General features: G+C 41.0%; 1 protein-coding gene across 1 annotated transcript; it reads right to left on the reverse strand.

Moving 5' to 3' along the window:
- Window positions 1-23,077: 23,077 nt before the first annotated feature.
- CALCR (calcitonin receptor) lies at window positions 23,078-99,082 on the reverse strand. Its single transcript, XM_075705917.1, has 12 exons — window positions 99,026-99,082; window positions 88,937-89,090; window positions 82,631-82,741; window positions 73,915-74,027; window positions 69,602-69,693; window positions 62,245-62,371; window positions 46,844-46,997; window positions 41,722-41,782; window positions 41,553-41,619; window positions 38,776-38,994; window positions 30,246-30,287; window positions 23,078-23,299 (listed from the first exon to the last, which is right to left on the reverse strand). The coding sequence occupies exons 1-12, from the start codon at window positions 99,071-99,073 to the stop codon at window positions 23,078-23,080; spliced, it is 1,410 nt and encodes a 469-aa protein (XP_075562032.1). The 5' UTR covers window positions 99,074-99,082.
- Between the last annotated feature and the right edge of the window lie 45,097 nt (window positions 99,083-144,179).

The raw sequence follows: 144,179 nt of genomic DNA on the forward strand, positions 1-144,179 counted from the left end.
AATTAAGTAAATATTGCTTTTTACATCAAATTTCAACCTTTCAACCTATTTTTATAAGAAAAATATTTGCTGGAGTAAGCAGTTCTGGAAGACTGTTGCATGATTTATTTTTCCTTATTGTCATATAGCATTTCTGCTCTGCAGATATCAGGTAGATGAAGTAAAATAGTCTCTCATTTCACCGAATAGCTTGTGACAACAGGATGATGAAAAAAAATATTTTACAAGATTGAGATCCCTATGAAAAAGCTCCATATTTTTAGCAGAGTCCCTCAAGATTTCCCAGAGGATTCTTTGGGCAATTCCAGAGAGCTTTCCTCTGCCTGTTAATTAACTCTTTTTTCTGTTAACTTTAGAGAACATTTTGCGTGAACCATGAGCACTGCAGCCCACGCCCAAAGGCCACAGAAGTCTGCAACAAGTCAAACCCTAAAAGTCCTGCTACGTGTGTCCTCAATTTAATGTCACTGCTGAAGTCAGTGAGACCTTAGTCCCTCCTTGGACTAAGTAAAGACTTCAGGACATGAACAAGATTGGTTTCTTTCACTTGCCTTTAGGCAGGGAAAGTTAGTACATTTTACAGTGCAACCACTGGATTTTGAAAAATAATAATTAGCGCCTCACTTCAGTGAAACACTTGGGAAAGTGCTTAGTTAAACTTTAAACAGGAAAAAAAAATGAGTATTTAATGGCCACTATGTTGTTTTTCTGAACAAAACTATTTTATTTTAATTCCTTTTAAATGAGCACCTTCTTTCTCTGGCCAGATCAGTTTTCAAGCCTGGGACTTCAGGTCTTCATATTGAATGAAGAACTGAACGGGGTGGGTGTTTGAAGGAGGAATTCAGGTTATTGGAGTCTTTTTCATCAGCCACCTTTTCTTAGGTAAATAAAATACGTGTTATTTAGCTTGAAGATTGTAGCTGTGTCCTTTTTTCCTACAGCGAGAAAGAGTCTTGCTGCACCAAGGGAACAGCCTTTACAGGGTTTAAACAGCTCAGGAAGCTGGAAGGTGTCCACTTGTGCCGTTTGTTGCTAGATCTATCAATCCTGATCAGAGCTGGCAAACATACCAAGCCTTTGTACCACCGGCTGAAATAATACTCTTCACTGACTAACAGAGCCATTTGGGAAAATTTCTCGGAGGCAAAATCGGCAGCTTTTTCTCCTTGCCCCATTAATTAAAATTGCCACATTCTGCCTGTCAATATGTTCTTTGAAGGCAGTGGAAAACTGGAGAGCTGATTTTTGCCTAAGGATGTGTTAGATCCAAAAGCAATGTGGTTCTGCACTTGCAGAGTGTTTCAGTCCTAAGGGTCTGTCCACTTGGCTGACTGCAGAGTCAGAAAACCGAAACATTTTTCCTACACCTTGTCATCAAGTTTATCTATAAATGATCCAAAGACAGTAAACTTTTCCTATCCTCGGTAACTTTTGTGAACCGTATCAAATTTGCAAAGCTTCAGGGAAAACCATAACTTGTCCTTAAAATGCCCTTCTGTTTTCTTTTATCTTGTTGGTTACGGAATAGTTATTAAGGCTGTTTGTCCCGGCGTGGCGTGCTTCTCACATAGGCACCGGGAGATATGTTAGCCTCTGGTGTAAGCTATAAGAGAATAGGAAAGAAATGGGCCATTGAATACGAAGCTGAAGTAAAAAGGAATTTTATCGCCTTTCACCAGGGTCCTCCCCACCTGGTCCCTTTGTCTCACCCCACACCGGTGCCCCTGCTCCTGCACCCCTTTGCTTATAGGTGAACCTGTGGTCCTGGCTATAGCTGAGGCTGAAAATGGCCCTACTATCTGCAAGCAGACCACAGGTCAGAAGAAAACAGCAGGGGATGCTGCTGCAGAAGCAGCTGGACCAGGAACCACACTGCTCATGTGAGCCTCGTGGTGTCTGGTGTTTTAGTTACAGTCACCATTCTGGGAATGAAATGGCAAAACAAGAGCTTCAGCATGCCGGTTAGAGAACTCTCATTATCGTTATTTTTTCTAACACTAACATTTGGTGCTGAACCTAGTGGATTTTTGAAGGCAAGGGTGTTGCAAGGAGAGGGAGTAATTCTACTTCGTAAGACACTTGCATTTGCATCACTCTTAAGCCCTCTCAATGTCTGGCCAAATTAAATCTCCAAAAGTGTATGTTTCTCTTTGCCTAGCCATCTGCTTTTATTCTGTCTGTCTCAAGAGAGTACTTGTTCATTTGTCCTAAAGGTAAGGGAAAAATTGTCAAGGTTTTCTTAAGAGTAATTGAGTTCTTGAAGTAATGTTAAATAGCCTCAGAAGATTTTTTACTGGTGCAGAGGTGCTGCTTCTCTTTGCTAAAAAGAAAATCAGACCATTACAAAAGCAGATTTAAACTTGTTCTGCTGAAGACAGAGTAGAGTATACTCTGTGGCAGCATCCACACGTGGGTGTTCTTGCCGTGTCTGAAACAGAAACGTGTGCTGACAATTTGATTATCTAATCCATCTGGTTTTCCACTCGCAATGCAGCATCAAACACCCTCCTGTTGCTTTCAGGTTTATGAGGAGATATTTGTCCAAGGTGTATCCAAGAGATCTCTGGAGATTTCAAGTAAAACTGCTGGGATCCTGTGGGGACATTACACCTCACAGATGTCTCTTATCTGCTGTCAGACGACAGATGGTGTGTGTTTCTCACATTAAATAAAGCTGCAAAGACCTGCAACAGCAGCATGAGACTTGAAGTATTAAGTATTGTTTAGTTAATCCAGAGAGCCCATTACTTTTATTAGTTACTCCTTGAAACCTTAGATTTAAGCACCTTTGCTCAGGTGGCACAATGGGCTTCTAAACCTCAATAACTCTCTGGTGGGGACCTTCTCACTCCAGACGGCTTTGCAGTCCACAGGGTAAAAGAGCAAATGGTTTCATCCTCTTCTCCCAGCCCCGTCTCTGAAGCAGGAGATATTGGGGCCGAGGGAGACGGTACCAGGCTCTACATCTCTGCCTGTCTCAGCAGCAGCCGCCAAACCTCTGTAGACTGCAGGTAAGCTGGAGCCAAGGGCTGGAGGCCATCGCTGGCTGTTTTATGTGTCTGTGTGGCACTGTGCGGCTCCACTGCAGGAATCAGGGCTCCAAGTCTGAGCAAAGATAACTTACCTTGCTTTTCTGCCCCTTCCTATCTGTCCCACTGATTTTTAGGGGCTCCCACTTTTGCCACAGGGACTAACTGGCACTATACTCCCATGTATGGGTCAGCAGGGATGGGAAAATCTGGTGTCATTCAAAGACAAGCGGTCTTGTTCCTGAATCACAACCTTAACTCTTGTTTTTAGCTGATGTGAGTTACCTGTGTGACCAGAAAGCAGTTTTGGTGAGTTGACAGATGTGTTTCCAGCTCTGCACCCAACTCCGATCTAGCTCCTGCCAGTTGTCTGCTCTGTGCTGCAGTAGGCGGTGTACATCAGTCCAGCCATCTTCCAGCTAATGGTGCTCCCTGCTCGACATATGTTTTAATCAGTTGGGATTCTGCTCTCTGCTTCATTTTAATGAAGCTTGGAGTTCCTGTGAGATGTGACTTTTACCTCAGGTGCAGTGCTGCTATCCAAGCCTCTTTTTTCCCCTAACTGTACTCAACACGTCGAGTACAGCTGTAGAGCTTGGATCCGAATCTAACCATCTCCAATGCACTTACTCTGTCCTTAGTCGGCTCATTGGGAACAGGAATCCAGGTGAGGAAGTTCATCTCCAAAGGTCCAGGTGGGTATGGGCTAAAGGTCCAGGTGGGTATGGGCTAAAGGAAGGTGGCTTGGACACAACATTTCTCTTCATGTGTTTGAAGTGGATTTCTTTTCTATGAGCAATTTATCCCAGATTGTTTTACAACACATCTGCATCCTGTTCTGCCGACTCGCTGTTTTGAGGCCAAGCCCATGAAATAAAAGGCTTTAATTTTTATGTGTCCTTTTATTTCCTTGCAAAAACTGCAATACAGTTTTTTTCCTCCCCGATCTCATTTGTATCACTGGTGCTTTTCCCTGATGGCAACCAGAAGCCTTACATAAGGCAGCAAAGCCCTCCAGGGTTCAGCAACCAAACAGAAGTGCTGGTGCCTATTCCCACCTGCTCAGGAACGGCACAGAAATTGCTCACGGACATGTTTGCCCCACTTGCAGCAAAGCAAGGATTCAAGCAGAGAGCTGCTGCGAATGTTGCCAGCTTGCTGCTTGGGAAGCAGTTCTTGGGGGACCGCGGCTCTGCCCCATTTTGCCCAGTTTAAGATCTCCCAGGCTTCTGATGGAAATCTTAATTGCAGCCACAGTTCCTCTCTTTCTGTAGCATGGCTGGTGAATTACTGTGCAGTTCTCTTCTTTAACTTGCCTTAGCTCTCTCTTTGAGTAGCCTTCTTTAAAGCAAAATTTTTGCTGGAATTTGATGGGTGTTGTTTCAACTCCATTTGCAAAATGTTTCGCCAAAATGGTATTGTATTATATTAGATACTATTATAACATGATAATATATCGATGTATATTATATCAATATATTATATAGCAATGTAATAGTATCATATTATAATAATTCAATATAAAATCATAGAATCATAGAATCATTTAGGTTGGAAAAGACCTTTAAGATCATCCAGTCCAACCATTAACCTACACTACTAAGTCCACACTAAACCAATCAAGGGTAGACTAGAGTAAACCATGTCCCAAAGTGCCACATCTACCCACTTTTTGAACACTTCCAGGGATGATGGCTCCACCACCTCTCTGGGCAGCCTGTTCCAATGCTTGACTACCCTTTCCGTGAAGAAATTTTTCCTAATATACAATATACAATATACTAACATATATTATAATAGTATAATATAATGTAATAATATTATATATTATGGCTTCCTTGAGACACCCTTCAGAGCAGATGTACTCAACCCAGACTCTGTTGAGGATCTGACCTACAAAATACATAACTCCTTTAAGTTAAATCCAAGTCTGGGAATCCTAATTGCAGTAATCCAAAGTTGCTAATAACTTCTGTGAAAAAAAACCCCTCCTGTTCGTTCCTTTACAAGACCTAAATAAATATTTTTTCTTTGTTTACACAAGGCAATCATACAATAATTTTCATTTGTTGTTTATTTTCATGGTAAGCACATTTTTGTGGTGGATATTGTGTGTTTTGTAACCAGAAATAAAATACTGTTTATTGGCTTCCTTTACAAGATTTCTGAGTAAAACTAGTTGCTACTGTTTATTTTCATGAAACGATGAGATTTTTTTTTCCCATTGCAATTATAGAGATTTGGACCATATAACCAAAATAATTATTGTATTAGCCTTCTGGCATTGGATTAAGAATTTTCCAGTTTGCTTAACGGATTGAAAATATATTGATAGCATATGATTTTCTCTTACCATTTTTAGTGTAATTTTATAGCAAAGTATAGTGACTTTTGTTCTAAAATGACTCATTTTGTTCTATGTTATTGGTACATCTGGCAAAATGACTCAAGGAAAAGCACAAGTATCCATAGCTTCAGTTTCCTTGAACCTCATTTGACAGAAAATTCATAGAATACTCTTTTTATCCTCACTATCCCTTAAAACAGTGATGGTCATTTTGGGGTCTGAAGGGAACTGTCCCTGAATCAGAGACAGCAAAAGTACTTGCAGCTTAGCCTAAGACCTGAAATTGATAGTGGTTTGATATAATTCTGACCCCAAAAAGGATATACTGCTATATCAGTTGTGGGGGCAGTAGCATCTGGCAGAAGGAGGGGTAGGCAACATGGGAATAATAATAATTGTTAGAGCCCTCCCAGCAATCTCCTTGGCTTCAGTGCTTGGAAGCTGAACTAATTTTGGTCCTATCAGTCTGTTCTGAATCTTCAGTGAATTTATCATTTGCCTGTTTCAGGGAGACATGTTTCAGCTAACCTCAGAGTGGCCTTTGGATCTGCCTAGAATTTAATACTGGAACTCCTGAAAATGCAGAAAGTAGCAAACTGCAGACAGCCAACTAATGAAGTAGATAATTAAGCGGGTCAGTCTATCAAACTGAGTCTCAGCATTTCTCAGCTGGTTGTTTCAATCATCAGCTGCAGTGATGTAATATTCCAGTGCATTGGTGTTATAGAAACCAATACTTTTTTCATTTGTGAGTCCTATTTTGCAGAGATTGGCAGCTGTAATTGTTTGGAACCATAGATCTGAGAATATAACCAAAAGATTTGTAATTATAACAGTTGCCGAAGTTTCCATGTCATAATGTAATTCTGGAGAGTGAGGCCTTTTGCAATAAACTGTAGAACATTTATATTAGAAATCAACCTAGATAGTTTCCAGACTTCATATTAGTGGAAAATGGAGACCGAGTGGTTTGTTGAGGTGTTCAACTAGACAAAAAAAAAAAAAAAAAAAAAGGCTTTGAGAAATGTCAGGAAGGTCACATTTTATTTTCAGGGAGAAAAATGTGTTTCCAAGTCCTTGCTGTTGTATTTCTAACCATAACTTCCAGAGGATCACTTAACAGGTATTCCCCTCCTCTTTGCTATATGGCTTTTCAGTGCTGAGAGCCTATGAAACTCTCTTCCTCTGTGCAACCCATATGATTAGGGTATAAAATACCTTCAAAAGCTCACCTTGAGGATTAGAGTATTAAACAGCAAAGCAAGCACCTCATCAGAAGTAGAGCTTTCAATTTACCCTGCACTTCATCCATGCTCATCTTCTACCAGCTCATCTTCTCTTGCACAGGTGATATCAGCCCTTCTCTTGCTGCCATTCCCCTCAGCTCTGCTGATATGAAGTGTGTTTTTCTCTTCCAGAGCGTAACTGAAGAGGGATGTTCACCAGTTCAGCCTTCAGGATGAAGGCAATTAAACACAAGAAGTGGATCCATAATGCATTTTCTCTGGAAGCCAAACCAATGCCAGGGTCTTTCTTTTCCTCCTCCTTTCCCACATTGCAGTTTACCATCTCCTCACTGTGCTGTCCTCAACCAAATCTATTAAATGCTTGAGATAGATGAAGGAAAAAAACAGAATGTTTTTGGAGTATGAGATTTTTCTGTTTATTTTTAGAGAGGAGAATCAAAATGCTACAGTTCAACCTGGGTATGTAGAAATGGCTACTGAGCGGGGAGAGGGAAGAGTGGAAACACTTAAGGTACTCCCATTAAATTACCCTTAGTCTGGTTAGTAACAAATGCTGCTATTGCTAGATAAGGAGTCTGGCCTAAAAGGAGAGTGGAATAGATTAACGTTCATCAGAATTAAATAACCAATATACCTGGAGCCCTAAGACAAAAATATGACGCTGATTAATTCATTAAAGACTATACTGCCCTGGCTGAGGCACTGTGAAGAAAAAAAAAAAGACGGAGGAATTAATTAGGAAGTGAGACATCTTAGAAAATAAAATAATAAAAAAAGTTTCTTTAAAGAAGTGGAATTTGTTAATGAAGTGTTAAACTCTGCTGGCACTTTCATGAAAAAAAATCAAGTCAGGTAGAAAACCACAGAGCTGCAGGGTGGGGTGTAGAATGGCTGAGAGCAAGGCTCTCCTTTCTGCTGCAGGGGCAGAGAGCTCCTTGAAGCCAAGGTGCAAGACAATTAAGAACAGCCCCAAACACCACCACCCCCTCCCCCCAAGATAGTTATTTTAATGGAAAAGAGCTTAATTACATCAGAATATAATTTTAGTCAGCCCAAACCACTTTGTTCATTCAGAGGGTACTTGGCTGCATAGCAGCCTAACTTGCCTCCTGGTTACTTCGCCTGCTCCAAACAAGGCAGGTCGCTGACATCCATTATCATTTAGGTGCATGTAGAGAATAGCATACATGGAACCTCAATGAAATTTGTCCAAGTGTTAAGACACACACATCTACATGCAAATATACATGTATTTGTAACAAAACATAACCGATTTTTTGACTTGCATTGCTCCTGCACTGTGCAGACTGAATTCCCAGTGCTCTTCCCTCAAAGTGTGAAGTGGTCTATGCCCAGGCACCAGCCCTTCACTCACCTGTCCTGTGTAATTTCAGCGTTGCTGTGTAGAGTGGTGAGTGAAAACAGTCTCTGTGGGCAGACTCCTGAACTCTTCATGGAGCAGACTCTCCTGTTGGCTTTGCCTTGCTGCACCCAGGTAACAGCACTCCTAGCCATTGCGTAGGATCTCTTGGCAATGAAAACACTTCAATAAGACATACTCATAATAGAACCTGTGATCACTGCAATCATAGCTTAGACAGAACCTGAAGTATAGCTATGAGCAGTGAAGGATGCTGTGATCCTCATATTTGGGAGGAGTACAGCAAATTCCATAATTTTCTTTTCTTACTGGCCATCAGTAGAAAGATCAGAAACCAAGCAGTTAAGTTGAGAGGCAACATGAATAACTCTGCTAAAGAAGTTTGGATGCATAGAAGTGTTTTCCACAGTCTTTAGAGATATTTCTAACTCTAAATAAAAACAGATCAACATAAGCTTTGTCAACACCATTTTCATGCAGCCAAACTGTCTCTGGACAGCAGTGATGCTAGTGGGACTTGAAAGTTCTCAAGCCTGGGTTTCTGAATAGGAAACAGGCTCCATTTGGAGTCCATGTGTTTTTAAAGGTAAATAAATTCAAACGTGCTAACTCCTGTATGTCCAGTTACAGTCAGGTTGTCAGAAAAATTATGACCTTCCAAATCTCTTTATATCTGGCCAGCTCAGTGAGATTTTTCTCAGCTTTAGGCAGATTGCTTATGAATTCTGTATGGGCTGAGTAAAGTAGTGTTGGTGCTCCTTTTATGAGTCCCTGCCAAGCCTAAGAAAGAAAGTTGCATTTTAACATACAGTACTCTGCCCCATGGCACACAGTTTATAGCTAGAAAAGCTGGAAAAGTTGTTTGTGATAGAAAGTTTCTTTCTCATTTTGTGATGCTGTAATTAGTGGAGCAAACACCATCTCCAGAGAGAAGAAGGTGTGCTCATGTCACACTCAGATCTGCACTGCTAACCAGTGGCAGAGAAAACTTCTTGTAGCTCACAAGAATTTGACTTATGCCCCCAACTGTTTCTTTTTGGCATAGTCACACTAATCTGTGTTGTTTGGGCTGTGAGGGAACTGTTTTGCCTTTCCCTTTTTGCACCATGGCTATAAGACCAGAACCATCACCAGGGAAGAAATAACAACTAAACTGCCTGACCCAAACTTCCTCTGAGGGCTGTGAGGACCTGAAACCAGAACCAAGTCAACAGGAAGACACAGTTCCTCCACTATCAATGTCTTCTTTCAATGTCAGAAAAAAATAAAGCTGATAAGAACATGCTCTTGCCAAGGAGCTCAACAAGTGGGGTTCATATGCATATGCACGGTCCCAGGAAATCCTGACACTTTCAAACCACATTTTGACAGAGTCAGTTGTAGCAGAGAATTAGGAAGACAATGACAGTTTTCTGAAAGATAGAGATGAAGAAATGAAAAATTATACTGTAAGAAAAGATGTCCAAAGTCTGATTCTGGTATTAATTTTGCATTTTGGGTTCTGTGCAAAAATGTAACTGGAACACCTATATTCTACCACCATAGTGCACCATGGCTCCTCTTCAACCCCATTTTCTTCATAGTAGCAGTTGTAACATTGTATTTTGCTTATTGTAGTTTCCATCTTGGAAATTAGGGTTTGGTATTTCAGCTGCTTCTAATTTGCCCACACTGAAACTTGGCTTTACTATTTACTTGGATACATTTCCCAAGGAATCCAATGTGTTTTTGAAATGCAATAAAAATAGCAAACCTCTGTTGATTTCAGATATATTTTCCAAGGTGTTATATCCAACACAACCTAGTTTTGAGAAAATAGAAATGCACAGGAAAATTGCTCTTTGTCCTTGTCTATTCTGGATCACTCACAGCTAACACACCAATGGTGGAGATGGATTCCACATGCAAAGAAAGATGATGGAGATTAGCTAGGATTTTTCCTGCTGTAGCTCTTGCCAGCGAAGAATAAAACGGCACTTTCAATGATAAGTAGAATGTCCCCAGTTGAATCAGCCTGAGAAAGGCACAAGGATGGAGTCTTTCCAGCATGAAGCAGTGGAAATTTTTCAAGGCTTTCATGACAGGGAAGAGTTTGGGCTTTGAGGAGAAATAAAGCGGCTATTTGGGGGCAGTGGGCAAGGGCTGTAGTCACAATAGAGGTACGGATCTGTTATTAATCCATCCTGCTATGGCAGATTATTTGGGAGGTTATTTTAAGCTTAGACTTGCAGAAGTATTCACTGCCTTGCTCCTACACTGTTAAGGATCAGAGTCTTGCTTTGAGGATTACTACTCTGATGTAATGTTCATAACATCTTTCATGCTGTGCCACATGGCATTGTGAAAATGTGAGATACTTCTCAGGGTGAATAAGAGTGCAGATATTGGACCTACCAGAGCCAGTGGGACTATTTTCTAAGCTTGACCCAATCCTCAGATGAATTTGGGAAATTCATGGTACTAAAACACCTTCGAAGAGCTAGGCTTTCTCTGTTGCTGCAACATGTAAAAGACTTCATGCCCATTCTACATGTCTCTGCCACACAGTCTGAACACAGACCACCCCTTACCTATGATCTTGAAATCTGTATGAGCAAAATGTTCGGTGGGTTTTTTTTCATTTTGGCATTACAGAATTAATTCACACTCAAGAGCCATTTGTGAAATTCAGTAGTGTCTCACAGTAGAGAAGAACCTCAGAACAATATCTGAAAACAGCAGAGAAATGTACAAAATTCTGTGTGAACCAGAGTGATTTTCAGTTTGGAAATGGAGCAATCATCTGTTGCTTTTAAACTGCATCCACACGTGCAATTATTCTGCATTTCAAATCAGAACTACTAACAATATGATGGGAAAATATCGGTAGGGAAGAAGTTTATTATGAATGCTTTGCTACTGGGAGAAATAAAAAGCAACCCTCCAAAAGTCAGGCAAGTGTTTGAGGCTTGAAGGGGAGTTCCCCCATTGACAATGGGGAACAAGCAATTATTTAATATCACATATTATTCTATGTTGGAGTGACTACATCAGTGGACAAGGGAAGAGCTATGGATGTCATCTATCTGGACTTCTGTAAGGCCTTCGACACGGTCCCTCACAACATCCTTCTCTCTAAATTGGGGAGATATGGATTTGATGGGTGGACTTTTTGGTGGATGAGGAATTGGTTGGATGGTCATGGTCAATGGCTCGATGTCCACATGGAGACCGGTGACAAATGGTGTCCCTCAGGGGTCCGTATTGGGACCAGTACTGTTTAATATCTTAATCAGTGACATAAACAGTGGGATCGAGTGCACCCTCAGCAGGTTTGCAGATGACACCAAGCTGAGTGGTGCAGTTGACATGCCTGAGGGATGGGATGCCATCCAGAGGGACCTGGACAAGATCTAGAAATGGGCCTATGTGAATCTCATGAGGTTCAACAAGGCCAAGGGCAAGGTCCTGCACCTGGGACAGGGCAACCCCCGGTATCAGTACAGGCTGGGGGATGAAGAGATTGAGAGCAGCCCTGCGGAGAAGGACTTGGGGGTACTGGTAGATGAAAAGCTGGACATGAGCCGGCAATGTGCGCTTGCAGCCCAGAAAGCCAGCTGAATCCTGGGCTGCACCAAAAGAAGTGTGGCCAGCAGGTTGAGGGAGGTGATTCTGCCTCTCTGCTCTGCTCTAGTGAGACCTCACCTGGAGTACTGCATCCAGCTCTGAAACCCTCAGCATAAGAAGGACATGGACCTGTTGGAGCGGGTCCAGAGGAGGGCCACAAAAATGATCCGAGGCATGGAACACCTCTCCTATGAGGAAAGGCTGAGAGACTTGGGGCTGTTCAGCCTGGAGAAGAGAAGGCTGCGGGGAGACCTTATTGTGTCCTTTCAATACTTAACAGGGGCTTATAAGAAAGGTTGGGACAAACTTTTTATTAGGGCCTGTAGTGGTAGGACAAGGGGTAATGGTTTTAAACTAAAAGAGGGTAGATTTAGACTAGGTATAAGGAAGAAATTTTTTACCATGAGGGTGGTGAAGCACTGGAACAGGTTGCCCAGAGAGGTGCTAGATGCCTCACCCTGGAAACATTCAAGGTCAGGTTGGACGGGGCTCTGAGCAACCTAGCAACCTTCAATCTAGTTGAAGATGTCCCTGCTCATTGCAGGGGAGGGTGGACTAGATGACCTTTAAAGGTCCCTTCCAACCCAAACTATTCTATGATTTTATGATTCTGTGATTATCAAAGGCAACAGTTAGGTCCATCTCTATCAGTTCTGACTTTGTCTAACATCATTAAAATGACTCCCAAGACAGACCCAGGACCCTCTGGGGCCATCTGTCCCCCAGATGAGGAAAGGCTTTCTAATTCTAAGACAGATAATTTGGAACTGCTAATTGAAGCCCATCAGTCTTGTCACTTGTCCAAAGAATTTGAAAAAAAAAGGGTTTTCCCCTTTTTTATGCAGATATTGTTTAGGTGCAGAAGGCTTAATTAAATGACAGCAAGACATACTTGGTGCCAAAAAATCATTTTTCTGAAATGTGCATTTGCCAGCCCAAGGAACCTGATAAATAGCAATGCTCCAGCCTCTCCTGAGCAGCTTTATAATTCACTGAGCAGAATATCAAATGCAGATGTATCTGGGAGGTGCCACTGAAAGATTTTGTCCCTTGGCTGAATGAAAATATTCTTAGGATACATTTGTCCACCACCATGCCCCATGCTTGTCTAATTGCCTAATGTTATTTGTGTATATTGGTCATTGGTGATGTTTCATGTAATGCAAAACATTTCTTAATAATAGAAATTGTTCTGAGCCAGGATGCATTTTTCTCTTCCAGTGTCTTCCTATGCTAGTTGACTTCTGCAGCTCAGCTGCATTGCTTCAGAAGCAGCTCTCTCTTGGCAGATTGACAAACACTTCTGCCAAAATGAATTCTGCTGAAGAGCTGGTATTTTTGTATGTTGCAGAACCAATCTGGGAAAGGGCTTTTTGTCTTTCTGAGGACTGCTGACATTCACAGACAATGTAGGGATGCTTTGCCTATGTCTATTTTGCCCTTGTGCCAACTGAGGTGTGTTCATCGTGTCACTGTGACATGAAGGATAATTTAACTGTCTTGCTGACTTTGTCACTGGTAGTACCCACAGTGATTTTCAGTGTTGTCTTGTTGCCCAGAAAGATGTAATTTTATAGCAGAAGCTGAGAAAATGAACATCAAAAGGTTGCTAGCAAAGCATGCAAAAATACTGTATGTATTGCATGCATTTGATATGCTTATCTTTTTTTGTATTATTATTTGTATGTAGATAGGCCTAATTCATGGAGAATTAGGCACTCTCAACTACATAAGGAATCTAAAAAATATGTACAATTTAGCCAGGCCTTTCTGCACACCAGCCCCGCCTCAGCCTAGTAGCCACCTTTTAGCAAACTAGTTGCTGGAGTGCTACGTAAAGTGCAGGAGCTGAATGCCCTTCCTGTCCAGCACCACTTGAAATAGCATCACTTTCACCCCAGTTGGACGACTGGGACTATAGGTGTAGAGTCTATGTATGTATTTTGTATTATATGTGTATGTTTAAATATATGTGTATATGTAGTCTCTGCATCACAGCATGCTAGAGGGTTCCCTGAGACACGTCTCTCGCAGAAACAACTGTTGAACATTTTTCCTTCTAATACTTCAGAATGTTTTCAATATTTTGAAAAAATCAGTAACTAGCGGGAAGAAATTAATTAGCTCATAGCTGAGCACTATTGTGAAGAAAGACATTTTGGTACAATATCCCCATCAGAGAGTGGAAAGCCAGGTAGTCACTCAGGATTAGGTGGTTTGCAGGGAGGAAGGGACAACTTTTCCCCAGTGACTTTTGCGGGAACTTTGGTCAGTTTTAGATGTGTCTAGAATAAAATGATCTGACAGTGTGGGATTTTTTGCCAATGAAAACATGCTTGGAGGTGAAGTCTAAATTTTGAGTGTAGGAGCCACTGTCAGTGGTGGTTTCAATGGACTCAGTGAGGCTAGCACTTTATTTGCAATCGTTTATCTCAGGACCACACAGTAAATCTGTGGCAGGGACACGACCCAAACATAGGTCTGCTGAGTCCATGCAGTCCAGTGTCTTAACCACAGGTTTTTGCTTGATTTTAACAGATACTTATGTCTTTAATGCTATTGTGCTACTAGCTCGTAGCTGGGTTTGTCAGAGACTTCAAGGAAGTTCTTTATGGGGTGAGGGTTTTTCAACTGTTCAAGAACTAGTTGTTTGGTATACATTTATATCTGATTACCTTAAGAGAAGAAGACATACCAATGTTTTTAAAGTGAGTCAGACTTTTCTTTAATTGCAAAAATAGAAGCCTCTCACAAAGCTGAAATTTCCTGAATGCTCAGTTCTACACCAAAGAAATTGCATGTAAAATACTCCCACACAACACATAAAATAAACCAAGAAAGGGCAATTGACTGGCACACAGCTCAGACCCCACCAGGTATCGCCTGATCCAAGGGATAGAGCAGACCAGGTTTTCCAGCGTATCTGAAACCCCTCTCCAGGGCTCTGTCCTCCTGCATCTGCTGCAATAGGCAATGTCAGAGCAGGGTTTAACTTCTGTGTTTTTTCCTCCAACATTACTCTGAGCAATCTCCCCAGTTCTTTGGGGGAATGACCTCAAGAGACAACAGCAGCCCCCACACACTTGCAGCCCCTGTGGGGGATGTGGGTGTTGCAGGGGCAGTAGCAAGCATCCCCTCTCTGATCCATCCATAGCCATTAAAGTTGATCAAATGGGAGCTGTAAAGGGTGAAATCCTGGTTTCCACAGAACTCAAGCAGCTGATGCTTTTGATTTCAGTAAGGTCAAGATTTCATTCATATCAGTCAGTATTTCTTTGTAAGAATGTTTTCTACGCAGTGAATTATTTACAGCAAGGTTCAGCTTATGTATGGCACACATTGCAACAGAACAACTGGTTTACAATCAGAAATACACATCTCCTGGTGTAGAAAATCATCAGGGTATTTTTTATGGCATAAAAACACATTACGCAGTAAATGCTAAAGTAGACAATGAATTTCCTGGCTTATATAAAACCAAAGGGATAATTAAATTAGAACTGTGTTTTCATTCATATCAGTCATAAACAATGAATTTGTGGCTTACAGGCTGTCCCTCAGATTTGCCAACATGGGAAGTCTTGCTATGTTTTCAAGCCTTTTCAATTTTGTGAACCATGCATTTCAAGCATAACCCACTAAAAATTGATTGCATAAAAATTTCCTGTCATGAACATACAGTAATATTTTATCTAGAGATGAATTTAAAAAAAAAAAGGAAAACTTTTTATATACACAGGGAATGGTTTAAAATGTCCCAATTTTATTGTATATGTTTTGTTTCCTGACGTTCTATTGCTAATTTACAAAGATTGTATGTGCTAAGCATGAAAGGTATTTATTATGTTTCTTTGTCCTGATTGCATTCATTTCTTTTGCTGAAGTGCATTATTGGTAACTCATGCACCACTCTGCACTCAGCAGTGTTAGTACTTGTGTAATGTAATACAAATGGCTGAAAAGCAGAGACCTTTGTTCATGATATCCTGATCTGTAAGAAAAATTGTTGCCAAGTTACTCCTATGTAGACTATAGCTAGAAAGGAGAAACATGCTCTGGTTCTTTTTTGGCATTTTCCCAAATTTGACAAGTCATGATAAACTGTTTGTCATGTATGTGGCAGTAAGGGTGTAGGTGATGGCACATCTAGGGTGACCTGTTACCCTTCCACATCCTTACTAACTCTGACTTCCCGAGGAGTCTCTTATCAAGGAGAAATTTTACAGCAGAGGAATAAAAAGGAAAAACCTTGCACTCCCTCCTTTTGAAAATGAAGGCTGCAGTATGGATTGTATCTGCTTTGTGTTGGACATACTCATACTATAATTCTTGTGATGGCTGTGAATCACTGCCAGTTCAAAGCTACAGCCTTGGCCAGAGGGGCACCTTCCTTTGGTTACTGGAGAGCCAAGCGTGAGCGTAAAGGCTAAGGCCTTGGGAGTTAAATATTTGCTATATAGCCAAAGAGAATAAAAGAGATCATAAAATAAAAATGCCTATAGTAAAATACAATTCAATAAGCAAAACCTTTTCTTCAGCTATTACCTATTCATTTGTTGTGGGCCTGAACTTGACAAACCTGCCCACACAATCTGCAGCAAGCAGAATATGAGCTCTGACCATTTGTAGAGCAACACTCATTATAGGCAGCTATTCTATATAACTTTCATCCCTGTGGAAGTCAATACTGGTGATGCTGTCTCTAAACCAGAGATATGGCCTCTTTCTTCATTAAACTTATTTCACAGATTGTTTAAATTGCACAGAACTCCCTCCCAGGACCTTCTCAGAAGGGATGTTAATCGTGATGGTATTTATCCATTAAGAGTTTATTCATTAACATGTGTGTGCGCGCACACACACACTGGGAGAAGTTCATCCCCTGCAGTGGTTATTGGGAAGAGTCATGTATCTCCTTGCGTACCAGTCGCCTCCCAGAAGCACCTATCCATGCAACATGCTAGTGATCAGCCTTGTGCTGCCGTCTGCATTGAGATACATTGGCCTTGCTTGTTCAAAACTAAAGAAATACTAGTTTGTATGTAGCATAATACTGATGAGTTCGGAGTTTCATGTTAAATATGAAAGTGAGCCTGTATTTCACCAAGTGTTCAATGATTGCTAGATATTTAGATAGCTTCTAAAATCAGAGGGAGAAATCCTGCCCTTAGCTACACTGCTGAAGTTAGTGAGAATTACTGCTGTGTTACATAGGGCACAGTGAAGTAAGAGGTTTTTCCATACCAAGGAGCTATCTGGTCTCAGGTCAGTCTTCTCCACAATAGTGGGTCTTATGCTGGTGATATAAATGAGGTTACCTGTTGGAGAGCAGACATGCAGCTACAAAAGAGATTATTTCTGCTCACCTCCTGTTCAGTCCCTTTCATGAGCTCAGCGTTGTTTTAGCAAGCTGAGAAATGCAGTGTAGCCAATATCTCTTGTCCCAGTCATTCCCATCATGAACCCATCTGATGCGGGAGCTTGCAGATGGGTGGCCCTAGTTGCCTGTGCTCCATATGGGGTCCCCAGAAAGCATTAAGGTAGTTAGTTAAGAGACACTACATATCTTCTCTGCCCCACAGTCTCTCCCACTCATGACTTATGCTTTGTGCATTTTGGGGGGGACTATGGGTTACTCTCTACCTGAACACGGTTCTTATAAAAATTAATTGTATATATAAGTATGTATGCTACCTGGAATTTCCAGATGTTTTCTTTTTTGTGTCCTTTATCTAACATGCAACTTCGCAAGAGCTTTTAGATTTTTTTTTTTTTTTTTAGATGCCAGGATTACATTCTGTCAAAAAGAGAAAGGTAATGTTATTCTGCTTCTAAAGATACTTGATCTGTGTGCTCAGACTTTTATCCCTAATTTAGTTTTAAATCTGCACCTACTATTTTCATAATTGCAGTGTGGGGTTTTTTTGTTTGTTTTTAAAAAATGGTGTGGGCCAAGCACCTGAATTCTATGAACTGGTTTGGAATAAAATGCACACTTTCCAGTCCAACTTGTGGCGAGTATATCCTGGATCAACAGCAAGTCAACATAAGGTACAAACTCTAAAGGAGAAATGTTCCTCCTGAAAACGTGTGGGATGCACAGACTGGGGAGTAAACACTTCTTGTGGTGGCAATACTGAGGTGGAGAGTAATGCAGGGCAGATCAGGGAAGGAGCTGTATCCCCTTGACCACATTTATGCAAACTAACATCACCAGCACTTGGGAATGGAGGAGTTGCATCTAGTCACACTGCTGCACATCAGACATTACATGAAGTAACCTCCTGCAGTCACTTCTCAAAGTTGCATTTGCTTGCAGTGAGAGAAAAGGAACCAGATTCTTAAAATCAGTGCAGACATCTGATGTCCTTTAAAAATTGACTGAAGATACTTGTTTTGGTTTTTGTTTTGTGTTTTTTGTTTTTTTTTTTTCTTTTAAAGATAGGCTTCTGAGATCCTGAAATCAGATTATGAAGAGAATCTCAAATGGCATATAATGAGAGTTAAGTACCTTCCTACCCCAGCAGAGCACAGTGCCCATCGCTGCTGGTGTAAAATCATAGAAAATAAGTCTTGACAGGAGTTTGACAGGTCATCTAAATGGTGCCTCTGCTAAGGCAGATGAAGGAGTCTTAAATCATCCCTAACACTGTGCTGATTTGTGTTTCATGGGATTCACATACAACACCCTGGTTAGTCATCTTACTGTGATGCTTTCTTTTTCTGCAGCAGTGTCGCATGCTTAGTAATGATAACCTTCTCACCACTTAATTCTACTGGTTAAAACTTCTGTCCTTTATTAGGCTGACTTAATTCTACTGGTTAAAACTTCTGTCCTTTATTAGGCTGAGAGGAACATACTGATCTATACTTGAGATGCTGAGAAGTACTTTCTTTTATTTTCTCAATGATGCTCTGAGTGCTCAGTAAAGGGGTCCTTAAATACAGATTTGTGATTCATCTGGAAGTACCTGCAAAACTCTGTGCTGCACAGAAACATCTGCAGGTCATGAAAAGGATACTTTGAAATTAAACCTTACAGGTACCTTAGTTACTACAGCTGCCACAGAACTACAGGTGTCAATGCAGAATAACTCTGGCACCATCCTAAATCTCAGGGCTTGCCAGGGACTTAAACTTCACTAGATAGTTGACTAAGGACCTGATCATGTTCTTCCTGCTGAGGTGGTATTTCAAGGTGGAGGTCTGACTTTCCCTCACTGCTGGCCAATGATATTTGCTGTGTAGGACTCATGCTTTCATTTTGCCAAGTCTCTCTGAAGTGGGTGTTCTTGGAGCAAGTACAACGGTACATTGCAATGACCCAGCTGCCCCAGGAACTCAAAATTCCCAGTTTGGCACTAACATTAGCTGCAAAGTCTCCTTTTTTTTTTTTTTTTTTTTTCCCCTCCCCAAGTGGCTAGCACTGGGTCCAAATTGCACATGGCTGGGCTCACACACCGCAGAGTCTCATTGGCTTGGGTTCGACTACTGTTTCAATGCAAATGACTTCAGGTTACAAATGCTCATATTTTTGAGCAGAAATCAAATAACTGTGCATATTTAGCTTCATGAAGACACATGTGACTTAAAATTCCAAGCAGTGGAAATGCAGATACCTCCACATTGTTAGTGTTTAGGATTTGCATCTTTGAAAAATGGCTCAGACTTTGTTTATTAAGGTTGGCAAAGGATGGAAGAAGATCTGGGAAAAGCGGACAGAAATTCACATTTGCGTGGTTGATTTTATCCCAAAACAAAGTTATGTTGTTATGTTGTAAACAAATGAGCACTTTGTAATAGCAATACTGGCAGACTTTTAATTAAGGTAGCATTATTGCTAAGAATTTTAATTCTTAGAGAATTAACAGACAAGAGAAAATTGTCTGCTCTACCTTTGTTGCTGTTTTATTTCAGCTAAAAACATAAGTAAATCAAATAAAAAAACCTGCAAGTCTCACTTTCGGCTTCCTATGCCACAAGTCTTTTAATTTGTACTGTGTTTCTGTACCTAGTAAAGAATAACAACCAGCGTCTTCCTGATAGATTCAGTTGCTCAAACAAAGCAACCACACAAACCTTTCTTCCAGAGCAAATGTTCACTAAACTGGGTTCTCATGTCTTGGGTGTGGTGTTTGAGAGGAAACAGATACTGCAGAGGTGATTAATGTAAGGTTGGTTTCCTCTTAAGATACTCCTTGAATCCACTGATTCAAGTGTCAGCTCCTTTCCTACTTTTTGATACACTGATATATTAATTATGCATTTATGCTGTTCCTGTGAAATGTATTAGAGACAAAACACCCTACTGCCAAGACATTGTAATTATTGAGGATGTATCAGCATTCCCAATATTACTGTCACTAGTGTATGGTACTATTTATAAAGCAGAGAAGTGAAATTTACCTTATGTGTGCAACGACAACATTTCAAACCATCCTGAGATGAAGAAAAATAGCATTTTCCATCAGAAAATATTTTGATTAGAAATTACTCAGTAAGTACCTCTAGAACACAGCCTTTCCTAAAAAGCCCAAGGGTGATGCCAGCCCTAAACTCAATATGTGTTAGACCAAACTTTTAGTGGCTGCAAATCATCACCCCTTCACTGAAACCAAAGCTGCCGTAAAAGACTGACATAACCACACAGTATTTCCACCACCTGAAGCTCAAATTGAGATGCTAAACCCCAGATCCCAAATTTGGCTTGTCAGAGTGTTCTACTGAACAGAGCAAGAAAATATCATTAGTGAAGAAAGAAAACAACTACCATAATGGCAAAGCATTTCCATTTTGTACATCCACATCAACATAATAGACTGTGAAACAACTTGCACTTACATGTTGTAAGCACGTACATTATTAAGACCAACATGTTCATTATTACACTCTCTATATTATGCATACTTCTTTTACAATGAGCTCATTTGTGTCTTTAGAAACTAGGAATGCCTTCTGGAGCACTCTCGGGAAATGCAGTGTGCCCCAAAGCTATTCAGAAATACAGCATTCATAGCAGAGCCACTTTATTTTCTTTAATGACTAAATCCCCCAATTCCCTTTGTTCACTGGTAAAAGTAGAAATAGCAATACGTGAAATACTGTTGTCTGAAAAAATTACCATCTTCATATTCCTTGAAGGCTGAAAAATAGGTATGTGGCTTGAACAAATACACACGATTGTATTTTCTTGTAAATGTTCCACTGGATTAACCATGCGATGATCTGCACTGTCAGTGGACAGTTAGTTCTTGTTCCCCAGCTCCTCTCTCTTGTTCTGTGGTCACCGGCAGCTTACTCCTTACACTGGGGAGCAAGCTTCGGTGGTGCACGGTGGCTGTGTATGTAGGCTGGTGGCACAAGTGGAGCAAATCCCTTCCCTGCAAGGCATTGCCTCATGTACAGACAGTGGGAATCCGGTCCCCTCTCGTAGTGCTCGGTTCACACCTATCCCTCACGAACTCATTCCTGGAAGGGACTTTTCCAGTGAGATGGTGACTCGTGTAGGTAGACACATGCAGCAACCATCCATTTAAAATTTATGAATGAAAGGTAAAGCTTAGGGTCTAGCTGTGTCAGTGAAGGAAAAACTGAGACTGGCTGAACACTATTTAACAATGGTTTCAAATCACTGAGGATGAAATTGTCTCTTGTTTTTGAGGTCTGCGCTGAACTATATTGCATAAGTCATTCCTGAACACAGAAGAGAGTTGTTTGCCGCTCATCTAAGTCAACAGGGATTTGGTTGCTAATTTTCAATAGAATCTGAAATAGATTACCAAGGTTTATGGCAGGGCTAGCCTATGATGTCTTTCTATGGGACTCTCTAAAGTGCATTTTACCTTGTGGCATACAGACTGTCCTGCAGTCCTCCTTCAACACACCTGCAGGGTTAGGACCTCTGTCTGTAACCTCCAACGTTACCTCAAAAGAAATGACATTTATCTCAAGTGCCTTATTTCAGCTTTTCTCTTCTCCTTTACTATCTGAGAAGATCTGGATTTAAGACTATTCTAACCCATGATATTTTAAGTACCTTATGCAGTGCTAAGGAGAAAAATTATTATGGATTCAGAGAGTTGCAAGAAGGAATAACATTATATTCATTAGACATTTTATGCATAAAACTCCATAGGAGTCACAGCCCTGCAAAACTTCCTTGGCACTGGCCTTGCTGCTTGCAGATTCCTTACAATTAGCTTCATGTGGGAAATTAATCTATTTTATTTCTTTTGTGATTTGCAGAACTTGTGCAGTGGCAGTACTGTAACTTCTAACTGCAAATCAGCTTCTCCCTGACTTGATTCTGCCTCAGTAATCACATAGAGACTCTAATGATGCTTTGAATGTGTGATAAAAGGTGCTTATTACTCACAAAACTGTACATTCATCATGTTTCCTGATGAGAGACTCATACATGAAATTGTCACCTTCAACAATTAGGGACTCAGAACAGCAACCAGATTCTAAGAATAGATGCTTCTTGTGCTAAGACATTAGTTTCTCATTTCCTACCTGGGATCCTTTACTGCCGTGATCATAATTTTATAACAGAGGCAAGCATTCATCTAGTATTCATCTCGGAATGGCTATCAAAGAAAATAATAATTTCCAAACAAATTTCATAGCTTATTCAGAGTGAAAGAAATGTGCCTTAATGATGAGTTTCTGGGCAGAGTAACAGGGTGGCAATTTTTCCTATAAATAAATATTCTTGAACGACCAGTACTGTTAAACAAAAACTATTTTAAGATGCCTTTAGGACCTTTTCTCCGAGGGTGTTTGAGATCTTGGTATGCAATGGCTATTTCACTTTCATTTGTTTCATGCACCTGCTAATGGGATGGTAATATTTTGGGGTACCCTTTGGGGATGGTAATATTTTGGGGCATCCTTTGGAGATCATCAAGATTTGAATACTTTGGAGTGATTATTTTTTTGTTCATCTGTTTGATTTGTCTTGCAATATGCAAAATCTTTTAAGAAGTCAACAAGCTCATTAAAAGGGGAAAAGTAAAGGACTCCAAGTCAGTAACACCTTGTGAAAGCAGATAGTTCAAAATCTTGTGTTAAAGAAAAGTACTGAAAGCAAAAGTGCTGAAAATTTCCAATTGCAATGTACTGGTTCTTTCTTTCCTATTTGCTATGGGCTACCTGGCACTGTTACTACTGTCGGGTGGTCACTTCATACAGCCGGTATCAGGAGATGTGGAGATGACATAGCCTGGTGGGCAGGTCCATGTTCACTCCCTGCTGCAATGCACAGGAAGAAATGCTGTTCCCAACTCTGCGTCAGACTCCCTCTACGCCATTGCTGTCAGAGGCTGATGTGGTTTGAATATGTGTCCTTTCACCTGGTCTTGCCCTCTCCTGCAGTGGCTTGGATTTCCACACTCCCACCCTTCTCCCCACTTTGTTCACAAGCAGAATGTGAAATGATGTGTTTGCAATGGCTGGTGCTGAGCTAGGCAGATGTCTCTCCAGATTTTAATGCAACGAGTTCAGAGTCCTCTACGTATCTTCCATTTAACTGTTCATTGTTGGAATCATGATGGTACAGGTAAACAGGGACCTCTGTGATCGATGTTGCAGTGTAGGAGGTAGATCGCGTGGAACAGTGCTCTCGGCGCCTTTGACCCCACTGGGTTTTGTACTGTGTCCATTGCCTCTTCAAAGCAGCTTGTACCTGTTAAAGAGTCACACAGTTAGGGTGAGGCACAATCTAAACCCCTATAATTGTAGCAATTTTAAAATATGCTGCAGGAAATGAAAAAAGGGAAGGGAAGGGAAGGGAAGGGAAGGAAGGGAAGGGAAGGGAAGGGAAGGGAAGGAAGGGAAGGGAAGGGAAGGGAAGGGAAGGGAAGGGAAGAGAAGAGAAGAAGAGAAGAGAAGAGAAGAGAAGAGAAGAGAAGAGAAGAGAAGAGAAGAGAAGAGAAGAGAAGAGAAGAGAAAGAGAAGAGAAGAGGAAGAGAAGAGAAGAGAAGAGAAGAGAAGAGAAGAGAAGAGAGAGAAGAGAAGAGAAGAGAAGAGAAGAGAAGAGAAGAGAAGAGAAGAGAAGAGAAGAGAAGAGAAGAGAAGAGAAGAGAAGAGAGAAGAGAAGAGAAGAGAAGAGAAGAGAAGAGAAGAGAAGAGGAAGAGAGAGAAGAGAAGAGAAGCGGAGCTGAGCTCCAGGTCTAATTCCATCAGGTTCAGTCTGCCTCTCTCCTACTCTCTGCTCCCAGCTCCAGAAGAAAAAGCAGTTGCTCAGCTCTTGGCCTTAACTCCCTCCCTGCCTACCCTATGGCATCAATTAGAGTTTCTGCAGTTGTTGCTGCTTATGGAAGAGCAGGTATGGGTAAGCTCTTCCCATAAGAGGTGAATGTGGAAGAGATCGCTGCATGGGAACACAGTAGGGTTCTGTGGTGGAAGAGGGCAGAGGAAGGAAGGATGGGGATTAAAACCCGTCTGATGCTACATCTGGATCCTTGCCCCTGGAATGGCTAATGCATTGTGATTGCTGAAGAAACTTAACCTTGAGTAAAACTGGCCATGAATGGCAAAGTGTAGAGTACACTTCAAGAGCTTGCCAGGGCTAATTGTGTAGAGAGAAAGAGTTGGAGGATTAGAACAGCTAAAGAGAGATTTTGTTCAGGTAATTTAAGAAGAGGTTCTGTGCTGGCAAAAAAATAGCATTGGTCATAGCCCTCTGCATAGCAGAGAATTTCAACCTTTGGACATTCATCTTCTAGGAACAAAATATTTTATTCAACATTTACATTAAAAGTGATGTTATAAATGGCGCTAGGATATGACTTAAGCTATTGAGTCCTGCCAGGGAATACGAAGACCTTCTCCAGCTGTATATTCAGGCATGCCGGCACTTGCTAGCTCCTTCCCAAAGCAAGGAGTGGGCAAACCCTGGCTCTGTTTCTTCAGCTCAGCTATTCCAGCCAGCAAAATGTGAAAACAGGAGCAGTTTGCTGTAATAATCTACTGTAAATGACCACCCCTCCAGAGGAAGGCAGGCGCAGGTGAGGCACTGCGATGACAGGAGTGTCCCAGAGTTTCTGTGCTCCTGCTGAGGTGGATGTTGTATGTCATTTTTGCTCAGACAGTAGTCTGAAGTCACTCTCTAGGCTCTGTGCAGAACAATATCTTTGATTCATATAGATGAATCTGAATGACTTTAATATTTCCCAAGTCTCCACAATTCTAGTCACTCTATTAATATGTATATAGTAAAATGTCATCTACTCACCACCCACAGCTGCCTGCAAGAAAGCTGTTTCATGTCATATAAGGACAAGGCTTCATAAGGAATTGCTATGAATCTGAGATGCTTACTGAGTGTACAGCGCAAATATGCAGCATGCCAAGAATGGATATTTCAATTTCTTTGGCTTTTTATTTTTAATCCAAGACACAAGCCAAGGTATGAGGATTGATGCTATAAATCCTTACTCATACAAGTAGTTGCACTGACTTTGGTATGACTATTTTCTTGAGTAAACAAACATTTGCTGGACTAGTCCTTTGAAACTAACTGAAAACTATATCCATGCCCAGTTTCCAGTACTAGCTCTTTTTTGCTATTGTTTAGTTTAAGACAAAGTAGTTAAGAGTTCTTTTCATCTGGAGATTCCTATTCACCTTCTTCTAACACATAAAGAAAAGAAAACAAATGGCTGAGTGTAGGTTAATTAGATATCAAGCACAGAAAAGGCATATGGTTACAAGGGAACTTTAATTACTGGGGCTGTGAACAAAGCTCGCTATGCCAATATTGAGATTTAAAGTGAAATGGCTTGTATGCAGGGATGTTTCATATCACACCAACACCAAAGTTAATTAGTGAGAAAGAATTACTGCATGAAAGAGTAATGCAGTTGTAGCACATGATACAGAAATATTACATGAGGTAAACCCTGTAAAGATTTTAGTCACTTTAAAATTGCCTTTTGATGTTACAGTATCGATATTGTAGCTTAGTCACCCTATAAGCTATGGGGAGGGACTGGAAGAAGAAATCTTTAGGAGGATTAAGTCAGTGACTTTCCCCAATATACAACAGCTCTGGAGATTATAACACGGTTAACTGATGAGGGAAGAACAAAGTCACTGAGTCTTACAAAGCCTGCCGTGAGGAGCTTATAGTTTTCTTCTCAGAAGGGAACGACGCTTAAATTTTATGTCTGGTTGTGGAAAGAACAGGCACATCCCTTCCAGTTCAGCCCATGATTAGAAGTTCCATTAGTCAGGTTTAAAAGGCTCCACGGAGCAGCAAGAGCATGAGGTCAAAGCAGCTGTGTTTTTATCCTCCGCTGAACTGCTGGCCTGTACAAGAATCTGGCCACAAATGGATAATGGATAGTACAAGCTGCTGCACTTGAGTAAAACAACGTGTTAATCTAGATTTCTGCTGCGATTCCAAGGATCTCAGATGATCATAATTCAGTGCCAACTAAAACTGTTCATGCACGGATTTTAAATGTGTAAGCAGCATTACTGAAAATCACATGCACAGCCATAACATATTAACGACCAAGGAGGCTCCTGGGGACCAGGAGGGGCAGGGTGATGCCTGCCATGCTTTCCGCTGTGATAGCAGATGGAAGAAAGTAAAGACTAAAGAAATTAAGAGCCTGAGTTTATTTACTCTGCTCTTCAGGACTTAAAAAGTTTTTCTGTTCTCTATTAGCCATTCATGCCTCTTTGGCACACAAGACATATGGCTGTTTTTTTTCCAAACAGACTTTCCATTTTGTTGGCCAGCCTTACAGTCTAGAAGCAATCTCAGGCCTGGAAATATGGTCTGGTGAGCAGACTATTGCAGAGACCTTGTATCATCTGTACAACACTGTTGTTGTTGGACAGAGAAACTACCTAGCTGCTGGACACTGAGATTTTATATGAAAATGCACAAGAAGATCTGTCATTTTAAAAGTCCAAAACAAATCCATTGTTTATGTGTTCTTTCACATGAATGCAGGCATTGGTACAGCTTCTTACTACTATTTTTACATTTCTTTCTATAGATGGGCTCATGGTACTAAGGTGAGGTTGGTGAGGTAGTAGGCGATGAATGCAATATAAAACACTGTCAGGTGGTACTGAGTTTAGCATTGTTTGTCCTGGCTAAACTTCATTTATTGCACCCTTGAAGTTAAATATTCTAGTAGGAAAAAGTAAATCCCAGAGTATGCAGGCTCCTGTGGTACTAAAATTAATCTCCTTGACCCACACTGAATTTTCTCATGAGAAATAGTTTTGAGCTCTATGGCAGCAAATGTATACAGCAGCTTGGAAACAATCTCCTACCATGACGAAGACCGTACCGTGGCTTTGGTCTATGTCATACTGCACACAGCAAGACTGGGGGAATTATCTCAGCCTAGTTCTCTTGGGCAGCCAAACTCAGACCAACGCTCCCTTTGGAAGGACCTATGCCGTCTTGGCATTAGTCTGTTGCTGATCCTTTATAGGTTTTGTGCCTTATATATCTACACCCTGTGTAACTGCAGGAATAAATGGGACTTGGAGGAAAGGGTTCATAATCTGTTCATCCTCTCTTCTGGCAGAGCCCAGCACAGCTACTCTAGTAGATAAACTTGCTTGATGTTTATTGGTAACATGCTGATGCAAGTAGCACCAATATATTGTGTCTATATTTGAGAGGTGCCATCTTTGGCTCGCTCCCTACCTTAACAGAAAATTCTAAAAAAAGCTTCCATTATTGTCCAGTAAATTAAATTTCCTGTAAGAAAATAATGAGAGGGTTTCTCAGGATCCCTGCCATTGACCATGTTAAACAGTCTGCAAGTCTGCAGCAGATACAACAATTTTTAAAATGGGTGTAATGGTGAAAAGTACCCAAGCACCAACAAAAATCAGACTCAACAAGTCTGGGAAACCTGAATCCCCACAGCTGTTTGTTCTTACTGCCTGACACTGATGAATGTTTCTGATCAGCCACTCCATCAAGGAGTCATTAATCCTACATGCAGGCTGCAGCTACTCCGAGGTAGTTAAGCCATCCATGTGATTACTTATGGGAGCAATAGAGTACAAAACTGGAAGCCACATTTCAATATCAGATTCCTTTTTATCTCATTTTGGGCATCACCCTTTCCAGATGTGTCCCCTTAATGATGGCTCACTGACAATTCAAGTATCAAAAATGGATATCCAGATGAAAGCCTTTCACAAGGAAGAGGTCATTTTGCTGTGGGCTGCCACATGTCAAAAAGGCTGTTAGAGGTGACTACGGGTTTGGTGACTATTGCTGTTATTCACGATTTGTATCCAGACTGTGCATCTTCAGTCCACATACGGAATGACTGGCTGCTATTGCAGCTTCCTAACAGCAGCTCAGTCAGTGCAGAAGTCCACAAAGTGCAGCATGTCTCTGAGGTTGGACATCTGCATATCATGTATGAACATGGTGTATTTTTTTAATCCAAATATATTTATTCTGAATTCTAAATTAATGTAATACAATACTTAATGAACAAAAGAGAGCTGCATATTTATTTTAGACTCATTTTCATTCCTGGAATGTGGCTTTTAGTTTTCTGCCTAGCACACTTTAGGTTAGTTCGTATGACAGGTAAACTCATTCATATCCTGCAATCTAATTTTGAATTAAATGACACATATGATCCGCCATGATGCTGGCAAGCAGATGCTCCAGATCTATTGATCACTGGGTAACTTGAAAATTGTATTTCTGGATTTGTAAAGATGGATATGCTTCTCTGACATTATGGCATTGCCAAAATACCTTGGAATTAGAACTAGCTGATGAAACATACCTAAGAAATAAACAGCCTTTAAGATCCTTTAAATTTGCAGTGCATTTTCTTGCTGCCTTTCCTCATTTTTAGCATTGCTACAGCCTTTCTAGGCACAAATCCATATGTTCTCATCGGAGTTGGAGAATTATAGAGTAATTGACCTTTTGCTCTAAAGCTATAAAACATTAAGCAAATATGTTTTCCAAAATGTAATGTGAAAAAAATGGAAGGTGACACTTCGGAGAATGAAGAAGGAAGAAGGCAATGTTCAAGACCAGGATTTTGGGGTGACACATTGTTTGGAGGCAAGCGAGGACACACTGGAGCACTGCCTGTACACAGCTACGCAGTCATTCCTATGGGGAAAGGATGTTTCAAAAATTGCCTGGCTGGTGTCTGCTTTCTCCACACCAGGTCCTCCCTACCAGGGAGAATCAGAAGTATTTCTGTGTTCCTAGGGCATGGAGATTGGACTGTGCCAGAAAGTGATGACAGTCAGGGAGGAGAAAGGTGGTAGTAGCCTGCAGATCCTAGGGACAGAAATGTGATAGGAAAAAAATAGTTGTACATCTCTGCAATTTTTTTTAATTGGACCCACAAAACCGTGAACTTCTGTAGCATGATCTTTACAGCTATCATTTCATGTTAGGTTCTGGTGCCATTTTCTTTTATTGTCCTCAGAAGCCACGCTACAGAGTTACACTAATCTTTTCTGCTGTTGCATTTCTCTGTATATTTATGCAGCAAGACAGCCAAAAGCAAATGTATAGTGATGCTGACAAGTGGTGGCAGAATTTAATACTCTCTGCCATCCCAAAAGTTAGCAAACCAGCCAGTAGCACCCTATCAATAGATAGCTTGTTTCAAGTTGCTATCAAAACATCAGCATGGTCACATCATTACTGGGAATTTGCTACTTTCTAATAATATACAGGGATAAACAGGAGCATGAATATCTCTTTAGGTTGACATACTGAGTGTTAGCATCACAAAGCTTGCTCTGTACCTAATTCATCTGCTCTGGATTCAAAACTAACTTTTTAAAGGACTTTCTAGCTTTTCTAAGATATGCGGTGTTTTATTTTGCTACAGTTGAATGCTCCTGATGTATTGAAAAAGCATTTTTCTGCTAACCATCTTTGGCAAATGGCTTACTCTAGAAATTTAAAATGGTTCTTCACATATTTTTTTGGTAAAAAAAAGTATGATGAAGTGGACCTAAAACCAGCTGTAAGCATATAAAATATTGATCCAGCTGCAAGAGAATGGGAGACATCTTTGCCTCAAGGGTTTTTATTTCTCAATTACTATGTGAGAAACACTGACCTCAAAGCCAGTGCTAATCCTCAAAGGAGTGAAAGTAATCACACTCCTCCAGGCTCCTCTGCTCTGACAGTGCTACTGGGGATGGCATCTGCCACGGCTCTGGGGCTGAACACAGCACACGGCTCTCCAGGACAGAACCCTGAAGATCCCCACTGCTTCTTATGGGGCACTGTGGTCCTTCCAGGCAACGCATCCTGCTATTCTGGGGCGGGAGGGGAAATAGAGCATTTTTCTCCTTTACTTAGGCCTCTGTCTCAAAATTGCAGATGGTAGGAGGTGAGTCTCATGCCTGTACCTCATTTGGTGCCATCTGCTTTGTAATGGTAATGCTCCCGATTCATCTGCTCAGAGATATTCAAGTCATGCTCGGCACAGAGCTTTCAAAAATGCACACTGCTGCTTGTATATAGAGAGTAAAAAGTGACTTTGTGTGGTTTCAAAGATTGTACCACGACATGCTTCATTTCTGTATTAATGAACAACAAAGTGACTGTTTCTCAAGTTCTGTTCATTTGCTGTATTTCATATGCTTACCTCACCATTGAAGAAGCAGAATATAGTTGCCACAAGTAAACCCTAAGAGAAAGGAAAAGAAAGGAGTTTAGAGATCAGAAAATATGAATTTTTTTGGTGGTGTTTGGAAATTTGGACTTGAGGGGTGCAAGATAAAAATTAGTCCACTTTCTCTGCATCACAGACACTTCACCTAACCTCCCCTTTGTTCACAGTTATGTTATTACAGTGATTTTTGTCTTTTCAATATGTTTTACCACTTTCTTCCATATTACTAACATTTATAGGTTATCTATTTTGACTATGAAGTTATTTTTGTACAAGAGGCCTAGAGAAGGAAAATTAAATGGTATGTAAGGTAGACATCTTGCTTACAGAGGAGTACCACAGTGGTACAGACTTTGCTGAAGAGACGGCAGAGGAATTGTCCTACATGCTCCCACTCATTTGTCAGAGTACAGTTACCCAGTTAAAAGTGCTGGCCAAGGAGAATCCAGCTGCCCTAGGAAGGCTTTAAATCAAACTGTATGTCAGAATAAGTGAGCTTGTATGTGGGGCATCACGATGGATGGTGGGGATGAGAAAAGAGGTATAAATGGTCAGAAAAAGTAAAAAAAACCCCGACAATAGGTGAGTTACAAGGTAGGCGGCAGAGAAAAAAGAAGAGGAGAGATTGCAGATCGTAGCTTGGTCCTAAATGGCTTAAAGTTAATTTAATTATTGTTACAGTTGCTCAGGTAATATTTCACTAATGCTACAAGATTAAACAGGGCCATGCCAGGGACATAAGGTGAGAAAGTGTGAAATTAATAAGAGAGAAAAGTCTCACACATAGAGCCTGCCATTCAGAGTCATGTAGTTACACTAGTCCATGTTCTAAAACGCACTCGCTCTTATTACAATACCATTACATAGCATCAGTGGGAGCCAAATGGCTTAATTTTAAATTACTTAGAGCCATTATTATAAACTAAATGTTTGGCAGTTTGTGAAATTGAGGGGAAAAATACAACCGCTTGTGTTCCCAAGTGCTGCTTTGAAGAGCTTTACAGCTGTATCTTTTTTATAAACCCTCATTTAACTGATTACCAGTTAAATTGTAACTAATGCTTTGTAAAATGTCTTGGACCCTCAAGTGTATATTTTGGACCACAAACATAGGGTAAGCAATAACTCTTTTAACAAAATGCTTATATATTAGAGAAGTACAGGCTGGTTTGAAGAGGTGCTGACCACCTGAATTTTGGCAATTATTTTACTCCAATAAATTCTCTCTAATGCAGAATTTTTAATTTGACATGATTTCAAGTATGAACACAGAAAAGCACGTGCGAGGAGGAGGAAGGGTAGACATAGTGAGAAAAAGAAAGTTTCTTTTCATGTTTTGGAAAAACAGTGAGTATTTTCAAAAAACTCAAATCCCAGTATAAAATATGCAATGCACAACAGTTTGTCCATAAGCTCTGGTTTCAGAAACACCACAAAGTCCACCCAAATCTTATGCCTCTAAAGCAGGACTTTGTCAGACCACAGATTCCTAAATGTCAAAAATTTATGCAGGGGCAGCAAATGCATCACTTCCCGGTGCCCTATATTGATTTTCTCCTGCGCTGCATGTGCTACATTTATTTGCACAGTCTTGCAAAACATCTGCTGTTGAGCGGCATGGTACGTGGTCTCAGCAGGGGTCTCACTATTTTGCTAAAGTGTGTTTGTATTAACAGCAGTCAGCCACGATGGGAAATGAGATGGATCTTGATCTCCTCTGGGAGTAGAGATGCTCGATTGATGTCCTGTGTGAGGCACAGCGGACACAAAGGACACCAGCAGGAGAGAAAGAACTGGAGAAATTTTTCTAAGTCTGTTCTTCAGCGAGAGCGTTTAGGGGGAATTTGGGAACTGCAGTTCACCTAAAGGCAGAAATTGAACCTGAACTGTTGAAGTGAAGCCATTTTCCATTTCAGTTCCTGTATGGTATTTGAATTCCTCTGTTACATCCTGCAATTGCTCTACTTTTCTTCTATTGGAGAGTGTAGTTCCCTTAACCAGTGTTTTCTCCAGACCACTTCTGACAGAAAAGCTAAAGAGGAAGCTGTGGTGATGCCTTATATCCCTTCACTTGCTCCTTTGGTCTGGAGTGAGCTGAGAGCAGATCTGGCTCCTTGTTATTTTAAGACCATGGACGTTGTACATCTTCAGGCTGAAGAAATTATTTTCTCTAGTTTGTTCTGTATACATCTCACTGCTCTTCCACCAGCAACGGCCCTCTGGGCTCTGCCATCTATTTCTATTATTTCTATTTGTATTATTTCTATTTCTATTCCTATTTCAATTTTTTATTTCTATTTCTTTATTTCTTTTTCTTCTTCTATTATTTCTATTTCTATTCTTATTTCCGCCAATTTATACATAAAGTTTTGCTCATAGTTCAGAGTATTATTGTTATCTTCATCTGTAAAGCTACAGAGATATCTATAGCACATATCAGCTTTGTCTCTTTGGAGCCAGGAGGGTTTGGGATGATGATAATTTACAGTGGATCTATTAAAATATGTGACAGACTGAATGTAGATTAATTATTTCATGTAAGACCCACAGGTTAATTCTCATATCTCTTTGACATACCTCTTCCATATTCTTTCTAACTGCTGCTGGTTTTTGCTCAGGGTGCAATTCTCGTTGAGGATGAGATCTCCAGGTCAATTATATCTCTCTGCCACTGTGTGGAGTTGTTAAGCTGACCTGTGATATATTGTCTGCTGACAGCAGGATAACATTGGCTGTGGTATTGAAGGCAGAGATGAAGAATACATTTAGAGATTAAGGCCTTTAATGACAGCTTCTGAAATTCTTTATTTCTGGAACCATGTGAAGACCAGGTGAATGCGGTTTTCACCTGACTCATACCTTAGGGATTGTCTAGAGTCAGCAGCTCTCAGACCTTCCTGTACCTTATTGATGCCATAGTGCGTTTTTCCTTGTGTTTAAGTGCCTATACTGGTCCAAGGACATTCTTCGCTTGACAGGTATTTAATTTGTATCTGACTCTCCTAGAGGACATGAGTGTCTTCAAGAGAAGTTCCAGTAATTTGCTCAGGTTAAAAAGAAACAAACAAACAAAATACCTATGCAGATACTGCAAATTTACATGGGTTTCTGATACCTCAGTTGTTTTTCTTCTAGCTTATGTCTCCATAAAACCAATAAAGCATATATAGATATGCTTATTTCTGTTATTCATGACGCATGTCCATGGCCTTAGTCTCTGCCCTAATTACTCACTGCCTTGCCATTTAGGCTTTAGTGGGGTGATATATTTATTAGTGATCGTAGAAGATGGTGGCACATGTAATTGTACAGATGGCCATAATATAAAAAATCGCTTTCTGATTCTCTGTGGGGACTTTGGTCTATGTCCATTCACTTCTCACTTCTGGATCTGAATGGACAGGGCAAAAAAAAAAAAAGCATGGCCAAGATCCTCCATTGAAGTGCTTCTCATTCCCATCCCTCTCATTTCAGCGAAGATAAACAGCTTTGAGAAAAACAATACTGTGTTCCTCATCATCATCATTCACAGCACATTCATACAGCATCTCTGAGGTCAATGGCTGCATTATAAAGTGTTCATTTATGTTAGGTTAAAAAAAAAATAAGCAAAGCAAAGAATGTTTCTGTGCAGTTTCTGCTGTTACTGAGGTGGGAGATTGTCACGAGAGGGCTGAAGGTGGTAGCCCACCTGCTGCAAAATGATGGAGACATGCCATCAGCCAAAGCTCACACTTTGCTGCTTCTTCCACTCTCTTTTGGAGGTTTCGTTACTGTCATTTTGTACATTAATTTTTCATATAAAAATGGTACTTTATAATATCCAGCTTTCAAAGAAAACATTTTCCCCAACTTTTATTGGCTCAAAATATTAGAAAGTTTTGAAATTAGCAATAATGCAAAGAAAAAAAGGAACGAGAAATAAAAAACCCCACTTTTGTTATCAAAAGCCATCCTATGACCTTAACTTTGCACAGAGAGGAAAAAATGTTTCTGGTTTCACAGGACAAAGAATATTTATTTCCCTTTAAATGGAGAAACAGATGCAAAGAATACCTTCTAAAATGCACTGATATATCTTACTATTTTAAAGAGGCTACTTTTAAATGGGTTAATTTTGTTCTGCATGAAACTGCATAGAGAGTTAAATTTACAACTCGGAGGCAAGGTGAATATATATGTGACCCAAAACCATGCCTAAAAAATACAAAATACCCTTCACACAAATGAGGCCCCTATGAGCTGGATCTTCCTGCCTGGCAGGGTGGGTGCTGCAGTCCTGAGGGTGCTCCTTTGAAGCTCCTGCATGACACAGTAGTAATCTTAATTGCAGGGAAAGAAAACTTTGTTTATTCTCCATTTAACAGAAAAAAACCTTTTTATTTGCCAATAAAACCCAAGGCCCTTATGCTGAATAGCATTTTAATTTCTGATTAGAGGCAGACTTGCACATTTAGGGCCACAGCCAGCAAGTTATTGAGAAGAGTAACTTTAAGTGCCTGCATATTGCTGTTGATTTGGGGGCTATTTCTCCACTGCACCAAACAGACTGCCATGGCTAAATCTTCTCTGGCATAGCAACAGTGCCGTGTCAGGTAACGTTACAAACGTTAGCCTCTACAAACCCAGCTACAAGATGCTGAAGAGAGAATTTGGTGAAAGGGGACAGTGGAAGGAAGTTGCAAGCAGGAGTGTGTTTGAGAGCATCTGGTGGGGAGGGGTCTATATGTGGGACTAACTGATGTATCATGGGGTTATTGCATTTTTCTACTCTTCCTTTTTTCTTGTGAGGCCTCTGCTGTGGACCAACATCAGAGATCAGAAGCTGGGATAATGGGATGTGCTCGCTGGTGGCAGACCCTCTGACAGGAGCTCAGCACCCTGATCTCTTTGCAGCCTGCGACCCCTCAAAAGATGCTCAGTGGTTCCTGGGGTGGGGGAAGTGGCAGCGGCAGCCCCAGGGCCAGTGGAGGTGCAGGCAGCTCCAGCGGGGTGTGAAGCATGAGCCACATGCCTCCTGACCTCTCTCGCTGCAGAGACCTGAGTGCAGTTACAGGCAGGAAAGAGGGCTGCTGCTGTTTCACTCCTTCGCAGGAGGCACCCTCTTGCCCAGGTGTACCACCTCATCTTCGCTGGGCAGCACAATGGGATTTTTCAGGCTTTTATGTGACAGCTGTGTTTTCATGCCAGAGGTGTGCAAGGGACCAGCGCATCCTGTACTGCAATGTTTGACATCCTGAGCAGACTGCATCTTTCATGTGCTTTCAGCATCATCTAACAGGCTTTTGAAAGTCAGGTCATCTAGGAAAATCTGCAACTCACTGACTGTTCTGGAGTGCAAATGTTTCCTTTGTGGTGCCTACTTTAGGAGCTCTGTTTAATAAGCTAACTGCGTGTTCAGCGATGCACCTACAGCATCCCATTTTGTGCATAAGTTATTCCACTTAAGGGTTGAAATATCTTTCTTTCGCCTGGTGCAATCTTTATTTTTCACAGTCTGGAGACTGAGGAGATGATATTGGTGATGGTGAGGGGAGATATTAATCTCTACTTTTGCAGGATCCATGGGAGGCTGTCTGCCTGGACTGGAAAAGTACATGCATTTATATTTGCAGCACAAAAGCCGGTCTTCAATTTTTTTAATCATTTGTACGTCTGCTCTACAGATCTGTTAAGAAGAATCTGGTCTATGTGATGAAATAGACACAAGCTGATACAGGGGAGGTAGATGTGTACGTACATCTACAGTGTTTGTGAATTGCTCGTATAGTCATATTTGAAAAAAACACTTCTGCTTAAAATGGTGAGCATTGATTGCAGTACTGCAAAAAGAGCAGGACAATTTAAAACCAGACTGGCTTCTGTAATTCAGAAGTGACTTCAGCAGAGGTAACCTAGCACATAACATCTTGACGTTGTTTTTCAACTGGGAAAACTTCTGTGAAAGAAATACCATTACACAGTTTCTTGCAGAAACAAATTCTTTCTCATTCATCATCTTCAATTCTCTGATTTTTACAATAGACTGCAGTGCTTGTTTGCACTATTTCTGTGTACATGGATGATGTAACTAATATATCAAACCATTGTGCTCACTTAAAGCAGTGATGTGCTGTTGAAAAACTCTCTCTCTTTCTGTTCTAGAAAAGGCATAAAAAATTAATCATCTAACCAGTGCAGAAATGGAGAATGTATTATATTTTCCACAAAAAAAAAAATCATAATTGCACCCACGATGCCTGCTTGTATATGATTGACATGCCATGGAATGCAAAAACTCATAGACTGCTGCTAGTTTATGGAGAGGCAGGCTGCACTGCAGTTTGAGAGCTCAATAGCTAGCGGGGAAATATAGATGTTACACAAGCTAATACAATGTCTGCTAATTACATAATCAGTTCTAGAAGAAAATGAGCACCAAAGGAGTGATTATATAGCTGTCTACCTTAAATATGCATACAAAAAATGTCTGGGTAGTGAGCAATTGCATTGTGCATCACTTGCTTTGTATATTACTCTTACTATTATTATTATATTGTTATTATTACTACTACTATTTTACTTTCTTTTCTTTCAATTATTAAACTGTTCTAATCTCAACCCAGGAGTTTTCTCACTCTTACTCTTTCGATTCTCTCCCCCATCCCATGGGGGCAGGGGGAATGAGTGAGCGGCTGCGTGGTGCTTAGTTGCTGGCTGGGGTTAAACCACGACATTGGGAAAAGATTAAGAAAGGTTATTTTAGAATACAATTAAAAATCTGCTCTAAGTAGAAAAGGGAGTGTCACAGTTGGCTGCAGTTAGCAGGACAACTGCATAGCCCTCCCAAAAGGCCAAATTTTACATGCTGGTGGGAAGCACACAGATTATATTGCAGAGGTGTCAAGAGCTCTTCCGCAAGGTCTGCATTACTGCCCTGGCTCTGGGACAGCCCTGGGTGGGCTGTCACCCCTCGGCATGCCCGGTGGCCTCTCTGGGCACAGTGGCAGTGGAGCACAGGCAGCCTCCACCATGTGCCCATGCCGGTGTCCCCAGCAGCATCCCCGCTGCTGAAATGGAACAAAATGTACTGGCAGGGGGTGACGAGGGTCAACAAGCCATGGAGAGACACCCATTCCTGATGACTGGGTCAAGGGCATAAGGAACCATTGGAGATGAAACCTTGCCTCCTTGGATCCCTCCCTCACCTAATCCCATCCATCGGTACAACAGTTTCACGGTACTTTGGTTTTGTTTCTGGTTCCATTTTAACCTCAGTTTGGTGACTCTCTATTGCATAATGATCATAATTAGGATTGTTAATTAAGATAATTAACATTCTTTTTGTAATTCTCCAACAACCTCACAGGACTTGAAAGATGTTTTAAGAGTAAAATGATTATTGTAACACTCTATCTTATCCCAACTTGCTAAAAGACTAAGAAACTTGTCACCAGAAAACTTATTTGGAGATACTCTTTTATAGCCCTTGAGACCGAATAAGTGACAATACATGTAAAACCAGAAGAAACAGACTCTCATTCCTTTCTCATTCCTTTTAAGCAGAACTGTAATATAAGATGGCATACGCTGCAAAAATAGACCTATAACTTCAGTTATTCTCTATGCATGCAGTAGCATGCACACCCAGTTTTGAAGAGTTAAGGGTGATAAGCAGAAAATATAATCTAAGATGACAGGATGCATAGATTTTGGTAGCATTATTTATTACTTCATTTAAGGAAAAGCACCACTGATTTTTTTAAGCTCTTTTCTTAGTACAACATTAAAATAATTTCTGCGTTTAGTATGAAAGGAAACAGGAAGTGGGACACTGTACTCACCCTTGTTGACCACTATTCACAAATGCATTAGAAATCTGCCTTTTCTAGTCAATATAGGATTGGATATATCACAGTCAGTAAATCAGATAACCAAGCATTTGAAGTAATTTAGGGTTGTTTTGTTTTGTTTTTAAAAGACAACAAACCAGACTTATTGAATGATGCTGTGTTTACAAAGCATTTATGAAATCAACATAACAGTCTTATATTTTAATTTAAACTGCCTAGTAATGGAATTTTAACCCCTAAATGAAATTTCATTGTCTCAGTCTTTTCTTCTGTGTGTTGACATTCCCTCTGCACAACAGTTTGCATACACAGCTAATTTTAATATTAACCTCACAGCACCAGTTTCAATCAATTCGAGCACTTCAACAGAAATCGTGTTGGAACATAAAAGTCCTCTGTGATCTCAGTTTTCTCTCCTTAGTTTAGAAATAGTGCCATCTGATCATTTTTGCTACATTTTTCATTGTTTCCCCTATCTTGTGGTTGTTGTTTACGCAGCGGTGCTACTTGTGCAAAGGCAGATAATCCAATAATGTGAAAGTGGTTGGAAAAGAACTGCAAAACCACGGTCATGCTCAGTTTCAGGGCAAAACAACTGGCAAGCATCTTTGGCTAAATTAACTTAACAGTAAGCACCTCACCCAAGCTGAAGTTGCTACTATATAACATACCTGGTAATGCATTAATATATGCATGATGTAATCATATATTTCTCCAGCAAGTCGGTTTTCTGGTCTCCAGGGAATAATAACGAACTGAATGCCTAGTAAGGGCACCAGGATTAAAGTGGCTCTGACAGCTTTCATATACATGTTGGACTCAGCACGGTGGGTATCTCTTAGCTTTGTCACCAAAACTCGGACAATGTTAAGCAAAAAGAAAAAATTGACCTGCAAAAGCAAAGCCATTACAGGTGAAAGCATTCAAATTAAACACACATTCAAAATAAAAATACAGAGCACATAAGTGGCAGTAAAATGTAACTTTCCAGCTTTATTGTAGCTCATAATGGGCAGCCCCTTGGGAGTCAGGCCTTGGAAAGTGCCCTGAATGTCTTCAGAAAAGAGATGTTAAGCTGCTCTACATGATTCCTGTAGGAAGCCTGCATGGATGTTTCAGGCAGGTAGGGATCAGTTCTAGGATGCACTGGCTGTTTTGACACTGATGTAGGCAAATTTAGGATTTCCAGGGAACAATTAATCTCATTTTTATGTCTAAAGTTAAAACAGGATGGACGAATTGTCCCCTACGAGTAACTATGTCTCTCTTCTGAGTCTGAAGGTCACCTAGGTATCTTGCTTCAGTCTGCACTGAAGATGTCTGCAGACAGGTGAGGCAAACCCCAGCATGTCTCTGGGTGTATGGGACCTATGGGGGCACACAATTTCTCTGAGGAATGTGCTCCAGCTTACACAGGCCAATACTTCAGGCTTGTGTATGAGCAGAGAGACAAGGCTGTTCTTGAGAAAGACCTAGGCAACCCCTTGCCTCCATCAGACTGCATGGCCCCATGATACACTACCCACAGGTAAAAGCTAACACTTGCTGGCTCAGGGCAGAAATGCCAGACACTTCAGAAAGTTTTGCCCCTGACCCTTACGGTCAGTGATGCCAAGTAGCCCAGCATCTCATCTCAGTCATTTCTGGAAATCTGATTCCAGCTGTGGATGCTCAGCATACGGAAACCTGCTCTTGACCCTGGTTCACAGAGAGCTCCTTGCAGGATGTGCTGAGAGCCTGTGGAGGAACAGGGAGGGCAGATCCAGACTGATAATGAGCCCAGTGGGTACTCTATGGACATCCTAGGCAGCACAGACCTTCTCTCCAGTGTACCCACATCACTCTTTTCCATTCTGTTACAGTAATATCAGGCACCTATGCTTTGGAACTTCAATAGACTTTTTTTCAGATAATTTTTTTTAAAATCAGTATGTAAGTAGCACAACTTACATAGATATTTTAATAGCCCAAATTCCATAGATGTATGAGAAATTTCAGCTGAATGCTTCAGAACAATAAAACACGAATCAGTATGCACTTCATCACTTCTTAACTACTGAGAGACCTTTCAAGTGTTTTACATTTGTGCTCTACTGGAAAAAAGGAATAGAAAATTACTTCTGAGGTCCTGTTCAGTGTTAAATCTAAACCTTATTCTCCATCCTACTCTGACTTCACTCACTCTGCTTAACCTTCACTTTTAGAATTTCTGGAAGTAACTGTGAAAACTGGAAAAAAGACTTTACAAAGGTAAAAATCCTCAGCTCTTCTGAGTCAGTCTGTCACTATGGGATTTTTGTAGCAAATCATGCAGGACATTCTGTAGACATTGACATTTTCACAAGAAAAATAAGACTGGAAATGGCATAAGCACAAGCCAGAAATTATATTGCCTTGTTTTGAAAACAGTTAAAGATTGCTTTTTTTCCATAAAAAACAGTCCCTCCTTTTTTCTTTGTGGCTAAGATGTAAAGACTTGGAGCATGGTAATAAAAATAGAGGTTGACTGGCCTCTCCTAGAAGTTAGTTAGCATTACAACAGCAGAAGCAATCATCAAGATCGAATCAGTAAACCCACAATGGATGTGATTCTATGGGAACAGCAAGCTATCTATATGACAGGGAGGAATGGGCTTCTTCACATTGCTGATGTTCAAAACTGCTTCTCAAGAAAGGGTAGAAAGATTTTCAGGTTTTTCAGCTACTAGACAGAAAGTTGTTTCTTCATTCAAAGGTGTTCCCAGTATTCACCGCCCTGTTTGATCTCTGAGGTAATTACTGCAGGTGTGTCCATGCAGATGTTTGCAAGCAAGAGGCAGCTCAAAAGCTGAAAGTACATCTTGGGTGATACAATGAGGTGAGCTTGGGGCTTGGGTTGAATAAAACCCTTTCTGCACCTTTCAGGAAGGTCAGGGTTACCATGCCAAACAGCACCACTGGCGTACAAGGCGCGGTATATACACACATTGCTGAGCTGCACTTAGAATCTTGGCCTCCTACTCAGACAGCCCAGTCCAGTCCCTTCCCTGGACTAGTTTTGCTCCCTACCTTTGGACCATACCAGTTCAGTGACCAGTAAAACTCATGCTGAGTGACCAGCCTGCACTTAGCTCACCCCAGCTAAGGCATAGCTAAATGCCTCATTGATGTCACATAAATGCAGTAAATTTGTCACAAATAAGTTACGCTGTGAGAGAGTCACCACCCCGATTTTCAAAAGCAGTTGGTGATTCTCCCTCAAAATCTGATTCTTTACTGGGAGGTCCTTTTATGGGACTTGTTTTAGAGAAGTGTTGAGAAACTGTCCTTGTAACACTGAGTAGAGAAAACCTCTACCTACTTCTGAGTTTTGACAAAAATACTTAAAGTACAGAAACTTCCGTACTGTACAGGTTAGCAGCATTTCTAAAATAGTTATTAAACTATTGATAGCAAATAATATTCTTACCAATAAAGCTGCCATTACAGGTCCATGAACAATGTAGAGCAAGTGTGTGTCAACACTCATCCAGCAGCTGGAGGGGAAATACTCCATTAAAATTTATTATTAACTCAAATAAAATGTGTTACACAGTTAAATAATGCTAAGTTCCTTCAAAAACAGACATGCTACTCACTTGTCATTGAAGTATCTGGCTCTTGCAACAGCATGAATAGATGCTGGCACTAAAGGGAACCCTGAAATGATTAAAGTTATAGATCAGTCTTGGTATTTTTTTAGCTTGAATTTCATGTGTCACACACACTAATAAGTCTCTTGTCTACAAAACACATGTACGTGAAATCACAGCTTTCAGGAAAGAACTGCAATCCCACTGCACTCAGGGCCCTAGATTACCTTGATGGTGAGATGCAAAAGGGAATAATGTTCAAGGCAGGCCCGTGGGCCATGCCCTCCTGGGGTATCACAAAGCTGCTACCAGGGTCCCCTGTGCCGTTGTGGCTTGTGCAGGGAAGGATGTGAGCAGCTGATGTGGGAAGGATGCGGCGATCATTCAGTTCTCAGCAGAGTATTCCCTCAGGAAACCAGGGACACTTGTTAAAACCATGTAAATCATGGTTGAGCAAGACAGAGGCACATAAACTCACATGCCAGATTATGGAGCAATAAACAACAGAGCGAGGATTTGCTCTTTTGGAGCCTATGGCAAAAGAAAATGTTTGAACCCAGGCGGTTTTTTGGGGGATGGGGATTTGTGACATCTTCTGCAGGTTCCCAGCCTCTGTACAGCCAAGTCCACCTCATGCAGCTTTATGTGGATACCATAAACCCCACATCTCCTGACTTTTCTGTGAAGCCTCAGAGGAGGCCACTGCTCTGACAGGGAGCTGATGGGAGAAAATTTGGGAACATGCCATACTTAAGAAACTGGAAGGCTCAAATTCTTATTTCCAGCCTGACAGTACGAGTGACAATCTGGGCCACTCCTGTCCATCTTCCTTCAGTTTGGTTGTACGTTGTGTCCCTCTCCAATAGGTGAGAAATCTGGGAGTGGGGAGTGTGCGCTGCAATACTGACCCCAGTTTGTACAACCCTGCACTCACAGACAGCTGGCCAGCGGGGAGATGATCTACTGCCTTGTCAGTCCTGTACAGAGGGCTGTGTGGACACCTTTGGTGTTACTGCTGCCCGTCCCCTATAAACCATGGATGTTTCTTCTGAGATTTGGATATTATATAATTACAAATAAAAATGTGTGAAAATGTCCTGCCGATACTGTGATTAGTCACAGAGGGAAGAACATGGCTTCTTGTTTCTTCGGGTGTTAGTGATTTCATAAACACTTTTAGAAAAGACAGAGAATCCTTAGCCAAATTCTGGGGAAGTCTTACCTCAGAACACAGGCCAGCCAATGCTGGAGTGAGAATAAGGTCAAAAAAGTATGTAAATAGGACACTGATGTCTCCAGGTATCTTTAAGTAACAGCTACTTACTTTACTGCCAAAAGAATTTTTTACTGCAGTTTACCTTGGGAGGACAATGCAGCTGTGGGAGAACAAACTGAATTGCCTTCTCCTTCATATATTGTTAGAAAATGATTACTTGGCCTCTGGCTGCAGAATGCCTTTTTTGGGTGATGATGCACAGCAGAACAACAAAAAGCTTAGAACAGAAAGAAAGAATCTTCCAACCTCAGGGTGAGCTTATGGGATTGACAGCTTGAGAAAATCCTTTTGATTTGGAAATAGAGCAAATCTGGGCCAGTTTTGTGCAATTTTTGTGCAGATTGAAGTGCAATTTTTAAGGGGCCCTTCTGTAATAGCAAAAATCCTTCATCTGAAAGCTCTGGCCTGGAGTACCGCGAGTAGAGTTCTCCACATGATGCCCAGGGACCTTGCTGCTTCTGCTAAATGCATTAGCCTAGAATATTTGGCTCAACAAACTCACAAGCAAATCTTAAGAACGCGACGGAAAGTTTTCATTAGTCACGGTAAGAAGCTCATGACTGTCTATGGCTCAAATTTCCAGCTGCAGGCTGGATGGGCTCTTCTAGGGCTAGGTGTTGCTCTTCTCTTGTAAAGGGTCAAAAGGCAGAGAGTTAATGAGCAGTGGAGCACCAAGGTCTGTTGGGTCTTGCTGGCACATGTATCACTTCAGGGGTCCCACCAACACGTGGTAAGCAGTGAGTAACTTAGAAAAGGTCTTACCCCAGCCATCCCAGGAAAAGGTATGACATATCCCTTTAGGTCATGCTAGGTCCTTTATGGCACAAACTGGCAATTATGCTTAATTGTATTTCCAGTTCAATTTGGAAGACACTCTGTTTCAGCACTGTCCAAATAGATGATTCCCTTTTCACTTTTATGTGGATGAAGCTGCCTGAAGCAGCCAGAGTGGACTGTAGCTGGATGCACACATTTGATACTGCTTTCTTGCCCTGCATAAGGGTGATTTCCTGACCCAGTGAAACAATAACAAATGAGATATTACATCTCCAGCAGCAGTTCCCAGAGAGGGGTCACCTGAAGGCACCAGCCTTGAAATACATCTGTTCATGTCAGATTCCATTCAATCATCTCAAATCTTTCGTAGAAGTGTTTTATATTTGCTCAGATTATTTTTCTTATAAAGCCATTTTACAAATGCCATGAGTGATTTTTCCCAATAAAATAATCTAGGTCTTCTTGCATAGGGATTAGTTATAACAATGAATAATGAGTAACTTCATCTTGTGTTGTACATTTACCTTGATCTTTTGAATTGTAATTCAGAGCACAACCTGCTCTGATTGCCTTGCATTGCCCTTTGGAGAAATGTTATCTCTCTGCATTGATTAACATAGCTGGATGTTTAAAGTTAGACTGTGTGACTACTGCTTCTGGAATCAGTAGAATTACACTGATTTATGCAAACTTAAGGGGTGGCCAGATAGTCCTAATTAGATCATTTTGCTATTAATGATTTCTACCTTAGTTAGGAGGTGCTAATGATTACTTCTTTCTGTTGAAGTATTCATCTAGTTTTATTAAAAAGTCTGCAGACTTCATAGTCAAGAGTTGTGTCTATTTTTACTAACCTTTTCCTTCCCAAGATATCATCATCCTATTACCACAGCCACCACCCTATTTATTTTTTGGGCAGTGCTGCAGATACTGATGAGTTATCCGATCCGGTAACTTCACTGAATTACCCACCGTGATCCTAGTGCTGTTCTCAGCAATATTACAGCTAGCTTATAAGCTTTCACTGCAGGCTACCTGTCCCAGATGCATTAAATTGCACTACCTAAATTGAATATCACCTCAAAAAAAAAAATGTTTATGACCATTTTCCTCTTGCATAATTGGGTATGGAATGAGACTATTTTGGGAAGGCTTATGCTGCAAGACATGAAAATGGAAAAAGCTTTATCTGGAAGGAAATGTTTAAAATGACTCTTCACATAGGGCTGCCATTTCAAAAGCAGAGCCCTATCAGACTTTGTATATTCAAATATTCTGAACTATGAAAACTTTGTGATAGCACAGTTGCTTGCTCCAAGAGGGCTCAGCTATTTGGATTTACAAAGTCCAGAAACCTTGACTCAGTTTAGGGTTCTTCAGGAAGGCTGTCTTCATTTAAGAGCTGATGATATTCCACATACTTTTAATTCCAAGAGCATGACAAGTCCCTCTTTTCTCAGAAAAGATGCCATTCTCATAAGAAAAAAAGCATGCGTGATGGCATTCTTATTAAAAAAAAAAAAAAAAAAAAAAAAGAGTTCTTATATGCCTGGAAATTGTTATTTGACACTACAATCCATATAAACTAGAAACTCATGCTAATTTTCTAGGTATCTAATGTAGGTATCCAGAGAGCACTAAGTCTTATAGCATAACAGGAAAGTAAGTTACCAGGCTCTTAAATGAAAATCCAAATAGGGAAAGAACAACTTTCCACTTTGCTGTTACTGCCTATTTAGGACCTGATATTAGATGCCTAACTAGTGGTTGAAGTCAGAGTTTTAAAGTTCTTCAGAACGTTCAGAACTGGGTCTTTTCTCTGATCTAATTCATTCCTAATTTTTCTCTGTTTAAGCAGTAGGGCTATTTTTTAGTTTCCTGCTGTAAATGCAATAATGTTGAACAAGTATAACATCTCCAAAGACGATGGAAAATACAGAGTAAATTCTATCCACTTCAGACTGGGATTGCAGAGATATATAATACAAGCAAACATCCCTAAGTGCAGTGGGACAATGGATAAAGGTCCATCATTTGCTGCGTAGCTGCACCAGTGGTTTCAAGACATGGTTTTCTCGCCAGAAACTGGAATGAGGCCAGAGATTCATGGTTCCCAAACTGGGAAAAAAGCTCTTGATGATGATTTTCTGTCAACACTGATGTGGACTGGATTTACAATAGTGATCTAAATGTGAAAGAGACTACACTCCACCGTAATACATTGGTTGTATTTATATGGCCTATTATTGGAAAAGACAGTCCAAAGGATAAATATCTGCTATTGCTACTCATTAAAAGGCAAGGGACCCCTTAGTGAAAACAGAAGAGATCTGCGTATTTGGAGATAAAGGACCAGACATAGTCATGGTTCCTTGGGCAATATGCATGTGACTACATAGAGTTTGCACCCATAGTGTACAGGTTTCTAACCGCTCTCACAGAGTATCAATATTTGCTTATTGACACCTGTATGTTTCTCTGAAATGCTTTAGAGATCACTGTTGTTGGACAAAACCAGCCCTGACAGCAGAGCCATTATCTACTCCCGTGTAGGTAAAATTGAATCTTCTCCTTTAAAACAACATCTGCCAAAATATATCTGATACTGGATTAACTTCCAGAGAAATTCTGGTTCCTCTTTCTGCATGCTGTGTTTTTTCACTTTGGGAGACATAGATACTGATTTTTCCTCTTCATTCCAGAAAAAATACACTTTTATAGGTACTGTCACAGATTAATATTTTTTGCATATAAAGTGACAAAAATAGACAACTTTTTTCAGAAAAGAGATGTGTTTGGATAGAAATCTATTTATCTTCCAAAGCTTTGCTTAACAAAACTTAAACATTTCTTTCAGCAAATCCCAAGATGCATCAAATAATGGATACTGATTCCTGCTGATTTTTGTAAGTCTCTAGGCCCATCCAAATAAACGTACTCAAATTTAGGACCCAAGAACTCAATCTTAAGCTATGATCTAGTGGTATAAATACAACAATTCAGGTGTATAAGTGCTAGAAGAATTCAAACATCTGAAAGAATTGACCATCTTGCTACAAATTATAACATACATACCCCAGCCCAAGAGGTAATACCAGTGCAAACGCTGCTCTTCAGCAAACACTGCCACCACAATCAGTGTGTGAAGATAAATGCCTTCGCAGAGCATCCAGAAGTAGTTGCAGCCCAACATGTACTGATGAAAGAATTGCAGCACTTTGCAGCTTACCTGTTAGACAAATGAGATAATGTCACACACTTGACCGGCATTTTGCATTTAAGCAGACAAAGTCAAATGTTACTGCTAGGCTATAAGAAAGCAGAGTGGAACAAAAATCCCCAGCCCTTGCTGGGTTTATTCAGCACCTATCAGTAACAGGGATTTTAGGCTTTTATAAATTAGATGAATGGAACAAACAGCACTCACAAAATAGCAAAAATGTATGATAACAGCACTCCACAAAATACCACATAACAAAAAAATCCCCTTCAAAATTTGATATTTTTTAGAACTGAAACAAGCAACTTGTTTCAGATGTACAAGAAAGGCTGTGAAGACAGTAGCTTTGAGCTCCAGTTTGGGTGATTTCTTTTACTTTTGATAAAACATTTCTAAGGTTTGTTCAGCTCTCCCATCTGAGCCAGAGTCACTCCCTCTATAAACTGAACCTAGCTCTGAACTCACTCGGGAAGGGCAAGCGCTGTTAGCAGGGAAGATTTTTTTGGTAGTGTACCAGGGATACTAGCTTCATCTCTTTGCGAGAAGACAGCTTTACTTTATTTTGTCCAAATAACAAAGCGACACATGGAGCTAAATGGAGCCAGTGAAGCTGGGAAGTGGCTGCTGCCTGTGGTTCAGATGAGGTTGCAGACATGGACCTTGACAAGAGACTGTGGCTTTGAGATGCTGGGAAGTGGTGGGCAGACGGTGGAGAGAATTGTGTCCTGTCCACTACCGGAGAGCCAGCTGGTGTGGGACAATGCTGTTCCTCTTCTGAGAGTATCTCATGTCCATCCGCCTCCTCAGAGAGGGCAATGAGGTCCTCCACATAAGCTTCCATGCCACCAGCACCCAGGAGGGCCAGGAGGAGTGGGAGGGCATTGCTGTGCTGGCAGAAACCCACTGTTCCTGGGGGAGCACCATGTGCTCCTTCAGAAATCTGAGGTCACTTTGCCAGCAATGGCAAAGTGACAGTCATCATCTGCGGCCACAGGAAAATACTTGCCCTTAACTTCTGCAGAAGTTTTCCAAGATGACTACCTGGGCTGTAAGAGATGTCTTTTAGGATTTATTTGTCTCTTTAAAGAGACATTTGGGCAGTTCAGCAGGTAGAGGACTGCACATTCTCTGTCCATCCGGGGGATTCAGACTGTCCCTCTCGACTAGAAAAGCTTGTTAGCCATCCAGTGAACCACCTTCTGTTGCTGAGAAACATTCCCAAAGCAATTACCCAAACATGTGCATTTAGTTCTTTTTCAATATTTAAAGTGCAGCTTGGTACTCATGAAAATACAGGATTATTGATAGGTTAGGATATAGGATTCTGACAGGATTAACCTGAAGGACTGATTTTTATTTTTGGAGTTTCATTTTTTTCTGCTCACCACACAGGGCAGAGCAGAGAGTCACATCTTTTTTCCACACCGCGTCAATTCTTACAAAGTATGCCGAAAAAAGGTTGTATAGTGGTTTGAAAAGGTTAAAAAAAAAAAACAGGAAGAAGTATTTGCTCCTTATTCTGTTGGAAAATGTGTTCATTAAGGTTCTTAAATCATCCTTGGACTGTTTTTCACAGGTCTGGGTCAATATGTTTCTTGCCTTGTTCCCTCGCCTGTGCTCGATGCAGCCTCCCGGCTGGCGGCTGGCCTTTCTCCATTCTCCCCTTATCAATTACCCATCCCCACAAGGGCTGCCTTGACTGACAGGTGCTTCCCAAAGGCTGCACACACATTCAGGTAGCACCCTCCCTGACATCAGCCAGCTACCCCAGCCTCTAAAAAGTCAGCAAACTTTCTGAGCCATCAGAGCAGTTTTCCAGACAGGTTTGATAAAATCCGTCCCATCACAGGCTTGGGCTAGGTGAGCCCCATGCTCCCCTGTGGGGATCTCCTCAGAAGAGATGCAGGTCAGGGGGTCGACCTGAGAGCTTGAGGCGTCATTTCCCCAGTGGCTCCAGTGGGAGTGGCTCGGGGTGCCTGCATGTTGCATGCAGGCTGGTCGTGCTCCTGTCAGTGCCGACGTCACCCCAGCTTTCCATCCATCCACCGCGACTCTGGGAATGGTCTCCTGCTGCAGCCCAGCAGCTGGAGAGGAGCAGAGCATGGCCAGTGAGTTCTGCAACAAAATCCACGGTACGTTCTCAAGCCTGTCATTTTAATTTAATGCTTTCACCATTTCATATTGCCGAACTGAAAGACTACAGAGTATCCTTGCTTCTCTTTGCCAGCTGTATGCACCGCTCACCGACCCTCTGAGCAGGGACCAACCAACCAAACACACCTTCCATTTGACCTAAGTCAGTCTTCGCTGGAACTTTTATCTGTAGCTCAAAGGCACACATAGAAAGCACACTGCCTGAGAACTACATAACTAAACTTCATTTTTTTCTTTCCTGTACCCTCCATGTGAACTATTACTTGTGGCTTTAAAAATGAAATCATATACCTATCTTTTAGATAATGGCCATGCAGACAGCTCATAACTCTTTTAAGAAATTTAATAATTTCTTATGCAGTAAGTTAAAGAAGTAAGAATACCATGAGCAAACCATAAAGGATGGGTCTGATTAGTAATTAGATTCATATCACATTAATTTGAGAACGAATCTGAAAAATTTAGCATAAAGAGTTTAGGCGCAACAATGCATTGAGATGAATTACGTTAAATTATTATTAATCAAAGTACAGCAAAAATCAGTCTTTGCTTTGGACGAGCTAACAAATGCAGCATGTTTCATCTGTGGCTAAGTGATGCAGTGGAAATATTTTCCTACAATAAAAAGAGAGTGTTTTTCTTAGGTCAGAGCAGGTAAAAGAGAAGAACCTGTTACTGACGAGAACTGGATTCATGCGCAGTACAAATAAAACACGACAAATGTAACCAACATCTCAGTGTACATGTTTAATGAAGTATTTATTCTTACAGAAACAAGTAAAATAAAACTGCAAGATGATACAGAAGCAAATCTTCCACCACTTCCATGCTTGATAACTGACTGATTGTTAACTTTGAGACAAAAAACATGTCTAGGGGTTTTGTCTTCTGCTGAAGTCCAATATGTTTTGTTGCAAGTTCTTTGAGGCAGAGGCTCTGTCCTTGTTGTGTCTTGTACAATATGCAGCACAGTCAAATCCAGGACTCAAAGGATTATCACAGCACCTTCACACTATGAAGGAGAGTAAAATGTCATGAGCTCTCAGTCTATGGGTGTGCAGACGACTGAAGCTAGTGGGTTTTAATTCATGAGCAGAGCAGGCTGAGAGGAAATAGCTGGTCCTTTCTAGTGCAGCCCAGTAACCATTGATCAGGCTGGTGTGCCTGTCTCCTAAACAAAGGAATAAACAAATGCTCCTCTTTTTGAGAGCCTGGAGACGGACAGCATTGTACTGCGCAGGTTGGTGGCTATGTAGGAAGGGAAAGCGTGATACAGTTACCAGGAAAGCCCCCAAAGCCAGGTAACCACCTAAGAAAGCAGCTCTGTTGTGGCTCTGGGAGGACAGCCAAGAATGAACCGATTTTTGGCAGACTACAGCCTGGCAAGAAACTCGATCTGTGAGCAAGGAGGCTGCCTTTTGCTACTTGTTCTCACTGCACTGATGAACATACAAGCTGAGGAAAGTTCTTTGCAGATCTTCAGGAGAGCACCTGAGGAAAAAATCTCCTTTATTGCTAATTTTCCTTCCTCATGAACGCAACCTGCAATGGCCTTAAATTCTGGCTAACTGCCCAGGGGCAAAAGGGGTCAATAGGAATACAGTCAGTCACATTCTCCTCTCTTGCAATCCTTGCTAAGAGTCATGTAAGACTTGTGAACACCTCAGCTGCGATATGTAACAAAAGCACTTCAAAAGGATGCTGGAACCATTTCACAGAGAAGAAATAAAATAATTGATTCTCCTTTTACAAGAAGGTGCTAGAACTGATGTCTATGATCTTTTGCAGGATATATTGGTGTATTATAAATACCATTAATGTTCCAGTCCTGGGAAAAGGGTCCCAAAGGTCCATCTGCCTACGCAGGACCCTGTAATTGCGCAGTAATGTAATCAGCATGCCACTCTCCTTGGCTAATCCAGCAGCCCCTCATCACATGTACTTGTCATTTCTCTGTTAAGGCTCTCCTTGGTTATGGCTTAACAGCTTACGGACAGAAAGCTGCAGCATTAATTACCATCTCTACCCATTAGGGCAAATCAAACCAAAACATTCAGACTACATAAAACCCAGAATACTATCTTCAACAATAATAACAAAATGTAATGTGAAATAAACTGCTAATTGTTTTTGAGCAGGTCTTCCTAGTAATTCAGTCAAAGGACTGACTCAGTTTTGGCATAGGAAAGTTGTATGGATTCCTGTGTGTCTTCGTTCCTGCGATGCTTTCCTGAGTGAAGGGACTCAGTCTGGCAAGTTAGGAGGTCTGTGTTTTACACCAGCCCTTGCCAACTCTGGAGAGCCTGCCCTATGGAAAGAGAGGGTGGGATAGCCCTTTGGTGTGCATAACGAAACCTCTCTTTTCAAATGCTTGCTATCCATTGAAATGTCCCCAACTGACATTTCAAATAAATTGTTAAGAATAGGCCAACCAAGGTTATAGATTTTAAACCGAGCCAGCTATATGGGCCATCGCTACAGCTGTGCACTTCTTTGTTTAAAGGGAAATAAACATATTTGACCTTATTAGTCTGGTTCCTCTTCACCTCTGTGAACCTCCCCAGTGCACGGCAGTGAAGGACCCTCCTTGAGGAGAGTTTGTACTGCTTGCCATGGAGGACAGACATGATTTATTCGTATTCAGTTTGAAGGCAATACAACATATTCTCAGACATTCTTAACTTAGCATTTTAAAGGAGTATCTTGAAGTTTGATTACTGATCTGCCTTACATGTTTGTTTGTTCAGGTTTTTTTTTCTGGCTATTAGAACACTATTCTATGAAAATACTCTTAAATTCCAAGTATCCATATGTTACACAAATAAGCAATAAAAGGACTTTCCAAAGCAAAACAGCGCTAAGTATTGCAGCTGTAAATCACTGGCTATCAGAACGTCATACCATCATACAATATATCTACTGTGAGTCATCCATTAAATTGGGTTCCAGTCAGAAACCTGGCACACAGAGTCTTGGGCTAAGATTAATGTTTTAATATACTTTTAAACCATTTACAGAACAAAATGTACACAATTGCTCAGAGGGATCCTAGGTTTTGTATTACAAGAAAGCAAAATATGAAATTAAACAACGGGGGATATTTTTAACAGCGTCTGTGTCCATGTCTATGCTATAGTGAAGCAGCCTGTCCAGAATTAGGCATTCTGGACAGGAGTTAATACAGCTACATCCGCACATCCTTGAGTCCCATCTGCCATAGCATTTGGTCTCCTGGGGCTGAAGCTTTGAACTCTGCAGGGCGCCACGCTGGGATGAGCTCCCAAGGGTTCCTGTGGCGCACCCAGCACTGCCAGCGCGTGGTGGCCACCGGCTCCTCGCCGGTGGCATAAGCGTCATGCAGGGCATGAGGCAGAGCAAAACGCAGCCTTGTCACCCCCAACAAGCTTGGTTTCTGAGCTAGGGTTGCTGGAGGGAGGCAGCTTTTCAGGAAGGCATTGTAAGTATAAGCCTGACTGATGGAGGAGGGCAGAGAGGCTGTCAGAGACCGCCCCCGAGGAGGAGAAAACAGGGGCAGTCAGGGTAGCCTAAAAGAATAGTACAGGAACTACTCAACCTGCTGTTCATTTGGACTGGAAACAGTGAGAGTGCTCACAAGGTCTGCTGCCGTTTTCTCCCAGGTGCGGGAGGTAATCCCCAATGAAATGGGGTAAGAGCTTCAGTTATTCCAGGCACCTCTCCTCCACCACTTTGATGCTCTTTCATTTATTACTCTTCTGTTTCAGGCTACTTCTGTTTGGTCTTAAATAATTTCAAGAGGAGCAGGGTGGCTGGGTCATGACTGAAAATGGACAATAATACAGGTCTGCACAGCAGTCACCGAAGGGCAATGAAATAGCACGGATGGCATTCATCTCACCTAACCTGCATGTCAGACTTCACAGTATAGATGTGTAGACTGAAGCAGTCCTTGGAGAGGGATGAGCACTCTGTGTTTAATTCACTTGACCTGTTTTAGTCAGGTGTGAATGAGGATAATGGTCTCCTGGACTCAGACACAGCTGCCTGCACTGGTAGTACTGCCATTTAACCAGACAAATCCCAGTGAAGAAAATAGCTGTGGCAGCACGGTATCAGGGAGAATATTGTGTTTTGGAAACATTATGGTATGGTCCTTCTGAAGGTAATTCCTTTTGGAAATGTCCACCTTCTGAGGGATTTTGAAAAATCTACTTTCTGACCAATTCATACTCAGATTTCTCACATTTTAGGTAGATCCTCTTAAACACATGTCAAGGAAAACTTGGAGAGGAACCTCAAGTTTAATTTGAATTATCTTGAATTAGTAGTTGCTTCTACAACAGCAAAGTTTCTAAACATAATTGCTTTATATTCCCAAAGAAATATCAAAACCCGAGCTGCTTACATGCACTGTTCACGTGCGAGGCCTTGTGTGGAAAGTGCAGGAACAGTTCATTATGTCTGTACAGCATAACACAGAATCCACCAGAAAGGCAACTGTTAGCATTTGCACTTGTTGATCTGACATTTAAGAAATCACTACTTGACATTTTTCCTTGCCTGCATTTTTAGGGGCTAATGACATATCATCTATTCGTCTTTCAGTCTCTCAGATGCATAGGAGACAGTGCAATTGATAGAAATTTATGGTCACCCAGGTCCCACCCTACATTTTTAGGTCATCTTCACTTTCTAGTTACAAACCTCTCCCATGTCTTGAGGTAAACCAAAGGGGAAAATAATCAAAAGCCTCAGTAAATATGGAGAGTTGAATTAGTGTCAGAACTCAGTCAAGCACAACTCCATACCAGGAAAGACTAACAGCCTTTCAGGGACCACTACAGCTCAGTTCTGAGGGTAAAATAAGTACACCCTTCCTGAGCAGCAGTTCCGAAGGCATCTCATGAATTTCAGCAAATCTGGAGTGGATTCACTCATTTTGCACATACGGCAGCATGTGCTTTGCTATAACAAGCTCATATAAAAACCCCAGTGGCTGCAAAAGGCCACTGTGGCCAGACAAGAGAATTGCAGTCGATGACAGCAACACCCGGGATGCTGAGAGTTTCCTGATTTTGAAAACAGCTGTCCTGGGAGTGCTCATTTTTCACTGCCACAACGGCAGAGCTTCAGGGTCCAGAGACTGTGCAGGCGCATAATGATTAGGCAGAATGACAGGTTAAATCAGACTTTTCACAGAGACATCTAAATCCGCTGTTTGGCCTCTGTGCCAGATATTTGGCCTCCATCCTTACTGTGGTTGAGAGTGCAGGTCTTCCTCACCTGAGCAGAAAAGATGCAGCCTGAAAACCTGGGAACAAGCCCCAGGACCTGATGCCTTCAGCTTCAGGACCACAATGCATTTTTTAGCACAAAATCCTTTCTGGAATCACAATTCCGGAGGAAATGGCACTCCGCCTCCCATATAAGAGGAATCTTATATGCGTGTAGGGATCACACTGCTGAAATACCAGCTACAAGATCTGATAGAGCCTGGGTTATTTTGACATTAAATACCTTGGGACTGGGCTACATGAAAGCTATCATCCCTCCTTTCGTGATGCTGCAACAGTTTTGAGAAACCCGAGCCTACTAATAGATACTACTTTATACGAAGAGCAAGCAACTGAAATGTAGACAGAATAATTCCCAAGGAAAGTAAGATGAGGAAATCTGTCCCAAAAGAAATACTTATTCTTAGACTCTTAAATCTCTTTTCTCCCCTCCTGATGGCAGCTGTTAATTTGATGGTGCCTTCCCATTGAGAAAGCAACCATAATAACCTTGTTGAGAAAGATCAGATCTTTCTCAGAGATGGTGACTGACTGACTTCTTTGCAGCCCAGATTCAGTTGTTCCGCATAAACCACAAATACTCTGCACAGAAGTGTCATTTATGAATGCTGTGAATGTCCTTTAATCATCCATACTTCATATTCTGGGCACGGCATGCCACATCAGATCAGTGAATCTGACACCACCAGGATTACATGGTGCTTTGTTTCCTCCATTACTCTGAGAGTTTTGAGAATATAAACAAAAATATAAAGACCTTGGGAAAAATGATGGGAATTACTGCTCTGTTTCATGCCATTTAGACCCTGACAGATCCGTCCTAAAATGAATGCAGATATTATTCCAGCCTGAAAATTTGTGAGAATTCTTTGAATATTGGCTGGTTCTGAATTCACAACGTCCCTTAGTCTGCATTAATCTCATTGAACCTCGTGGGAGGAGGAAGACTTGATCTTTCCTGGGATGGAAGAAGAGATTCTGATTTACATCTGAATTACTGCAGTGTTATGCCAGTGCAACCCAGTGATTTCAATGAGGGTAAAACTGGTGCAGCACAGTCCTGGCACTGCCCATGAGCTTACTGCTGGCAGAAACTTCATTTGCAAATGATTCACCAGCATAAAACAAACTCATCCTCTTGAAGGTGAACACATGTTCCTGAACTGAAGTCAGAGAGTCATTCCCTGCCTCCAAGGATGGTCACACTGCCCTTTGCTCACAGGCACAAGACACTGTCAGTGATCCTGCTCAAGCTGGGCCTGGGCCTGGTGCTGGACCTGGAGAGCAGGAGATCCTGTTCCCTATGCATCCTGCATAGTTCTGCTCCATTTTCTTTGCCCCTGCAGCTTAGCAATGCTGGACATGATGAGTGAGGGGGAGTCTAGACAGCAAATGCTGTTAGGAAGCAAAGAATTATAGCCTGAGAAGTGCAATTCTGCTGATATGAGAGAAATGCAATGGCAGCAGGAGGGACTGTCCTTTCCATGTGTCCGTCCCGTCAGTCCTGTTTTGCAGATGAGGGCAGAGGCAGATAGAGCAGGAATTTCCTTTTCCTGTCACCGCCTGAGGTGACGCCCCTGTAGACAAATGCACATCAGGCACTGTGCTTGCCTGCACCTCTCAGGCTCAGCCATCGCACCTTTGAGCCTCAGAAATGTGACACAGTGCTTTGTAGTCCAATTCAGAAATGCTCCTTAACTGAGACAGTTTCCCTCTAAACCTGAGCATTAGAGCCAAGCCTTCCTGTTCTCCCTCTCCTTCTGTTGATTTCCCAATTACCAGTGGTATCCTTCTTGTGTAAAAAAAAAAAAAAGTTAAATGGATCTTAGAAAGATGTTGGTGACTACACTGGTTCCTGTTTCAAAAGACAGTTTGTGACTCTCCTGTCCTGGTATAGCATTTGCTATGTCAGAAAAGAGCTTGTGCCACTCAAACACCTGCTCTTCTCTGCTTTACTGGTGAAAGCTAATGACAAGACAGGTGTCTGTCACAGGGGAAATAGGAGGGATGGGAGATGCAAGCTTGTCTTCATGAACCTCCTCAGGGGAAGGAAAACAAATGGGATTTGGGTATTTATTTGTAGATGACAAAAATTATTCTGGGACACCTACAAGGCTAAAGCACAGCCTTGGTCCTTTGCTTGTAAATGATGAATTAAAGAGTGTGGTTCACTTGCCTGCAACAGGCACATTTGCTCCCTGTTTTACTTTGGAGCCAAACAAAAATGCCAGTGTTTCGTCGCTGAACATGGTGTGGCGAGATACAAAACTGGTGGAAACCCTTTGATTTCAGTGGCATGGGTGTAACTGGAGACTGACTTTGGCACTCTTCGACTTGCACAAAAGCAAGCAATACATTTTATTCTCTCCAGGCCAACCCCGCTGAGCCAGTTTGTCCTAGTGAACTCAATGCACAAATATAATCTGCAAATGCACAAAATTTGCATAATTTGTAAATTCAGAAATATACAGTGGGCCCAAGCCTTATTCCTATACCTGACGCAGCAGAAGGGCAATGTTTCAAACAGCCAGTCGGATCCTTCATTAGACAAAGGGCAAGATGACGACAGCTTTCACAAAAACACTGACCCTCTCCTGGTGTAGAAGATACACGAGAAGACTCAGGAGTCATGACCACTAGGCATTGGCCAGTAATTCTCTGCCAGAAGTCTGTTTTTTGATTACTTAGGATACTCTAGAATAACTTTGAGTCATCTCTTTGTGGCTAAACTGACTGTGCAGGCCCCTGTAAACAATCTAGTGGAAACAGAATGGAGGAACAGATGCACTAACGTGAAAGACTTTGGAGATAGTTTGAGAGTGACAGGAAAGCTGTGGAAACAGTTATGTTAATAAAGAATCAAATTAACAAGAATGGAGCCTCCTGAAGCTCCACCCTGAGCATAATACATGAAACAACTCAGAAGATCAAAGCACCCTTCTCCTTTGTGGAACTCCACCTTTGCTGCTTCCAGTGGAGGCTGCACTGTGGGAACTGCTGGGACTACTGAAGCAAACACAAGTCACACGGGGCAGCATTTGTGCCATTTGTCTTCACCGGTATCAGCTATGGGCCCCTCATTTGAGAAAAATATGTTTTAACCACCCCCCACAGGCTACATCAGAAGGAAATGAAAGCAACAAGAGACGAGGAAGGTAACACTTACTTGTATGGTAAAAAGACCTAAAATTAACACTGTTCTCGCAACGCTGTGAATTTCCTTTGTTTTCTTGGTTCTCATTCCCTGTCTATTCCCTTGAGAATAGGGGAAGTGAACAGTATCATAACCTCATAAATCACAGTAACTACCCTTTACACACTCTTCATCTTCCCACACAGCTCAGCTTTTTATTTCCACTGTTTTACAGTGATAGGGAGGAAAACCTAATACACTTGCACAGTCATGGTTTTCACTTGAATTAGTCAATGGTAAGATTATTTATAGTGTTCTAGTGTCCATGAAGATACTAATATTTTTTAATATTACTTCTGCCATGGCCTTGCTTCAAAGATGGTAATGCTAGTGGACACCAGCTTGTGTGCTTTCTTTCTCACTTTCTCTCGGTCTCACTAATAATGCTCAGTGGGAAGCAGCTTAGTGGTTTCTCCTGAAGGCTTGCTTCCTATCAGGAGATGGCCTTCAGGCAGTACAGATAAACCTAGTGCCCTTTGACATCCCACTTCCTGCCCACAGTGATAGCAACTTTTCAGTGACAGTGAAATACTGCTGGTCCTGTTGGAGGCAGAGAGTGCATGCTGCACCATCAGCTAGAGTGGTAAACTAGCTCAGGATCTTTAAAGTATATCTACATCTACAAAAGGAGGCAAGAACAGGCTTCAGTGTATCATACCCCATGTCCAAGGCACCTTCAACCTCAGCAAGAGCTGAGTTACAGATACTGCTAGTGGAAAAGACTGTGTCAGGCTCAGCCCAGCCCACACCCAATCTGTCCTTGCTAAGAAAATGAGATCAGGGTGATTGTAATAAAACATGGATTGCTTTGGGGTCTCCCTTACCAGCTCTGCTGCTGTACCCATGCAAGAGTGGGTAGAGATTATTTATACATTAAGGCTTAAATAAACTGTGTAGCAGAGAGCTGGGACTTGACAGTGAGAATGGAGCATGCCTGAATGGATTCTGGGTCCTTACTCTCTGATATACAATGGCCAAGCATGAAAGCTCACACAGGGCTCCCAGGGGCTCCCAGTGGAGCACTGGCCCTTGTTATGGACTCTATAAAACTGCAATTGAAATTGAAACTTTCACACTGTACAATGCCAGAAGCAAAGGAAAAATGAGTATGCAAAAAGTGAAGAGACTACAGAAGAGCCTGGAGAAAGAAGAGAACAAATATTATCTCTGCTAAAACAGGAAAGTGATAAAAATGCAGTAAGAGCTCTTAGAGCTTTTCTGGATGAGTTTCCAATTACTAAGCCATTACTGATTTGTGACCAAACTTAGTGCCATCTACAAACATATTTATATTGGTGCCCATGGAGCTGATAAATTATTCAGTTTCTCATTAGCAGAGTCATCCCTCCAGTCATTAGCTGTATCTTCCTTTAGCCCCATCAGAATTGAATATTAAAATTACTAGTCTTGTGGAATACAAAAAATGAAAAATACAGATCTGATGTGCAAGACTATATTAAAAGATTATTCAGCAAGAGTTTTATTCATATTTCCATGGTTTTTAATGTAGAACGTAACGTGCTGTTCACAGATCACCCTTCTGTGGGTCAGTGTCATTTAAGAAGGTGATAGAACATACCCTTCCTATAAAATCTGTTCCAGCAATACTGTGATTAATACAGTTGCTACTTTAGATACAACATGCAAAAAAAAAAAAAGCTTACATAACATTTTCCAATATATGTAAATAAGTGTTCATACATGTGTCCTCTTTTCTTCAAGTGTCTCTGAACCTTTTTCATTGCTTCTTTGCTTCTTGTACGGCCACCTGAGCTCACACTTTCTCTTCCATCATTTCAGATCCAGATAAATCCGGAAAAGAGAGAGAGAGAATTATATAACCAGAAAGCAGGAGAAAACGAAGTAAAAAAGCAAATTAAGATATATTGAAAAAGTGGCTTGACTTACCATTTTACACGAGCAGAATGATCGTCAAAGGGTTTAACTCTGTGCAGCAAACTATATGCAAGTAAGGATGCAGTACGACCTCTCCTCATGTAAATGATGCTTTGGATTGTCTCACATTTTTTGTGTCTGGATACAGGGAGAATGTGGGTGTCTTGGTGTTAGGGATGAATTTCCTCTCTTGCTCCTCCTGTCTTTTCTATGTTATTTAACAGAACTTTATCTCTTCTTTCAAAATTGTATGGATTTGTTCATATCCTCATAAATATGTATTCACTGTAAGTATTTTCCCATGGCATCGCATATTTAAAATCTATTGTGGAACTTTATGCAGGAAAAAAAAGCAGGAGCTATTGAGGTGGAAACACATTTACTATTTTGCAGAATAAATCCCACCAGCTTCATCTCTGTATACAGCCATTACATACAGGATATCTGTGACTGTTTGACATTCCTTCTGCACACTTCAGTATTTCTGTATACATTGGAGGTAGGAGCCACACACACATGAGCCTGTCAAGCTCAGAAGATGCACAGGTGGCAAGTGAATAAATGCAGCAAACTACAGAAAGTCAGAAGTAGTCATCTTAAAATGGACTTAATAAAACAGAGGGTGCAGTAGGGCTAAAAACCCCAAGCTATAAAGCCTTAATTTGCTCTGTTAATTGGCATTAAAATGAAAATAGTATGGGAATCTACTTGGTGGAATAAGTAAATTTTTAACATAAATTCTTTAAATCTTCATATACTCATATGGAGACTAAATGTAATTTCATCATGTGTTAAAAACTTGCCCCTGGCAGTTCATTTTCTTTTCCCAGTCATGTAATTACAAGTTTATCATGTTACTAAAATAACAGAATACTCTTTCTAATAATGTTGGGAGACTTTGAACATATTAGCAGGTCACCTCACCTCCTTTTTTTCTGATTTTTTTTTTTAAGGAAGGGAAATCTAGAAAGTGAGAGGCAAGATCAAGCAGTGAGTATACCCTCATCCTGTACTTGACTGCAGAACAAAAATGGGAGACCCCAGGTCTTCTGGCCCCAAGTTTTGTACCTTGCCTCTAGACAGCAGTTCACTGCTGAGTCAAAGACATGCAAATTTGGTTTGGAAGAATAAAGTGCAGAACAAGGGCTTTGTTCATCAAAGCATGTGCTTAGCTAACTAGCTGCAGCCAGGTTTGCTAACACAGTTGTATTCAGCAAGATCACTGGAAGGACAGTGTCTTGGGCGATTTCCATCACTGTATTCAGCACTAAGAGTTCTCTTCATAGTCTGGCCTGAGACCTGAAAGCTGACTGCATACATGAACCTCTGCACTGCTCTGGGGCTCCATGGCCTCCAAAGGTAACCACTTATGTCATTTCTATACTGCCTGTTGCCATAGCAATGGAGGTTGGGGTTTTCATCAGGTGACGCTCAGCATGCCAGTACCTGTCCTCTGGCTATATAACTCTACCAAAGCCTCTGAGAGCTTTGTCATTGACTTCACTGGGGTCAAGATTTCACTCCAAGTAAAGATCCGGCCCAAAGGCACTAGACACAACTTTTTAATGAAATCTTAGAGCAAAAGAGTCCTCGCTACGGACTCAACTTCTAGTTTAAAGCACTTCAGGTAATTTACTTCTGCTGTCAGGAAGTATCATTCTTAACCCTGGGGTAATGATCTTGCTTCAATTTAGGTGCCTGATATCATGTGCCATCTTTTTATCTTCAAATATCAAGCGTATTTTCATTGCATCTTTTGCACAGACTATGTAGGTATGATGCTATGCAGTAAAGAGAAACAAAATGTGTGATTTTTTAATTATTCTTCTGCTCTTCTATTTTTTAATCTCCAGATGGTCCCTGGAACTGGTGATGTTTTCTTTAGTCTATATATTTCCTGCTTTAATTAGCTTACTTAACCAGTAAGCTTTAATTAGCTTACTTAACCAGCACACATTTGAGAGACACACACGTGATCAGATAATATCAGGTGCTAATGTTTAATTGCTTTCACAAAATTAGAAGCAGATAAATGGTTGAACCGTAACTGAACAATCTTATTAGAAGACAAGCTGATCAGTGTTGTGACACAACTTGAGAGATTCCCAGGCTTGCATTAATTTCCCATCAGCCTGGGCTGCTGTAATGACGGTAAGCACAATGCGCTTGCTCTGCTAAGAGAGCAAGATGAGAGCTGGGTGACTGAGATCTGCCATACATATTTATCAGCTGAGGGGCTGGCACAGTTTGTATCACTATGTAAGAGCAGTGAAGCAAGCCATTGCTTTGATTTACCACCTCCCAAGGAAAAAAAATGTAGCAAACAGATCTTTTTGGGGGGAGTTTGAAAAAAGCTGTATCCCGCTCCCATCCTGCCCCTCCCCAGTGTGTACGTCTGTGAGAAAGGACAGATGGCCACCAAGAGCACCTGTCCCTTCAGGGGCTTTGTTGAGAAATGTCAGGTAGGTAGTGCAGAGAGCAGTAGGGATCTGACACATGTTTATACAGATGGGCTGGCTGAAGCAAGTCTGAGGCTTCTGCCTCTTGTACTAAATTCAAATATTTTTATTGCTTGGTGAAAGATCTGAGCACGGTTGAGTGAAATTCTCAGAATCTGCACCCTCCATGCCTGTTTTACCAGATGGCTCTCATTAACTGGTGAATGGGAATGTCTGGTTTTGGCATGGCTGTAGTAATTTTACTTGGGTGTTAAGATGGAGAGGAGTCATGCAGTACTTACAGGATCCCTTTTTACAAGGCCCGGGTTAGGCACAACAGCAATGAGGTGGGCAATTGTAAACATGGAGTTCAGCACATAAGAAAAAAACAAATTCTTATGCAGTGTTATCCTTTGACAGCTGAGGCTCCTGAAAAATATGTAGCACACATTGTAAATTAGTATTTTTCTCCTGATGTCACTTTAACAAGCTCACTCTGGCAACAGTCTCTCAAGAATGCCTTTTGGCAAGGCATGATAGGAAAATACATGCCTTGCACTGCAGCCATAACCTCTGACAAATTTTTGGGTTTGTTTTTACACCTGTTTAGTACCACATGCTTTTTAGACCATGTTGTAAAGAGCCATCCGGCTAAATTCTCAGACCTTGATGCCTTTCTTTATTTTATGGTAATCGAGATATTAAGTGGTGAAGCAGAACCCTGAGAATTTAGATGTGCAAGATACAAGTAATGAACATCAGGAATAGTGCTTTATAAGTGACTTTTCCCTGGAGACTCAATTTCTCAAATATTCAGATGAAAATTATTTGCTACTTTAGGAATTAGTGGTGAGACAGGATGGGAACTTTGGGCAGGAATCCCCTTAAATTACAGGGGGATTTGAGTTGGTATCCTGCATGTTTCTAACTCCAGCTGAGATCACAGACTAGAAGAGGTTGTTTTCCTGCTCAGAAGGAGCAGCAATCTTTTCTGAATGGCTGATTTTGCAGAGGGTAGGATTTCTGCTATTGTGGGATAGCAGAATTTCACAAGAGAAGTTCACAGGATTCTTGTGCAACCAAATCATGACTGCAGTTTCAGACCTGAACTGTCACCCCTTTCTAATTCATGCCCAAATCCTCATGGCACCTCCTCGGCTACCCCTGAGAAAGAGAATAACGCCCCCGCAGTGCTCCATGCTCCGGAGCACAGCCCAGAGCTGGCAGGAGGTGATTGCAGAAAGGCAATCATGGAGTTGTTAGATAATGCTGTGATATCTGTATTCAGTGATCACTGAGAGCAAGCAGGCAAAACAGGTAGGTAAAAAACAACTAAGAGCAAGTATCGCTGTCTCACTGAGGCAAGCCTCCCCCTCGGCACTAGGAGTCTTTTGCAGTCTGGAACGGAGCACAGGCTGTGACTTTCTGCAGCTCTTCATGTGGAGGCTAACGCAGAATGCACTTTCTTTAAAACAGAGCGCTAATCTACCCAACTGAACTCTCTTCTGCTTATTTTGTTTGTTTGTTTGTTTGTTTTCCTTTTTTACTTCCTTAGTCACCTGCCGTTTATTCTTAGTTCTCCTTACACCTATTTTCTGAGTCATTGGGTGGAATTCTTCCTTCAGCCTGAGGTTGCCTTTCTGGTTATGGTCATCATCATCCTGCAATGCTCGTCAGTTTTGTTGACCTCCTTATTTACCAAGACATCTTCTTTGGTTCAGGATGTCCATGAGGGCTAGGAATGAGAGTATGTCTTTACACTTGCCCTGATTTTATATTCTTCCTTTAGAATCAGCTATTGACAACTGTTGAGCATCAGATATGGGGCTAGGCACACGTTCAGTTTGATCCGCTGCAGGACAGGATATTGAGCAAACCAGACCATTCTTTGAAGCTATTTTTTCTACACTGTGTTCTTGTGCTTACTCCATCTGTATTTGCCCCCATCACAAACCCAGTCTAATGTTCCTTTTCTGATCCTAAGCTCTGGTGGTATTTATCCAGTCCTGATTCTTCCTTGCTCCCCAATCTCCATCACTGTACTTTGCCTATGCTCCTGACCCCACTTTTCTTGGGACACTATGATGTGCCCATCTCCCTCTGTCTTTCTCTTGCAGTCCTGGGAACAGGATTGGTGTGATGTCAATCCTGTTCCCAAGAAATAAAAATGTCTCTATTATTTAGAGAAGTCTCTTCAGGTCCTGGCCACAGAGATGCAGATCCTTGTCTCTCCAGCTGGCTCTCTACATAGTTACTGTACAGAGAGAAAGTCTGTGATGATCTCTGCCAGGTACATGTACCTCCACTCCCCTTCCTGTCCTTCCTCACTGCTCTGCTTGACTTTTGCCAGTCTTACTCCTCCATTAAAATGGTCTGTCCTTCACTGCATGTTGCCTTCATCTGCTGTCCAAGGTCTGCCTGCCTTCCTTTCTTAGTTTTACTCCTGCACTGCTCTCCTACATTCCTCTTGGTATTCCCCACCTTTTTTCCTTGACTCCAGCTTTCATGTTAAAGACCCATCTGGATCATTAAGTGTGTATTTCCACACTCTCACTTTTTAATTTGACCTTCAGTGTTTGCCATCAAAATGGCATCAGCACCCACGTGACTCAGTCCACAGTGAGAGGGGAACGTTCTAGCAAAACCAAACCCCTTACTTGACTCATCCTCTCTGGTGGTTTTGACAATCATCTGTAATCTTCCCCTTCTCTGACCTCTCTTAGCTGTCTTCCTGGCCCTCTTCCTGATTTCCTAATCATTCCTTCATGGTGCTTTTGAAGGATCCTTGTCACCCGCCCCATCCTGCTGTATGCTCCCTGCTCTGCTTCATTAATCAGTATGGAAGAAGGCATCACTAAGCCAGTTATCAGGGTCTAAAACTTGTGGGGTTTTTGTGTCGCTATGCCTCTGTCAATTGTGTCTCAGAGTTTCAGAGTCTCCTGTGTTTCTCATGGTTCCCCTGTGTTTCACATTTATCCTATGTCTCCTACATTTCCTTTGACAGGGACAGTTCCTCCTATCTACTCACAGAGTCACCCTTACTTTTGAGTTCCTATCTCCACTTCTCTATTGCATCTAGGATATTTTGACCTCCAAGGAGCTTTTAACACTATTTTTTTCATAGATCTGTGCTGTGAATCTGTTATTTCTTCTCATTCATGAATATCAAGAATATGGATTTTCACCCCCAGCCAGTTATTTTCCATCTCCTACCCACTTGTCTAGTTTTCAGATTATTTTCATGCTTTCTACCATGCTCTCCCTTACCCCTGGGCAAAAAGCCCAACAAACTTCCACAAATTATCCTTCCACCCATTATCCTTCTTCAACTCCCTTTAAAAGCCTTGGCAACAATTAGACTGCAGGTGCATTCACAACACACCATCTATTATTCTGGCACATCTAGACTTATTGTACTCCCTACTTGTCTTCATACAAATGTCTTTGTTTTAATAATTCAATTGGAAGTGATTTGGAGCTCGGAGTCCCATTTTTCTTTTGTGTTTTATCATACAAGTTAACGGGGTCTCAGTTTGCAATTATATAATTATTGCAATAATGCGATGATGCATGTAACTGTCAGACACTCTACTTTATGAATAATCTGCCTCCTGTTATGAGTTAGTATTGCTTAGTGATGCTCATCACTACTGATTCAGTATTCCCTTCCGGAAGTACTGCAACATCCGTGATGCCAGATCATTATGAATCTTGGTACTCAGAACTGAAAGGAAAATAAATCTCTGCCAGGAAAGACTTATATGTGGGAAACAGCAACCTCTGCAAGTTGTTTGTTGCTGACTCTACAGTCAAAGGCTATTATATGGCCCTGAAACCATCTCTTCCTATCCAACTGACTGTTTGATTGACAGCTTGCCTTCTACTGAAGGTCAAATAATCTATCCCTGTCATAGCCAGATGATAGAAAACAACTGAAGGTAACATGAACCCTGCTCCCATACGATTTATTCTCACTTTCTTATGATCGTGGTTTAGTTTCCTCTTTGTCCTCCCATTTTGCAGCGCTTTGGTTTAATTTCTTTCTCTACTTCTTCCCGTAATCTTTGTCTCATGTATTAGTCATGGAAGGAGAAAGAGTAGTGGAGGAGGAAAGAAAGGAGGAGGTGTGTTACTGTCTGGAAGGCTGTTGCAAAGATAAGCCTTTCAGCGCGGCCTGGGACGGGTCAGGATCGTGCATTGTCCATGACTCAGAGCTAGGAGTGAGTCAGACAGCCTGATCCTGCCTCGCTCGCTGCAAGGAATCACCCTGGTCCATTCTGGGCAGCCAATTAAACCAGATCCTGTCTTTACTGTCCCAAAGAACTCTGAAGCCTGGGTATAGGATTCCAAATCAGATTAAATTGTGCTCTTCCCAGTTTTCTCAAAGCATTAGTGTGGCTGTGGTTTTGTGCTCTTTGTCTTTACATAGACAGGAAGGGAATTCAGTTCATTGGGCAGAGTTTCTAGCTATCTCTGTATCTGATTACTGCACATTATCACAGTCACTCATCAAACTGCCTCTCTGGAAATCTGCAGAATTCACAACCTGTATTTTGGATCCACCTATTTTGAGCTTGTAATCTTACAGACTCTTATAGTCTATGCAAAGTCCAACCATTTCATTTTCCTATGTTTCCTAAGCTTGCTCTTGGTGGTGGTGATGTTGGGGGCTTGTTCTTTTACTACCCTTCCTGTCTGACAATTGAGGCACAAACATCTAACCGTATAGACCTAAGCTTTATGCCACCTTCTTCTGGCCTCTCAATTTACCGAGCATACCCTTTTCCAGCCTATAAGGACATGCTCATCCATGGTGTACCTTTGCAGGGACCAGCAGCAGATGAAGTAACCAGGGAGAAGCTTTGCATAATGTTACTAAGAAAATTACTATTAGAAGGCATTCAATATGAATTATCCATAGATATGTAGTGCATATAGATCAAAACTTGGACCAGAAATAGACTAAGGTGCCTCATGTAAGATTTAGATTAAATAATACAGGGGCTCTGAGGTTAGAACTCATTTAAGCACTGGTACAAGTGATCTGGGGTTTTGTGGAGCACCTTTCACTGCAGATTTTTAGAGCAACGCAACCATCCCTTTTGCACTAGAGGTGGGGGTTCAGCAAGGGCTTCTTTTTAATCCCCAAGTTTATGCAATTACTATGCATGTGTAAGCTGCAAGTTTGTGTTTCCTATGTACTGATGAATTCTACAAATGCTCATACGTGTGTTTGTGGCCAAAAACCCACATCTCAGAAATTCAGATAATGAAGCTGATGATATCTCATAATCCAGCATGTAAAGTTTGTCACATTGCATTGAAGTTTTTCACTTATGCTGCAGAACATTAAATCTACCAATTCCAAGACACTTAACAAATGCCAGTGAGTTTAGACACATAAAAACTCTGTACTAAAAGAGTCATAGTAAATGTTTAAATCTAAATTGTCATGATAGAAAATGCACTGGGCATGCTTCATTATGATTCCTTGGCCTTACAGGTGACAAAAAGGAAGAACTGAATGTTTACAGAAATATCCTTTGTTTTAAGTTAAGGCTGCAAGAAAAAGAAATAGAAAAAATGACCATTTTTTCCCTTTTCAGACTTGAAATTTCAGCATGAAAAACTGCTCTGGAAATTAAAGGTTTTAAAGAGAATAAGTCCTGGTCTTTTTGAAAATAAGGCATATATACATTCATGATTTGGCATGAATGGGAAGGTATTAATTTAGAACTTGCTCTTAATTCACAGTTACTGTTTTGGTCACTAAGATCTGAAAAAATGCATTTGATATATTTGTTAAATTTGAGTTGGGAGATTTGAGGGCTTATTTTTGGCTTTCATTTTCTAGAAACATCAACCAAATAAAAACAAATTATAAAATCTGACCTGTATAAAAAAGTCATGCTCTTTATCTGTCTGCTGGAAAGATAATTAATCCCTAGAATTATTCTGCACTTCTGGATTGCAAATACACCTTTAAGCTGCTGAAATAGACTGATGAAGCTACAAAAGAATATAATTAATCTTTCTGTGAGGATGAAGATAAACAAAAAAATTGTATTTTGGATGCTCATCAAGGGCTCAAATCTGTTTACATTCATGTAGAAGGAAGCTTATTAATACTCTCACACAGGCCTATTTGTGTTCTGGCATAATTTTAGCTTGAAATTTCTTGCAGGCTAAATTACAATCTTGAAACAGTATACTCTTACAATAACAACAGTGATGGACTTTTAATTACTACAGGTTGCCATTATTGTGCAACTATTTGTTCTTAAACTCTGTGAAGAAGCTTGTGAAGAAACGAAGGTTTTTTTGTGTTCCCTTTTCCTTGTATTCCTGACTGCTCAAAGAATACTGCATTCTTTGAAGAGTCTAGGTTTTTTCTGTATTCTTGAATGAGGTAAGTTTTTTGGCAATAAAAGTCCATCAGTTTATAACTCTGTGTGTGTGTGTTATTCATTCAGAAGCATTTGTAATTGTGGCTTATATAACTCTTACTTTGTTTCCAAGTGTGCAGTGTGGGGAATGCTTCTTCGTATCCTTGGAAACCTTTACCCAGGTAAAGTTGGAAAACTTTACCTGGCCTTTTAGATTACCTTGCAGTTATCTCCAGATACACTCTACTGATGGTGAGCATTTCCTTATCTCTGGTCACAAACTGATGGTCTGGCTATCTGATTACAACTGATGCACCTTTGCTGAAATCAGTATGACACCATCCCATTTGGGTCATTACACTGGATGTATCATTCTGTTTCATCAAAGTATCCGTGAATGGACATTACAACCCTGATTTCTGAGTGTACTATCAGTCCAGGAAGTTTGCAGTTTACAGTAATGTTACGAAAGTGAAATACCTTAAAAAGATTGCTTAAGAGCTAGAAGAATATAGTTTATGCAAGTCATCATAGCTCTGGATGTACAATAGCTCAGGATCTTGTCTAGTGTTTATACTTGAATATTTTCCCCAATGCCTTTGATATCTTCTGCTGCTTACCATTTCCCTGACCTGAAAACTGAAGGCTGTTCCCAGACAGCCCTTCACTACTGATTGCAACTGAAGTTGTGACTACATGTCTGATGGCAAATCTGAGCTCCCTCTGCTTCTTCGCTGAAGACACATTATAATAAATAGTGTGCGGACAGGTTCACTAAAGGACAAGATTTAAATGCTCTAGTTAAGATGCCATACAGTAGCTGCAACGCCTTCAGTAAATATCAGTTTAGTCTCCTTTAAAGTTATGATACAGCACATCACTGTTTTTCCTTTTAATGATGATGACAGGCTACACACTAGTGTCAGATTCACACTCAGTGCTGAGTCCTGTAAGCACCTACTCAAGACAACAGCTCAGTCCTTCAGCATTGGATGAAGGTATTCCTGTTCTTCAGGAGCTGGGGGCTCCAAGCTACTGCCCTGTGCAGTCACTGCACCTGCCAGGGGCTGGACATGCCCTTCAAGGAACAACAGGCATCTGGTAAATGAAGGGCCTTACCACATCCCCAGTTACACCATTTCCCTATGGGCTGCACTTTTACATCAGTATTGACAAATGTAACACCATGATCTTGGCTACACACCACTGGGAGATGGTTACCACTTGAGATCCCTCAGGGAAAGAACAGAGAGTATCTGTAAGAAACACTTACTTGAAATAGAAGAAAATTGCCAAGGAAATCAACAGGGATGTTATAGACAGAGCATGGCCAACGATCGCCATATAATAAAGTATGAACGCCATCTGCAATTTAACAAAAAGAAAAGGCAAACATGAACAATTTGTAGGCACTCACATTTTTTTCTCTTTGAGGAAGAATCTACAAGATCAACCTCCCATTTTATATTTCTTTTCGTTCAAAGGTTCTTTTTCAATATACTTTTAATCTCAGCAATCTATTAAATAGCATGACTCATGGTCTAAAGGTGAGGTAAGTGTTTCTTACATGAGTTGATCTGTTTCTGCTGCACTGAAGTAACTGGCGAAATTCCTGCATCACTAACTTTCCCAAGCTCTAGGAGAGCGCAGCAGACGTAACACATTCAGATTTTCAAAAAGTCCATGACAAGTTTCCACACACAAAAAAATTATTAAAGAAAATAGGTTGCCACAGGATTGGTAGAAAGTTTTTATGGTTTGAAAGCAGCTTAAACATGAGGGAGCAAAAGCTTAATGGTCACTTTTGGAAATGAGTCAGTGGTTAGGTGCCTTCAGGACCAGTATTGGGGCTGGCTTTCTGTTCAACATGTTCATCAGTGACCTGATGCAGAGAAATCTCTAAGTTTCCAGGTGATTCTCAGGTCTTCCAGATAATAGTGAGGGACTCCACAAGGGCCTCATATAACTGAGGGGACAAGAAGATTCCATATGAGCTTTAATACAGGAAAAAGTGGGGTGATACACCTAGGGACAAATGATCTAAACCCTGCCTACAAAATGCTGAAAGCAAAACTGGAAACCAAACTCAGGAAGGAGATATTGGAGTCATCCTGGCCAGTTCTCTGAATGATTGGCTTACTGTGTAATGACAGCCAAAAAGTCAACAAAATGTTGGATACCATCAGGAAAGGCACTGAGGGTAGAACATCATTATGGCTCTGAAATTTACATCTCACATCTTAAATACATGTGTGTTTCTAGTCTCCATGCCTTATGGACATGGCAGAGCTACAAAAGGTACAAAGAAGGCAACTAAAATAACTGAGGTAGCGTAGCTGTGTTATGACAATTGGGTACAAGTGCTGGGATTCTCCCCTTTGGAGAGGAGAAGTCAGAGGTGGCTTATGATTAAGGCCTACAGAGTCATGAAAGCAACAGATAAGATGAAATTTATCCTCAACTCATACCACGCTAGAACAGAACATGCTGAGATAAATTCTGGTTCACACTGGTTGAACCTTGCTATTGGGCAACTAGATGGTCTTACAGTGCTGTGAAGCCAGTATGCACAAACAGATAATCAGGCTTCTGTTTTAACTAATATCAGTGAAATCTAAGACAGGCCTATCCATATTTTGTATGCCAATAGTGAAACAAAATCGCAGGACAGCACCTGGGTACAGTATGCTGCGATATTTAAATGTCATACTTTGGTCTCAGCCAAGCTCTTAAGCATCACCCAACTGTCAGAAGACTGCAGGAGGCTAAATGGCATGCCAGACTTCACCATTGCGTTCTTTTCTGAAGGCACTAATATAGTATCAGCCTGTCCTAAAAAGAAGACTAAATAGCAGGCCTTAGTTCCTCTGCTGCGTTTATTTCTTTTCAGCTTCACTTCATTTATTTTTCTTTTGTTATGCATGAGCAATTTTCCTTTTTTCAACAATTAGATTAATTGCTTTCTGTAGCCCTAAGTTTTGCCACTCACATTTTTTTGGTGTTTCCAAGTAATTTTCAACTTGCATTTGAAAACAAATATGAATAAAATCCAGAAAACAAAGCCATTCCTCTTAGCAAATGTGCACATCTTCTCATCTAGTTTGTTCTTCAGTCATTTTACAACTTTGGAATTAGCTCCTGCTTTCATTAACTTAAGCAGTGGTGGCCTGATTCAGATTTAAACCAAAGTCACATTTACACCATCCTGACAATGTAGAACAGACATGATCTGAGTGTAAATAGCATTCACCAAGTTATGGAAATCTATGCATATTTACTGCAAATACCCTAGGTCGTCTAGTTTTCCTTCACAAAGACTAACCACAACATTGCTAGTGAGCACAAATGCTTGACAACTTGTTCTGAGAGCACCAGCAACCCCAGAGAGGGAAGACCAGAGTGCAGAGAAGATGAAACAACTTTCTGAATACAGAGTAGTGGGAGAGGTTTTTACCTGTGTGCATGTGACATTTCTTCCACTCCACAGTAAGTGGTTGCTATGGTTTTTCATTATATTAGACCAATATAATTTTTAAGCCTGAATTTAATTTACAGATGAACTGTTCAAAAATACGTTGTTTTGCTGCCTATCCTGTCTACAAGCTGAAACAGCTAGTAGGAGAGGCTTCCAGATAGCTACATGCAAGTCTATGTGCACCCCAGAGGACTCTTGGTTATTCAAACTATCTACCTTTCAGTGTACAACTGCTAAATCAGTTTAACTACATATCTCGGACTCAGTAATAGCATTTTTGATTACTCCATGTAAGCTTACTATGGTAACTGCTCAAAAAAGCTTTCCAAATATAACAACAAAGACAGATCAGAATGGACTGGACTGTCAGCTAACAAAGCATATGGTCTACCACCACATTTTTAAGAACTGGCTGTAATACTGGTTTTTTAAAGTCATCTGTCTCAAAAGTATACCATGCTTGTATTTCCAGTTAACTTCAAACAAATAATAAACTATTTTATTAATTTCTGCACTCCTTGAACTGGCAATCTGTCATGTCCCTTCTGACATACAGGACTTATAACATGCTGACTCACCAAATTTTTAGCTTATGCGGATTTTGTCATCCTGGGCTTAGAAAACTTCTAAAAGAATCACTTAAATGTTCTTTTTTGTCCCTCTTAGAATTCCTCATTTGAAAAAAGAGAATTCTTTAATAGGAATACCTCCTACTCAGTTAATTATATTATCTGTAGGTGCATGGAAATAGTCTACAAATGAAGCATACTGCTGTTTTTGAAGACTTGGACTGAGGGTCATAATCTAACTTGGCATTTCTGTAAAGATAGATTCTTTATGCATTTTTTTATCATTTTTTGTTTCAGAAGAATCTCCATGTACGTACAATTTTCCTTTGTGTTCTATCTGCACTTTGCTTGAATGATGTTCAAAATTGTTCTTCTGGAAGGCATGGATAATAGGTAACAGAACTACATTTTTTGCCTCCCTACATGGGCCAACATCTGGAAAAATTATATTTTTATGGTGCATCCATTTAATGCCTGTGTGAGCTCAGATTGTTACTATTATTCTCTCTTTGTCAGATAGGTGAGCCTTGTTACTATTATTCTCTCTTTGTCAGATAGGTGAGCCCCATTTTACCTTGATGGTTCCTCATGCTGCAAAAACTTTTAGAATTCACCTCCTGCCTAGTCCAGTAGACTTTTCCAAAGCCCTCTAGGCTGGATCATTACTAAATATAACCACATACTGCTTTTTGGCTGCATAAAAAAAGATCCTCCAACACAAACCCCAAATCAAATCCTTGTGTCAAAACTTTTTGACTCTTCTCCTTCCACAATTCCAAATAGTCACAAATTATTCTGTCTGTAATCAGATTTTCCTGGAGCTTCACTCACATTTGAGAAACATGTTTATTTTCATGAGCTTCCCTAACGTAATTTTTTTTAAGCTTTCCTCAATTTCTCTCTCCTTGTTTCTTTTGATACTTTTATATTTAGTTCTCCTCTTTCAGCTTAGCAACTTGTTTTTGGAAATATTAATGCAAATGCTTCATTCATTATTGTAAATAGTCTCAATGACTTCAGTCAACCTGTTAAAATTAAATGTGTTCAGGCTTGTATGATTTTCTGGATTAATGGTACCTTCATAAATATTTCTTTTCAAAGGGAATGAGTATAGGGTCATATTCTTTGCTTAAGAAAAATAATTTTAACTTACGTTAATATTTCTAGCCCTGCAGAGAAGACATCAACAGCTTGGAAGATACTTGTTACAGAAAGCAAAATTGAAATTCTAAAGGATCATTTTATAACTGTTGGACAATCAGGGAAAATCATAGGAATTAAAAAATGCATTTGAAAAATACTGCAAAACTTGTCACATGAATTGCTACTAAATTATCCACCCTGTAGCAAACCTATATTTAGGTTTGAGCACTCATCAAATAATTTTAATAAGCTAAAATCATGAGGACAATGCTATTAAATTCTTCTGCAACAAATAGAGCTGAAAGATGAGAACTATTCTGATGTCTCTCATATGTGTCTTACTGCTACCCAGCCCCAAACCATTCCCAAATAATCACTGCCTTTTTAACTGTAGCATACCTTTAATTTTTCAGAGGTGAAAGAGTTGCACAGGGTATAGTTGGACCAAGTTCGGTTGCTCTCAGGATGGCGGAACCAGTTTCCAGTTTCATCACAGTATTTTGAAGCCCTCTCTGATGATAAATTGCAACAACAGTTATTTTAGCATATTTATATTACACATTTAAAAATCCATAAAAAAGATTTTCTATGTTTGGAAATAAAATGCCCGTGTAACAAAATCCAAAGGATTTTCGACTTGTGCAATTAATATACATTTGGCTGTTTTAGATTTTTTTCTCAGAGATTTATCTGACGGTATACTTGTCATTTATCTGTCTCCTTTTGTCTTGAATGAATGCAGTAGTATATATACCCAGTCTTCATTCAGATGCAGTTATTTATGTGAGAATAATTCATTTAAAGAGGCCATTGAAAGCTGTTTATGGAAGAGAAAGTAACATCAGGCCCCGATGCCAAACCTGATGGAAGAGTGCACAGGCAGGCACAGTGGTGTCTGCATATCGTTAGTTCTTGTCCCAGCCTGCAATATTGGTGTTGGTAAAGGCATGTGCCCACACGGGCTGGCGTGCAAATCTAACTTTTTGGTTTTAAATCTGACACTCGCTAGGACATGCTGGTATCCATACACAGACGCTAGCAGACTGAATCTTGCAGCAGGGTTTCAGGTACCAAGGGAAATAATTAGTTAAAAATACTGTGTAGAGGAAGGACAGCAAGCAGTGTATAAACTGGAGCCTGGGTGCTGGAGATGGTGACAGCCCCAGCGCCAGCCATGCGCTTAAGCAGAGGGGTGCAAGAGTCCTGCCCAGCCTCTGTGCCAGCGAAATCCTGCTGGGGTGAGCAGGAGCACTGTTTAGTTCCTCTGAGGCTGCAAAGCATGCAGGCAGTGGGAGAAGCAGCCTTGCAAACGTTTTGGCGCAGGTCCCAAGTGTCCAGTTTAATTTAAAATGGCTGCAGAAGTTCTCCGTTTAAATAATCTGATGTGTGTTTGGCCTCCTCACATGCGTCTGCGGTGCTGGTTCCTGCGCCACAGGTGGCTCTGGCATCCTTCCCGAAAGCCCTGCCGTACGGATCACTCTCCAGGCTCGTGCTCCTTCGCACACGTCCTTTTACTGTGGCAGGGGGGCGGTCGGGGCTTCAGCACCGTGCAGCTCTGAGGGATGCCTGGAGCTGCAGATGCGTGCTGTGCCTGCGTCCTCCCAGCCACGCTCACAGTTCTGCCTGGGAAAGCCTGGACGCTGAGGCGCAGGCAGTCACTCCTAATCACCTGTCAACTTTTGGACTAGTTCCTTTGGCCTTCCCTCAAGCATTAGCCAAATGGAAGTCACTGGAAAGTTTGCCCGAGTAACAAAGGCAGGATAAGATCAGAAACCTAAATTATCTGATGTTTTCTTAGATAGTTACACAGCTGTTTATTTATGAAAAAGACAGTTTTTCAAGTCTGACTTTTAAAATAGTCTAGAAAGCCTATCCTGACTTCCCTTTGCCTATTCTAGCTTTACAATGTTATTGGCTTTATACATAGATTATCAGCATTTCTAGTCAATACACTTCTACAGAGCCAATTACCATTTGAACATACACATTTTCATTTTATGTGTTCAACATTTGCATTTATTTTTCTTAATCAGCTCTGATGATTAATGAGTCTATTAGTTTGGAATATTCATGTTCCCTCTATACACCCTAGAGAAAACAATCAATCATACTGGCAAGGTAAGCATTGTATAGACGGAGCTATCTTCCTCTGACTAGAAATACACTTTATATAGTGCCATTGCAAAAAAAAAAAAAAAAACCCAAAACAAAAAAACCACGACAGTCCTTGAGAACACAGCATACTTTTGAAAATACTGTGAGCTTCAAATCATTGTTCTGGGGGACTTGTTGAAAACCAGTACGTGCATCAACGACACCAAGAAGAACAGTACATGTTATCTCAGCCTTCCATCGCTGCAGCTTGGAGATAATCTCAGACTGCCTGTGCAGCAATGTTCCCATTGTATTTGTTGCCAGATATTATCTAAAGCTGGAAAAAGTTTTCAGTCATAGATAAAAGATTAATGGTTACGCTACCATGGAACACAGTGTACAAACATCGTACCTAATATCCCATGCACTCTGCAAAGTACATGGCTTTTGTTAATATGCTATACGGTATAATGGTAATATCATTTATCATCTCTGTACTTTAGTGCCTAGGTAGGCACTTTGCTGAAGTTTAATGTGGCCTCTGAAAGTTAGAGACAAACCTGTTGCCTCATACTTTTCCTTGAAGCCAGACAAACACTACTGACCCTAGTCTGGAAGCGGCCATGGCCTACAGATTTCGTGCTGTGATATTGTCAGAATATGGGACGGGGGGATAAGCCTCCCTACTGTCCATTCCAGTGACTCAAACAGGTCAAACACCTCTTCTAAATCTATGATTTTATACAGAGATAAAGCTGTGAGTCTGTAACCCAACGACTGTTCTGCTGCAAGTTATTCTACAGTGCCTCAGTAGCAGGTGTGACATTATGAACCTGGGCATGTGTTGGTTTTTATGCTAACCGGAAGAATCTAGGAAGCTCTAAGGATGGGTAAGGCAATACTAGCAGGGCAAAAGCGAAGTGTGTGCTTCGAGATTATTCAAATACCACATAAACACTAATTTTTTAGGCTCTGTCTGTACCCTGTCAGCTTGTATAGGGCACCTCTTGGGCATCACTTTATTAAAGTGGAGGAACAGTGACACTGCGTGGGATTCATCTCACCTGACTTTAGCAACCTCAGATTTATGCAATTCATAGGCAGTTGTGCAGGCTCTCTGTAATTAGCTTAGAAAGACAGACACTTCAAGAGCTGTCTGGGAAAACTGGATAAAAGAAATCTTGTCCACGAGGGCAGTTTCATGGGAGTAGTGAAGTGTTTAAAAAGATTAACCAGTAGTAATATTTTTGCATGTGGCATTGCTTGTGCTACCAATAATGCTTTTATGTATCGCATTTTTATAAAAACAACTCAGGCATTTATATGTAACAAATACCTTAACCCAATAACTCTGGAATAAACATGATGGCTCTATCAATCAGGTTTTTTACAATTAGACCAACTCTATAGCTAGCAGATGTTAAAAGGGTCAACACCACTTTTTTATTTATTGTTGAGTTATAAGCTGGAAGTAGAAAGATTTCCTCTGTTGCAGTGCGTGCTCAGCACATACCAGACATCGGATTCTTTGCCATTGTTTGGATAGACCTGCATAGTACTTAGTTTTGCAGATGAAGGAATAGCTGATGTAGCACATCTGATTTACTTACATCCTCAGTAAAATATTCTAGAAGAAAATTTTTCAAAAACAAAAACCAAAATCATCTGATGTAATACAATGGAGACCCTAGGAAACTTCAGTTCCAGTGTCCTAATAACTGAAGAGTCATCACTATCATCAGAATGCCTCAGTAAGCAGAACTGGAATCTGTATAATAAAGTCATATTGTGCACTGTGGGGATAAGAACTGATTTTTAAAATACAGCTGTCAAGCTTGCTAAGAAGCAGGACAGAAATACACATAAGGGTAGGAAGAAAAGAAGCAGCTGGACAAAGAGTTCAGGTTTGTTTTATCTATCACTGTCTAAATGATATCACTTCAAGACAGGAAAACAGGACCAGCAGAAACACAGAGCTGGCTTTTTTAGGCAGAGTCAGGAAATTTGCATTTGTGGCAGCAAGAGGAGGGGTCTCCCAGGCCCAGCCCTCCATGCACCTCTCAGGGTGCTCCAGCAGGTCCCTGGGGTTCTTGCCTACCAAGGATGCTGCTCCCTGCCCACACGTTGCCCTGCGGAGGCACAGTGTTGGGTGGGAAGGAGCACATCACAGAGCAGGTACGCAGGAGGGGAGACCACGGCTGTGAAGGTGCTCGAATTAGGGGATGCCTGAGGAAGTGGTCTCTCTGCCTGCCAGGAGCCAGGGGGATAGAAGGAACCGCAGCTGCTGCTGCAACCCAGAAGCTCTCTCTCCCTCGCTGGTTTGTGGAAGGCCATGATTTCTCATCTGCAATGACTGCTCTTGTCAGCTTGGCAACCTACTCAGCTGAATGCTTTGTGTATTTTGCCAGCTGTGAGAAGGGTGTGCCTGTGTCCCTCAAATCCAGTCCCTTGTGGTCATAGGCATCACAGCTGGTAAATCCAGAAGGGTCTGCAAGAGCTATTCATTCTGCTCCCCCTTCGTCTGTATGGAGCATTTATCCTTATTTCTCTAAAAAATATTTTTTAAGAAAGGCAAAGCAATTCAGGGACCACAGTAGGGCACAAGAAGAGACCTGCAGATAATACAAACACCGTAGTGCCTCTGCACCCTCCGCTGCCATGATCCACACTCCAGAGCAAGGGGACCTCACTCCCTCCAGTCAGCATCACGGCAGGATGGCAAGGCTGTACTTCCATGTTCCTCAGTTGTGAGAGGTAACAGCACATTAAACATCATCTGAGGTAACTGCTTATGGATACACATGGATCTGTTTCCAAATTGCACTTTTAGAAACTTTGCTCTTGGAGCCACATGAAGAGTTGTGACTGGTTTACAAAATGGAACCAAAGGCAGAAACACAACAAAGTGGAGAACTGAGTAGAGTTTTGCTAAATGCAGCCTTGGACCACAAAATTGGGCTGGACTTGCTCCCTCCTGGGGTGGCTACTGCTCTTAACCACTGCTCTCCGCCAAAGCAGAAAGGGAGTAAAAGTGAAATGAAAAGGTATGGCTGTCACAGCGCAACTTGCACGTTCAGCTCCATTGCTATGTGACTGCACCAAACTGATCCTGACCAAACACCCCGTGCAGGGAGAGTGAGGTGGGTAACGTAACACTCCCCTGCCGCAAACCCAACAGCCTGTGCACAGCACAGGGCAACACTCTGCTCTTCCTGTTGCCCGCAGTAAATCTGCCTTGCTGGAAGGCCATTAGATCCACAACATATTTCCCTTTATTTTATTAGCAAGAATATTACCAGCATGAGTTACATACTACATTCCTATCAAATTCAATTCCTAGCAATTTCAGCATGACCTGGAACCATTTCAAAGGGATTACACCAAAGATTAACTTGGAAAAATATGAATATAAAATAGAATTCAAGAGAAACTGTGCATGGTGCCTGAATAGGGGAGTATAAAACTCAGCCTTCCTCAGAGCCGCACAGTCAGGAGTGGATGAGGCAACGAATTTCCTGCTGTCACTGGAGTTAAAGCAGTAGGTCTCGGTATGTTTTCCAGACAAATTGATTTGTTTTTATGCTTTATCACATTGTGCATGACGGTCATTGTGAGAAAGAGATTGCTACAAGAGGCAACAGTTGTTTATTGAAAAGGACAAAGTTGTCACAGCTTGTAGAAAGGGATTTCTGCTTGTCTGCTAGCTTTAAGGTCCTCATTTCCTTACACAGGGTAGAGCTTCCTCAGGTGAGGAAAGAAGCATGGGAAGCCCTAGATAACTGAACAGACTGGATTATCACAGTGGTCCTTCCTTTTTTCAGAATACAGATTAGTTCATTAGTATGAACTAACGTAAGTTCAGTGAACTAAGTGGGACTACATCTGGTAGTTAGTTGTGAAGTTGTTGGACACAAAATAAATGGAGCACTGAGTGTGTTCTCCATCATTTTGCTTCTTGGTCCTTTTCTCCAGAATATGATTTCACCTTATTTACTTCCTAACATACTCTAGCAATTTATTCTCAGCATTGATGCTGAATGTTGTTGGGGATTCAGATATAGAGAGCTGGTATACAGCACCCACAGGTGCAGGTGGGAGGAGGATCCGATCCTATGTTGCCAGATAATGTTTTACTTTTCCAGTTATGAATGATGTATCAAAGCACAAAAAGAAAGCTGAATGACATCATTTTATTCCAGGGCTCAAAGCTATACACGGTCTCAAACTAAAGTAACTTAGCCATCAGTGAGCTGATACACAGTGGTTCTGCAGATCTCAGTGCAGCCCAAAGCAGCACATACTCATTCCAAAAGTCCATGGGGTTACATGCACACCTAAAATACATGCTGAGGTGGTTTGATATCATGGAGACTTAATGGGAAGGAAATCAGACAGGCAGTGCAGTTTTCATCTTGTGAAATCATTGTTCTTTAGGATGAATTTGCTGTTTCTCAGCTGAAAATCTAGCTGTATTTTGTTTAACAGGCATAAGTTACCAAAGGAAATAAAGACTTGTGACACAAAAACTGACAGATTTCTCAGGACAGCTGAACCTGTGCTTCAGGCCACCTCTAAGTGTCAGCCACTTCCATTAGCAGTTGAAAGACTTCTAGTCACCCCCATAATTTCTTGTCTCCCTCCTAATTTATTAAGTCGCAGTGTGACAATCAGCCACCTGTAAAGCAAAGGCTGGCTCCCTGCTGGTTTGGTGCTGCAGCTGTAATACATGCTGGGGGGCTGAACAGCTACTCTAGGAAAGTGGCTCTGGCTCAACCAGGAGATGCTGGGCTGCTGCTGCTGAGCCAGGGAAACAGCGTTAACTGACCAGGATGCAGGCAGAGGCTGACAGAGGTGCCAGTGAGGAGAAGAGAGATGTGCCAGCGGAAAATACTGAGTCCAGAAGACCACAGGTATTGTTCCTAAACAGGACAGCAGAGACAACAGCAGGAAACTAATTACTAGGGGAGGCTTTTCCTCCTGTAGCTGTGTACAGAGAACAGGAATACTAAAAAATTCCCAAATCTGCAAGTTTTAAAGCATGGCAGAAAAAGTTACCGCAGTATGCACACACTGTGCGCCAGAGTCTGCAGCACACATCTGTACATTAAGGAGCAATTTGCAATCAGTCGTACGAGCCAAAGACCTTGGCGCTCATAAGCATGAATTAATAAGTGGAGTGAGGTGCTTCTCCATGGATGGCTTCAAGTGTTACTTTGAAGAGTGCTGTTGTAGCGGAGTAATTAGTTCAGAAGAAGTCACTGGAGACAAGCGGGCAAGTGGAAAAGATGGGAATAGGTGGCTTGGGAGCAAGCAGGAGAGTGGCTCGGTAATCACCCCCATGCACTGAGGGATGAGGACCTCGAGTCATGGGGAGAATTCTGAGATCACAGGGCTGCCCAACACCCACTTTTGCAGGTATTAGCTGAATAGCACATGGAGTATACACAAAATAGGACTGTTAGCGCTACAATCTTTTTTTCTATGAAAACGGTGGAAGGAGGGAAAGCAGAAGCCTTGTAGTAAATTGTCATATTTATCAAAGGGGCTGTTGCAACATGGGGAGGATATCATGAACAAAATGGGGGCCAAAGCGGAAGGTACAGACCCCATCCAAGAGGCACCTCTAACATGCATTTAAGAAAAGGCTTAGGAACCTCAGGATTCAGAGCCTCAAGCTCCCTCTTGAACAGGGAAAGGTGTTGATAACACACCAGTGTTTTGGCTACTGCTGAGCAGTGCTCCACAGCATCAAGGCTGTCTCACCAACATTCTCTTCTTCGCCACTAGGCTGGGAGTGGGCAAGATCTTGGGAGGGAGCAGAGCCAGGACAGCTGACCCAAACCGACCAAAGGGATATTCCATACCATATGACATCATGCTCAGCAACAAAAGCTAAGAGAAAGGAGGAGGAAGGAAGGGAGAGGGAGTGGCATTCGTTGTTACAACATTCATTTTCTGGAGCAACCACTATGTGTACCGAAGCCCTGCTTCCCGGGAAGTGGCTGGACGTTGTCTGCTGGTGGGAAGTAGAGAAAAAATTTTTTGTTTTCCTTTGCTTCCACATGCAGCCTTTGCTTTTGCTTTTTTAAACTGCCTTTATCTTGACCAACTAGTTTTTTTCCATCTTATTTTCTGCCCCCCATCCTGCTGTGGAGGGGAGTGATAGAGCAGCTTGGTGGGCACTTGGCGTCCAGCCCAGGTCAACCCACCACAACAGCTATGCAATAGTCTGTTTCCTTACTTACCAGCTGGGCACATACATATTGGTTTAACCTTCTTGAAAATTTTTAGATTTATATACCCTCCCTCCTCAATGTTTAGTTTTATAGTTTTTAACTACAATTGGTACACTCTGTGCTTGATTTAGCACACTGTGGCATCAAGCACTGCCTATGAACAAGATGTCCTGAGTGTGGAACACACAACTGTGTCTTTCTTCAAAACAATACTCTTCGTGGAGTTTAAAACACATATGTTTCCTCAAATCTATTTAGCAATATTTTCTGTCCTTGATTTTTTCCTTTCATTTGTCCTTTTAAACATTCTTGAATCACTTCTCTTAGTCTGCGTGGCTGTTAGTATTTGTATGAACAATTCAATGAACAACTGAAACTTGGAGACTGAAAGAACATTATTTCTGCTCATCTGCTTCCATAAAAATTGTATTTTCCAACAAAAACTGAACAAAGAACATGCCGATACATATTTCACGCACATAAACATTTTTTCTTCATTATAAAAACTTAGAATGAGGTGCTAAAAAGGTTTTGAAATTATAATTAAGTAGTTATTATTTTCATAAACTAGGTTCCATAAATCTATGGGTTATATTTACATAAGTATAAATACATGTAAAATATTTTACAAATGAAAATATATAAATTAGGCAACCCAAAAGCTTGATATATTTTAACTTCTGCCAAACTCTCTGAGATTTCACAATGCTGCAAAAATGCTACTGGAAAAATGCTTCCACTCAATGGAATGAATTTTTCAAAAGATAAGAAAAGAAATACTGTACCAGTCGGATCAAAATCTGGAAAGTAATCTGGACAATTCTGAGCAGTGATTCTTCCAGCAGGCGTATCGTCCCAGCACAACCAGCCATCCCAGGTTCGGTTGCAGAACAGACCTGGAATTTAAAAGGAATGCAGTAGTCACTTCACACACAGTCACTCCTGAACCTGCTCAGTTCTAGCCTCCCAAGGAATACTGCTGTCTGCAGACAATTGTGTTTTCTTTTTGCAATAAAACCCCTTGTTATTGCTACACTTTGAGTGGCATTTTGGTGCTGCAAGGTACTTGGTTTTGCTGACCTGATGTTAGTGATGTTAATTTTACTGGAAAGTTAATGTTTTTAAGCCTGCTGAACAGAACTTTGAATGTAGGGTCTAATCCTACAAATCCCTTTTCTTGATCTCCTCCTTCCATCCTTGGCTGTAAATGTGTACCCTAGTGGTAAGGGGGGGCCCCAGTTATCCAAAGACCTTATAGACACCCACTTTTCATTTCACCTTCTACTGTTCAGCAGGTCTGAAAATCAAGTCTTTGAAATGTAGGAAGGGCTTGCAGGGACATCCCAGCTAAAGGAACCATGTGCAGAGACGGGTCCCTGTACGGTTGTTGCATTGCTCAACACTAGAGATCCCTCAGATAACTACAGATCCAGTGAAGCGATGTGCAAGACCGATTTCTAACAGGTGAACTCTGCCTGCTGATGTTGTCTGGGTAGGCATGCTGTGGTCCTGTCCTCATCACACCCCTTCTGGGAAGGTAGCACTGTTGAGGCTGTGTCCCCTACAAGGACTGTTCCTAGTCCCAGAAACAATGGCTACACTAGGGAGGCAGAACACAGCTCATTCTTGATTCGTGTTACAGAGATGTTACATACTATGGTCCACAGAAACTGCACTATAAGACTGCTTGCTGTAACATGATTTCCTGACTCATTGTGGATTTCTTCAAGTAACACATTAAAAAAACCTGTATACTTCTTAGTTATTGTCCATTTAAAATCAGTTTGTGTGGGGGAAAAGGTATTTATCATCATGACCACCAGGTTAAAGGGAAATACAGTGAGAAGATACATCTTGCCTCTTTTGCTCTGGTCCCAAGGGAGTTTCAGAACTACTGCTATGACCATGTAGATTGTTTTTGAAAGAATCATATGGAAGGCACCTAATAACCATTGAAAGTTCATAAAATATGGGCAGCTAATTACTTCTGGTGCTTTTGAAATTATCCACAGATAAGCTTTCTTACTGAAGCAAGAAAGCTGTAGAAAGACATCTGAATTGTTCAAATTTGCACCAATAACTGTTTTTAAGTCAAAATAGTTGTGGATTAAAAATTGAAAGCATAAAACTTTCCAAATTATTTTTTTCCAGATTAGATGTCTAGCAAAAAACATATTTTTGTGAACATTCTTTCTTCATTAGCTAAGATTTTATGCACATCTATTTTTCCATTGTCAAGTTAAATGTGCTAATGCTACTTGTTCACTTAATTAACCAACCATCATATCAGCAGTTTGTTATCTTTCCTTCAGGCATTCTCATGTTCTTCTCTAGCTTTGAGATGTATCTGAAAGACTTTTAGGAATCATTTTGTAATGCCAAAGAAAACAGAGTAGAAAATGTTTGCAAATTGAGCTTGTATCTGAAAGACACTGCAGAATGCGGTTGGTAGGAATTTGTAGCTTTAAATCCTTTGCCTTGCCTGATAAAGAAAAAAACCCACTGATGTTGATCTATACATTGTGGAATGTGTCTTTCAAGGTAAGTAACAGGATATATATGCACACATATATCTATAAATATATATATACACACACATATAGATATACACACACATACGTATATGTTTTTTAAGTGCTGCAGGAAATAAAGCAGTGTAAGTAATAAAACAAAAAAAGAAGAGTTGAACACCATATTGTTGTATCACTGGCTAAAAATATTACATTTTTGGATGGACAGGGATTGCAGGAGTGCTGCACAGTCCTGGAGGAAAGGTCAGGTGTTCCCATGTGCCTGAGCTCCTCATTCTGTTATTTCTTTGGGATTTAAGGTAATCAATTCTACCTTGAAATAGGCAAGATAAGTGTGTGTACATGGTTCATTACACATGGCCACTTGTAATGCTGCCACAGCTCACCTGTACTATACCATCTCTCTGGCTGCTGAGAGTGAGATACTATGCAGTTCTCTGCAATTCATTGCCATCAGCTTTGAGCCCGAGGATTATGAGGGCAGAACTTTGGCCTGTTCAGGACACTGGTTGGTAAAGTCCCATGGGAGAGAGTCCTGAAGGGCAAAGGGGTCCAGGAAGGCTGGACGTTCTTCAAGAAGGAAGTCTTAAAGGCACAGGAGTGGGCTGTCCCAATGTGCCTTAAGATGAACCAGTGGGGAAGATGACTGGTTCAGCCTGGCTGAACAGGGAGTTTTTGCTGGGACTCAGGGAAAAAAAGGAGAGTTTACCACCTTTGGAAGAAGGGGCAGGCAACTCAGGAAGAGTACAGGGATCTAGTTAGGTCATGCAGAGAGGAAATTAGAAAGGCAAAAGCCCAGCTAGAACTCAATCTGGCCACTGTTGTAAGAGATAATAAAAAATGTTTTTACAAGTACATTAACAACAAACAGAGAGCCAAGGAGAATCTCCATCCTTTGTTGGATGCGGGGCGGAACATTGTCACCAAGGATGAGGTGACAATGATTAAGCTGAGGTGCTTAATGCCTTCTTTGCCTCTGTCTTTAATAGCCAGACCAGTTATTCCCAGGGTATTCAGCCCCCTGAGCTGGAAGACAGGGATGGGGAGGAGAATGAAGCCCCCATAACCCAGGAGGAAGCAGTTAATGACCTGCTATGCCACCTGGACACTCACAAGTCTATGGGGCCGGATGGGATCCACCCGAGAGTATTGAGCAAGCTGACAGAGGAGCTTGCCAAGCCACTCTCCATCATCTATCAGCAGTCCTGGTTAACAGGGGAGGTCCCAGACGACTGGAGGCTTGCCAATATGATGCCCATCTACAAGAAGGACCGGAAAGAGGATCCCGGGAACTACAGGCCTGTCAGCCTAACCTTGGTGCCGGGGAAGGTTATGGAGCGGTTCATCTTGAGTATGCTCATTAGGCATGTGCAGATCAACCAGGGGATCAGGCCCAGCCAGCATGGGTTCATGAAAGGCAGGTCCTGCTTGACCGGCCTGATCTCTTTCAATGACCTAGTGGATGATGACCCACCTAGTGGATGAGGGAAAGGGTGTGGATGTCATCTACCTGGATTTTAGTAAAGCCTTTGATACCGTCTCCCACAGCATTCTCTTAAGGAAGGTGGCAGCTCATGGCTTGGACGGGCATACTCTTCACTGGGTAAAAAACTGGTTGGGTGGCCGAGCCCAGAGAGTTGTGGTGAATGGAGTTAAGTCCAGTTGGCGACCGGTCACAAGCGGTGTTCCCCAGGGCTCAGTTTTGGGGCCAGGCTTGTTTAATATCTTTATCAACAAACTGAATGAGGGGATTGAGTGCTCCCTCAGTAAGTTTGCAGATGACACCAAACTGGGTAGGAGTGTTGATCTGCTGGAGGGTAGGATGGCCCTGCAGAGGCATCTGGAAAGGCTGGACTGATGGGCCGAGGCCAACAGGTTGAGGTTCAACAAGGCCAAGTGCCAGGTCCTGCACTTCGGTCACAACAACCCCATGCAACACTACAGGCTTGGGCAAGAGTGGCTGGAAAGCTGCCTAGCGGAAAAAGACCTGGGGGTGTTGGTTGACAGCTGGCTGAACATGAGCCAGCAGTGTGCCCAGGTGGCCAAGAAGGCCAACAGCATCCTGGCTTGTATCAGGAATAATGTGGCCAGCAGGAGCAGGGAAGTGATTGTCCCCCTGTACTCGGTGCAGGTGAGGCTGCACCTGGAATACTGTGTCCAGTTTTGGGCCCCTCAATACAAGAAAGACATTGAGGTGCTGGAGCGTGTCCAGAGAAGGGCAACAAAGCTGGTGAAGGGTCTGGAGCACAAGTATTATGAGGAGTGGCTGAGGGAACTGGGGTTGTTTAGCCTAGAGAAGAGGAGGCTGAGGGGAGACCTTATCACTCTCTACAACTACCTGAAAGGAGGTTGTAGTGAGGTGGGCGTTGGTCTCTTCTCCCAAGTAGTTAGCAATAGCACAAGAGGAAATGGGCTCAAGCTGCACCAAGGGAGGTTTAGATTGGATATTAGGAAAAAATTCTTCACAGTAAGAGTAGTCAAGCATTGGAACAGGCTGCCCAGAGAGGTGGTGGAATCACCATCCCTGGAAGTGTTCAAAAAACAGGTAGATGTGGCACTTTGGAACATGGTTTAGTGGGCATGGTGGTGTTGGGTTGATGGTTGGACTGGATGATCTTAAAGGTCTTTTCCAACCTAAACAATTCTATGATTCTATGATTCTAAGGATTTATACTACCTTTGCAACAGTCTACAAATAGGCTACATCAGGGACTGCAGAGATACCAGGGAAAAATTAGACACATCTTGGCTGGCTCTGTAAAGTTGTACCAGACACTGGGCTTTCCTGGGAACTTCAGTGTTAAGACTCCATTACTGTTTGTGCTGAAAATGCATACCCAGTATACCCCTTCAGCTCACATGTTGGGCTTTTCCTCTCAGGAGACACTTCTACGGTTGCCCTTTCCAGTAAGGGAATTTCCCACCTCATCCCATCCTCCCTTTCAAATTTGCAGCCAAGAGACTTAGACCCTTGTCCACTTCCAACCCTTTATGAAGTGTAAATGTTGGAGGGCTGGTGAGGATCCTGTAATTCAGCTGAAAACGCAACTGCAGTAGTGTTGGCATCATTCCTTAGTCACCCATTATCTTCATTCTGGGTTATAAATGAATTAAGTGCATGTTGCTATGAACACAATGGTTCCCAACAGCATCACTTAAATCTAGCTGCCAGTTGAAGGAATTTAGGAACTGCTGTGCTGTGTCCAATGGCTGCAGGTCTGCCACTGCTGTCCTCCTGGGACAACGCTGCCCTTGAGAACACTACCAGGAATTCATCTGTCATGAGACATATGAATTTGTAGCTCATGCTGGGAAAACACTTCAGCTCTTTGCAACTAATTACACGAGCAAGGTGCAAAAGAAAGGTGAATCCAGCAGAACTATCAATGAATGCAAAAATTACATATTTATAGAGCTGGAGACTAAAAGAGTAATCTCAGCAGACGGTAAGTTATTTCCCCCTCAAGCCCAACAACTAAAGGCTTGTTTATGTCTGAAACATGATGCTTTCTATCCCATAACCCTTTTAAATACTTGTGGGTTTTCTCTATTATTGCCCTGAATGAAAACCTATTTGAAGCAATAGGAACCTCTATTTTCACTCCAAAACATCTCTGCATCAAGACCTGAGTGTCTTAACATCTAATTATTCTTTGATTCTTACAGACCCCAGTAAAATCTTTGTGGTAAAGAGCTGTAGAAATGTCTTTGTTCTTGTATTACAAAAAATTTCACATTATCTCCACCCCATCTATTAGGCTGGGTTTTTTTAATCACAATTTTTTAATATATTTTCTCTTTAAACTGTATCCTTAGTATCTCTGTTCTTTACTTCATAAATCCCCACAATGCCTCCAATATTTTTTCTCTAGCATCTTCATAACTTCTCCCATATTTCCTGTGAGAAAAAGTGACCAGAATGCTCAGTGCCAACCAGAAATGCTGCTTCATTTATACTGTGCCATTGTAGCACCACTATTATTTGTCATTTCCCTTTTTATTAATCTTAATATATGCCTTGTGTTCAGTAAAGATACGTGCTCAGTGCTTTATAAACCTCTTTTTGCTAGTGTTACTGCTGAATATAGAACACCTGGAACATCTGTGTTGGTACAGAGCATGACAGCTATCAGTCAGTACATGAATGACAGAAAAACGAAACAGTGAGCGAAGCAAACAGAATGACATTTATATTTAATAAGTCACCATTTACAACCAGGTCTTTGTGTGAGCTTGCTGCAAGGTTCTGGAGAATGCCATTCCCTAAGCAAGAACAAGAGATACTCAAGCAGCAAAGCACTGAGCCAGAAACGTAGATGATGGAGGTACAATCTGCATGGGGAGGAAGGAAGAGCTGCTTATTCCCTGGGCTCGTTCCAGGTCTTTTTCTTTCTTTGCACTTAAGAGGATGCTAAGTAAGTGTGAATTTGACTACTGCTTACGGGGAGGAAACTGCACCCCAAGGAAGACTATGGGTTAGTATACAGAAGAAAATCTTTCTTTATAGCTATATAAGCAAGCGTGGCAATACACAGACAGATATTTTTTAATCTTTTTTACCTTTTTTCTTATATGGAGGAGCTCTGTTCATCCTCTCATAGCATTTGAACTGCGAATCTATTATCTTCTGTCGTATGACTGAATTTTCAGTTACTACAGGCTCTAATGTAGGATCAGTATAATTTACAGTAGAAGAAAGACTTGGAACCATTCTCTGTACAGAAAGGAAAAACTGTTAGTACAAGTGAATAAACCAGGAGGATAAAATAAAAAAGTGAGGATCAGAAATCTCTATTATGTGTTCTTCAAAGGCCTTTTATTTGCACATATGTTTAGCATTATGATAGGCCTTATACTGCTTGCAAAGTAAATGTTCCATTTTTACTAGTTTACCTCAATATAAACACAGGATTTTAACCAAGCCCTTTTTCTTGGCAAAAGAGAGGACCATTAAATACTTGATAAAGTCTTCAAAATCTTTCCATTTAGTTTAGTGATCTGCAAAAAAATTTTGTATCGTCCCAGTTACACCCATGTATTTCCTCTCACTTGTGCTGATTTCTCTCCAGACTGCCCAGACCAAATACCTTAGTACCACAGCCTCGAAACTGATTATTTCATGTTTTATGCCACCTGCTTTGAGCTCCTTCAAATGTTAAGGTCATAGAAACACAGGGCAGAGAGTTTAAACCTCACTACCTGGCCTTAGCTCTAGTTAAGTACCTAAGCAAAGTGACCCTAAATTTGCGACTTGATAACAAAGTCCTCTTTGATCAAGTGGCATCTTCTGACTTCTCCCACTCTGAGCTGCCTAAAGGGCAAAGGGAAAGATTGTTGCCTCTGGAAGGCAATAATCTCCAGTAGAGAGGTCAGCTGCCTTTTTCCCTATCCATCCATCCAGCCAGCCAGCCAGGGTGGAAATGAGAGTGTGGAGCTTTAGTTAATTCTGTTCTGCCTTAATCCTGTATCAGGACACTTCTCTGCAGGAAGGTGATAGGAAAGAATTAGTTCCTCTGCTTCCCCAAGCAAAAGCTATGCTGCTGTAGCAATTTCCTTGTATGACCCTCTACTTTTTTCCCTATACTAAACTATACTAAAGCCATCACAAACACATACAGAATCATTTACAGGCTGCTTCAAAACTTAGGACCCTCACAAACACACAGACTTGATGTTTTTAGCACCAAATATTAGTATGCAGGTCTTTAAGCAACCATTTGTACTTGTTCAGACTGAAAACATGACAGGTTTGACAGTTCAAATATCAGCTTATGTTGTTGCTTCCCTTTTTTTTTATTGCACATCACAAGCAATTGTATCTCATTAATACATTACTTTCTTTTCCATTTACATCTTGGTAAAATACACAGCAAAACCACAGTATGTTTGACTTAGTTGAAAAAAAAAGGCATTACTTTATCCTGATACTTCTGTACCAAACCACCTCAGTTTAATCTTTTTATACTCATATACCAAATTATTTTTTCCTAATTTAATCTCTTTTGCTACTAACATTTTCATTTTGAACTGTATATAGATACTGTCTGAAGAGTGGAGGAGAGTGAAGGCAGTTTATCTCATTGCACTTAAATAGGTACCTGAAATAAAATGGGAGGAATAAGAAGGAAGATATTTTCTGGCAGACACGATGTTATAAAAATTTTATGTGTATGCATACATACACACACATATAGATATACTTGGACAGTGAAGCCATTTGGAACATTTCATCTGGCCATCCAAGTGAAAAATTAAGCATCTAGAAAGCCAGAACAGGAAATACAGAAGCAAAGCCAAACATATCACAGATCCCTCACTTAAGAGAAGATTAAAAGGAGTAGCTGGAGTCTATGAAGATCATTTAAAAACCAAACAAGCAATGTCCTAAATCCAGCAAGAAGTGTAGGAAATTGCAGATAAGGTTCTTCAGACAGCCTCAGGTCTGTCTTAGCCCTTCATGTCCATTTACCACCACAGGCTTCGGTACTTCTCTGAAGCGACTCATAGATACTCCATGCTTATTTTTTTTCTTTCTTATTTTGAATAATACCTCAGTTCCAAGCTGTTCGCATTCAGGAGAAGACTAACTGTGTCATCAAAGAAAGCTAGAGGGGCTTCCATGGTATCGCCTCTGTTCTCAATGATCCCTCTGTTATTCTGGGCCAGTTTGAGAACACACGTTTTGAAAGCATAACCACCTGATTATGCTTGGAAAACATCACCAATTTTCCTTTCCCTGAAATAATATTTTAATTTTATTTTTGTTTTCTTCTAGGAAGGAGATGGTCTGTTCTTCAGATCTGTTTGACCAAACAAGACCAAAATTGTTCCACACTGACAGAGACCAGAAAGACTGGTGTTGTTGGCCATAAATACTGTTGCAGTTTCATTTGCTTTATCTGTACAGAATAAAGCACAACACAGACATGAAATAATTGGCAAATGCCAGCTACCCAGATAGAAACTGTAGAAACTGTTCAGTGCTTCGGAACATATTTCCCCTATTCTAACTTTTTTTGTATCCTCTTTTACACACCACTTTTAAAAGGACAGACCATTCCCCGAAGATTGCATAGTACAGAAACATATAAGCTGAATATGTATAGGATAAAAATCTTGGATTGTGCACAAAATTATTTCAATTGCTCAACCATGTAACCAGGAGGACTGCCCACTCTACTGCCTCTGAGCAAGGCAATCATGGCCCAGCTGAAATTGCCAGCAAAATTTCTATTGCCCGCATTCGGGCCAGGGATTCACTCAAAGAAAAAAAATATGGATGAGACTGTGTCACTAAAGCTCAATGGAAATGTCTTCATCAGTGGAAATCACTTAATGGCCTACAGTAAATTTAAAGCAAGTTTGGATAAAGACTAGAATAACAGTATTAGATTATACCTGTCTCTTAAATTATCTGATTTTTTTTTCTTATTACTAAACACAAAGACTCAGATTTTCAAAGTTGGTCTCACACAAATCCTTCCACGCACTTTTGATGTAATCGAATAGCTTGTGTGTGAAATCAAAGTAAAGGGTTATATGTAGGTGTGTTATTGGTATTGTTCATCTGTGATATGCCCTTTAAATGTACTCTTCCATTTGACTGCTATTACTCATTTCTGTTTGCCTAGATTTGAAAAGCTGACCATGGAAGTTTGAACAATATTTCCTACTGCCTTAAAATCAGATGACCATTTCAGCAGACTAATGAAAAATAAATTTGGCGGCTTGCTGGAGGTTGAGCAGTCACACCTCCGTTTGCAATGCTAGTGTTTTCTACTGTGCATAGGAGAATCACACATCCACCACCACTCTGGGGCTCAGAGCCTAAAGTCTGACCTCCTCAAAGTCAGTTCAGTGGGCTGATGATCCAGCCTTATATTCCTGGGGCTCAGTCAGACAAAAATCTTGGTACAGTTTGTGATGTCAGATATTATTGGTTAAGTTTTCTTGTGCTCCTTACCATAGGGGTCAGGAAAGGGCAAATGGGGCAGAAAGAAATCTCTGGGTCATTATTCTTTTATCAGAAGTAGCAGAAGCTTGGGGATGGTTACACGTGGGGGAAAGCTTAGTGTGTATCATGCTAATAGGACAAGAGGAAATGGGCTCAAGCTGTGCCAGGGGAGGTTTAGATTGGATATTAGGAAAAATTTCTTCACAGAAAGGGTAGTCGGACATTGGAACAGGCTACCCAGAGAGGTGGTGAAGTCATCATCCCTGGAAGAGTTCAAAAAATGGGTAGATGTGGCACTTTGGAACATGGTTTAGTGGGCATGGTGGTGTTGGGTTGATGATTGGAATGATGATCTTAGAGATCCCTTCCAATCTTAATGATTCCTAGTTTTTACTTTCATTATAAATGATCCAGCCACCAAGCCAGGAGGCGTGGGGTTGCTACTCTACCCTTAATTGGTTTAGTGGTGGACTTGGTAATGTTAGGTTAATGGTTGGACTGGATGATCTTAAAGGTCTTTTCCAACCTAAATGATTCTATGATTCTATGATAATGGGAGCGGCTGGGAATGTCCCACAAGTCTCTGTGTGTCTGTGTGTGTGCTCTCATGGAATTAATGATTAGGAATCACCTCTGCTACTCCGTTTTAATGATTATACCTAGGTTTTTTTCGGAACTAAGTTTTAAAACATGTGTTTTCCCCATAAGAAAAGCCAAGATTAAATAATTTTCACCTGGTGACTATCCATGGTATTAAACAAATTTTGAATGTTCAGACTCCATCACTGCACATTAAAAACCCTTCCCATCCATCCATCGGTTACTTCAGATGGAAATATAAATGATGTTATTACAATAAAGGAATGCCTCATTCATTTATAAATATTCTTTATTAAAGAGAAATAAGTAATTCACAACTTAATAATCAGGATGTGTTCATAGCCTGAAAATGATTGGTATGATTTCTTCAGAAGAAACTGTTTAAGTGATGTCCCATGCAGCAGTTTAGCAGCCGTACATATGATGTCACTCCTAAAAGTCCAAGTAAATGACGTCATACATACGACCACCAAGCCACCACGTGACAAATGACTGTTATAAGAAAATGAATTATCATTACAAGGAGAAAAAGCAGGCTGCCGGGAATGCTGAAGTTCACTTTATACCTAGAATTAATAAAGGAATCTAGAGAAAGCAATTTGGCTTCATTATTAAACTGTATCAAAATGAACAAATAGTGCCCTGGTTTCTGTAAGACAGACACCTCCTATTAACCTGTGCAAGACTGTGCCCATTTCTGCAAGAGAGAATCCAGATAAAGCAAGCATAAAATTCCTTCTTTTTTCTTTTTTCCCCACAAAATATTGGACATGATGAACAAGCATCCCCAAACATTTTTCTTCTACCATCAAGGAGCTTGAAGTATGCTAACTGTTGACTATACATGACATTTAGGAAAAGAAGGTATCTGTAGCTTTCTTTGCTCTTTTTTTTCCCTCCTTCCACTAAATTCAATAATTTTGCAACATTTATTGTTGACCTCAGTCAAAATATACTTCAAATTCTGGATGCTCTAACTGTTTGTTATTGATTTTGATAGCTCAAACATTCATTTCATACATTTCTTTTAAAACTGCTATGTGTAGTCACCACTTTATGGGTCACTAAACTCCTGTCCTTCAATACATCACATCTTTGAGTGAGAGCTCAGCATGATTGCAGACTGGTTGCAGAGCCCCTCTCATACCTCGATTACATTTCAACTACTTTTCACAGCTGCTAGTATTAGGACAGAGAAGAAACAGACTGATGCCTTAGGAAGGTCATTAGTGCATAGTACTCAGTAAACAAAAATAATTTCTTATCCATCACAAATGTGCTCAGAAACAGCAGACAATTTCTTTGGGGAAATACCTCGACGTGACATATTTTACTTAACCACTGAATGTTAAAACTTTCCCATACTCAATTGCTGTTGAAGCAGGCTGGAAATTATCTCACAGTGAGATCCCATAGGACTTACATTGCAGATTTTGGCAGCTGTTTAAACAAGCATGAGATTAGCAGCCACAGCAGATGAAGACAAGGCACTACTAATGAAAAGCAACTTACGAATTGTACAGTTCTTTTCCATTGATGCAAGATTTGCGAGGAAGCAGAGTAGCCTGATGCAAACTGCGGGCTTAAAGGAAGGCTGCAGAATACTTCGTGGATTTTTGCTTGCAGCTCTGATTATCATCTTGCAAGAGGCCTCTTTAGGGCAATCAGCTGCATAGCAACATTCTTATTCTTTTAAAAAGCAAAGATGGAGACAAAAAGTCCTGATCACCCCTGAAACTGGGGTAACTAGAACAGAATATAGCATTCCTCTCCCTCTTGGGAAACCATGAGCAGCATGAGTCTCAAATTCTCACACTAATTTTCAGCAGCTTAAATCATCAGCAGCTTGCTTTCCTGAGTTTTCCATGTGTGAGAACAACTCCAGAACTTGCAAGTCCACTTCCTTACAGCTTGAAGCAACCCACAATTACAAAGGGAATTGCACACTTCAGAACAACAGCTTTCTACGGCGTGGTATCAGGTGATGAGACCCAGTGGGATCTCATCATCCAAGGCTGGAGAAGCCCTTGGGGTCCCGGTGGTGCCAGACAGCAAGCAAAGCTCTGACGAAGCATGCCAAAGGAGGCTGTGACAGATCTTCAGCAGCTCTTCTGGCCCACCAAAGGCTGGGACCTGCTCTGGATCAGAAGCTGGAAGAGCTGCTGCCTAAGCAGGAAAAGGCTTGTGCTTACGACGCCTGCACAGACATGGGTTTTAGAGACTCATGGTGAGAGCCGCTGAGCTGGGCAGGTAGCAGGAGCCCAGGGGAGCACGTGGCTGCATTCCCAGCTGTGAGGATCAAATGGGTACACCACGAGCAGTGCCTTCGTCACAGTGGCAAACATTTTACTAATTGGCTTCTGGAGACCTGAACCTACCGCAACTGTGTTCCAAAACACTCCAGTTTGTGCAATTATCAAAAATTACATTCAGGCTTTCACATAATTAGTTTTCCATGTTTTGTGAATGGGAATTATTCACAAGCCTTTCAGGAGCTGACACAATGTATCAGACTGTATAGTTTAGTGACTGAGGCTTGGTAACAATTTGACTGATTTGGACCTAATGAACTTGTACTCACAATTAATTTATTTTAAAATACAATCTTGATCTAATGGTCCTAATTGAATAATGGTGTGGTCTTCAGCTGCAGCATCCATTTTCTCCTTCTTGAGCACTTTGTGGTTGGGTCAGGACAACAAAATTGGAATATTTGAGAAAAACTACTCCATCAATCCTTATTTACAGGATAAAATCAAACCACCATATGTAGGCAATAGATGAGAATTCTTACTTGACAAAATCAGGTAGAAAACAGAACTCTCTTTTCTCAATGTCCTGAAAAATTGATTGGTCACATGGGAAAGAGACCCAAGCTTGTTTCCTCATTCTCTGTAGTTTGATGCCCCTGGACACACTGTGCTGATGTTCCATCTTTCTTGCAGAGAGAAATGTGCACTGAGGTGATGAGCTAATTGCTCCAGAGCACAGGGGCTCACATACTTGAGGAAACAAATCACAGTCACGTTCTGTGGTTCTCAGTAATTACCAGAAATGAGACAGTATCAGGAATAAAGTGAACTAAGAAATAATGAACAGTTAAAATTTCTAGTGGAATTCATTTTGAATTGTAGAGGACTATCTGGTGATGCTGCAAACATTGTCATTATTCTGCATCCAAAAGCAAGGGAAGCCATCAAAGAGGAAGACAGTAAGGAGTTAGTTTTATTTGTAAATTAGGTTTTGGAGCTACTGGTGCTTCAGGTTTTGTTTGGCAAAGACGAGTTATTATGGGACTGGTACACAGAAGAGTAAAGTGCTGTTTATTCTACGCAAAAAATGACATATGTAAGAGAGATGGTTTCTCTCAGAAGGTACCAAAACCACATGGTGACAGGTCTAAAGGCTGGAGACTGTGGGGAGCGGGGAGGTCTATGGACACCTTGTAACTAGGGTCTAGGACAAAATATTCAAGGAGAGATATGGGATGAATCTCACACCTACGGTGGGACAAATGGTATAAACAGATAGCCTGGAGCCCACAGGAGAAAACAAGGACCTCAATAAGCTGTGTTGCCTTGCAACAGCTTGCAGTCATCAGCTGGGAGTGCAGGACAGAGGCAAGAGGATGACAGTAAGCAAACAAAGCCATCAAAGAAGAAAGATCTGGAGGATGGTTTGTGGAGTGGGTAGAGAACAGGAATGGGAGATCACTCCTGTGTCACAAATCATTTTGATTACTATATCTTCCTCAACCTCAGATAGTGGTTGATATGTAAGTTCCAGGGACTCATAGCTCTGGGAACCGAGGTGTGATTAAAAGAACCAACAGAACGGGAACAGTCTTTTTGGAAGAGAAAGAAAGACACCCTTCCTTGTTACAGCACAGATAAAATGTAAAAAATGAATGTTTTCAACCAGCTACAGGTGGGGACATTTTTGGAAAGATGACTGATGCCAAATATTTTTCATACGTGATCTAACAGCAGTGTTCTGGCAAGTGACATCAAGGAAACAGGGCTTGTTCATGGTCTACTTCTACGACCATGGTTTCTCCCTTACTGCAAGATAAATTAGTCTAGAAGGTGTCTAAGCAGATCACAGTATGGCCACTGCAGTGGGGAAGGAATGAATATAGACATTGGAGCTGTGAAAATGTAAGAAAATATGTGCTTAAGTTACCCATCGAGATCAGAAGCTGGAGACCCCTCTGGTGCACAGATATCTAAAAGGAAGGGGATAGAGATCTCACTGCAGAGTTTCTTAAAGAATCCTAACCCTGGAGCACTGCAGGAATGACCACAGAACTAACGTTGCACATGTGCTACCATGGGTGGGAGATTTAAAAGATTTGTAGATAACACGGCAAGGATCAGCTCAGTCCTTCAAGGGCTGACCTACAAATTCATGCTGTAGGTCAGAATACCTCAAACACTCAGAAATGCTGTTGACAATTTTAGTTATCAGAATATTTACTGTCCTGTCATTTGACTAGGGAAGAAAAATGATCCAGAACTGTTCCTTCAGTTGGCGTTGGCTTGTTATAGGAAGAATCACTGTTCTTTGCCAAGGCCCCTGTTAGGCTATACAGATCAGCTGGGATTCAAGCCCAGAACGAAGCTGGTCTCTGTCAGGCCGTTCGGTTAGAGAGGTCTCTGACCATGGGTGATATCCCAGCCAGAGCATTGCTACATGCATCCCTTGCAGGGTTATGTGTAACAGCCACAAAAGGTCACAAATATCAGAATACTCTGATACACCTCAAGGCAGAAGACTTTTGCCAAGCACAGGGATGATTCCTCAAATCATTTACTAACTCTGGACTAATTTCTTTTGAGACCAAGTTAGCAGAAAAGTGTTAGCTCTCCTCTGTTCTTTCTCCTGCTCTCCAGCTCTTCTTTGGTTCAGAGTCCTAATCTTGAACTATGAATACAGCATTTCACCAAAGTTTGCTGTTCTCCTGGGTTCTCCATGATCTCCTTTCATTGTTTTCTTTTTGACTCCTTCTAGCCATCATTCTCTTACTGTTCTTTACTTTTCTTCCCTCCTTTTTATCCATATCAATTTAAGTGGCAAACAGCACTGTGGGGAAGTTCTGCCAGGCTGGAAGAAGATGAGGGACACAACCCAACAGACAAAGCAGGGAGAGCAGTCTCTATTGTTTCCCAATGTGTCTTCTAGTCCCATTTCTACAACTTATATCCAGAAAGGATGGGAGCTGATGGGGAGAAGCACACAAATGTTCCACATTCAGGTGTTGGAAGAGAAGCTGAGAAGCAGAGGTGCATGAAGAGCTAACCAACAAGACACAATTAAGAAGAATAAGAATGAAAGCTGTCTTCGGGAACACAGAAATAAATTGTTGAGGAATAAGGTGGCATCTGGCATGCAAGTTATACCACACCATGGTAGAGAGGTACTTGTTCCCAGTAGCATCATTCAGACATATTCTGACCATTCTGTAACTGAGGCACTGGGCAGTATTCTCATTTCTGACTACCTGTAATGTCTTCAATTTTATGATAATTGCTAATAATTTGAGGTTTCACAAGTAGAGATGAGAGAATGCATTCAACTTACATGACAGTTAGTCAGCCATGTTGCATACATTGAAATAATGGTAATATGTATGTTAAACAGTTGAGAATAACATTTGAACTGAATAACTAAACTTTATACTGTTATTTTCCATTTCAGTTGCTTTCCTAATAGCAGAGTAACTATAAACAGGGAAAATCCACAATTACTTGTCAGTCTAAGTCTCACACAACATTAAGCAAGTTCTCAAACACATAAGTTTCCATGTCACTGATATGTTGTAGCCTGTAAAACACAGAAATGAAAAATCACATGCATTACCTTCTTCAGATTTGCAGTTTTCTCTCACCAAGAAACAATGGTTTCAAGTTCAAAATTTTATGAGATATCTTATTTAGAAACTTTATTAGCCTTATTCTGAAATTTATCAGTAAGAGAATTCATTTCTTCACCTGTGCAGTATAACAAATATAACTCAGTATTCCTTACTTTTCTGAACATCACCACAAGTTTAAATTTGGCAGGTGTCATGAGCAGTTCAGTTTTCTTGTACTTACAATTAGAAGGATGATCAGTAAGAAGCAACTTTGGGTTGTGTTTTTCATTGTGGACTCTTCCTGGAGAGACACGTTGTAGCTGACCCTTTTGGGAATTAAACAGCAACAGAAAAGCAGTATTAGACTTTATTTGTTGAGGTAAATTCCCTGTCTTCATGTATAGGCATTTTTTAAGACTTAAAGTAGACTCTGTGTGTGTGTGTGTATGTGTGTGTGTGCACGTGCATGTGCCCCCAGCCTTGCATGTGCTCATGTTTGACTTCACTGGAGGTCTCCTCTGTGGATCTCAGGGGGTGAGTTCAGCTGATGTGGGGTACAGCTCCATGTTACTATGTCGTCAGCAGCAGATCTGGGTAACGCTCTGTGTTTTTGCCAGCTGAGGCTACCTTAGTTGTCCTGATTCAGTTGCTTCTAACCTACACGTACAGCTGCAGACCTATGAAGAATCTGGGTATTTTAAAAGTGACCTAAAAACCCCAGAAAGATCTGGTTCACAGATAAGGGTAGCAGCAGCTCAAAAGGCATATTTACGGGGCTAGAGAAAGCCAGAGGTTGGGTAACCTCTAGCTAAGTGAACAAGCAAGTGTGGCAGAAAAAGAGAGAGAAACTGGGAACAACGTTGTGGGATTACACGCTCCCTAACACAGCTAGCTCAGCCAGTCTGTGGATAGACACAGGAATGTAACCCTCAGGCCATCGAGAATGACTGCTTCAGATGCACAAAGCACTGGAGAGGCAGAGCATGGACACAACTCCACAGCCTTGGAGAGAACTAGATTGGCAGCTTTTGGTTTTCTTTTTTTTCCTAAATCAACACCCATCTGGCCTTTCTGGGAAAAATATCCAGGGGTCACCACATATCATCATATTGCTTCACAGCTGTGGGAGTTTAAGCAAGCAAAACTCTTTGCATTAAGACATCATTTTTAGTTTTATAAAAATGGAACTTCTGCATTAGAGTAAGAAACACTGCTTTTATCAAGACACGGTGCCTTCTGATGTCTCATGGACCACTAGTGGTGCGTGGGCTGAGCAACATGCCTGCAGATCACCTTCAGCCACAGTAAGACAATGAGCACTCACACACATTTATTTTTCAGACAGTTTAAAAACAAAGAGTGAGGTGTTTCTACCTGGGCAAACAATCCTGTGAGCACCCGACATATCTGAAACCCAGAAATTTAATGAGAAAAAGGCACACAGACTTGGATTCTTAGTCTACTTGACATGTAGTGAGCAACACAATCACTTATGTAACATTTATCTATTCAACAGCATTGCAACAGCTTTTCTCATCTTGAAAGAGTCTGGAAGGTCACCCATTTTCAGAGGGGAAGCAACATACGAGTTCAGTTGTAACTGTCCTCATCTAAAGCAGAAATATGTAATCTCAAAATGTGTGGCACTTCCAGTTCAATGTAGCACATGTGGATGTAATCTCCTAGCAGATCCAAAGGGGAGCATTGCAGTCATGTGTCACTGATCATGGGTCACTGAGATTATGTAAAACACAAAGTGATGGAAAAGAGGTTTCAGAGGATTTGCCTCTAATAAGAAGTAGCTTTATTACTGTCTGAGCCTTGCCAGAACCATTCTGGTATGCCAGAGGTAATGGGACAGGCAAATGACACAGAAATAATATGTAATTACACTGTCCACCACATATTTGTGTTTGATCAGCAATAGTAGACAACTCAATTGAAGCCAAAAATTGGACAGCTAGATCAGAAGAAAATGCCTGGAATTGTCTGCATCTTCTCCAAACTAGTCACTGCAGTGTGCATTCATTCAAAAGTGCCGAAAAGATTCATGGGCATATAAACAACGGGTCTTGGTCAGCTGTGCAATGAGCAGACATACAAGCACGATTATGGTGTTCATACAGTTACACACTGTACTGTAAAGTGTTCTGTAGTGTGGTGTAAAGCCCATCTGGTAGGTGCCTCTATTCTCGCTAGCCTCGTTACTTCTGCTGCATCTATAGGGAGTTGGTAAAAAACAGGCAAAGGAAGGACTTTGCCTTACAAACTGTTGACAGTTTTAAAATACACATCACTTTCCACAAATGGCACAGAGATCAACACAATATTGTGACCTAGAATGTATAAGCAAAACCAATAGCAATTGAAGTTACCTGTGATACATCTACTTTTCCTGTACTTTATGCTGGGAGTGCTTGCAGCACTATGTTGGGTTATAGCTGTAGCCACTGGCAAATCTTACCCTCATGAGATTTTGTGAACATTTGTTATTATGTACTGAAAGAGCTGTTTAAAATGTTTCTTGCTCCTGTCTCTCCCAATTAAAAAAAGCCATCTGTAAAATATTTAACACATTATTTTCCCCTCTGTTAACTGTGATGACTGTGCCATATGATACTACATACGAGTAAATGAGTAAGAATTTTTTCCCATCCTAAATCTTATATAGTCTTGATATTTCTAGTCTTTCTTCTTCTAGCCAGCAATAACCACAGGAATGGCTGACATGCTACATAAAATCCAGTACCTCTTTTTTCTTCCTCTTTCCCAGGAGTCTTTTCCAGTGACAACAATTTCAACAATTGTTGAACAACAATATTTTAACAATCCTCATATAAAGCCCCTGACTAAGAATTGGCTTTTCTCTACTTTAAGCACAAGAATGGCCCATAGCAGTACAGAACACTTGGGTTAGCATCAGTATTGGATCAAGGATGATGATCGCACTGAAATGAAAAGACACATGCAGGTAAAAAGTGTTGGTCAATGGGCAGGGCAGAAACAACAGGGAGGCAGAAAGATTCACAGAAAGGGGAGCCCTGAGAGACAGACCCAGGCAGCCTCTGGGTGGAGGAACAGACCAGCATCTCCACGGCTCTGCCCCAGTCTCCAGCAGTCCAGGTTCAGGTGTGACATGACAGCCAAGCTGGGATGTGCAAAGCAGCACACTCAAGTGCTCTGGGTTTTGGGTCTCTTGTGATAGAACTATCACTTTTCTACACCAACTGGCACGACCACCCACAGACAGCCTGCTTGCAGCTGAATGGCAGCTGGATAGCCCAGAGCAGCCTCATAGAGAGCCTAGGTGTTGTCCTGATTCCTGTTTCTATACTATTTATGTCCTTGCTCGATGTTAAGATAATATAATGTGCTTCACATACTTAAGTTTTAGAACATCCTTATTTAGTGATTAATCATAAGCACATTGCTAAAGCACAGTATTTTTCCATGATTGTATTCATTCTTCACCCTCTGTTGCTTATAATAGTTACATATGAAATCCCTGTCTGTTTTATAAATTAGAATATTGTTCTTTCTTCGTAAATGTAGCATAGCTCATTATGTGCTAAGATATTCCTCCTGCTTCAGGTATTACAGTAATACCATTGATACCTTGGGATTAGTCCTGAAGCTCACCTGAGGATGAACACAGCATCCTACTTAGTAATGATATCTCTTTTGGCTCTGTCCTGATTGGTACACCTGCAGTACTAAGCTGAACAGGGCTTCAATTACCATTACCATCAGGATACCTAGAAGGTGGGACCACCCTCCCTGCACAGCCATTTGCACAAGGCCAACAAGGGGGAGTCAAATTTAGTCAGAAAGGAGGATATAAGGGGGAAGATTCAAAAGAGGCCAGTAGAGCAACATTTCTTGGCCAAGGTCTGAAGAAACAATAAGAAAGCAAGGCCTTTTTGGAGGAAGAACTGGAAAAACTTCTCATTTAATTATTCTGCTCTGATAATTCTGCAATTCCATCTTTCACAATAGTGCTGTGTGCTGGTTTTGGCTGGGGTAGAGTTAATTTTCTTCATAGTAGCTAGTATGGGACTACGGTTTGGATTTGTTCTGAAAACAGTGTTGTTAGTACAGAGAAGTTTTCATTATTGCTGAGCAGTGCTTACACAGAGTCAAGGCCTTTTCTGCTTCTCACCCCACCCCACCAGCGAGTAGGCTGCGGATGCACAAGAAGCTGCAAGGGAACACAGCCGGGACAGCTGACCCCAACTGACCAAAGGGATATCCCACACCATATGACATCATGCTCAGCATATAAAGCTGGGGGAAGAAGAAGGAAGGGGGGATATTTGGAGTGATAGTGTTTGTCTTCCGAAGTAACCGTTACGCGTGATGGAGCTCTGCTTTCCTGGAGATGGCTGAAGACCTGCCTGCCGATGGGAAGGAGTGAATGAATTCCTTGTTTTGCTTTGCTTGAGTGTGTGGCTTTTGCTTTACCTGTTAAACTGTCTTTATCTCAACCCACGAGTTTTCTCACTTTTACTCTTCTGATTCTCTTCCCCCATCCCACCGAGGGCGAGTGAGCAAGCAGCTAGGTAGTGTTTAGCTGTCTGCCAGGTTAAACCATGACATACTGACATACCTTTGGAGGAAGAAATGGTTTACCAGCACAAAACAGGACTTGTGGTGGTTGTGACTAAGTACAGAATTATGACACAAAAATACCTTTCTCAGTCATTGTCTTACCCCCAGAAACTTTGAAAATTTACTTGCTACCTCCTTGTCTGGCTGCAAGTTCCTCAGATGGCTTTCTTCCCACCCTGTGCAGCTTTCTCAGGGTGAAAAGCTGTGTACCCATCTCCAACCCCAAGGTCTCTAGGATTTGTTAACTAGCAGAGAGGCTGACAAACCCTCCTAGGGAGTGCCTTGCCACTCAGCACAGAAGGGCACCAACCCACTCTGCCTGCATTAACACTGGAGGGGGAAACACAGGGCAGAGGCACCAGGGGCAAGACATGGGCAAGCCAGCTGCTGAGCATTTAGGGAATCTGGATCCAAGGAGGAGGCTGCAGGTTTGCTTGTATTGCCAAATGCGCAGATAGTCTGGGGGAAAGTATTAAAACTGTCCTCTCATTCCCAGCTGGACCTTTTACCCCTGGGTTCCTAATTTAGGCTACTGCTTTGGGCCAGGAGTGAGCTGTACATCACACTTCTATAATCCCAGGTCCTGTGCAGACCAGCATTGTAGCTATAGCCCCTTCAGATAGATGAAATGCCATGGGTGTGATCCCCATGTGTGAGAAGGGAATAGAGCCAGCCCCTCCTATTTCCCAAGCACATGCTCTAGCCATTAGCCTGGAATGATCTGCCAATGGTTTAACTGTACCAGGATCTTCTGGGAACCACATTTCCAAGTGAAATAGTGAGCTCTGCTCAGTTCTTCCTAATATGCCAGAAAGCTGGTGACTGTCAGTCCCAGGTGGAGAGACATGCCTCCTGACAGCTTCTAGTCAAGTGTCCAGGAGGATAAGGCAAGGCAGAAGACATATCTAGCATCTTGCATTCCTCTATTCCCTATTGGTTACCTTCACACAGCTCCTTGATCTTTTGTCTAACCCTCCTGAAGTTTTTATATGAAAATGTCCTGAGAAATACAGGTTCCAAATTCTCAACTTCAGGTGTCAGGCACCTAAAAGCATTGCTACATGAAAATTGCAGGTACCTAGGTCACTTGCTAGATCTTATCTCATTCCTTTTGGTAGTCTTGGAGATAATGTCACTATCAGGGAGCCAAATGCACAGTTCTGTGATGACTACTGAGTTGTTACTCAGGCAGATCACCATTAATTTCCATTAGCTTCTCCGGTGGAGATGGTGAACTGTGTCTTGTAGAGAGGAGTGTGTGCTATGTTAACAAATTGAAACTATTAGCCGTGGTAAATAGGCAATTTCAGAGCTACCCAGATCAAGTAACCAAATAAACCTACTTTATTGATTCATTTGGATTACATGGGAACTGCAATGTTTGACGCTTCATTTTCCCATTGAAAACCAGTCAACAAGAAGGGGCTATTTTACCTTAGCCTTCCCTTTAAACAAATCCTTGCCAATAAACTGGACAAAAATAGAAAGAAACAGAAAGTAGCTACAAACTTGCCTGTGTTTACTTTTACAGTAATCACAAAGTTTTGAAAAGCCCCCACACTACATATCCAAGCAGCCGGTGTGATCATACACACTACAGAGAAAACTGAAAGTATTGTTGTTAGACTGGGTAATATGACAGAGATAAGTATACTTTGAACGAACAAAAAATACAAGAAATGTGCTTTGAATGAGAATTATTTACATGGGACTCCAATAATATGCAAGCCAAATTATCCAGAAGGTTTTCAGAAAAGGCTGAACCTTTTTATGAAATAAAAGACAGTAAAACATTAAAGTAGTTAGAGGAGCTGATTCCTCCTACCTGCAGGGGCACATGGGGTGAAGGGCCCTTGGGAGGTTTCCATTACCTAGGGAGGGAGCTGAGGCAGCTAGCTGAGCAAAAGGCACCTAACTTCTAGGTCCCTGAAGTCAAATGAATCCCATTCATATTACACGTAGATCTGGGTATGGTATTTCTGCATCCTCTAATGGCTATTATTGGGAGGTGATTCCTACCATGTATTAGCAGTCAAGAAAATTACTGCTTTTCAGTACTTAGGAAGCCATCCCTAATCCCCCTTCTGGCTGTTGGCCAAGGGGTTTTATGAGGTTTAAAAGCAAGTAAAAGCAAAGAAAATGTCAGGAAGGGTTTCAGCAAAGTATTTCAGGGGATTTGTTGGTAGACAAAGTTTGAAATACTTACAAAGACTGGACTGTGTCATTTCTTTCAAAAGCTTTAGTTTTTACCTTTTTCAAATGCACTCTAGGAAGGTGTAAAACATGAAGCATTTTAGTCCAAAGTGTTAACAGGGATATCTGAAGAGAGGCATTCCAAGAACTTCTGGAGCTTAGCCTCTACAGGACTCCCTGTACCTTGTTGCACTTCTCTGAAACTGGTAAAATCATTCTGGTTTACCCAGGAATAGTTGACTGAATGTCGTGGTTTAACCCCAGCCAACATCTAAGCACCATGCAGCCACTTGCTCACTCCCCCTGACCCGGTGGGATGGGGGAGAGAATTGGAAGAGGAAGAGTGAGAAAACTCCTGGCTTGAGATAAGAACAGTTTAATGAGTGAAATAAAGTAAAACAGTAGTAGTAATAATAACAATATAATGATAATACTAACAATAATATACAAAGCAAGTGATGCACAATGCAATTGCTCACCACCTGCTGTCCGATACCCAGTTCCCAAGCAGTGATTGCTGCCCCCCAGCCAACTCCCCCCAGTTTCTATACTGAGCATGATGTCACATGGTATGGAATAGCCCTTTGATCAGTTTGGGTCAGCTGTCCTGGCTTTGCCCCCTCCCAGCTTCTTGTGCACCTGGCAGAGCATGGGAAGCTGAAAAGCCCCTGACTAGCATAAGCAGTACTCAGCAACAACTAATACATCAGCGTATTATCAGCATTATTCTCATCCTAAATCCAAAACACAGCACTGTGCCAGCTACTAGGAAGAAAATTAACTCTATTCCAGCTGAAACCAGGACACTGAACAATGTCTATGACCCTATTTCGTAATCTTAGGAATGTGCATCTGGTTTAAGCTGCACATGAAGTTATCCCAGGAAGAACCACCTTTGTTTAAAAAAAAAAAAAAAAAGAGAGAAGAAAAGAATATTGTAGAATTCATCTTTAAATATAAATAATAAGCATTAACTGCTTCAATAAATAACATGGCTATTGCTTTTTGGTGTATTGTGCCTCAGCCACATGTTTCCAGCCCTTCCTTGTGCTCGTGTTGTGAAGACGTGTGCCATAGAGCTACTCCAGCAGAAACTGAGCCCTGGAGTGTGTGAGTGACAAGGTTTTCAGCCTCTGCAACTCTCTGAACTTTCCACAGGCTCTGGTGATACAAGCAGTGGTAAAAGGAAGGAGGTAGAAATACTTGGAGGAGATGGCAAGTAACAACAGCACATCTGCCCTGATATAGATCAGTTTAAGCTGTTGTGGAATTGAAATTAAAAGAAAATTGACTTTGGTGCTTTTGCAGTGAAAGAAGCAACAACACATGCAATTACACTTGTACTTGAGCCATAATGCAGTACAGACAGCAGATCACACTGCGTCTCTGGAAAATGAGTTCATACTCTTCAATCACTATTCAGAGGATACACTCTTAAGATAATGTCACTAAAAAAATTATGATGGTTCACATAAGAATTAAGTCAGGCTCTCAGCCCCCTTCAAAGTAGCATAGAATATTTTGGGTTGGAAGGGACCTTTAAAGGACATGTAGTCCAACCCCCTGTCATGGGCAGGGACATCTTTCATGAAAGCAGGTTGCTCAAAGTCCCATCCAACCTGGCCTTGAACACTTCCAAGGATGGGGCCTCCACAACTTCTCTGAGCAACCTGTTCCAGGGTCTCACCACCCTCATTGTAAAAAGTTTCTTCCGTATATTCAATCTAAATCTACCCTCTTTCAGTTTAAAACCATTGTTCCTTGTCCTGTCACTACAGACCCTGGTAAAAAAGTCTTTCTCCATCTTTCTTATAAGCCCTCTCTAAGTATTGAAAGGCCACAATAAGGTCTTGCCGGAGCCTTCTCTTATCCAGGCTGAACAACCCCAGTTTTCTCAGTCTTTCTTCATAGCAGAGGCGTTTCAGCCGCCCTTTGATCATCTTTGTGGCCCTCCTCTGGACCCAATCTAACAGGTCCATGTCTTTCTTGTACTGTGGACCCCAGAGCTGGACGCAGTACTCCAGGGTGGGGTCTCCCAATAGCAGAGTAGAGGGGAAGAATCACCTCTCTCAACCTGCTGGGCACGCTTCTTTTGATGCAGCCCAGGATACAATTCGCATATCATATTGTTCATATCAGTTGCCGAAGGCTTTATTTTTGTTTGGTTTTCCAATCAGATTTGAAATGTTAATGTTAAATACAACACTTACATTTCTGAGGTGTCACTCAAGATTTTACTAGCTCTGCTTTCAGTAATGGAAAACAATGTAATGAGCAATATTTTTTAAAAAACTTACTAAATGTTAGTAAATGTTATCATGTTACAGTCAAATATTTTCAAACTATAGAACAAAGGAGCAGAAAGCTGTGTAACAAAGCAGAGGAGTAAAATCTATAGCAGAGCATTCCTGCTATTCTAAGAGGGCTTGAATAACAGGATCAAATGAAGCAGCTTTGGTTAGTGGTCTACCATGCAATAGATGAAAGAACCACACTGCAGGAATGCCAAGTTCATCACTGAACAAAGCAGAACACTTCCTTGCCATTTTGCTACACCGTAAAGCTGTGGTTTAGCATTTCGCATAGTAGCACAGTATAATTTTAGCCTTTTAGGCACAGATGTGAAAGGTCTTTTCAAAAGTGCTTGCAATTTTTTGAGGGCTTTGCAGCAGTGCTTATAAAATGAGCAAGTATGCAATTATCTAATCTTGGTGACACTGCAGCTTGAACACATCCAGAAGCTTGGGATAAATACTACCCTGCTGTAGAGCAAAGACTTCAAAGGAGTTGCATACGTTTATGTCAGACCATAATCTTTTGCATAGCCTGCAAAATTAAAGCAGACATTTGGAATGAATCTGTATCTATAATTCTCTTTTTTTCAGAGAAAAAAGTTTTTACCATCCTCATCACCTGCAAAATAATCTTTTGGCTAACATTAATAACATTAGTATAGTTTACAATGAGAATTGTGAGGGGTAGAGCTAAATAAACATCATTAAATAAACTGACATATATTACACAGCTTCAGTCAAAACTCTGTGAGTTAAGGAAAAAGCCACCTCCATGATTGCCTTATGACTTTAACTGGACCGGCATCCTGACTGTACTGTACATACAGACTGCCTAGGTGTTATGTAAAGCACATGACAGTCAATGAATTTAAAAATATTCTAGCAAGTATTTGAGTTCAGTGGAACAAGAATATAATGACACAGCAGATCTGGATGGACTTTAGAAGCATACATGAAGAGTTAGGGAGAAGCAAGAAAAACTGCAGGATACAGGTCGAATGTAAGGGCGTCCCTTTTTCCAATTCCCAAATTCCTTCTTTATCTGTATTCTGGAAGAATCTTCATTTAATTGGATGAATGAAACCTCATATGTGACATTCTTCCCTCGTGGAGCAATACTTTTTTGGATCAATATTTTTTTGATTCCATACATTGAGATTTTTTTTTAAATTTTTCTTTCGGCTGCAGCATATACTGGAAAGAAAAATAGTTATTTAATATTTATTTGTGGTCAATGCCCTCTCAGTTTTCCATTTGATCCTTCCCCAGGCAAACTCCCACTGGCCCTTTTTTTGTAACCACACATTCCTATAGATTATTTGAAGCAAGTGAGTATTTTATGGGGTGGGCAAAAAACCAAGAAAAATATTATACTTATTATGTCACTGTTTTTATATAAAACATATAAAGTGTGAAAAATCCTGTGAGTAGATTGTTATAAATCAAATGCATATGACACACATTTAATGCATTTTGTTCTCATTTGGCAGCAGAATAGCCCATGCTACAGCTGGATGTAGGGTTCATTTCTGCCTTGACAAAAATGAACCTGTATTGAAACGCTAATACTTTTTTCTTGAGTCTGATTCTAATTTTATAGCAGCTCTGCTAATAATGAATAGAAATCCTGATTATGATTTGAAGTCAGAATATGTCACCATTGATCTGGAAGGGTATTTTAAACAGGGTATTTTAAATGCCCTAATAGAGACAGACAAGCTTTGGGGCATGCAAGCCCTCTTGTGACAGTCTCTGAAGAAGGCTTTGTGTGTCTGAGGTCTTGGCTAACATTTACAGACACACCAGTTGGTCTGTTTAGAGAGTTATTACCTCTGCTGGTAAATCTTGCTTTACCTATGCTCTTAAACTATTATATCTACTGCAACAGTGGTATTTCTGTTGCCACACCTACACTACAACACATAGGAAAGCGACCCAAAGCTGTCATTGCATTTTAGACTATTTTTACAACTGATGTAATGATGAATGAAGATATAATGATGTAATGAACGATGCAGATATAGGGAAACAGGGGTAAATCAGTAAAAAAAAGATTATCTCCATCAGTTATTAGAGATTAATTGAATATCACAGCTGCAGTGCTGGGATACTGTGTTGTCCCTGTCAGGAATTATAGCACCATTACTATAAAGGGTTAGATTGAACATAACAGTCTAAATTTCCAGTTTCAATTAGGGCAAAATCTGCACATTGCTCACTATGGCATTACACATTCATTACAGAAGTTCAACAGGGCAATTTACATATGGTAAATAACTATGAACTGACATTTTACCAAGAGGTAGCTATCAGCCACTTAAATTAAAATTCTGTGGAAGACTTCCAGACTAACATACATGAAGAAATTTACTTTCAATGATAACTAGGCAGGTGAGGTTCATAGGGGACACACGTGTGCTTAGGTTAGAATGAAGAGGGGAATGGGTCTTTGCAGAGACCTGCAGAAAGGTGTTTTCTTTATGGTTCGTCTTTTCTTCTGTAAATTAGAGTGGATTAGCAAGGAATACAGATGAGGGAATGGGAATCACATGAACAGTGAGACAAGCCATTACTGGTGTAACTCACATATTCCTAGAAAATTTTATAAAAAGCCTTGGTTCTTTGTCCCAAACATCCTTCCAGGCTTGCAGTCCGGAGTCCAGGGTTCATCCAGGTGTCCCAGAGGGATAGCTGGATCCAGGTGAGTCACAAGGTATTTGCAAGAAAACAAGGCCAGGAGATGGCTAAATTAGATGGTGGCTGAAACATGTGCACGTGCCTTGTGAATTGAAAGGTCTGTCATTACTTGCTACCAACATTAGTTTTGACCTTCCAGGGAAATCAGCTGCCGGCTCCCATGCCATGCAAACAGCAGCTCTGGTGACCTCTTCCTTTGCTCATAAATATTACTAAGCTGAAGAATTATCATAACCACTTGTGGGGTTCAGAGCCTCAGCAAAGACCTCGCACAGATCCTAAATACACATGACTATCAATGGCCAACCACCTAATACAGAAGTTTTATTGGCACCCAAGTATTCAGGTCCATGGAAGAAGATTTCATTTTCTGGCAGATCAGAGGTGGATGTAATGTTCCCAGAAAAAGAAAAATTGTGAAGCAGAAGGAACCCAGTACAACAGAGAAGCCTTTTCACCACAACCTTGCCAGCCAGGAAGAACAGAGCACAGGCTTTGGATCTGTAGGTCTTTGCATCCTTCTGCTAAGATGAGTTACTATGAATAATTTCTTGAGGCGTTAGTGAAGCTCTGCTTGTATTAAGGTGCATTTATTGAAGATCTCTTCCTATCCTGCTACTTGAGGACAACAATGAGAATTTGGGCTGTTTCTCACAGATTACAGACTGACACTTTGCTCTTGCTGCTCACTATGCTGGGGGTAATCTCAGTGCTGGATCCTCCAAAGCACCAAGGTTCTCACTGCCTTCAGCAGAAGCTGCAACATAGATACAAAGCACTAGAACTGTCCTTCTGTGAGACCTGGGTTTTCCTTCTTCCATTACACATGTTAAGTGGAGCTCTGAGACAGCACTGGGAGGCTAACCTACACACCTTGAAAAGAAAAATGGCATAGTTTGGGAATGATTTTTTGTCACCAATGTTGGCTCCTCAGAACCTGTTAAATGCAATGCAGATCATTTCATTGGCCTCTTGGCATTATCACTGTCCCATTTGCTATTACTGTGATTATTTAAAATTCACTTATCTGATTTTGCTCTCCTTTCATGCATTATTTTGGATGTGAGATTCTAGTCAGACAGACAATGTGTAGCCTTATTTTGTGCTGGACAGGGCACTAGTGGGGAGCAGGGCCTGCTCTGAAGCATCTTATTAGCCAGGGCCAGTAAGACACTGTGGGTAAAGCATCATGTGGTCTGGCTCCCACCTGCTCCATTGTTAGGACTGAAAGTCTCTGGGGCCATTGCAATTCTCAAGCAAGTCAGTCAAAGCCCATTTACAATCACTTATAACATAATGTATTTCTTAAGTCTGCCAAAACTAACTCTGAATGCTTCCTTATGCCAAGGTTTGCTTTTGGTAAAATCTTGATATATGCTGGCTAAAGCCTGTCTTTAGCAAGGTTTTATTTCGCTGGGGCTGCTGAACTGAATTTCTGGCTCCATTACCCAAGGAATTCAGAATCAACCCCAAAATGACAGCTGAAGTCACTAATGAGGACAAGCCTCCAAGTTTTGAGTCAGCTGAAAATATAGTCAGTTTTGCTTTTCTGAGCACAGCCCAGACTCATGCAGGTGCCATGGAGCTGTTCTTCAGTTTAGCCTGTAGACCTAAAACTTGGATACTTATGTAACAGCTAGGCTTAGGGTTGCCCCAAACCTTCGTACCAAATCCAGCTGCAGAGACAAAGGATAATCTGGACCACAAATGATAAAGTTAAACAGGAAAAGAAATGCCTCCAATATAGCAGCTTATTAGTAAGGTTTTTCAAAATAAAAACCTGGAAGTAGTCTGTAATTCTTAGCAAGATTTTTCCTGTAACACCCTAGGTTGCCAACTTTAGTATTTATTTCACTGGCAATGACTAAAAAGACCTGAAACTTTAGCATCTCTGTGCTGTTAATAACTTCAAATATCCATGCATGATCAAAAGCTTCATATGGAAAAATAATAGATGGTCTCTTTCATAAATTATGTTGCCAGACAAAGTGCCTTCATATGGAAAGTACTTTATATAGCAGATAGAGGACAAAAGGGAAGCCTGTTTGGATGCACACTGAGATTCAGAAAAGATTTCTAATGGCTTTGGAAAGAAGTCAGCATAGTCTGTTCAACAGCAGCTAGGGCTGACCTTGCTTGACATCCTGACTGTCTCACTGAATCCAAGCATGTGTGCACGCGTGTGTGTAAGCTTCTGCAGAGCTGTATAAAATCTCAAGATGTAGGGAGTTTAACACAGCCTAGCTTTTATGGGATCTGTGGAGGTTGTGTCTTGAGACTTTTTGCCCTTCTTCTGGTGATGCAAAGAGTTCAGGCTTTTATTTGCTTATAAGCAACTTGTAGCTTTTGCCTAAAGCTTGCCAAGTATTCATCCTGATGAAGCACTTGACCTTTCTATGAAGTATGTTTTTCAGGCACCACCAAATTAAAAAGCACCTAAAGAATATTTTTCTCAAACAATCTGAATACTTCTAATTATGGCTGCATTTTGAATCTTCTGCACTGTACTTAGGTAGCTGCCTTCACCAAGGTAGTGAGAGGCCCAGCTCCAGGTTCTCAGAGTAAGATCTGGTTTTGCATATCATATAGCTCACACATTGCACATACACAAGCAAAAATGCAATGTAAAAGCCACATATTTTATTTGTGGACTGCAAACAGCATCTGGATGTTTTTTTTCTTTATTAAGAGAAAAATATCCTTCATATTTTGGGGTTTTTTTATTAACTCATCTGATATCACTACGTGCAAGATAATACCACTTTTGTAGCCTCATTCATTGATCCCATTCAAACAGCTCGCAGGACTGGGCCTGGAAAATAAAGTTGTATGTTTGCATAGCTCTGGAGCCTGGATCTTGCAGTGAATGGGTAGTCTTGTTTGGGACAGAAGGAATGGAGGGGTCTACAAAAGCAACCTTTTTTTTAGAATGAGTCTTGCCAAATAAGCTGATATTTCAGCTGTGGAAAAACATCTTTACTACTCCTATTTAAGAGTACAGCTCACAGCAAAGACACGAGTAGCAGAACTTGCTTTTCCATGGCTGTATGTCCTAAAACCTCTTCTTCCAGACCTTGCAGTCATAGTTCCCTTCCCTATATTTAGCACTTTCCCACTATCCTTTATCTCCTTTTCCATCTGCATTTTTTCCAGAAGATACCATTCCCACCTTCTTTAAATATATTCATAATGCAGTCCTATACAGACAGCACAAAGCTCCACAGCATATGAGAATGGAAAATCTAGTGTAACATGAATTTCATTTACTGTCAGTGAAAATTGTGTTAATTGCTTTCCATATTGATTCAGTAAAACACCCATGTGGAATTTATCTCAAAAGTTTACAGCATACCTAGCTGGCTGTATTATGTCTGCAAAATCCCCATCCCTTTGCTATAGAAATAGGCTAGGCTTATTGAACTCTGGTTATACCTTTCTACTCCAGGGATCACATCATGCCTAAATCATTCAACTTTACTTCCCTTTTTATGAATGGAGTCAGTAATTCATGTTCAGTTGCAGTCAATGAGGAATCCCACAATCCTTTTGAAAACAGTTACAAAGAAACAGCAAAAGCATGAGTAGCAAAAAGAAATAAATCCCAAGCAAATGAACAATTCCCCAAACGCTACTTTGGAAAGTGAGTTCTGAAAGAACCACTATAAAAAGGATTAAATGCATTCACATTGTACAGTTCTAACAGCTGCTGTGCAAGGAATGACTAAGTCCACGCATCCTTCTTGGGCAGTCTAGTTCAGGTACAACTCCTTCCGAAATGCTCCTTTCAGCAGGCTGCATTCAGATACCTGCTGTGTCGCCATCATCAACACACAATTACACATTGCAATATAGACAGAACAGCTGCTGGACATGGGAATGATACATGTTGCTGAATACCTCTAGGTATTTTTCAATTTACCACAACTGGTATAAAATAACAACCTTTCATTTTTGGTTGTTCCTGGCCAGTCCTGAATGCCTGAAACTCCGTTTTTACTCCAATGTCATCATAATATGGGCAGTGCCGAAAGACAGTTGGGCAAATTTCTGGATGTTGCTGTTTTGGAGTGTTTTAGCTATGACAATCATACTTCATCGATCTGCTGTTACCATGCTGATAGCAATGGGAGAGTATCTGAAAAATCATGCTGCTCCTGTGATGCAACAACAGTGGCTCCTTGAATTTTTAAGTAGAACTCTTGCCCAGCCATTCATCTATATTGAGTAATTCTACTAGATTAGCTTGCTTATTTGACATTTGAGTTAAAATAATGGTCCAAAATCAAATAATGAACTAATTTTCCGACTAGCATATTACAGTTTAATATCATTTCCTTCTTGTGTGATCTGATCTATGTCCAGTAAAACCATCTTTTGGTACAGCACTGCCAGCACCACTCGCTAATGGACAAATCTCGAATCCTGCTCTTTTCTTGGTGTTACTTTGCCCAGCAGAACCCAGATGTTGGCTCAGAAGTTTTGACACCTATGACTGGATCATTAACTTAGTCTTTGATCATTAGCAGCACAAACCTGGCTTTATTTTCATGAATTCTGCCAGGAAAAGCAGAAGATATATGGGAAAAAAAATCTGTACATGAAATTAACTACAAACATTACCTTTGACGTTAAAGGCTGCATGAAACACCTTAAGACAATACACTTCTTCCATTAATATAGGTTATTGTAAAAGTACAGATTTTAGGGGGTTGGTATTTGGTAAAAATTACAAGGAAAAGGACAGATTGTCCATTGTGACCTGCTTTCAAACCCAGCTAATGACAACTATAAAAATCAAGTGACCACGACATATTTAGGTTAGGTTATTAGCTTCCATTCAGGGCAATGAGCATTATATCATTGCATAAGAGAAGGCCATCACAGTGAAAAGATTTGACAGAGCCCTTTTATTTATTTCACACCACAGCAAAAAAAAGTCTCACTGAGTACTGGAAGATACCTGCTGGAGGTATTTGAGATTGTTTTCCACCAATATAGCTTCCAGGTAGTGAGAACACACATTGTTCTCCCTTGTGCTGTACTCAGGCCTTGTTTGCAGGAAACACTCTCCCTTTGTCTCACTGGATTTCACCTGAGCAAAGTTACTTTCCCTTCAGGCTACACTCCCTCCTTGACCACAAAACAGAGCAGAAATACTGCTGAAAATGTCTGCAGAACATTTTTTGCAATACCACAGGGAGAGTCTACACTCTGTGCTTTGAACATGATTCAATAGAGGTCTGAAATACTTACATCTCTTTGACATGCACTACGCTCATGTAGTTTAGCACAGCATCTAAGTGCAAACTTAGCTTTAAATACCATTTTTAAATGCTCTTTAACTGTTTTGCTAAAATGAGGCTCTGGTTTCCAACAGCTGAAGTCATTCAGGTGATGCAGTGAGCTTAATCATTGGAAGTTGTGCTGTTGACCATGCAAGCAGCAGTATGGGTGTGTTTGATGGACTCTGTGTTTAACCGGATGCACTGCAGAATAAGATCCCTTCCAGCTGGGAACTTTGGTGATCTCACTGGGCAGATGCCAAGAAGACTTCAGGCAGATAGCAGTGCTTCTAGTCTTACATTTGATTAGCAATTGTGTAACTTTTTGCAGAAGGAGGAGATGGCAGTCCGGTTTCCTTCAATTTTATCAAGTTCCAGCAAAACTGCCCAGTCAATTTCTACCTTGGTGAAGTAAGGTGAAATTTGTATACCATAAGACCTTATGCACAATTTTTGAAGATCTTAGGTGACCAAATGCATAACTAGAATAAAAATGCATTGTTTGAAAAAAAATCTCAGAAAGTTCACTTATGATCTGGTGGGGCCCAGTGCATGGTCTGCAATGCAGAATTACTGTGTACTAGAGCTCTTGGTTATATACCAAAATAGGTCTGGGTGGAAGATGAAAAAATGTCACATTTCTGTCATGTACCTGAGAAGCCCTTCAGTCAGTTCCTCATCCAGAATGAGGTTCTGTCCTGCCAGGTACTGAGGAACTAAACAAGGTGCTCAAGAGACAGGCAGTCTTGCACAATCAAGATTTTAACGTAACTTTTGTTAATAAATGAGGTATTTTGCCTCTCAGCTGAAGCAGCTGCTAGCTGATGGCCAGTAGCTGGAGAAGGAGGGGAGGAATGAGAAGGTTAATTTTTTTCAGGAACCAAAGGTTCATTGTTCTTTACTAGTAACTATGTAGCAACTTAACTATCAGGTTTTACTGGATTTTCAAGTCAAGGGGTATGTACAGAACATACAACTATCAAAGAATAAAATTATCAATGAAATGTGTAATTGCACATATAAATATGACACAAATAGCTACTGCAGTGGCTCAAACTTGCAATCTGTCTTCAGACAATCAGAGACTAGTGAACCACGTCTGCTCCCTTTTCTGATATAATTCAGAATTAGCTCTATTAAATGCAATGAAACTTTTCCATAGTTCCTTTGGTAGAAAAGAGGGGTGAAATTTGAGTACTCTGGAAAACTCTAGGGTATGTCCCTATTGGACTTTTCTTTGAATCAGATAAAAAGCATGCGTCACTTCATCTAGAACAAGCTCTGTAAGCCTCACAAGAAATCAAAATATCCCCAAGTTGAGGTAAAAGACAGAATTTCCTGCATTTCACTTTATGCTCATTGTCTCACTGGACACCACTGAGAAGAGCCTGGCTCCATCTTTACTCTGTCCATCAGGTATTTATACACACTGAAAAAGTCCCCTCAGGCCTTCCTCAGGCTGAACAGTTCCAGCTTTCTCACCCTCTCTTCATATGAGAGATGCTCCAGTCTTTTAATCATCTTCATGTCCCTCTGCTGGACTCACTCCAGTACATCCATGTTAATGGAGTTGTAGGGTGTTTTTCCCCCCACTACAAACATCTGATGGGGTGGGGTTGAACTACGCATCTGTAAAGACACCTCTATCACCTTTGTACTCTACGCTGATCAGCAGTGCATTCTGGCTGACAAACCACAAACATCAGAAGAGGATTTTCACACATAAATGAGAATCGTTGGTGAGAGCTGCTTTTGCTTGCTCAGAAAGATGGGTTAAAGCCAAATAACAACACACCAGACTTCCACAAGGAAATTCAGGTGCATAAGTCATGGAAAGATGATGACAGGAAGGTAGATGCTTGGAACTCTTGAGACTAGGTCCCAGCCACGGCCAGGGCTTCTGGTAACAGGTACTGAACCAGCTCCTGAAGCTGATGACTCAGCTAAAAAGCTGCAACGCAGATTGGTATCCTGATACCACCCATGTTCCTGTCTTCAAGAGCAATATACAGCATTAACCTGGTTTACAATGGCCATATTTCAGGAGATGTAGGCATAGTACACATGGCTGCTGTTTCCTATGTTAGCTTACTGAAGTGACCAACCGCTAGTCCACCAGGCTCCACATTATAAGTGCTGTCCCTTTCTATATGCAGCCATAGACCTTCTGCAGGCAGCAGCAGCAGATCGGTAGCTGAAGGCCATCTACACCCTGAACGGTAAGGGAGACTCCATCACATGAAGGTGCTGTGGCTTCTGATGACATCTGATGTCTCTTACCTGAGGATGTGTACGTTGCATGCCGTTCACTGCTATTACTGGATTTGATAGTTCCCTGCTTAAATTCTTTGCCCACTAAGGGATCAAAGATGGGTTGACATTGGTCACTTGTTGATGTACCAGGGTGGTAGAGCTTCAGTGCTATTCTGCAGGACATTAATTAAAGACACTGTGTTGCACATGAAATAAATCCTGTGTTTTGTCTTGGTATAGAAAGCGAGGTGGTGTGATCACCAGTCCTGCCTTTTCAAAAGACCTCCTAGTGAAAGCCCCAAGTACATTAGAAGGGTGCCAAAGCTCTGAATGTTAACAGTGCGCAATCATATTTCAGTCCCTCAGTTGTGAGGAGAGTAGTAGTCCTTAACCAAGTATCATAACAAAATTAACTGTTTGATTTCATTAAAAAATTAACTGGTTTTACATTTCCTTTTCCATTTTATATCACTTAGGCTATCATTTAAACTACAAGTGCCATATATACCAAGTAAATCTTTACTAATACCTGTTAGCTGAAAGACTAGAAAATGTTTGTTTCTATGCGGTCAAACGCTGTTGATTAAAACAAAAGACATGAAGCAAAGCTTAGAAGAAAATAAAGATTCAGCTTGGAAGATTAGGACTTTTTCACATCCTTTTGAAATGGAGTAATGATACTATTTTTTATTTTTCTTTTCTGTGAAGTACAGAGGAAGACACTTAGCTTAGTTCAGCTGAGATTATTACACTCTGAACTTCTAGGCATTGCAATATAATTTGGCCCTAGGAGTTGATGAAAATGACTGTGTGAAATCTTTTAGATATATGTCCATCATGAAAATATACAATTCTTACCGATTTAAATAAATGCTAAGCACAAAAATGTGAAACAAGATTTGGAGACAGTTAACGGATTCCATTAAAGACTAGCTTTTAATTTTTTGTCTTGTACCTGTACTGTAACTTGTGCAATGTTCAATAATTTTTAAGTAATATGTGAATGAACCTATTTATTTTTCATATAAAAGCAGGTGAATTTGATCCCTTTGAAATCAGAGAAATACTTTTCCCTTTGATTTCAGTAAGTACAGGTCTTACACCTTACAGAAAAGTATTCCTGCGTAACCAAGGCTTACATTTTTAGTCAGGTAGTTATGATTGCATATAATATTAGTCTAGATGTGATCAAGCAGTCCTGCATTATACCCCTGAGTAGAGACAATGTGAGCAAGACATTTCATGAATAGACTCGTTTAAATGTTTGTGTTGATCCAACCAAACTCTTACCAAATGCTTCAGTTAAATGTTACTAGGTTTTTTTGGACTTTATATATTTCCTTCTCCATTTAGGGTAATTCCTCTGAAATTTATGACATTAAAGGTATGAGACTGGTGCTCAGATTGCATATGAACTGCTGTTACCTTGTGGCACATTTGCCATGTTTGCACACTGCTGTACTGGTCAGCTGAGAGCTCTAATTCCTGTAGTCCTGCAGTGCCTATGGTTATGAGACCTGACTTTTGTAGTATTTCCAGACAAATAATTCATTCTAAAGGTGTTTTTTTCCTGTCAGCAATCTCATTGTATTTTGATATCTTAGTAACATAATAGATTATTAAACACGCTAAATTAGAAACAGGTTAGTAGTAGATGTTAATCTCTATTAACCTTACCTATTTGAAGATGTATTTTTGATCAGTCTTTTCCTTTCTGTTGTGAATATAGTTACTTAAAGGGTCTGCTTATTGTATCTTTCTACAAGGTGCATCTTATTTTAATTTCTTTCTATAGCTGTTGATCAGAAAGCCATCAAATTGCTCTGCTCTGGTAAGATAGTTAAGGAGTTACCGGTAGGTACACAAAAGCAACTAAACAAACATTTGCCTATTAAGGGACCTTGACATTTTTCTAGGAAACTTCTGTATGGAAGTGTTGAAAATCCATGATATATATTTAGTGCTGTAATTTTAACTCTCATTACGCTGCATTTGCATTTCAGCTTTTATTTTCACAGGAAAGACAATGAAGTGATGATGTTATTTTGGAGCTGCACTGGATGCTGGATGCTCAGCAATGCAGACCTCCTTAGCAGAACTCCCCAGTGCTACACCTTTATTAAACACTGAGTCTCTCTTCAAATATTTGCAGTGACAGCTCTTTGGAAAGAATGCTTATTTGCTAGGACTTATTTTTTTGGAAAAGCAGGACTGTGATCTTTCAGGCAGCAAGTCTGTATCTTTCTGTTTGAACAGAAGTTATCAACCATTGCAAGGTAAGTGATACTGTCAGTACTATGTACAATAGGGTCTCACTGGAGTTCTTGTGCCAGGATAGAGGTCAGTGGTTCAAGCAGCTGTTTACAGCTAAATAAATATCTCATATGACATTTTAATTAAAGAAGTAACAGGTTTGGGTGAGATCTTTTGGCAACTTCATTTTTAATGTCAGGTTCTTCAAGCTGATCCTAGTTCAGGATTTTGAACATTGCACAGCAGCATTCATAACAGATGTACAATACCACTGGCTGCTGAACTTCTGACTCTACATTTGTGAAGATGGAATAAAGACTGAGACATGTAAAATATCTGAAATATGGACAATTTTCTGGAAGAAATTATTGTTCTATTTATTCCCATATGAATCAACATATGCACTTAATTAAACTGATTTTTAACTGAAAAATATTTTGAAGTAGATTAATTTCTGAGTGCCATTTCAGGACTTAATTCCAGGTCTCAGTCATTAATAATATTACATACTGCTGATTAAATTACATACTGCTGAATAAACATCTGGCCTATAAATTGTAAACAAAATGTAACAACTGTTTAATGTATCAATTTTGAAGTGGTAAGAAATATTTTTCCTGATTTAACTTTGGCCTTATTTTGGGCCAATGGTGCCATTCAAACAAAGTCAACATTTGATATTGATTTCAATGAAAAGAAGTTTGGAGCAAAAAGAGAAAAAGAATGCTGCTGCAAAGAGAAGGGCAGGCTTCCCCAGTGAGGAGAGCTGACAAAAAGACAAACATTTTTACTCATCACAGATTTCTTACTAAAACATCCTCTCTGATAATTGCAATTCTGACCTGGGGCACACAACGCTGTCCACACAACCAACCATGCCTTGGTTGTTTAATTAAATTAAATTAAATTAAATTAAATTAAATTGAATAATGAAGGCTTGGGAGAAAGCTAACTACCCTGTTTAATTAAAAGTCTTACAGACTTTAACAAAATCTCCCTACAGAATTGTTACCACCACACTCTGCCAGAAGTTTGTTTTCCCCCTCTGAACTCCTTCCACAGGTTGCACAAGCTGAAGTTCCAACAAAGCCCAACAGAGGCTCCAAAGCCAAAACAGAGTTTAGTTCCTGCAGTTTGCTAAAATCATGGGATAAACTGTCTCCACGGATGCAATTTTGCCGTACAGTCAGATGAGTCTGTGTGAATCTTTGTACTGGGCTGCTTCTTGAAATTTTGTTTCAGAAGCCACACTTGTGTATTGGTAGCTCACCAAAGTTTGCTTTGTCAGACATGGATATAACCTTTTTTTATTCTGAAGAGACAGGATGAAAAACCTTGTGGATTGTGACAGTGTAATATCAAAAAGAACAGTTATGATTTCTAATGCCAGAACAGAAGCTAAGCTGTTTCTTTTTGCTTTCCTAGATATAAATTAGGGACTTTTTTTCACTTTACTATTTATGACTTGAACAGGTTGTTGCACCTTACTTCAAGATAAGTTAGTAAAAACTTACGCAAAAACTTCCCAACTACCTTGAGATTGAAAAAAAAACTCTAAAATGGGAATGAGGTAGTACTGTGAAAATTAATGCAATTCTCTACTGATACAGTTCCATCAGATAATAACATTAAATGCACTCTATCAGTACTGGTAGTTAAAGTAAATTCATCTGTGCTTATAAAACTGCTTGCTAAATTTGTATGTACAGACTGTCATTTCTGCCTTCAGACTTGTTTTGTAATGAAACTGAAAAATTCTTACTTTCCCTTGAAAATAAAAGAATTCTTTTCATATCTGAAGTAATCTTAACGAGAATTGCACTTTTAAAAAACAGCCTGGCAAAGATGGTCAGACATCTTGCTTATGTATAGCAGCCCAGCTGGAGATTCTGGTCACTAAAATCATTTGAGTAATTAGATCATTGGAATTAGCATCATTATAACACTATTTAGGGACTTCCAGCAAGAAACATTTGCTTTGGGATGCATGAAAATACGTCAGGCAGCTTGTGTAATTATTATCAAAAATGCATTCTTGCAGAAAATATGTGGGACTCAAGTACATGATACGTTCTTTGAAGTTACAAATGCTGACAGGAGAATGCCTTCTCCACCTATGGTGACAGATATTTCACAACAAAGAATATACCATTCTCTCTTTCCCCACGTACCAAGCCACACATACTTTTTTTTCACAAGTTTTTAAAACAGGCTAACTGCAGTAGCATGCCATACTGCTTTCACAAACAGGTACACCCAAGAGGGTAAACAGTAAGAACAGAAGTCGTAATGGGATCTGCAAACTTCCTTTTTAATTTCATGTTACTCTGCACTGTTTTCGCACCTTTCTTGCTGTCTGTAAGTGTCGTATAAAATCTGTATGCCCTATCATCCTTGATGCAGTTACAGACACAAAAGGTATGAAGAGGGGACAAGAGTCTAGCTGGGTGTACTCTTTTCTGTACTCAGGACAGAGCTATGTGGGATAACTTTACACCTCTTCAAGTGCAGCAAATGTCCTTGACTAGCACTGCTATAGAATTACCAGTCAAACATTTAGCTCCCATTTGGTTTATGTCAGAATGAGGGGAAACGGTTCAGGTCTACAGAGTCTCTGACATCTACAGATTTAGAAATTAATGTCAAGACAAGCATAATCCCTTTTTTAAGTGTGCAGGGAACTGAAGCATGGTAAAACTTTGAAAGCTGAAGACCTGAAGTGCAGCTTTCCGTACTCTGTGGAGGGATGTTAATACATTTTTCATATAAAAACAAGAACAGTATCTGCTTCATTACTCAGTGGCACACAGAAAGAAGAGAGGGATTTGCAGGGTTGGGACTGAAGATGCAAATCGTGTTACCTTCCTATTCTAACAGCCTTAAAGTTTTCACAATTCTCTCTACACAAAGAAAGGAATAGGAAACTTAAGGATAGGAGTGATATTGGGGCACGGTGTTAGCTAGAGGTTTTGACTGAGGAAGGAACAATGATGGGAAAGGTGGTATTTTTCTAATCCATTTTTTGTACATTTACAAAGATGCCTGTTCAGAATGGGAAAAATAGAGCACAGGATACAGAGAGTTGTGAATTTTAACAACAAACCTAAAACTAAGACCAAAGTATGTTGAAATTATTATTAAATAATCAGCTTTTACTTAACTAAACATGTTACAAATAGCATTGCTATCTTTTATGCAATGTAAGAATTCTTGTAAAATCTGGTTTCTATACAGCCTTGGAAAAATATTCCAGCATACTCTTCAGAAGTAATTTATTTCACTAACAAATATACTAGGAAGACAGCTGAGAGAAAAAAGTTAAGTGGTCAAATAAGCATAAACCAAGTGAGAGACACAGAAGGCTCACTTTTCTTTCTCCAAGTGGAACAAAACCAAATTTTTTAACAGTCAAATGTAGTGATTTTTTTGTGGTGCAGCTGATGTGCCAATTTTTATTTAACTAATTTAGCCAAATCAACTAAAGCAGTTTAAATTACATAGAAAAACAGTCCTTATTCTACCCCTTCAAAGTATACCTGGAAGAGTATAAAGAGAAAACTGCAAACAGTATGTTCTTGAAGAGCCAGAATTAATGAAGTTTTCCTTCTTAAGGACTTCATGTCCTAAGATTGATCTCAAAGTGTGAACACAGATATTTTGGATGCAGACACATTTATTATGCCCTATGCAGATAGTCTGTCATCTTACAAAGAACTCACCCTGGCAGTTTTCTTCTCAGTCAAGAGACTCACAAGACACCCATACTAGGTTTCCATCATCTACACATCCACCTGTTTCTAAGGAAATCTATTGACCCTTGAGATATGTCCAGTTTGGGAAAAATGGACAAACGGATTCAAAAGTTATCAACAGAGGACAGGGAGGTCCATACATGTACACCCAGGCAGTACCACCAGAGGAGCCTTAGTTCCCAAGGAATAAAATATTGTTTTCTCTATTAATTATTCTCATTTTGTATACAGATTCCTTTTTATTCAATTGACTTAAAAAATTCAGTCAAAAGTGGTTATACTTCTATCTGCAAACTATTAGATGTTCGCAATGGTACACATACAGCTATCCATGCTTTTAGATAGCACTTTGTATGTAATGTGGAGCCAACAGATGTATTGAGGTACATTCACAAATGTGCTTGCAAGTAACAGGGACACTATTAGGAGGCTAATTAAAACTTCTTCCTGTTGTGCTACTCAGATGATGTGGATGGTTTTTAGTTAGGTGAGTGGTGAATCTCCTGGTCTCATTTGAATTAATCTTCTCACACTATGCAAAACCTTATTTTTGTTTGGTGAGGCTGGAAAAGGAACAGGGAAAGGCTGTGAAAAGAGGTTGGTTTGGAGCTAATCTGAGAGGAAAGGATCCAGTTTACATTCTGCATACAGAAGTTGTGGTACAAATTGCAGGGCAAGGCATGGATGTTTGCAAGACTCCTCCCTTTTGGACACAATACGAACAAAGCCAGCACAAGTTTTTCTACATGTCTGGTCCACATTTAACTGTTTTCCTGGAGGACGGCAACCATTGCTTCCTCTGAAACATCCACTGCTGGTAAAAGCTTCAGACAAGACACCAGACTGGTGGAAACATGGATCTGAGCTAGTACAGCGAATTCTGCATTACTAATCTTGACTACAAATTGTTTTGTCTCCTTTGGGTGGACTATATGACAATGACTCAATTTCTAATGCACAGTCATTCCTACTGCTGGCAAGAGAAATAACAGTCCAGATCATCTACTTTGCTTTACACATGAAGGAGAATGACATGCACATCATGAGGGACCTCAAGGATGAGATGATAATCCAGTTATTTTGGGGACCAACTGACTAACTTCTTTGTTTCCTCATCTAGAAAATTTTCCTCCTGATCTGGTTTCTTCCTGCATCATGGGATGGAGAAGACAAGGGCCAGCATCTCAGGACTGTGCTTCTGTGTTTGTATAAGCTCATGCCGATATGGAAGCTGCTGATCAGTGCTTCTTTCCATACCAAGTAATCCCAGAAAAGAGCTGTATAAGGCGAGTAAAGGTGCACTGCCCGTGCCATGGAAGTCAACACAAACAGTGAGGCACCCTGGACTGCCTGCCACATGGAGTGGCACCACTGCAGCTGCGGTGGGATGGAGAGCCTCTCACACACAGGGGACCCAGAGCAAGAAAGAGAGGATTTCCTTCTGGCAGCAGATCAAGGAGAACTGAAAAGAGTTCCTCAAAGCATTCATTTCTTATTAAGTTGTTAAACAAATTTATGCTCTTTCTTGCTAACATTTCTTTCCAATTCATCTGTCAGAGCCCTGAAGATCAGTTTGTTTGTAAGTGTATTTATACAGTTATAAATTGGATAACTATATTTTCTGTACATCCAGGCTAAAGTGAATCACCAGCACAGAAAACTTGCTTCAGTGGGTTTATGAATACACTAACGTGCTTTATTCAATTTCCTGCCAGTATATCTGTCCAACCAAATTGGTTCAGAAGCTATCACAGTTCAATGCCAAAGCTTTTTTAAACAAATCAATGCTACAGCCTTTAATAAAGTACCAGTCCTGAAGTCCCACACAGAATCTTTGCCTTGGAGACACAGGATATGAACAATTTGAAATACAACAGGACAGATCCTCATCCTTTATTGTAGGTAAATGGGAGTTAATCCCATACATGGCAGTACTACCACTGCACATAGGGATCCACTTTTTAATCTCAAGAGAAAAACAGCTAGGCTAATGCACACAATCTATAGAGTGCTTGGTTCCTTAATTAAACCCTAATGATATCTAAAAATATGCATGTCCAGATTGATGAAAGTATGATGAGCAGTCATCAAAAATCTTCCTTGGGGTTAATTATAAACTCTGAAATGAATCTCTACATGGAGACTGCTGTTTCACAGCCTAATTTCTGCATTTTCCCTGAAATGTTAAGCATGTTGTAATCCATTCATTATACACTGGAGGATTTTCCCGGCCAAGAAAAGGAAATGGCCTAAGTAAGTTTTTTTCCAGAATAAAAATGTAAACTGTGCTAGTTCATCATCTTGGTTACTGTTATCATTGTTATGGTATGTATGCTATCCTAAATCCTTTTCATGCCAAATGCCTGGGAATTCACCTACTCATAAAATAACGTTGACTTTACGTTATCCATCCCTTATTGCTATGTTGCACAGGAGACAGAGATGTAATTGGCACAGGAAGTCAGTGCATTGGTTTCATAGCAAGCAAAATCTTGGCAAATGGAATAGCCTAGCAATGTATAACAGCAATGAAATGCAAATTAGTGTCAAACGTTGGCTATCACAGCAGGCTCCATTATCTCAGCAGTAGGAAAACCTCTGTGGCAGCAATTGATTTTGGCAGAAATATGAGGGTAAAATACTACTAAGATTTTATATACCTTGCTCTTCTAAATGTATTTTCATTTGCTTTAATTTTTAATGCTACCTCTGAAATCCTACACCTCTACCTTTTGTAATGCTGGTAGCATTAGTATACCATTGCTGGGACACAAGCACAAAAGATACATCCAAAACCTTTCCTTCTTAAAAGAGCTGAACGTGGAGCTTGGAGACTTCGCTTCAGCATTTCAGTGGACCAGCAGCAGTGTCCTGACCAAGATGGGAGAAAAAAAAATACTCACATGCAGGGTTACCACAAATTCTTTCTCAAGAGCAAACAAAAGAGGCTGGCAGGTACAGTTATCTGAATCACTGTTGCATCCCAAAGGTTCTTCTATTGTGAGACAATTGTGATGGTGTCCTTATCCAGAGATAAGTGTGCGGGTTTAATCTACTGCTTAATGAAGATGATTAATCAACATAATAAACCTGATCCTCAGTCTGAATTGTGACACTGCGACTCATGCTAAAGAGCCTTTCACTTCCCAAGCAGACACATTGATTTCAATGTCACCATTCAAGGGATAAAGATCAGCTCAGCATGAGCAAAAGTAGTGGGATCTGGCCAGCATTTCTTTTGTTATGGTACTTCAGACACATGCAGAGTAATCAGATACTAGAAGGAGCACAATTCCCTTCAACATAACCCCCTCCCAGAACTGGCCTGACATCATTAGTGATACAAATTACAGTAGTAAGTAAAGAAAGCAAGTTGCTGCTTTATACTTCATCAAAAGTGCAGGTGGGAAAACGTCCATTTCTCTCGAAGGAAAAGTAGAATATCATATGAAAAAGAAATAATACTTCTCTTTCTGTAGCTGTTATTTTCTAGTACATAACACTTCTGAGCAATTTAACGTTTAGAGCACAAAGCAAGTATGCTCAAATGATTATGCTAATAAGTTTGTGCCTGATCTCTTATGAATATTATATTTATAAAAGCATGTTCTCTCCCCCTTGGCATCTTCCCTTCCCTTCTCTCTGCACAGACACTCTCAAAGGATGCCTGAAGGTAAGAGATGGACCTAGGAATATTAAATGCCCCTCTGAATAATACTTGCAAAATCTGGTCCTTTCATGTTAATATTCTTTTAAAAAGGGAATGTTAGAAACACTACCACTTCCAGGTGAGAGTCAGCTCCCATGGAGATGGCTGTATCTGAGCTATACATCCATCTTTCCTTTCACACTCAGTCAAATCAAACAGGCGCCTGTAGGACATGATTCATTCATGTTCTGGTTTAAATGTTTATTTCAGTGTGACACAAATTAGTACTTTTAAATGTCTGTTTCTACAAAATCTATGAATTTCTCCATTGGTCACATGAACACCATCTCATGGTTTTGATGAAACTGCAAAAGAGCATCTACTGGGAACAACAGGATCAAGCACTGCAGGCATTGCCCTTGCTTGATACTTCGGGGTGCTTTAGTGCATTCCAAAGCAATATTTGCAATCAAATAATCCTGATGACATCAAACTAGAGTTTGTCCAAGTCAAAGACACAGTCCAAGAGAATAGCCCCCAAAACTGTGTCAGCTGTATGGTTAGAGCTACAGTCATGTGAAGTTGTATACAATTCCCCTATTAGGGCAACAAAGACCAGTTTAGCACCTCACTCCAGTGGTGTTTAATTCCTACTACCTGCTATCCAAAATTGCTAACTCCCTGGACTGTGATACCATTAGTTGAATCAGAAAGAGGAAATCCTTAAGATAGGCAACTGGGGAAGGCAAGGCATCTGACTACTGAATTTTTCTTTCTCTTAATCTGAATCACTTATCATTCTTGTGAATTTGAATGCCGCAGCTGATAACTACATTGAGTATGAGCTCCAGACTGAGCAGCCTGGCTACAGCTCATTGTTCTCCACCGCACAGCAGTGCAGCCTGAGCACCATTCATGCTGGACAGAAGGATCATGTGTCATAGAAATGTTAAGATCACTTGAATGGAGAATGATTGGGAATATCTGGGTTTGGAAGCACTGGAAGGAACAGCTCCCAGGAGAAGGGTTATGGGAATAGCATGTGCTGATGGCACATGTATTAGCAGGTCACCAAGACGCCAGCTCATTTATGTGCATCTTCTCGGGGCACCCAGCACCAAGGCAACAAAGGACAGACTGAAAGAAAGGACATCTTAAAACAAAGGCAGCCTGCAAGCCTACAAACAGACTACAGCAAAGACTCAGTGCATTTAGAGATGATGGTGGGAAGACAGTGAACAGAGTAGGAGCCATAAGAGACCTGTATAAACAGACAAAAGCAGTGTACAAATCCTGATGATTCACAGAAGTGGGACAGGACAGAGATGAAAAATCACAATCACTGTCCACTTCTAAAAGGTACAAACAGGCCAACCCAATACTGGCAAGGGTTTCCAAGCTAAGAAGGGAGGAGGATTCAATAACTTCCATCCATTGTCCTCCAAGCAACTGCAAGAAAGCCTGGACAGACCACCTGGCTACAATGTGGTGTCTGTGTGTCAAAAAGATGACTCCAGCACACATATCTTGTGGCTTGTGAATATGGGGTACAAGAGTGTGACTGAGTAAAACTGATTTTGTTTGAAATTAAGCCACCTTTCCCGCACTTGAGGTCTCACATTGGGCTTTACTACACTACAGTGCTGTATCATTACTTCCTACAATCATGAGAATCAGGTGACTTATTTCCATTCTGCCCTGTCTGACTCAGATTAGGTTGTTACAATCTCATCCATCCCATCCTTAGCAAAGACATGCAGCCTTTCTACCCGTTTCTGTTTGTTTGCAAATGGTCCATCCTGAACCTGATACACTTTTCCATATAAGAAAATTATTGAAAGGTATATGTTCCTGCTGTTTTTTTATTTCAATAAATTGGCATTGTCCACCAAAATGATGAGGCAGAAAAAACATTTTGATACAAACAACCCAAGTAACATTAGAAATATCAGAATGACTCATTATCAGTTATGTCTGATTCAGACTAGAAATACATCTACATTCTCATGTATACACAGTTATTTAGGATACACAAAATAAATTATAGCCATTTACTATAATGCAGTTTTATGAGATTAAATCCCTCAAATGAGCTACCTGTAGATCACACATGAAAGATATGATTGCATTGTGTCACCAGTCTCTATTGTCAAAGGGTCCAGCAATAATTTGTTTGTTGGTTGCAGTAAAACTGTCTATTTCATTTTTAAAAAAACCTCTACACCCACAGAAGCTGGATTTCTATCAAAGATTTCCCATACCTTTTCGAGCTATTTTGAAGTGAGCTTTATTAATTCCTTTCACTGGGCCTATTATGTTCCTAGTGGAAACAATTTCCATTACAATTACATTTTTAGGAGTGTTGCAGGAAGGAAGCTCTAATAAACAAACAGCAGTCCAAATTTCTCAGTATTAATTCACAAGGTCTATTATTTCAATTGTGTACAGGTAACTGGAATACAAAGTGCATGACTTGGCAACATTCTTATTTATTCTTTGCCATTTAACGGTGATAAAGTCATTGCACTGTAATTATATATTGTATGCTTTGTGAGAGAGTTTACACTTCTTTTGCACAGATATGTCTATTTTCAGCTACAGTGCATTAGTGGACACAGTGGGATATGCAACACTGAAAACTAGGGCACAGTGGCAATGATGGCATTAAGTTTCTCAGGAAGGCCAAAATGTGCAAAGGGGTGAAAATGGCAGGATCAAAGACAAGTCCAAAGGCATCTCTGCATTCCTCTGGGATAAGTACAGTTGGATATTGCATTGGCACAGGGAACAATTTGCAAATCTCCGTTCATGAGGAACTTCTGGGGCCATTTGGCTGGATTTGGGGTCTCTCCAGTCATTCCTAGGGTGGAAAGGGCAGCTGAAGGAGTTCCAGCAGGGGCCCCATGGCACTAGCTTTCCCACAGCATGCAGAAGTTGCTACAATGACATGAAGCCAAGGCGTGTACCATAACTCCAGCAAGAAAGTTTAGTCCCACATGTCTAGGCATGGTTCATGTTTTAGTTCATCGATCTCATTAAACACTATGGAAAATGCAGCAAAACTTAATACATTAATTTTTCAGGTGTGGAAGCTGAGGTCCAACAAAAAAGCAGTATTATGTACTAAGCTGGCATCAAGTCCAAGACAAAACTGCTGGCAGGACTGACTCCAGGACTGGTGTTTGGTTTCTCATACACTTACATCCTTCTCATGACACTCTTTATTTGGGCAGCTATAGTTTGGAAAGGTTTGACAGCAATTTTTGAGGGAACAGTTTATTACAGAGAGCTCCACTGATGGAAATATGGGCTTTGGATGTGATTCTGTTTCTGGAATGTGGTGCTTGAATACTAGAAACATGCTGATGTCTGGATTTTCAAGGACTGAGAAGCAAAGTTTGACATACAGCATTCTCTTAACAAAAAATAAAAAATCATCCTTTCTTATGAAACTTTCTTGCTGTTGTTCCTTTCTTGAACCAGTGGTGCCTTGTCAGAATGAATCCTTTGAAAAGCACAACAATAATGCTGAACTTAAACAGACCGGCTGAAAACACCTGAACAAATAAATCAGCATTGCCTCCTGTTGATTTCCAACTTCACCTCAGTCAGTCAACTGAGATCTCACTTGATGAAACATAACAAATAAGCAAGCTACTTCTGTTTCTATTTCATTAAATTTGGAAACCAAAACATCAAAGAAAAAATTCTAAGGCATAAATCACCTTTTAATACTGCTATTTTTACTTGAGATTCAAGTGGTCCCTCTCTGTGTTCCACAATAAACTGTGGCCAACAAACTCATGCTTCAGTCAGCCTTTTCTGGATGCTCTGTTTTTATGAAAATAGTGGTTTCAAGCTCTATTTGCTGCAGATGAAGAAGATATAAGACAGCAGAACAACATGTCACAGTGGCTGGGCAAATAGTTTTATATAAAGATATTGGCAGCCTTCAGGTTTGCTTTCATCTCATGGTTGACAGGTGCAAGTGCATGGTGTTGAGTATAGCACATTCTTTCAAGTACACTTGTGAGACATATCTGTGAATATCTGAATGGTTCGTGAATAGCTCTTTTCACTCTGTCAGATCAGATCAAGAGCAGAGGTAAAGACTGTGCTGCTAACTTGTGGAAAAACAACACCAGAATAAAACTGTAGTAGTATCTAGGTGTTGTTTCCCACATATTTATATTATTTTATGACACACTGCTTATCTCTATAGTTATGTACCTGTAAGATATGTCACAGATAGGACTGTATAGATACATAAATATACAGATAACCAGTGTGCCGCAAACACTACAAATGCATGGCAAACCTCATATTTATATATTTATAACTGATGCTTGTCCTCACTGTCAAATATGTATGAACAGAAGTTTGGGTTGCTGTAACTTCAGCATGACTGCAAGGATGCCGTCTTTACCCAGATATTACTCATAATAGCAGTGGAAGAGTTGCTTGTTATCCGAAGGCATCTGTGTATGAACATGCTGCAGTCAGTGCAAGGCTTGAAAGAGCAGGATTTTGCCAGACAGAGCTGGCATGAGCCCCTGCCAGCAGGGGAGCATTCAAGACCATGGCTCTGGAGCTATCAACACTGTTAGTTCCTCTCTTACCACAGAGCTAGCCTCCAATACTTGGCATTTCACCCTAATACACGTAAGTCACCTCCGTATTCTTCAGTGAAATCTGGTTCTGCATTCCCGGTTCTCCCCACAGATGCATGGAGAGCCATGCATGAGATGGGACAACACAATGTCCTTTAGGGGACCAGCTGTAAATCTCTCAAGAGATGTCTCAAAAAAGACTGCCCAAAACCTGGCTTACAGTTGATGCCTCTCTTGCCCATTTGATTTGTGTCATCTGGAGAACATTTGTGGGCCATTTGCTCTACATAGGTTATTGACTTAATTTCAAAGAATTATCTAATTCTTTCAATCAGAACCTGTCTTTCTCCTTTGCTGAGACTGGGACGGTGAGGGTTATGACAAGAGAGGTGAGACAATTATTTGATCATAGAGATAGGAAAGGTTTCTTGAATATCCAGATAGAAGACAGCTTTATCAGAACCAGACCCAGTTACTTCAAGCCTTGTCTTAAAGTCAGCGGTGCATAGTATACATGGATACTAGAACTATGCACCCACCCTTATCTCTAGGGAGCAGTGTTTTTCTTTTATCCTGCCATAATTTAATTAGGTGAAACATTAGATTAGAATCCTCTAGCATATAAACTCAGCAACACAGTTTCATCTGTAATTGGCTCCATCTCAGGAGAATTACAGGAGCCCAATAAGATAAAGCAATTCTTTTCTTGCTTGCTAATAAGCGTGCATAAAGCTGAACTACCATACCAAGAATTACTAAGCCACTTCTAACCTTCTTTCATCTTTCTTAGACTTTATTTTTCTTTTCAAGCCCAACCTCTGCCTTTCAGAAATTTACTTTATGTCAAGAAGTTGTGAAGAATGAAAGGCAAACACCGCTAAGTGACAGCTGTACTCCAGAGAACAGCAACATCCATTCTGGAGTCAGCTGCTGCATTTCATAAATCAGTCAAGTGTTCTGCTGGGAGCCACTGGGTCAGTCTAGCTTTGGGTATATTTATTTTGAAGTAAACAAGAGAACATATGTTATGATACTAAACAGCAGCACTTCCTGCTTGAACAGGCTGTATTAGAAAACTCTTGTACATTACGTGCACTTGCACATGGGACTGAGCTGCGGTATGAAGCCTGCAGCCTCCGCTCAGGATGCTGCAAGACCAGGCTGCCTTGAACTTCTTTGTGAGTGCTTGGCTTAGACCAAGAACACCTGGCATCAGGTCTTTGTTCTGTTACCAGGAAAAATGAGAAATCAGAAATACAAGTCAGTTCATTTTAATTGTGGTTTGACTGAACAATAATAAGTCCCAAGAAACACAAAAATACTGCATAGTGAATTCCTTGTTGATAAAGCCAGTATGAGTTTCACTCATTAACACTCTCTCTATTCTGAGTCCTTGAAATCACAGACTAACCTGTGCCTGAGCTGAGAGCCTGGAAGGTTAAACCTCCAGTCCTATCAGTTCTGTAGGAATATGCTCAGCTTCTCCTTTTAAGAGAACAAATGCTATAACGAAGTCCTATTCTAGCTTTCGCATTCTGATTATTTGCAAGTAGTTATTTGTAATGCCACTTTGTATTCTGACAAAAAGATTGTATGACAAGGGCCAAATCCTAATGTCTTTACTCAGTACTGAAGCAAATCTCAGCAGGAGGTCAGTGAAATCTGTAAAGGCTGAATAGAATTTAGCCAAGAGCATTTTTAGGCCTCAAATCTGCAAGTACTTTTCTATCTATTTAATATTATGAACATGAATAGTGGTGGAGATTGCAAAAGTTAGTTGGAGTGGTTTTTTGCTTGCGGGTTTTTGTTTTTTTTTACTTTTTTCCTTGCTTATAAATTTAACCTGCTTATTTTAACTGAAAAAGCCTGGAGCTGCTAAGAGAAGAGAAAAATAGAATGCTGCCAAGTATGATTATGAGAATTCAGAACAAGCACAGAGGCTTTCTTTGATGATTTTTCTAACACAATACGTGGATTATGTTCCCTTTTTACAGAAAGTATTCAGAAAGGTGACTTTTTCTTGGTTACAGAACTGAAATACTTTCAAAAGTCTAATGTTCTGCAGAGTAGAAAAAAATATTCTGCATGTTACTCCTAAAGCACAGCTCAGATCCTGCACATATTTTTAAAAGTTCATTTGAGTGGTTAAACATGGACTACATTCAGGAATTAATTTTATTCTTACTAACATTATAGTATTTGAACTGTGTTTTCTGACTCATCTCAACGATTCCTCATGTAGTTCCCAGACAAAAATCAATTTAGCAGAACTAATTTGTATTTCTCTGAAAGAGACAATACTAGTGATTGCAGGGATAGTGAAGCAGAATAGTCCTGCAGTAGGCATTTATCGCAACATGGACTTTCATGTTTTTTCTTTGTGAAAGAACTGGTTGGCTTTAATTTGACCAAAAGACATGGCAAGTGGTCTTTCTTTTTCATTTACTGCATTTAATGTATTTTCTAATACAAGTATCAACTGTTTCTGAACTATGGATAATAATACTGTTTAGTTTAAATCTTTGTCACTATGATATGGTCATTTTTAATTACTATTGGTGAGCTTAATTTAAAAGAAGCATGTTTTCATTTCTCTTTTCACAATATTTTCAATACAGAATTATTTTCATCCTCGACATCTCATCAGCAAAATTTTCAGTTGCTGCAAACTCCTGCAGCTTCTCACTTAGCCATGACATCTGAGAACCTGAAACCATAAATTAATTCAAATTATCATTTAACCGAATTACATCTTTTATAAGAAGATACACAACACAGATTGCTGCACCATCGTACTGATTACTGACTTCCTAGCTTTTTTATAACTGTATGTAGTTTTATAACTATAATGAAATACTGTAACAGTTTACCTGATATCAATACTAATGCTACTTTGCTAATTAAATATGGCATTTGTAACACAGTACTCTGATTAAATCATTAGTGATAAGGGACCCTCTCCAACTGGCTGGAAGTGCTAAAGAAAATTAATTAAAATATTAGTAAATTAATCTTCATTCAACAAAGCCATTCAAATATGCAGCTAATCTCCTGCTAGCTTTTTGGAGCCAATTTCAATAATCAAATCCATAAGCAAAATCTAGAAATGGAAAACATGAGAAATAAGGGGTTCCAAAGAAGTACAAGCGTTTGCACATTGATGTCCAGAATACACCTAAGAAAACCAATGTAGTATTTTTGTGTTGTTTTGGCAGGGAATAATTAGTCTGTTGTTGGACTAATCATGTGAGGCTGATGAGTACTAGCAATACCATGAAATGTAAAAAAAGAAAGGCAAAGCCTAAGTATTTCCAGAAAAACTGATGCTGTATTTTTGTGCATAAACCACAGGATCACACACACATCAACTGTGTGTTGCATGCACCCTTGGCTACTAATCATCTAATTAGGAAAATACTGGACTTGTGCATGACATGTCCATGTGTATACCCACCTTTGAAAAAAGGAGGAGTTCTTTAATTCCTAGAGGGGTAAAACCAGCTAGTGAAATATTTGTATCCCATTAAGCGGGAAGATCATTTTGTATGAACTCTTCTCCAGTCAAACAGCTCTTTGCCTCATTCTTCGTCTGCTAACCTATGATGAGCAGGACTGCCTGCACCCCTCATCCTTGCCCCCAGGCTTTGCCAGGGGCTGTGGGGCGCTTCCTCCCTGGGGAAGAGTTGGGTAGCGGGAATTGCCTATCAGGATAAGGTAGATGAGCGAATGGAAGGAGGAATTCAAATATTTAGCTGCCTTTAAGACTCACTTTGCTTCCCCAATGCTCTTATTTTACACTTAGAGGAATGCACAATAAGAATATGAACTAGTAATCCCTAGAGAACCTCTGAATATTTGAAAAAAAGGCAAAATGACACAGAGTCCATCTTATCCCCAAAGACAGACTCCACACTCCAGCATCACTTTCTGATTTCTCCAGCCCAATGTACTCATAGACCTGAAAAATAATCAAGGACCATAAATTAAATTAATTGCTTTATTTCTGGAAATAGCTTATCATTCAAATTGCCAATTTGTTATCTGTCCAAATGATAAAGACATTTAGTTCATGACTATTTCTGCTTCAGGGAGGAAAGCAATGGGAGCAGGAGCAGGATACAAGTACTACCGGGCTCTTAATTTTCATTACGGTAATGACACGGGGTCTCAAAATTAGGACCCCAGCCCCACCATGATAACTATGATGCAAACTGGTACAGCACCTTGTTCAAGAGAGTGCCTAATCACACAGAGGAGTCAGGTTATACAGTAAGACACAAGTGGAAAAAATGAAGGAAGAAAAGAGCGTGATAAAACCACCACGGCTCACAGCACACCAGATGCTTGCAACCACACAACTTATTTAACTATAATACTCGGTTCTGGTTGTTTGCGTCGTTTAGTATTATACACAGTGGACTCATTTCACAGCTGCTTGAAACAAACAGTGTTATCCACAGTGCCTTTGTATTTACTACACTGCCTCAGGAGGCTTGAAGGATATAAAGGCTATATGGAATTAAATTAAATGTTTAGTTAAAACTTTTAGCTGTCCGGATGTGTATTGTGTTGCTTCAAGCTACAAAACTGCCGAAGTTGCTTAGAGTATTTTGGTGAACTTCCCCTAATTTGTAATCAAAAGTTACACAGAAAAGGGAAGTGTGGCGGATCTTACTTTGAGAAAGAAATCATAGCCTTCAGAACGATTTCATACCAAGGCACACTATCAAAATAAGGTTGGTTAGCTGATATACCCCCATTGCATCCAACACCTCTCTCCAAAACCTCAGAGAAAGGCAGAATTTTTTACAGACAGAGAAAGCCCTCCTTGATGGGCTTCATGGGGCACGCACACACACACACTGCCCTGCCAGACAGAGCCTTCTTATGCTCATGAATTCAGGTTACCTCATAAGAAATTAGAATTCATGTCTCGTCCCAAAACTACAGCCAATGCAATGTCTGAGTCACCTGTTCCAGGGAACAATCTCATAAGAAGCAACCACTAAGAGCATTACAAACATTTCCTTGTGCCAGACCTTCAATCCTTTTCTTTGAGGTTGATTTCCAAAAAAATCCATGATAATATCACTCAGCCTACTCCCTAGAAGAGCATTGGAGCAGATAGGGGAATGAGGTAAAAGAACTAAAAAGAGATTTGCTTAGTACATTATCCTCCTTTTGACACTTTTGGGAACTTTGTGAGAACCTGTGGAGAGGGATAATGTTAGCAACGTACAGCAGTAAGCTGAGTTTTCAACAGCTATTGATCTGTGCCTCTGGGTTCAACACTAAGGTTTCTATTTTGAAAACATCCTGCTTCTTAAGGCCTTTTTCCCAGCACCTAAACACTCCTTCAAAAAAGGAAAAGAAAGTGTCTCAGCAGCAGGTTAAGATGAGGTTTCAAGGGAAAAGGGATGGATGAGAGCCCTCAGAATAGGTACAAATAGGTGAAATAGGAGCAATGTATCTCGCTGCTCATGCTTAAAATGCTTAAACCCTTTTCCAGAACTAGCCCTTCTGACTTAGCCCAGTCAAGTCAATGGTATTTTACACTGATTTGTCTTAGTTCGCACTTGTAATCTCTAGCACAGCAGGGAAATATGTCTTCATCCTCACAGGTCAAATCAACCCCTCAGCTACAAGGCTATCTTTCACTATACACTGATACAACCTCCATCCTCTCCCTAAGCCCATCACAGCCTGAATTCAGTCCTATTGCAAAAGGCACATTTAAAGAACTGAATCACTGGAATATATTGCAGCTTAGCATATTTAGATCAATATCTTGTAAGTCTAGTACGCTGTTATTTTGCATGTTGTAAAAACACATTGCTCTACCACTTAGTATGTAATTTTAGTACTAAATATGACAGTAATAATTCTAGGAATGAGAGAGGTATTTACTATAAACAAATCCAAAGAATAATAAGACATAGCACCCTCTGGAATCCCTTTTTCCATCAGTTATGCACACATTACTAACAGTATAATCAAAAGCTATGAAGTGTGTACCGTTTAAAGACCTGACACATCTGGCAAGTCAGAGTCCTAGAGCAGAATGCAGCTACTCAAAGCAGATGTACCCATGCACATCTCCAGCTACAGGGAGAACCCAGGGTCTCCCTGAGCCCAGGGCTGGAGGAATGGTGGCCTCAAGAGTGGGATGTAAGCCCTTCTTGAGCTGCTGAGCTGACAGAGAAAGGAGCTGAGGCAGGTGAGCAGACTGCGTGGCACCAATGAGTCTGCACCAGAGGCTGACAGGTTCTGTAGGGACCAGAGCCCCAGCCCCACATTGCACAGCAGGAGGCATGGCCAGAGGCTGAGAACAGGGACTGCTGGTACGACTGGAGCTGAAAGTCTGTGACTTCTGGCGGCAAGGATGCTCCCTCTCCAACTGCAGATGTCTACTGCAAAACTGTTGAAGCCAATAGGAAAACTTTATTAAAGGAGAGAAGTTGGATGGAAGGGGAAAGGAACATGCCCACAACTTATGAACTGGAAGAGGCGAGTGTTAGAGATATTAACAACATAAGGGGAAGAGAATTAGGGAGGAAGTTCAGGGGAACGGGTTGTGGGAAGTAACGTAGCCAAACACTACAAACAGGATATACTGGAGACTAACATCAAAACAATCTGCCCTCTGTGGCCTAACCAAAGAGGCAGTCACAACACCTGAAGGTCTGCAGCAAGCAACAGAGGCCCCAAAGCCACCATCAGTCCTCTGCTGTCCTCCTGCACTGACCTGCAAGGGTAGGTAAGGGCTTGGCGTGGGCCCACAGAGCTGCCACCAAAGCTTGCTGCAGTTCCCCTCAACACCTGGCCAAGCTTCTTTCCCTCTAAAACGTCTCACTGCTGTCCCAACACCACAGCCAAAGGGTCACCCACAGAAAGTTGCCATTTCTACCACCTCTGAAGATCCTGCTGCTCCTGAGGCTCTGCCAGCCTGGATCGAGGTAGGCTAAGGTCTGCTGTCAGCTGTGTTTGGGTGCCTTTCAATCATAGCTTCCATGTCCTCTCCCTCTCTTCTCTTTCCTCTGTAGTGCATCCTCAGCTGTGAGGCTCCAGCATGGCCTCCTGGTGCATACCGTGCTGACTGCCTACAGCAGCATGGAGACAACATGCTGAAGTAAAGAAAAGGGAAAGTGCAGCTCCTCTGGCCCTACTCTACATCAGAGGGACCTGCAGAGGAGAGAAAAGCAAGCCTGTCTTTGAGTGTCTGAGAGACTACAAAGCATCCCTGTACTGTTTGCTGCCATTTGCTGGACAGCCCCCAGGCTTTCAAGGACTCAGTTCGGGCAGGGTGGGGTCCATTGTTTCTGCCATGGCCAGCTCATGCGAGGGGCAGATGGAATTGGGGTCTGGACAGGGTGACCCTCTCCCCCTCAGCCCCCACAGCAGGAGGGGCTAATGGGTAGGCTATTGGCAGCCTGCTGTGCCCCAGGAGACTGTGCATCCTCTGACCTGCTGTCCTCTGCAGCCAGTAAGGAGGGAAGGAGAGCCTCAGGCTTTAGGGTGGTGGTGTACAGAAGGGTAAAATGTTCATGCTAAGCATGAACTTTGGGATGGCCCTCCATGGCCCCCATGCAACCAGCTGGACAGTTTGGTGGGTACTGTTGCCATGCAACAGTTCGCCTTCAGCACCCCCCTCTGCTAGGGGAAAATAAGAAGTGCCCCCCCATGAAACCCCAGCCCCACTGCCATGACGATTCAGTGCCAGGCAAGACCCCCGAAAGCATGGGAATGGGTGAGGAAGCCTCAGGACCAGGACTGCACCATTTCTGCCCACACTCAGACACAGACTAAAGGCAGGTGACCCTGGTACTTTTGGATGGTATATGTTTGTGGGGAGAGGAAAGGACATTACCACAGCAGAGTGCTGTTTGTGCCCCTCCATCTGCTCAGCACTCTGAAACAGGAGAAACCCTCTGAAACTGCTCATTTCTCTGGGTGTTTGTGGGACAGGATGGGGCTCTACAGTTTTACCGCACGTGGTGTCATGTCATCAGCCTTTAACCTGGTGTGCTAGGAGAGGGAAGGAGCCACAAGACAGGATCTTTGTCTGGAAAGGTGGGGGAGTTATATTCTCACAAGATACTGCAGGTGCCAGGGATGAGCTGGGCAGCCATTGAGAGCAGGCAGTTTCTAATATAGTTACATTAAGATTTCTCTCACAGCTTGCAGCCCTAGGGGAATTTTATGGTTCTAAACGCATATTTTTATGCTGTGAAAAAGCACAGCAACCCTGTTAGGCAGACAAATTATAAACAGCTTTTTCACCACAGCTCTGAGCCTAAACCCCAGACTCCACAAGAAGCCTTGTGCACTGCTTGTCCTTCAAACCCAAAGATATGCATAAAACAGTAATTCGCTTACCTGGTTCAGACTCTGGTTCATGGGATTGTTGAAGGTGGCTGTGGTGGGAGCAGGCCAAAGAGGCATCCCTAGATGTAGCCTGTAGCGGTACTGAGACAGAACCAGGAAGAGAAGGCACACTGGAGTGGCACTGGAGAGCATGCTCTCCTCCATACTGTTCTGCATGATGGTCCTGGCACCCAGGCATGGTGCCATGACTGGGAGACTTTGTGCTATGCTCCTATCCAAAGGTATCTTCAGTCTTTCCATAACAGGCATGTCTGCTGTTTCAGCCCAAAAGTATGGTGCAAAGTTGTATCTTCAAGAATGCAGCCTTCATTTGCTTGACTAACGTTGCACTGCTCACCGGTCCTATTTTATCTATTTATCCTATTTATTGCCATAGAGTTATACTGTTTCTAGAGATGCTTCTGTCTCTCTTACTGCATAACTTTATGAGATGTACCATTTCCCTGAGGACCTGGCTTACACTGTATTAGTTTTCTGAGACGCTGGAGTGGCCACAGATGTCACCAGTGCAAGAAAGAGAAGCAGTAAAAGAGGGATCACTTTAAAAGGCAGTAAAAGAAACAAGAGGTTCAGCATGTGGTTCAGCATAGAAGGTAAAGGGTGAGGATTTCAAACCAGAAAGATGGATGGAGGAGGCTGGAGCAGCAGAGTCTCAAAGGACTGAGGGCTTGATGTCAAGGGCTAACAGGAAGGCGTATGTGCTCTTTATCCTGTTATGGGGGACAAAAAGTGTAACAGGATGTCTTGGGAGCTGTTGATGGTTAAAAATCGTTTGTGGACACATGTACATTAGGTATGCCCTTGGGGACCTTGTGGGTGTACAGGCTCATAAGCTCAGGCCCTAATATTCCTTCAAGCACTGGAGCACAGCTCCAGTGTGTAGGATGTGTTGTTCATCCACACCAAAGCTACCTCTTCAGAACCAAACTAGAGGCGACAACAAGGCACAAATAGTGAGGGGGAAGGAGTTGCTTTAAAAATGCCTGACTGTTCAGATGAAATCACCAGTGTAGGTACAGTCCCACAGATCTTCCTTCTGAGTGGAGCAGAGGAAACCACACATCATCAATCCCCCCACCTTTATTTATCAGAACAAGAAACTATGAAGGCTGCAAAAAGACAGACTGTCCTAAAGTCCTCCAGCTTAGCCTTTTTGCATGTATGGCCATTTTCCAATATCCAGTGAAGTCAATGAAAGTCTGCAATTAGTGGCAGCAGACCCCAGGTTTCATGCTCAGTAAGAATACTCCTTTTGAGGATAGCATCTAGCCATGCACAACTGATTCAAAGCAGCTGTGCCACAGATTGGAACACTAGTTTGGGGAAGTAGACATGTCTTCACAGTGTGACAACAGCCATGAGTAGAGATATAGCCCCTTGTTGACTAAACACTGATTAATGTAAAAGCAGATCTATAAAGTCACTTGCATGTTCCAGCAGCCAAACCACCCTCACAGACAAAAGAGGAGCTCAACTTGCTAATTCACAGTTCACTGGCTAGAAACAAACCCACACAGAATCATAGAATTGTTCAGGTTGGAAAAGACCCTTAAGATCAAGTCCAACCATGAACCTAACACTACTAAGTCCACCACTAAACCAATTAAGGGTAGAATAATAATTAATTTCATGTTTCCTGGCTTGGTGGCTGGATATTTTTTTAATGAAAGTTAAACTAGGAATCATTAAGGTTGGAAAGGACCTCTAAGATCATCAGTGCAGACATCCTTCACTCTAGGATTAAGTCTTTTATAAATCAGCATAATTTACAGTAAAGGATGGATCAGGATTATGGATTCTGGTATCACAAAGCCAGTTTCTGCATACTTTGACTAACAGTCCCTTTCAGGAAAACTTTATTCAGAATAAGATATAAATGCATATGTAAATCTAAGCATGCACTGAAGTCTCACTGCAATCAGGAAAGCCAGAGATAATGTAAGGGAAACAGATTTAGGCCTGCATTTTCATGCTTTCCTAAACTGAAACCAACAGGAGCCAAATTTAATAGGACCATTGATCATGAATTGGGCCATCACTCTATATTTCTCAACTCAGCATTGTCTGCTGTGTACTTCAGGTTCTTACCACATTTACTCTGGAGATCCTTCCTTGAACATGCAGCATGAGAGCTTACAAGCACCAATTAATAGATAAGTAGAGGAAATGACAGATGGCTTAATTTAGAAATTGGAAATATTTAATATCCACATACAGTAGCACTCAGGTTCTGTTCAGCTATCACTCTTCAGCATTGCTTTCTGCATGCATGCTAAGACTCATAGTTACATATACCTGCTTGTCTTAACTAGGAGACATGCATATTGTTAATAGTTGTTTAACCTAAGCCAGCTTTTAAACTAGTGGCAACTCAGAACGCTAATCATGAATCAGATTTCTGCACTGTCTCTCATAGAGTCCTGAATCCCTGTCAGAGTTTTTCAATTCAAGGCAGGATTTCTCCACCTTATGTAGTAACTCAAGATCAACTAGTATTAAGAAGTGGCAGCAAGCACAGCTTCAAAAGAGTCCTTTCATATTGATTCTTAATCACTTCCTCAGAAGAATATTGGCAACCATTTTGTTTCCAGAGTCCCATGTCACCATGAACCCTTATTTGCTAGATAGGAGTATTTTGTGCACAAAGCAATGGTTAGCCTGTGAAGATGCTAACTGAAGCTTTGGGAATGCAGGCGTGCTCAGGCAGAGAACAGCTCTTCTCAAAATGCCTCTCTCTAGTCCTTATAAACAGTGTACAACATGACATTTGTGGAAAATAGCTAAATAACCCCAGATAAAAAGAATTCTTTTCAAAAACTAGCATATGAGCATTAATAGAAGGTCAGAATTTGAAGCTCAAAGTGTAGCAGGTTTCTGGTGAAATTAAACCCAAGTCACGTAAGCTCTAATTTGCTTTCAAATATGAATTATGGCATCAGATGGGCATTTCACCTTTCTCTTCCATATGTTAAGTCTCAAAATAAATATTTGCATTTTCGAATAAAATAGGGATTGAGTACACCCTCAGCAAGTTTGCAGACAACACCAAGCTGAGTGGTGCGGTTGACATGCCAGAAGGACGAGATGTCATCCAAAGGGACCTGGACAAGCTGGAGAGCTGGGCCTGTGTGAACCTCATGAGGTTCAACAAGGCCAAGTGCAAGGTCCTGCACCTGGGATGGGGCAACCCCCAATATCAGTACAGGCTGGGGGATGAAGGGATTGAGAGCAGCCCTGCGGAGAAGGACTTGGGGGTACTAGTGGATGAAAAGCTGGACATGAGCCAACAATGTGCGCTTGCAGCCCAGAAAGCCAACCGAATCCTGGGCTGCATCAAAAGCAGCGTGGCCAGCAGGTCGAGGGAGGTGATTCTGCTCCTCTGCTCTGCTCTGGTGAGACCTCACCTGGAGCACTGCGTC

This window comes from Pelecanus crispus, chromosome 2 (assembly GCF_030463565.1).
Source record: "Pelecanus crispus isolate bPelCri1 chromosome 2, bPelCri1.pri, whole genome shotgun sequence".
In the NCBI taxonomy this organism is placed as follows: Eukaryota; Metazoa; Chordata; class Aves; order Pelecaniformes; family Pelecanidae; genus Pelecanus; species Pelecanus crispus.

Coding starts and splice junctions, on each gene's coding strand:
- CALCR (XM_075705917.1), bottom strand. CDS start 99,073: ATGAAAAACACAACCCAAAGTTGCTTCTTACTGATCATCCTTCTAATT. Junction 62,372..69,601: donor GCAATTTTCTTCTATTTCAA/GTAAGTGTTTCT, acceptor CATATTTTTCAG/GAGCCTCAGCTGTCAAAGGA. Junction 41,620..41,721: donor GCCAGATACTTCAATGACAA/GTGAGTAGCATG, acceptor TTTCCCCTCCAG/CTGCTGGATGAGTGTTGACA.